Below are 144179 nucleotides of genomic sequence, written 5' to 3' on the forward strand. Positions count from 1 at the left end.
TAAAGCATTTGCACAAGAACATTTAAAATAGTAATTTGTATTAACAAATTAACAATTATTTAATTTATTTAAATAAAAATAATTTGAATTAAAGCTGAAGTATTTGTATTAGAGCTGAAGTCTCTGTGCTTTAGACTTTGAGCTTTCTCTGTATGAGTGGACTGGCTGGAAAACAGCAGAGCATGGCTGCACAGCTTTGTATCAACACTTACCAGGCTACTCCGAAGGGAGGTTGGATTTGCTGAAATTGGTTAAGGAATAGATACATAGGAGATGTGACATTTTGTTCACTATTTCACCCAGCCTTTCTTGCATTGCCCAAACTGCAAAATAGTACTTACTGTGAGCTCTAGGAAGTGGGTCGTGCTGCTCTAGGTCTAGAAGAGAGGCCTGTACATCATGCAGGTTTTGTAAAAGGTTTAACAAGTGAACTTTGCAATGTGCTACAAAGGAAGATAGCACATCATACACATGAACGCACAGCATTACAAGTATGGAAGCAGAAAACAGGTCTTCCTGGAAGATATCAACCATCTTTTTGCAGCTCCAGGGTGACTGATTTAGGCAAGATGCAGAACTTCAAGGCATTAAGCAGAAAGCTACAGAAGGAATTACTGGTACCATGGGATACTTAGCAGCAGATAACAGAGTGGGCCACGTTGTGTTGCTCAAATGCCTGCTGTTGTGAGATAGATGGAAAAAAAGTAAACACATTAGAAATGTCTTGCTACATCAGACCAGTGTCCTGTTAACCCAGTATTTTCTCACTGCCCTGCAAAGGAAACACTATTTAGTAGAAGCCTGTAGCTGATCACTTCTATGGGTGACTTCCTTAACTTTCAGTGTTATTGTAGTAAGGATGCTGAAGGATTTGCCCTTCCTTATTCCTTTTGGTGTCTGCTTTTAGGCCTGTTTGTGAATATATATAATCACTTTTTGAACCTGTTGATACTGATGCCTCCACTGTGACACTGTCCACCTGCAGATTCTGTGACAGTCAAGTTCCAAAGTTCACTATTCACTTTGTAGAACTGTACTGTCTTTTGACTAGTTTGAACCCTCTATTTTAAAATACTCTCCCAGTAGTGTCAAAAAGTTACCCCTGTCTCTGGTGGTGCTGGATATGGTGAATAACATTTCTACATTTCTCTTATCCATTGTCTTATTGATTTTGGTATTCTTGATCATACAACCTCTTAAAGTGAGGAGTTCCAGCCTTTTTGTATCACCTCATAAGGCAACTGTTTTATTTCATGTTAATTTCGCTGTACCTCTCTTAATTCCTGTACATCCTCCTTGAAATGCACAAACCTAGACTGTCTACAGGACTTGAGGTGTGGCTGCACCAAGGCCTTTATGTAGCAGCAAAATTATGTCCTCTGTTCTTCTTGTTCTGTCTATCTTTGCTGATGACAACCAGCATCTTGCTGCTTTTCTTGGCCAGTTCATCGATCCAAGAATTTCAGGAAACTGTCAGTGAGAGCTCTAAGATAATTTTCTTGGCTCATAGCTGCTAGTTTTGAGTTCAGCACCATGTAGACCTGAGTTAGGTTTTGTTGTTTTTTTTTTTTTTTCCATAGGTTTTATTTGTCTAAAGCGGAGCTTACCTGGTGGGTTTTCACCCATTCAGTTTTGTGAACTCCTTTTGGAATTTGGTGTCATTGTCAATGAATTTAACTACTTGAAAGAGCATAATGTCATTTGCACACTTAAAGAGGTTTCACTGCAAACTTCCTTCTCCAGGAGACTGATAAAGGTGTTCAGTAATACTGGTCCCAGCACCAGTTTCTGGGAAGACTCATTTTGGACACTTCATCAGCCTGAGAGATGTTAGTTAAGCCATACCACTTTTTTATCTTTTAACAAGCTTTCAATCCATAAGAGACCTATTCTCCAGTCCCTGGCAACTTATTTTCTGGATTAACCTTTGGTGTAGGATGATGTCAATGGCTGTTTGAAAATCCAGATATGTTGCGTCCACTGGTTTCCCTATTAGCGCACTTACAGAAGTTCAGCAAGTCCATCCAGGCAGGTTTTCCCCTTGCAGAAACTATGTCAACTCCCTTGCAGTCACCTGTGTTTGTCCACGTGCTGAGTGGGTTTATGCTATTACCTCACCAAGGCAGGAAGTCAGAATTGCTGCTCCACAGTTACCAGTATATCCCTCAGCACCCTTTTACCCTTCCAGTACTGTCTCTCTTGTGTTCACAGCTGAGCTTATATCTGGAGAGTGCTTTATCCACCAAAGTATGCTGTGGTAAGTCATGAACTGCAAGGAAAGAAGGAACAAGCAAAGCTTGGCTCTGTAGTTTATTGATTATGGATCTGAAATAGAAGAGCCACTTTGGGTTGTCAATATACAAAGTCCTGGTTATGATTCTGGAATTATTTTCACAATGAAAAAAACTTATAACTGTATTTTTAGCAGATTATGCACTTTTTGATAGTGGTGGAATTTCAGGGTGGTTTGATTGTTGCTAAACTGTGAAAGTCCTGGGGCACTTCAGCAAAGACATTGATGGAAAGGAAGGTCAATATTTGCTGGAGTAGCTTTTGAGGGATGTTATTTTAGTAGGATTCAGTATTGCTGATGTAGGATTCAGTTTTACAGACGTCAAATGTTCAAAATAATGAGATAGACCCTTTTAAGACAGACTTAAAAATAATAGTCTGGACCTCTTTTTCTTTGCTTTCTGGTCCTTTATGTCACATCATGTTTTTAGGCAGCAATGAGGGCTGGAGATTTAAGACAGTGTAGGTAAAATTCTTCTAATCTTGACTCTAAGAGTTTGAAATAAAATTTTTAGTTCATAACAGTGCTGGTTTGCAAAGGAAAAGCTTGGGCCTTCATGCGAACAGACAGCAACTGCATAGGTGTTGATGTCGCCCTGGAAGATCTCATCTGACTCATCTGAGTTCTGAAGTAATTCAGAGATGTTGAAGCAAATTGTCGGCCCAACTGGAAAAACACAAGGAAGAAAAGTGCAGTGCTCATGCTTCGTGCTCTGAGGGGCTCTGTAACTTGTTGGCAGGTTAGAGCAGTTGAGTCAGGGAGCTAGTCTGGGCCAGGCTCTGTCTTAGGAGAAAGGAAACTTAAAAAGTTCTGTATGTTCTTTTCTTCGTCAGATATATCAAATGCTCTTTGGCCACAGCTGACAGCCTGGATGATACTTTTTCAGTTAGGTGTTAATCAAGTGTTCTTGTAAAAAGACTAACACTGGGCCTGACTCTCAAGTCCCTTCAAAATGCATTATGTCCATTTACTGTCTATATGCCTCAATAGGGATGGTTACAGACAAGTATAGATTCAAAGCGTGCAAATCTAGCATTTTTGTAGCACCTTGGGAAACATCAGGTTACCAAGAGAAAGCCACTTTAAAGAGGAACAGTTGAGACTGGAAAATAAATTAGTAACTGTGTGAAACTCCACTATGTTAGCAATTAGTGTTAGCAAATTAGCCTGCACATCAGCATTCCCGCAGTACCTAAATGAATGTTTCAGGAACTATGGCACATATTTTTCCCAAGACACCTTCAACTTGCCTGAGAGATGCTCAGATAAAGCACAAACAAATGAACACACACAAGAAAGAATCAATGTAAGAATTGAAGGTGGTCACAGCTGAACCTTTTTAAGACTGTGCTGAACAAAGGTCAAGACGAATGAGTATATTCTTTATATGAATAAATTAGATTATAATAATAATAGCATTCTGCAGCTGAAGCAAATGTTAAGTGTTGTGCTCAGCTGTTCATCAGCAGATTTAATTTAATTTTTTTAATTGGAGGGAAAATGTTACTTGCAAAAAACATTTGCCACACGATGGCAGCATAATCCAATGAGACAAAAAATTTGGCTGTCATTGCTGGGAAACAATTTGCAGTTTTTAGGAGGCTGATTGTTACAGAGCCACAGTACCTCTGAAAATGAAGTGTTGGCAGCATCTGAATAGCTCTTTTGCACTGTGGAGGCTAAGTGGCACAGTGGGTTAGTACCATAGTCTTTTTCTTCTGGAGACTGGGCCTTACATCCTGGTTTAGCCTGTAAATGAAAGCAAGTTGGGTGGTCTCATCCCAGTCCCCATTTGTGCATATCACAAAACCACCAGGCAATTTGGCATGGCCAGCAGTTGCTGCCTGGGAGAGGAGTGGGATTCAAGTATGAGGGGAACAGCAGGTCACGAGCAAGGTGAAGATCTGTGAAGGGAGGTTTGTGGAGCACCTGCTGGGATGAAACGACAGTTACCATCTCTCATCAGTACTAATTAATTTTATTCTGAATATATTTGCACTGTAGTTTATTTTCTGTGTGTGAAATCTGAGTCAGACCTTTATTTTATCCTTCTCCCTATTACTACTCATGGGAGTTTTGCCAGTGAAAGGAGCCAGCAAGCACCACAGGATTTGGCCTGTTTTTATATACAATTGCGACTAACAAATTTGTTGAAGTTTTGTTTTGAAGGGAAGGTAGTATAAATTCTTAAATACATCTTAAGTACCCACAGCACAGGGGACAATAGTACAAAGGTACTATGCGCTAGGGGCAAATCCTCACGGTTTGGATGGTGCACAAGACATGACCCAGGTGTGTGTGTCAGCTCCCTTGTACAGGCTCTCCACAATATTGATTTCTCTGGAAACAGTACTGCTGCTAGGGCAACACTACAGTCCCCATTTTACTGGTCAGGAACCAAAGCACAGAAAGGCTGAGTCATGTCTAGGTTTATGATGGAAATACTATTAAGAACTGAATCTGAGTTTACAAAGACCTGCTGCAGTGGACTTCTTGGAGGAGAAGCTGTAAAACTGAAGAGTAAAGCCAAGAGAGAAAGTGGGACAGATGGACAGAGGAATATGGTACTGCAGAAAAAGGGAAACTGGCTAAGGCATTGCAAAAAAACATGATGCAGGAAATGAACACTAGTTTAGGAGCAAAACTAATAGTAACAATAGTGGAAAAATATCTGGAATTGTTTTTTATAATTTTTATCATGTATCAGAAGTTTTTAAAAGCCCTTAAAAAGCCAATAATGGAATAAAAAAAAAAAGTCTAAGCAATCAGGGAAAGCAGAAAAATGTGAAATCTCTGGAAAAAGGAAGTTGGAAAGAGCAAAGGAAAAGCATTAGTATAAAAGTGTGCTACTGAAAAACGCAGTTTTGTTGCAAGTTCTTCTGAAGTGGTGCCAGCTTCTGTAAACAATTTGCTTTAAAGTGAGACGATATTATAGAAAAGTTAAAATATTTCATTTTGACATTCTTCTAGCAAAATGTTTCAATGCTTAATTTCCAAGTTACAGTTCATTCTACAGCTGAGTTCTAATTTAAAATAGACTAAAAGCAATCAGAAGTGAGACAGGATGTTTCAAGAAGTGGAGGATGAAACATTTCATTATACCTGAAAAAGACTTTTTTTTTTTTTTTTTTTTTGGCAATAAAAGAATCTTTCATGATGCCATGGAAGAATTTTTCTGCCCAGTTTTTCAGTTCTCTCACTGAAGTGAAAAATCAATTATTTATGCAGCCCTAGTTGTGTAATGAGGCATGTTGAAGGAAAACTTTGGCTAGAGGTGCAAATGCTCCTGTATTAAAATTTTGGAGTTTTAGATACCTCTGGATATCTTGGAGAGATCTAAGGAGCCAGACAGGGGAAGAGGGAAAAGGAAAGGGCTGACCATGAAGTATTACATCATCTGACTACAGCTCACTTATCAGAAGGAATCTTGCTGCCTCACTGATGTTGCAAGTCTGGGTTTTCAGTTTGGCACAGAAGTGTACAAGTCTTTCCCCATCTTACTTTTGCTTTCAGGGTAAGCCAATTTCTTTAGAATGATGACACAGAAATCCAGACAGGGAGTGATCTATCAGTTCATCTCATATTTTTCATCCGGTTCTGCGAAATGTTTGATCACTCTAGAGGAAAGATACAATCTTCTGTATCATTTCCAGTGTAACTTTATTAAACCAAGCATGTATTACAGGGATAGTTGAAAAAAAAGTGCCCTAAATTTCTTACCAGTTGTGCCCACATTGGAACACAAATGCCACTTGTGCAAATTCAGTCCTTCAGAAGGGAAGACAGACGTACTGTCCTGTGCCAATAGTTGATTTTCCACATGCATGGTCATTTTGCTTTATACTGGCCACACACTGTTTCAGAGGCATAAATTCTTGCCTAAGAATGGCATGGCTGTTTTGTAGCCCAACTTCCCAATGAAAACACTGCTGAAAAATTATGAAATACCAGAGATCTTTATTCTGCATGGGAGCAGAAGAGTAAGCAAGGCTGCTGTGACAGTATTATCTCCAAGTGATACACTAACCCTCTTTCTTTAGCCTTTCCCATCACAACACTAATTCTAGAAAAACAAAGATACTTACCTGGGTTGAGTTAATGAATGTGTAGATAACTATTAAAAAATTGGGAAACTTATACCCATGCACTTCAGAACACCATGTTTTCTCTTGTTTGTGGGGTTTTTTTGTGTGTTTTTGTTTTTGTTTTTTTTTTTTTTTTCCTCAAAACCAGTTGCATTATGTATTATTTTCACTCAAAATACCACAGACAAATTCATGGAGGTCATTCTCCAGTGGTTTGTTGGGGTATGTTCAGGAAGGCAGGGCATCTTTCTGCTGCCTCCATTTGCTCCAACTAACACAACTTTCCAAACACAAGTGGCTCAACTTGTGCCTTTTACACCTTCCCAATTCTTCTGACACAACATTCATTTCCATTAGATGATAATTCTTAGCTGAAGTTGTTACCAAATGAGCCCTGACATGATCCCAAACCACTTCACTGAGAAAAACAGTGGATTGTCTGGGATGGCTGTAATATTACAATGCTGGAATACCCCAGTTAGTGAGGGTTTTGGGTCATCTAATTTTACATCCAAAATGAATTGGCAGATTTGCAGTGGCTGAATCAATGAATATTTTTTGTTGTTGTTTTGGTTTTGTGTGGGTTTTGCTTTTTTTTTTTTTTTTTTAATTTTGCAGATAACATGAATTTATATACTTGAATTTAAATAAAATTAGGTAGGATGAAGATTGGTTATTTTAGTTTTTAATGTTCCTCCCTCCATCACTTTACTTATTTATTTTTGATCATGAAACTGTAAGCAGGTATTTGAAGTGAGAAAGCCCTGCTATATCATAGCCTGGCTGTATAAAATGGCCTGGAATTCCTGAAGTCCCATATTATGAGTTTGTCAGCTCTGAGTTTGTGTAAAGCTCCCATTACAGAGCCTTTGAAATAAATTCTAAACCACAAAAAAGCAGTGATGTAAAACTATTTTTATTGAAAACACATCTACAAAGTAATGTTTCTCAATCCACTCTGGGTGCATAACAATGCAGAACCAGGGAGGGATGGGAAAGGGAATCTTTCTATAATACCTGATTTCCATAAGAAACAAAGTTAGTATATAAAAAGATCACATTCTTTGTGACACAATTCATTTTTCTCAGCTGATGTCATAGAAAGACAGCCATTTACATTGTCTTTGCAATGTATTTCCAAGCAAAATCTTAACAAAAGATTAAATTGTTATGCCATAAATTCTACAGTTAATGTTTAGACACACATTATGAATACAGTATCTATATAAAAATATCTCTAATTAGATATCAGAAAATGCCTGTCTGTATCCTAGATTTGCATTGTTAGCAAAAAATAACCCCATGTTTGTTTTCTTTCAGCCAGAGATTCATTTAGAGCTTTGCTGGTTTAACTGCTCAATACTCTGTCTTAAACCCTACTCAATTCATTCACAGGAGAGTTCCTGCTAGTATTGTCTGGATTACTCAACTGGAGAAGATGGTCAAGAGTTTTCAGTCCTAAAAAAAACAGTCTTGCCTGGGAAAAGATTTACCTTCAACCAGCATGCTGACACTTTCACTACAGTTACTTGTACGCTGTATTTATGTTCTTTCAGTGACAGAAGCAACATATTGAGTGTTTTTTGGGTGGCAACTGGGACATTGCAAGGCAATCCTTCATTTCTATCAGCAGAATTTTTCAGTAGGGGGAGAGAAGAAGAAAACTGAAAGTTTTAATAAAAAAGATCACTCAATACTATTATGCCTGTCAGTTACCATTTTTTTCATTCCCCCAACAGTTACCGCTTTATAAAACTTCCCAGTTTAACCTCTATAATAATACAAGGCAAAAAGGAAAAAAAAACAACCTAATCTATATTTCTGGGAAAGGGCTTCATCAAGGAATAATCTTGAAATGAAGAAAAAAAGCCACAGGATTACACATGCATTGTCTCCCTCTTTTCATTCTTTCGTTATCCCATGAAAGAAACCTAGAATATTGCGCTTTAAAACCCTTTCTAATTAAAATGTCAACATTTATTACAGTATTTACTATTTTGCAATTTATACATTTTTCCTAGTAAAAAAGCACCCATTAATTTTACTTTCTAAAGGGTTATGTTTTCTTTTTGAGATGCTACTGATAAATACACAAGGATTTTGAAAATTCACATTAAGATAGGGAGCCTTCTTCTCCAGATGCAAACATGTATATCCAGCTAATAGCTCTGTAACTTATCAGTGGGATGACTAAGCACTTGGGAGGTTTCCAACCAGAAAACCTCCTGTTGCTCTCTGGATTTCAGGTTTAGAATTCAGTTCCTTTAGGATCTGAGCATCTCATGCTTCTGCACATTCTGCAGAAGGCTGGCACTGAATTCTATTGCTATTGTTGCTTATTAGGTAGGTAAATGGTGTACCCAGAGCATGCTGTGTTTTTTTCCAAACAGAGGTGGAGACACATTTTCTGTCCCAGACTCAATACAGCCCAGGATTTGCTCCTGCAAACACCTACACACATAGGTTGTTCCACTGGGTTGTAATGTTGAAATTAAGGGGGAAAACCCAGATTGGAGGTTCATACATACATAAATGTCTGCAAGTCAGTGGGAGCTGACTAGGCTAAATTTTTGTCAACGTCAGCTGAGGCTAATGCAAAAAACTAAGTCTAGATAAAATAACTTTTCCAGAAATATTTCAACTCAGCTGATAAAAGTGCTGGTTTGGGGTATTTTTTTTGTTTCTTTGTTTGTATATCATCCCCCTTTTTATCCATTCAATTAATGTCCTTCTTTTTAATCCTGCTAGTATTTGAACAATATACCACTAGAGAAAAAAAAACAGATAAAAAAGCAAAAATCCTGTTAATTTACTTAGCTGGATGCAGTTATCAAGTTAGAAGTACTGATTGTGTGTTTATAGATGTTAGGAATTTTGCAACAGATATTTAAAAAAATAAAACCATTTTCAGGCTCTGTTATCTGTTTTTACTTTCCAGTTCATTTAAAAAAAAAAAAAAAGAAGAAAAGAAGAAAATAATAGCTTAACAGAACAGAGTAACATATACTCTGATTTTTGTTTTTATTTGCTTGACAATCTCTCTTTTTATTATCCCCATTTAACACATGTCTAGCCGGACCAGTGCTATTGCCTGTTAATTTTTTTAAAGTGGGAAGCTGACATGTACTGTAATGATTGCTAATTTGGAATGTATTTTCATTAATTCTTTCCAGTGCTAGCACAAAGGGAGATATCAAGGAATAAGTGAATTTTGTGAATTCAAAATGGCTGGAAAATGTGTGTTTTTTCCACACTTGTAGTGTTGGACTTGTGATTTCTTTACCCTACATCTTGGTTTCACTGTCTAGTGGTTTCTCACTCTCATTTTCTTGTGAGATCAGTTGGTATGGTTTCTTCATTTCATTCTCCTCTATCACAGAATTACCCATTTCAGCATCCCTGTTCTTCAGCTCATGCCGTGATAAATGTTCAACAATTCCTGCTCCGATGGAGTCTCCCAAGACATTGGTAGTGGTACGGAGACGATCCCTAAGAAGAAACAGTAACTTAACCTTGATTTCACCACTTGTACAGGTAAACATGCAGACTGGTTGTTAAAATGGCCCTCAAGTAGTTGCTAGGTGCTTCAGCTATTTTATATATATTAATTTATCCGAACTGTTAATACCATGATTTCTTCTACAGAAATTAACAAATATATTAGGATTTGGAGTTACAAAATATACTAATACTCTTGGCAACTTGACAGCAAGAAAGAGCTGTGTGGTGAGGACAAAAAAAAAAAGAGCATATGGCAGATGATTCTTAGGGGAATTTCAATAGGCTGGTTGTTATGGTTTGTATCCTGTGAACATGTAAGCCAATGAGAATCTAACTTGTTAGGGACATTTCTCTCCTGACCATAAACTATGGTCAGTAATTTAGGGTGGAATTATGCTGAAATAATTCAAATTAAACTACAACAATTCAGCCTTTTTAGAGGGCTCTTCCCAGATGATGTAGGATGAGGCCTGACAAGGAGTGACTGGCACTGTTACTCAATAAGCATCCACCTACATGAGCCTGTGGGCATGTGGCTAGATAATGATTTGAATTCATTATCTTCTGATTACAACATGGGCAACTTTTTACAGGGATCACTTGAGAAGACTGAAGGGTAAAAGCCTCTGGAAAATATACCTAAAAGGCATTAGACAAAATAGAGATTGGAGGAAAATTTCTGCTTCTGATTTTGTTCCTGGACTTTAGGAATTGCCCCACATACCTATAGGTGTCAGATAGTCTTCTACAGACAGAAGAATGGAAAACCTGAGGAACTATACATTGTGGTGGCTGGATAAGAGAGTTACACGACTGTTTTTCATTTCTGTGTCCCTGGGGTAGACATATGAACCTTTCCTAGATTAGATAGTCAGCAGGGCTACAATGAACTGGGTCAGATCTGAGCCAGCTCTGAGCCTGATTGATGGGAAGGTTTTCATTGCCATCCTACAAAAAATAGAAAACTAAAGCATTTTTTTCTAATTTAATTACAGTGTATCTGAAAGTTTTCTTAGTACCCTAAGGATCTAGGTTTCTAAGTAACCCTCTTGCATGGAAGAGGAATCCTCATTAAGTAACACCCCTCACCATCTGCCCTAAGAAAATTCCATAATCACAAGAAATTGAGATTCTTTTAATGCTTCTTCCCAACTGCCTTCCACAGCAGAAGTATGCCACTGCAGTATTGCCAGAATGTCCCTATCTATTGCACTTCCAAATATGATCTAAGCCCTTAGTGACTCCATAAAGATACTTACAAGAACCAGTCCACTGCAATGATAAGAGTGATGTCATCTGTGGGCAAACCTACTGATGTGAGCACAATGACCATGGTGACCAGTCCAGCTTGAGGAATGCCTGCAGCCCCAATACTGGCAGCTGTAGCTGTGATGCTGTGCAAAGAGATGGCAAGAGCAATTAATTGACTTCCACAATAAACTCTCCATATCATCTGGCAAACATTAAAAACAGATATGAAGTAAGAAGGCATTTGCTTAGTAGTAAATAGAAAGATGAGCCCAGTTCCTTATCTGAACACTGCATAGCTGCAGGGGATTGTGGATCTTAAACCAAAATGTTTACATTAAACCTTATTCCAGAACCCTTGAAACATGATTTTTTTAGGTAGTAAATACCCTACCAAATGCTAAGGGCCAGAAAAATGTTATAGCTACATGCTCCCACCCATTGAACAAATTCGTTCCACACACTCAAACATGTTAAAAGAAAAGCTGAGGAGAAAATTCTGTGCTGGCAGATCTCACGTAAGAGCTTTTATTCTCTGTCCATCTCAATATAACTTCCTGCCAGGTGAAGTATCTGTCCTCCAGCAGTTGGTGTTCTGCCATCAGAAAACAGAAAGCTGCAAGAAACCTTGAATCATAGCCTAGTTACTTGATAGAAATATGCTTGTTCAGACCTGTTTTAGGAATCATTTGTTTTGTCAGGTGATTTGGCAGGGAGCAGCTCTAGTACTAATGAATGTGGAACTATTGCCTCGAAGTGTGAAGGCAGAGTTTTGCCTTCTGTTGATGAATATTTAATTAAGCTGGTCTTTTTTATGGAGAGAAGCACTTCTGTTTGAAAATCTTCTACACTCCCAGTTCACCATGTCTCACTTTTCAGTGTTCCTCAGGGATAAATACATGTCTCTCTGTCCTACAGTGTCCCTCTCTCCCGTTCTGATATTTATTTCTTCTGCACATGTACCCAACAACCTTTTCTCTTGTACTGTTTGAGGAACGTAATGAAATTAACGCAGATTAGTTATCATTGAGTGCTACTTATTGGGTTGCTTTCTGTTCTATTTCAAAATTGAAGGCTTGTGTGCTTGAAACCATACCTGTCTTCTGCACCTCTATCAGCTGGTATAACAAAAGGTATTACTGCTCCTTCCAAATCTTGCTCTGCTTGTGTCCTGAGATCATCAGCACTAGGAAAGCACTACCTCTCCTAGCATTAGCACTGTGATGCTTTTATGTTACTGCTTTGTACATGTATAATAAACTACTTGGTTATAAGTCTGTGGCTCCCAAGAGCTGCCTGAGTTCTTAAGAAAGAAAATTTAAAAGTCATTAAAAACTGCTCTTGTTGACTCTACTAAGTTCAGTGATACATTTTCTTAAAGGTTTAATGGAGAATATGTGCTGGGAGGCCTTTTCCTTGCAGAAGGTGTAAATCATTACAGTTATTCAGCTACTGTAGCAGTTTTTGTTTTTAGCTCTAGATGCTTTTGTTTAACCCCACATATAACAGCAAGGAGGAGTCACCATAAAGGTGCTTTTATTAGATGTATGTAATAATGACCTCTGTACCTGATTGTGATAATCTGGCCAAAGTTCAGTTCAAAGTTGTTAACTTGTGCAATGAAAATTGCAGCCAAAGCCTCATATAAAGCAGTTCCATCCATATTAATTGTAGCACCAACAGGCAGTACAAATCTTGTAACTCGTTTGTCCACTCCATTTATTTCTTCCAGACACTTAAATGTAACAGGTAGTGTTGCAGAACTGAAACAAAAAGAAAGAAGGTAGTACATGATTTAAATTCTACAAAGAGGGAATGAAAAGAGTGTCACATAGTGTGATGACAAGAGAGATTGTTCTGTCCTAATTTTTATGTGATCTACCAGATTTTTGTTTGGTTGGTTGTTTGTTTTTTTAATGCAAACGCTGAATTTAAACACTTCTAATTATGGAGGTTTTTCTGATATTCTTGGAAACATTATCCAATGATTAATTAATATCACTGTCTATGTAGTCCCTAGTCTGAATGTGTCTAACTTCAGTACTGGGTCACAAGATTCTTCTGCTGGGCAGAGGAATCTATTTAAAATTTCCCACTTTTCATTTTTTGTGTCATGTATGTCAGCTATGTTTAGGGACGATTTAATCTTAACTCTGTTCCAGCCAGGCCCTGTACACCACTTAATCATGTTCGCATCCAAACATAATATAAATGATAATTTCATTTGAAGACCAACCCAACTAAACATTTTGCCTTCATATGCTAAGGAGTGCCATTTATCCCATTAGACACAAAGCTCCTTTTCAGGAATACTGCCTCAGAAAGGGGCATAAAGTGGCCGTTTCTTAAGAGCTGCCTGAGCTCTTTGTTCTTAAAGATGCATCTTTACATCTGATGATAAGAAAGTCAAGAGGTTTTTCAAGACCCAGCAATTCAGTTTACTCTGTCTCAGTGGCCTCTTAATTGTTAACTACTTAGCAGAGTTTCATGTCTTTGAAAACTTTATCAATATTGATAAGATAAAATAAAATACTGATAAAATGTAAAGAAGGGTTGTGAAAGATTACGCTAGAAAAATCTCTCTGAGGACAGTCAACTTACAGTTGGATTTTAAACAGCTTTTAAATCAACTCACAGTATAGTATGCTCTCTTGCATCGCTTTGGTTCTTACTGAGAATCTTGAGCAACACCTAGTGGAACGTCTTACAGGATTGACATCAAGACACCAAAACATCAAATGTGAAATAAGTAATTGTCCCTCTCTGTCCATTAATATGTTGTAATAATTGTTTTAAGCCTTCAAGATGTTTTTCAGTGATACAACACATCAGTTTCTACATTAGTGGTCACAATAGCTTTTCATCCCACATCTTCAAAACAATCCCAAACACCTGGGACTTGAATTTAGTAATACAGAATGTCTCACTTAAAGCACCTGTCTTTAGGAGACACTATTAAAATCTATTAAAATGAAAGGTTCTGTTGGGTTTAAAGTGTGAAGAGTAAGCTTCCTACTCTAGTATGGCCCTCAGATTATTTTCCATCTTTGATGAAGTTGCAACAAGAATTCCGAGGGCAATCAGAGGAGACTTCAGGACCTGGGGACAACTAGTGAAGGGATCAGGAGTAACAACAGTGTTCTTCTCTGTCCCCCCAGTTGCAAGGAATGATGAGGGAAGAAATAGTAAGAGCCAGCAATCTATACCTGACTCCAAGCCTGGTGTCACCAGCAGAGTTTTGGGTTTTTTTGATCACAGGTCAGTTTACACAACACCAGGCTTGCTGCAACAGATGGAGTATACCCTCCCAAAGAGGGAAATCTTTGCACAGGAGTTAGCAGGGCTCATTGAAAAAGTTTTAAACTAGATCTGAAGGGGAAAGGGTTAAAAAAAGGCTCGCTAGAGATATGCCTTGAAGCAGCACACCAGTGTTTGAGTGATGTTGTGCTAGTGAGGTCATTTGGTCTGCCATTTCAGTGGAGGTAGAGGTTAGAGAGCCATGCAGCAGCAAAGACACCAGAGTTATTGTCGTGTTAGAAACCACAGAAGCGCCTCAGAATGGTGATGTAGGAATTAGGGCTTCTCTCCCAAAAAGGTGGTGGGATCAATAGCCCAGCTGAAGTGCATCTGTATGAATGCATGCAGCATATGTGGCTGGAAGCCTGCCAAGCAGAAAAAGACCTGGGGATGTTGATTGACAGACAGCTGAATACGAGCCCGCAGTGTTCCCAGGTGGCCAAGAAGGCCAACAGCATCCTGGCTCATTTCAGAACTAGTGTGGCCAGCAGGATGGATGAAGTGATCATCCCCCCTGTACTCTGCACTGGTGAGGCTGCACCTTGAATCCTGTGTTCAGTTTTGGGCCCCTCACTACAGGAAAGACATTGAGGTGCTGGAGAGAGTTCAGAGAATGGCAAGAAAGCTGGTGAAGGGTCTGAAGCACAAGTCTGTAGAAGAACAGCTGAGGGAACTGGTGCTGTTTAGCCGGGAGAAAAGGAGGCTGAGGGGAGACCTTATCACCTTCTACAAGGTCGTAGCATGGAGGGTTGTGGCAAGGCGGGTATCAGTCTCTTCTCCAACCTAACAGGTGATAAGACAAGTGAAATGGCCTCAGGTTGTGCCAGGGGAGGTTTAGATTGGATATTTGAAAAAATTTATCCACAGAAAGGGTTGTCAGGCATTGGAACAGGCTTTCTCAGGCAAGTGATGGAGTTACCATCCCTGGAAGTATTTTAAAGACATGTAGATGTGGTGCTCAAGGACATGGTTTACTGGTTGACTTGGCAGTGTTAGGTTAATGGGTAGACTCAATGATCTTGAATGTGTTATCCAGACTAAATGATTCTGTGATCCTATGATATGGTCTAGAAATATGTGTTTGATTACAATACCGTTTCCTTTCGTCATAGATGCTAACCATTTTTTTATTAGTTTGGTGTACCTATGACTTCATTAACAAAGAGGAAAAGTAAAATTTCTGTTGCAGGTTGTATATCCATTACTGGCTATGAGGTTTTTGAGCACAGAACATCAGTGGCTAATAAGGGCTCTCAAGCTCTCCCAGAATCTCTTCTGAACTTCCTGTTTTGCTCCTTCATTTTGCCATGCATATCCTTTGCCAGCTGCATCCTTTACCAGCAAGCCATTACAAACTACTTAAAAATCTCTAACATCAAGGCTAATCAAAGTCACAAGGGTTCCATCCGTACAGTCTGCATCACCAAACAGATTAATTTCATCTCTGTTCAGGGTTTCTTGTAGAAAATAGAGTTTAAGTCAATATAATTATAATAATCTCTACCAGAGGGCAGTAGAACTGAAATAAGTGCTGAAGTGAATACTTAAATAGAGAGTTAACCAGTTACATTAGACAAATTTTTTTTCAAACCAATAATACTATAAAACAATATGGCCTTAAAATATTGCATTATACCTGGAAGATGTTCCCAAAGCTGTGACTAATGCCTGGATTAAGCCTCCGATAAATACCCAGGGGTTCTTACGAGTGATCAGGAAGTAGAGAAGAGGTAGGACAATAACAGCATGAATTAGCAAACCGATGATGACTGTTACAGTATACATGGCAAGCTGACCACCAATGACACCCATGTCTTCCATCTCAACAATTTTTCCAGCAATCAAGAAGAGGATTCCAAGGGGAGCATACCTGCAAATGAGAAACCAAATAAGTATTGTGCTGAACAAAGTAGAAATTCACTCCCCCATCCATTGTTTTTCTGTTTACATGCACACATGAATGTAGGATTTCACTGTTGGGATAACCATAATTATTCATAAGCAGTTCAAGAGTTTAATACTTAAACTCTTAACCATTCAACCTAGATTAAACCAGAGCAGTGAATGTTTCCGATAAGGTCTGTTGAATTCAGCATCTGGGTAAGTATTTCAAGATATATAGCATGCCTTTCAGACTTGTAGGGAGATGAACTTCTATTCAAGTGTCATTTAAAAGCTAGTTTAGGGATTTCTGTTACAGTTCTGTCTGTATGAACAAGGCTCAACTGACATAGTTGTAGACTGTCAAGTGGCCAGTTTTATTATCTCATCAGTGCTATTTCCCAGGTTGTTGGGGAAAGAACCCACACAGAAGGCTGATAACTTCCAATGATTTCAAGCTGTTTCTGGCCATGCCCCATTTTATTAAGTGGGGCACTGGATAAATACTTTAGCATGAAGCATGAAGTATGACAGAGGTTGTCTGCATTGTAGGCAGGAACAAAAGTGGTATGATCTGGTTTTTCTTATTGGTAAACATAGTTAACAGATGAAGAAAGAGCTAGTGCTGAGCACAAAACTCAGCATAATTCTGCTGCACATGGACTTTTGGTACAGCCTTGTTTCTATAAATGTCCACTTGTCTTTTCACATGAAGTTACCACAGAACAAAATTTATCCAGCATATTTCAATTGTACTTTAAGCCATTAAATCCATATAGAAATTTCTCAGAAGTAACAATTCTCGTCCACTGCTTTGTCATCTTAATTGTGCTTGTAGAGAAGGATAAAAGATTTTTGCTTCGTATAGATGTTTCCTGGCAAAATAGAATTTTAGTTACTGGAAAAAAATGTATTTATTTTTATTTTAGTATCTAGTACTGCAACATATGCGTGTATGCTCGTGGGCAGGCTTTTGTTTGTTTTCTGTAGTAAAGAAAGCAAAAAGACATAATTCATTTTCATAATTAACCTTCTACATGACAAATAACGAATCTTCTTTGTTGACAAGACTTCATACCTAATGTCTGAGGGAAAAGGTATTGGTTTTAAATACCTATTAAACACAATAAAGAAAGTAGGAAAATTATGTGTATGTGTAAGCAGTGTAGGTACAATGCAAGGACGTACATATATACTACAGAACTGCAGGAACCAGTTGCATTGGAAACTAGTGATAAGAAGGTCTTGCTGTGTAGAAATAAGATTATGAGAGAGGTTTGTCCTTTTCCTTTACTGAAGTCAGATTAGGATATAAGGAAACTTTGATAGCATACTATTGTGATCACTGTCTTTATGAAGACATAAAATGGCTCTGTATAAGCTTGGTAAGTTCTGCCATAGACCCCCATTTTTCTCATGTCAGAAGCTAAACATACTGAAAGAGTAGGTATGTTTGGTCAAATTATTGACATACAGAATTACAGTTCTGGTGTTTATTTATGAAAAAAAGTTACAAAGCAGTTTAGATCTTACTGTCTGACTTCATGTCAAACAGACTTGCGATCCAGTGCCTGACTGGGGTGAAAAAATACTCTTAGTAACTTAAAATGGAATTTATCGAAGACGCACTTACCACATGATTAGAGCTACCAATCTCATGATAGCCTCATTAAGGCTATCAAAGAAGTCTTTTAATGCCCGACCTTGCTCCTTCATGCTTCCAATCACCAGGCCAAAGCTTATTGAGAAAACCACCAAGCCAAGGGCATTCACTCCATTTACAGAACCTGGAACAGGAACTATTTCCTCTTTCACTCGGGTGAGGGTTTCCATTGCTTCTGACACATTGCTTATTATGGAAGCCACTGTGGATGTGTCGTTGGATGGAATATCTACTTTAAATATTTTCTTTTCATAGTTAGTTTTGAACTGTTAAAACAAAAATAAAAGAAACACAGAAATTATGTGAATTATAGCAAGCAAAGATAAAAATAACACATTAAATTATTAATTACTATTGCAGGGCAATATGGTAAATTGCACTGTTATGAGAATCTGGCTTTCCTGAAAGCAACAAATATTCACGTTAACTTCAAGAGCTAGATATTCACCTTTAGCTTCCAGAACTCATTTTCTCATAAATATATCACAATCAAAGATGCAGATTTGCCATGTTCATGAGTTTTGTGACAAAACTGTTGATTCTTAGTTTGCATTTTTTAAATTGCTCTTTTTTCCAGTAATATATTGCCAATTGTTAAATAAATAGGTCTTTTTGGCTAGTAAAGTATTTTCATGTGCTCTGGAGTCTTCTTACTTCTTCATCATTCTGAATTAGAAAAAACAGACTGGAAATAACTTAAATGTAACATACTTCTTTTTTCCTTTGCTATGGAAAAGCTGTTAGTTTTCTGTGCTTTGCACTAACGAATCAGCACTTTTCTTAATTAAGAAAAGTGTTCTATCTTATATGGTTCCATTATGGGATGTGCAAATCAATTTCAAAATCTCAATATGCTCCTAAATGTCTGCTTTGAAACCTAGTCTTTCCCACGTAATGCTTTTCCAAAGAGAAACGTGCATCCTGAATATTTCTGTCTGGGCTCAAAACATGCTTCAGCCCTGCCCTGATTAAATTCTGTTGAACACAAAGAATACTGAATATCACTAGTAAAATGTTTCTAATACACCTCATGATGCTAAATACCCTATTAAGGCAATGGGATGCAGGTGTCAAGGTTATTCAGCAATTTTGGATTTTTATACCTTGGGATGTGCCAGCAAAAGACAAATATCACATCCAGGAGCTGTAGTATTATTACTAATATCTGGAGACTGTTGCTCACTCCAAAAGTATTTCAGTGAAATGGAGCACTTATGACTAATGCAAGAAACCTGAATATCAGTGCCTGTCAACACTGACCTAATTTTCTGTTATTTTCCACACCTGAATAGTTTTATGCACTCCATCCAGGTATTTGTTGTGTCCTTCTGAAGGCTTTGTGTCTTTTGGAGTTTCAAATAAAACTTGCTTACAGGAGATTTATGGAAAGTGTCTGAATAAAATGTAGCAGAACAAATCTCCATGGAGGTCAGATATTCTTGAATTTTAAATGAAATTTGCTAAAATATTTTAATATTTGGGCTGAAGTTAGAGGAGACAGCTGAGGTGTTCTAACTCTTGACTGACACAGAAAAGCCCAGTTCCAGTCTCTCACCGCTTACATCCAACCTGTTACAATTTCTCCTCTGTATGAGTTCTAGTTCGATCTCTCAGTGAGCCAATTCTATTTTTTAAATTGGCAAAAAGCTTACCTAACAAAGAAAATGGTTATTTTTTTGATAAAGGTTGTGTAAGTGAATCAGTTCACTGACTGAAGAATGCCTGAGAGGGCAAAACACTGAAACTACACAGCTGGGAAGGAGGGATGGGATTGCCCTTTAAGTGACAGAGAGATATTAGAATCGAAATGGAAATTTTCCACAAGTTCTCACTAAAGGGTTTTAATTCAGTCTTGGCAGGAATGTTAAAATATTGCCTAACATTGTTTACCACACACTTTTTTTGTAATGTATACAGGTACGATAATTGGATTATGTGTATATTTTTGTTACTGTTTTTCAGTAGGAAAAAAAAAAAACAAACAACTTAGGTAAAAATTCCTTAATGCAAATATCTGAAGGGTGTAATTATGCTGGACTTGTGGGCATACAGATTAGACAAACACAAAAAAAAAAGCAAGCTGCTTAATGAGGGCTGGAATTAAAGCCTAATTTCCTAGCAAATTTCCTGTTCATTTCCTACTTTCCCTAGACACATCATAACTGACTTTGTCCTGCTTCTCCTCCATTACACTCAGGTCCTTCTCTCATTCCTACCTATTTGACTAGGTCAAAAGCGACATGTGATGCAGCTGTTAGACAGTGTTAGATCATGCTGCCTGGCTGGTTGGCTGCTGCCTGTTGGAACAGGCCACAAGCTCAGTCATAGACTGCTTTTCTTTCAGTGGCAGCAAAGTCTTGATTTGTCTAAGAATTGCTCTCTCCACCCCCCTTGTCAAATTAGGTTGGAATTCGCTATTGAGCTCAAAAATTATGACAGGGGACTGAGAAGAATTTGGGGTGCTACAGGGCAAAAAGTACAGTCACATGAAGTTTCTTACCTTTAAAAAACCCAATTAGAACTCATTTTAGGCTGCAATAAGCATATTCTTTCATTTTTTCTTTTTGTGCTGATTGTGGAATTCCGTCCCAGCAAGAAGATGCTTTTGATTCTTTATTAGTTAAGTATCTTTAGAGGTATAACATGGATTTTAGAATCTCAGCAAAGGCTGTTTCCATTTCAGCTACTGGACTGGTTCACTGAGATGCAGATTTTATCTGCTGACTCACCCTGTTGGTCAGATTTAGGTATTCAGAAATATTACTAGGGAGAATAGTCCTTGTAGAACCCCTTACAGAGTGGTGGAGAAATGGTTTATTTAGGCTGAGATTCAAAATGGAAATCTGAGCAAGAGGAATCAGAGCAACTTTATTTGCTTTGGGACAGTCACTTGAGCTAGCCTTTCTTTTATTACTGCTAAGTGAGATTAAGGATAACTCTGTGGATGTGTTTGTCTTCTTATGCCCAAAGTTGTCTATCGAAAGTAATGAAAAGGCTTCTGGTGAAGCAAAAGAAATTAAGGAAGAACAAATACAGGAAATTCAAAGCAGATACCTATTAAGCAAAAAGCGTAGGTTGGGCTTTATTCTTGTTAGTGTTTTTTCTTTCAGATAACACTAAAGGCAAAATACAAGATTGCTTGACCACTAAAACCCAAATTTTATTTCTGTGGAATGGTGAAAAAGCCAGTTGTTTATAGGAAGTTACAGGATGAAAGACCATCTTCAAGGCGATAGAAAATGTCAAAGTTTATTGAATATATGAGGTAACAGCGGAGTTGACTATTACTGCTCTGCAGACAAACTCTGCTAAGAGGTCATTTAATGATCTTTTATGAGATTCCTACTTTCAGGCAAATCTCTGTCCTGGTGGGAATCAGAGTTATTAACTGTTCATGTAGCTCAGACTGGCATTTTAATAAAACACTGTGATTCTGCAGATCCTTGTGTTTTTGCAACATTCAGGAATGGAAAAAATTAGACAAAGAAAAATCTGCTCATACAATAGATTGTAGGCTTAGGAGTCTCGAAAGAGCCAGTTATGCTTTACTAGAAGTCCCAACACCTACACTAACAATCTGTGATGGGCTAGACAACATCACTTAAATCCTGTTATTTCTGAGGATGTTTGGTGCATTTTGTCTCCAGGCAGAGGTATTTTTGTCTGGTAAGATTTTAGATGCGAAATACTCTTAATTTTTCCTTAAGTTCACGTATCAAGACCAAATTAGGAATGAGGTAAATATTATTTGGAACGTATGAATACTCATAGCTTTCTGTGAACAACCTTATCTGCAAGTAAAATATGAAATTAATGGCATTTCTGGACTTTTTTACAAGACACTGTGCTAATGAACAACTTTAAAATGAATTCTAATTAAGTTACCTCATTATGAAATAGAAAATATAATTACTGTATTGCATAATATAATTAATTCATTGTTCACACTTTTATGGTTATTTTGTTTTCATTAGTGGTACAAGACACACACAGTCATTTGACTTGAATATATTGCATGACTTTTTAAGAAGCAACATTATAACATGTAGTACATTTCAGTGGTTGACTTGCAGACAAGGTAATGCACGGGTAGCCATTCTGAAAACTCGTAATTTATTGTCAGTATTCTGAGACAGTACAATTAGCACTGTCTGTGCAAAGTCTGTATGATGACGTGTTTTCTAGTGAATGATGATTTTAAAAACCACAAGTTTGCTTAAATACAAGCCTAAATAAATAAAAATAAGACAATGATATCCCATCTTCCTAATTAATATTTTCTTTCCTTTCCACACAGACAGGTGTGAAAGCATTTTAAATTGTCTGCAGAAGAGCTGATGACACAGGTTAAAATATATCTTAAGTAGTTAAAATTGTCATGATGAACAGACAACATGTATTAGTTAGTATTCATGTCTGGATGTGTGATTAACACTTCTGATCCCCTTGATAAGGATGAGTTTAGGAAAGAATATTTAATTAAAAATAGCTCAGAAGAAATGTGGTTATCAAATGCACCTTTTCAGTTTTTAAGCTTCAGTTGGCATCAAATTCCACCTATTCACAACAGAATTACCCTCCCCAAATTGTTAGACTGATTGTGTTTATGTCCCAAGTTCACTTGTGTTTCTTTTGTCTTTTGTTGTATTCCCTGGGCACAGCACAAAGAACAACCAGTTAAAAAGCAGTATGTGCTTAACAAGCAGACTGCTTACAACTGCTTATCCCCAGATTAGATAGCATTTTTGAATCTATCAAACAAAGAGAAATGAAGAGCTAATAACCAGATCTGAAAGATAAATCAAAAGATTTCATTAGATACCCCTAAACTGGGGGTGAATATAGTGGTACAGAGAAAATTTTGAACAAAGTAATCTAATTTTAGGTAAGTGTTGAATATTCATCTGCAGTCAGTATTTTCAGATTCTCCTGTTACTGTTAAAAATCACAAAAAGCCTCCAGATGATCAGTGCACAGTGAAGGTAGCAATGTATGTCATATGGAAATAATCAGCAAGAGAAAGTATACTGTTTGGATTTACAATCTGCTCTTTCCAGTGATACCAATCTGCCACTGATTTAATTGGAAGAGGCCCTGATAGAGATAGGGTGCCACCAGGACTTTGGTCTTTCACAGGGAGAGAGAGTGTAACTAGTGAAGAACAGAGTGAAGCTAAAGCCAAATATTTTCCAGATTATTCTTCTTAACTTGACCTCATAGGCAAAGGTGCTCTTTGTTCCTGTAGACTTTCCTGAGTCATGGGGCTGAATGCCACCAGCTAAGCCTGAAATGGTACTTCCTATTCTGGACTGAAAGGTCTGAAAGAAAGGATTTCCTTCGCTTTCCTGTGGGCTTTCTTTCTCTCTGACAGAGACTTCCCCTGGTTTACGGGGTCCACAATAGGGCATCCTTTCTGGAGGGCAAGGGGGATTTTATTTCACCAGTCTTCCTATTCCTGTGGAAGAAAATGTGCAAAGAAGTAGTAGGAGGAAGACAAGAAGCAAGGGGAGGCAGCTTTGTTTGCCTCACAGACTTGATGGAAGAACACGAAAGGGAATCCAAAGGTCCGAAAGACTGAATGCAGAATGGCAGAAAATTTAGGAAGATCTTTCCTGAATAAGTCCTAAGTTCCCAGTCTTCCTTCAGGACTCTTCTCCCAGCAGCAATTCTATAAAAGATTTCCCAATTTCATCTAGAATGCTGCTCCATCTTGGTTACCCGCTCCACACAGCTCCATTTCATTTTGCAGGAGAGCAATTTCACATCCAGAAAATTAACCTTACTCTGCTAAAATTAATTATGCAAAGGAAAGTCCAATTTTCCATGTCTTGGTGTTACAAAATTCGAGTAATAGTTGATCTTTTGAGGTTATAAAAGTTGGAAATGATAATTGGTCCTTTATGTTAGTGAAGCTGCTCTGGAAAGGGCTTTCTGTCGATGGGGAAAGTAAAAGATTCAAAACTTGCTCTGAGCACTAACACAGTCATTAGAGGACCTGTGTCCTGGTCGTGGTGAGAAAGAACAAAACCCTTCCAGTGGGTTCAAATGCAGGTCTCTGTCAGGAAACAAATCTGACTAAGGGTGCGCTATGACAGAATATGAGCACCTTATATATCAAAATATGTGATGCCAGTGATGGTTTCCAGGTGTGCAAAGCTGTGGATCAGTATCAGATGACTATGAGTAATAGTCTGGTTTGTGTTTGGCCCAGCAAACACAGTGTTAAAGAACCAGATTAGTACCAGATGGATCATCCTGCTTCATAAATCTTCTGAAAAACATATGAAAAACCTGATGTAAACTTTTGAAAACAAAGTTATGGGGTCGGATGTACAAAGTCATCTGGATACCTGTGGATACTTGTTTCTCCTGTAAAACGTGTGCTTCTTTTTTTTTTTTTTTTTTTTTTTTTTTAACAAATCTGGTACAACAAAATAACTTGTACCTAAAAATCTAGGTTTTGATACCTGATTCAAATAGTATCAATATGACAGATTTAAAATTCTGATACTTCAGTAAGCAAAGCTGCTGCTGAAAAGTCAGAAGAAAACTTTCATTAAACATTTCCTGGTTTTTGAACCATTTTTCAGAAATCCCTTTAAGCTGTAAAGCACATGAGAAATGTAATATACTTAACGTAAGCAGGTTTCCTGTGGCAGTAAGATGTTTTATCAAAATGTTTTTTCAAGCTGTATCTTAAAACTGGTGAGGTAGTTTGTTCCCTTGGCTCCTAATTGAAGATTTTTCCATGACCTCACTTTTTAGGTAATGAAGGTTATAAAACTTACTAATTCTCCTTTTAAATTTAGTCATAATGATTTCCATTTCTTCTTGTATAAACATTTTACTTTAGTGTCTACAGCTCTGTTCCCACTTCATCTTTTGTACTTGAGTACTTTTAAAATCAAGCTTCTTTTTGTTTTACACACTGTGTTTGATAATCTCATCAGCTCCTCTCTCCATTGTGCTCATTTTGCATTAATCTTCCTATAAATGTAGTGACCCAAATATACTCAGTATTCCAGACAGTCACATTCCTCTGGCTTTTATTTCCTCTCCTGGAGTTAAGTTACCTGATATATCTTAGAGCTGAATTAGAGGGGTTTTAAATTTTTTTTTTTTTTTTCTGACGATGATGACTTCCTATCTTAATGCAGAATTACTGTTGATTTCTAAAGGTTTATTTCACACATGATGAAGAGCTACAAGGAGACAACCAATCATGCCAATATGTGCAAGAGCCAATTTGCTTTTTTGTTTTATTTGTTGTTTATAATATTAAGGTGTTCCAGGGACATAACACCTTCTTTAGCATTTGTTAGATATCTCAGTACAAAGTGCTTGGACTTTGTTGTCATCTGTAAATTTTGTGTGCATTTTATGGCAATGTTATTCATAAAAATATCAAGTGAGGTATTCCCCATCCTTCAGCAAATTCCATGCTATGTCCACAAATTTTACAATTCTTATAATAAACTTATACCCCACTCAACTTTTTCACTTCCCTCATATAAAAACCTCTTTTACAGAAGTCCAAAGAGATTAATCTATTGCATTTCTCTGGACAAAAAAACCCCAAGACATAAAACAACAAAAACAAAATCCAAACCCCAAACCAAGCTACCACCATCACCAAACATCAACCAATCAACCAAACCACAACCAACCAACCAAACCCCAACCAGCCAAAAAAGAAAAAAAAAAAAAAACACCAACAAAAAAAGCACCAAACAAGATCAGGCTAATAGGTTAATAACTGCTTAAATAAATTTCTAAATATTTTTGAAATTGCAATTTGAAAGACACTTTGTTCTCTTTCACCAGCTATAGATAATAACTTCCCAACTTGAGAGATTTATTAAAAATACTTGCTGCTATGTCTGTAACTTTATGCCCTAATTCTTTCATAATTTTGAAATAAAGATGTTATCATTCCCTGACTTTATTGCATTAAATTCTTTGAATTTTGTTTCCAGTTTAGATAGAGACTTTCGTATTTTCATACTGCTCCTCTGTATAACTGTCCTGATTTCATCCTCATCCTTACTAAAAACAGAGGCATAGCATTTGTTGGTTTTGGACCTAGGCCTAGTTTATGTTTAATCTTGACCAAATCTTTAATCTAGAAAGTCACTGCTTTTTATTGGTCTCTGTTTTTATAACTGAAGAATATGTTACTGTTTCTTTTCAGTTCTCCTGCAAGAAGTAACTCAGCTGGACTTTGAAAAATTCCTACTTTATCCTTTTGCTTCTTGACCTCCACATTTCAAATTTTTTATATTGCTACAGCAATAAATGGTAAATAGTATCAGTTTGAGATTGTCTTTGGGGTCAGTATGAAGTGACTAGAATTTAGAAATGCAAATTACAGGTTTTACTGACTATGTAAGGTTGTCCTTCAAAAAAAAAAAAAAGGAATGCAACTAGTTACTCTTATTTTCTCCGTAGAACAGATAAGGTTAAGACCAGAATAACGATAAAGGAATTTGAGAAGCAACACAGAAAGCCCGTTTCTATGCATTCCTATCATAGGTGATGGGAAGTCCCCTAGTCTGATTTTGTTATTGATGTTCACAAAATTCTTTCCCCTGTTTTGAACCTATGCACATTTCTCACATGGCATTCTTGAAATTCTTCTGGTTTTCGTACAGATGGTGCATATCTCAGTATCTCACAATTTAACATAAAGTAAATTCTGTACTGAATTTAATGGAGCTTGCTGTAGACTTATGAATTTGATACTTGAAAAAAAAAGTGATTTGCCATACCAAGTGTGTTTTCTTCACTTCTCATAGCAAATACTGAGACAACACGATTGAAAACAAAACACAGATTTGCTTGGTTTAGTGTGTGGGGTTTTTTTGACAGCTGGCAGCACACATAAGATTTGTTTCTGCTGTAAGTACAACTACATGATATCCCTAAAGAAAATACTATTACATGTCAATTTCTTACTTTATTGTATCTTAGTTGGAAATAACAAAGTATTTTTTACCTGTTTAAAGCAAGCTTCCACCAGATTTGGAGGGAACATATTTCTGTGGAAAAGAAAAAAAAATAACATGAGAAATAACAAGACTCTAGTAATACCTTAAGTAGAGGCACAGCTAACAAAAGAATTGACCAGCTAATTTTCAAATTATTATTTTTCAAATTAATCCTAAGACAAATATGTAATTTTGTGTACAGTGATAGAGCTTTGCATATTGCATTGGCCTGGTTAGCTTTATCAGGACAAAATGTAGTAAGGTTGGATAGATTCTGGCAATATCAATGTCTGTATCCAATATTGTATAACAGATCTGGTTATGGTGCAGAATATTAGCTGAATTACCAAATGAACAAAGCTCTGTGGGTCAGTGCTGACTTTTAATTTTGTATTTATTAATGTTTTCTGATTCCAGATTAATAAATAAGTTAATATTTAACACATTACTACTTCTCAGTTTTTGCAGTTTTTGCATGTAGAGCCTAGTACCTCAAGCCATCACTTGATTTAGAGTCTTGTTGTGATTAAGAAATAAATTTTTCTGAACTTTGGGTATTCTTTAATAAAAACACATACACATATAATTATATATGTGTTTGTATACTTGCTACATATAGGGGTTTATTTCTCTGCTTTCTGTAATAGTGAGTGACATTTGTGAGGGAATTAGAAGCAGCCTAACTGAATAAATCTTGAGGAATCTGAGTGCAAACCTCTTCATGGGTCTTTCTGAAGTCCCCCTTCCTGGCAGCATGACTCTTGGAGGCCTTTCTCCATGTCTCTGGCTTCTCCAAATGGATTAGTGGAACAGAAAATTTTGGTGGCTTTACCTGTGGAAAAGCTCCCGAGTTCAAAACCTCAGCTTCCCTACTCCCAGGAATACATCTGTGACATATTAGCTCTATAAAAGAGGCATTGCAGAGTCTCTGAGCAAGGAGAAAACAAGATTTCATATCTGTGCCCCTCTATTTCAAGCATTTTACTTGCCTGCTTCTGGAATTTTTTTCCCATCCATATAACTTAACAAGCTGAGTAGATGCACCCAGATCAGCGGCTATGATTCAAAATTAAGATGAGAAGCTAAATCAGGGATTCAAGTGAGAAAACCATTGAAAGTTGGAAGTAAAGGAAAGCAAAGGAATTTGGTAATAAGGATTGTGCTATGGAAGGAGGGGAAAAGACCCATGCAGATAGCAGAACAGAAGTCTTTCTTTTGTGCATGAAAGAAGAATATTTCTTTGAATAGTAAAAGCAGTTTCTTCCCCTGTAACAGCCTGATTTGAGAACAAATCCATGTATTCTTTTGTAGTGTTGTAGCAGTTAGAGACATTGGTATTGCGTAGTTGGAAGAAACTTGCCTAGTTTATGCAGTCACTGTCTAAAAATCTCTATTTTTGTTCTCATGTGAATCTAAATATTACTGTCATTGCTATTGGTACAGAAAATGTGCAATATCATAGCCATACCTGATTAAATCAAGAAAGGCATCTGCTGCTGTCACTTGCACAATTTTGCCTTCTCTGTGCATGTTTTCTTTAGTACCTTTCCCAGGGTGGATGATGACCACAATGATTATACCAATCAGTACAGCAATAATCGTAGTACTCATGTAGTAGACTACTGCTCGGACTCCCATCTTTCCTGATGCTTTACTATCCAGGGCAGCAATTCCTAGTAAATTTAAGCAGAAGGACATTCACCTCATACAGTTGTGAGTAAAGAGTATAATCTCAGCATGATAAAAATCGTTTAGTGAGAAGAGTTTTGATGACCAGTACATTTAAAGCTACCCAAGGTAAGTTGGCCCTCTTTGCCACTCAGACTGTCACTGTCTTCCCATCCCACCCCTTATGCTTGTTATTACATAATTTTCTGTTAAAAGAGTTACAGCTTTCTGTGCTTTCTTAACACTTTGTTAAACGCAAAGTTTATTGGTCTTATGCAGTGTGGCATTTCCTGTATTCCAGGGAGCCAATTCATTTTTTTTTATTAGCATAGTTACCATAGTCTGAAAAATGTGGCTTAAAAATACACTGCACCTAATTTGTCATAGTAAGAAAGAAAACAGAGTACCTTTAAGTAGTGTTGATAATGTTTGCTATGACTAATGTGCATGAAGAGTTTTCTTCAGTCCCTAGTGAAATGACCTCAGTTTACCTCTGTCCCAAGCCATGGGAGTTTTAAACAGATTAAATGCTGTTAGCTTGTTTCAGAAAACCCTTACTATTGTATGAATAAACATTTAGAGTCTTTTATAAGCTTTGCAAAACTTACGACATTAATCCTAATTCTTGGCTCGTCTTAATGCTTCTGACCTAATGTGAATAGTAGGGTGCTCCCTATGGCATCTGCTGAAGTGTTTGTTCATCAGATTACACCAACAGGGCTGCACTGTGGTTTTTAAATGAAGGTTTAGTTCTGCCAGGGAAAAAGCTTTGAATCTCTGAGAAGGAGTGTCTCATGAGGACTGTCAGAATTGGAAATGTTCTTTCTCTTTCCAAGCAGGTGCCATCAGTGTTCTTCTCCTTAAAATGCCCCTTTACTCCTTCTCCTTACAATTTCAAGCAGTCAATAACTTCCCCATACTTCATCTGGACAGGTAAACCATTTGTCTCAAAGCAGTGCTCATGCTTCTTGTTGGAATCAAGCTTTCAAAGCACAAAATGAAAAAAAAAAGACCAGGAAAGGTTCTCTTTGCTTTATCATCTCCTCCTATGGACTCCTATATGGCACTGTCTAACTCAGACTTCTCTGGACTACCCACAAATTTATCTAGATGCCATCTTTGAACATACGAAATATGATGAAAGTTGACCACCTTCAACTCTGGGTACTTGTCTCAGAGGAGAAAGCATTCGAAATGAGGCAACAGGACTACATGAATATAAATAATACGGAAACATAAAATGAGAATCATGACCTGGCAAAACTAAATGTTTTCTTGAATATATTGTACTTCTGTCTGTCTTCTAAAGGAGAAAACACATGCTACTGGAGTTACAGTGAAAGTATGTTAGTCACTGATGTAACTGAGATCAAGGCTGTGTTCCAGGCTCTGATCAAATCTTCAAAGTATAAAACCAATCACATGCTTCATACTTACTCTCTCATTTCAGCTAGTGTTTGCCTGTCCTTTCAGCAGAAGCAAGTAGAGACAGTAAGATTTGTACCCACAAAACAAATTGCAAAGGGAGATCACTAGATTTGCAACCTGAATTGCTTGATATACATGTACCTTTGCATTGGAAGAAAAAACTGTTACTGACACAATAAGAAACTCGAAATGGAAATACAACATTCGAAGCACTTGATCGTTCATTTCTCTGCTCAGCTTTCCCATCTATAAAACTGGATTATAGTGCTTGTGGTAAGTTTACATTTATGTTTTGAAATTCTGTGACAAAAATGGTAAATACTACCAAGTAATGAACAGTTTTATTATCTTTGCAAACAAGAAGTACTGTAGCCTCTTATCAGTGGATGTAGGATTGAATAGTTTTTTTGCACTCCTCAAAACAATGTAAATGCAAAATGATGCAAATATAATTAATGAATGAATAAAAATAAAGTCAATAATTTTTTTAGAATTTTCGATCTGCTACTGAGTTTCACAATGTTTATATCAGACAGAATTTGTTATAATTTTTATTTTTAAAGTGTCAGTGTGTAACTTAAAATCAAGTATAATTTAAAAAACCCAACTTTATCTTTGTATATTTAAGTTACTGTTTCATGTTCTTGCTGTTTCTAAAGTAGCAGGAATGGGCTATGTTTTTTTTCATTTTAGCTAAGGTCAGCTTTAAGCTTGTTTTACATCCTCAACATGAAAAAGTCAAATTATATAGGTTGCTAGGATGGTTTGGAAATGCACAGATGTTAAATCAGTCAGTTCCCAGAATCCTACCCTTGTCAGCTTATAGATTAAGGACCAGATGCTGAGCACTGTCAGTCTAGGCGGTTCACAGGCAGACACACTTACTGCTTTAACCAAGCCTGATCTTTCTTTGTACTTCACACTTGATACTAGGTTGAGTCTCCTACACTCTAAAATTCACTAGGAGTCAGTGTAGGGCATATCTTAGAACTAAAGATTGCTGTGTTGAAGGATTAAAGCTTGTGATTCCATTTTTTTCTTGGACTGATTCTGGGACTGAGTGATGAACCATGTGCAAGTGATATGTCAGGAAACAAGAGTCGTCATGCTCTTTTCTTTATAAGCTGCTTTCCAGCTTGGCTTCCTATAATGGACACTGGCTGTGACTACATGGCCTCTTATTTTAGATTGCTCAGTATCATTCCTGATCTTGCCATCATATAAATGGCTTCTCAGCTTGACAGTAGGGAACAGCAATTCCTCTCTTCTTGAGTTCTAACCACTTGTGGTGTGTGTAGCAGCAAGCATTCAAAGCAGAGGGATGACAGGCCTAAGTATGAACAAAAGCTGTATGAGGAGAAGCAAGGCCTCACCTCAAAGAGCCCTTACTGGGGTGCTGCTGGGCAGCCCACCCTCCCACTGATGTTAGTGGGAACTCAGGAAACTCACAAGAAGGACACTCAGTACTGTTCAGGGCTGAAACTGCAAAAGCTTCCACCATACCAAGAACAAGAATTATGTAAAAAAATATTTAAAATCTGCTTTTAAAGCATGAGAAAATGAAAGGGTTTGTTCTCTTTAAATTTTAAGATATTGACATAATTTCTTAGAACTGAATGAAACTCTGGAAGGGTCCTTAATGGAGAAGCAATAAAGTTTGCTCCAAAGCTTTCATGTGTCACAGACCATTGTATCCTCTGTGTGTCCTTTCACAGCCAGCCAGCAGAATCCCCTTTGTCCCGTGGGAGATGTATGTGCTCCTTTCATCCTGCTCGCTGCTCTCTCCTCCACACGGATGCTGGCTTCAGCACCTCTGCCTCCTCCCCTCCCTTTCCCCAGAGGGCCTGGGAAACTTTGCTGTGCCACCAGTCCCCAGGCACAGGGATGCCTTGAAGTTGTCACGGCAACCTGTAGCAGAGCGCCTGCAATTTCTCCCAGCGTGTGCAAGTACACAACAAGAATAGGAATGATTTTTTAAGTATTGATGGGGAGGGAGGGAGGCAGGGGAGGAGGAAAGGAAGAGAAGAAAGAAGAGGGCAGGCTGTAAAACTGCAAACAAACCCAAGCCCTTACCTTTGTCCTCTTCCTTCACCTACTCTTTCCTTCTCTTGAGAAGTAAGGGAGCAATCAGTCACAGTGTGGGTGAAATGAAGACATGACAAGGAGTTCTCCAGAATGTCAGGGCAAAAAGCAAAGCACTAAGTTGTTCTTTAACAAAGGTGTTAGAGAAGAAGTAGGAATATTTTTATGATGTAGGAAAGGCAGCAAGTAAATAATGGTGTAATTGCAAGAGAAGGCAAAATAGAGAAAGGAAGCAGGGAAAAGGAGAAAATATCTAGTTAAGACAACTTGTTAAAAATCTTGAATTGTTAATCTGATAGTTCTGATTGTTCATCGGACTTGATCATGGTTCTGCAAATTAACATGAACTAATGATGCAGTGATTTTTTGAATAGCTGCTATACTATTACTGGGTTTATGTTAATTATTTAATTCTATATCGTACTTATGATTCTAGATTATACAGAATTATAGAATTTACAAATCCAGAGTTGATCTTGTTGTTTTTAATTTTCTTGATATCAAAAGCATACTGTACAGAATCTATACTTAATCCTCAATTATATTAGGGCACACTAATGAAGAGGAATGGTACAGTAGTCATCAGTCAGATCAAAAGTAAAATACAGTAAGCGTGTTTTCCTTAGTTAGCATTTAAGTCAATAATAGCTTTGGATCTGCTTGTTTGAAAAAAAATTCCAAGCCAAAACCCAGAGCCTATGCTAAAAAGAACTACAACTTTAGAACACTGTGTCCCTTTAATTAGCTAAGTATATCAACTTATGTTTTTGCAGAACAGTGCAATTGTCCTCAAGTCAAGCCTGAGATTTGAGCTTTAGCATGTCCTAATTTTCCTGTTACGTTACCTAAGAGTTTCTGCCTATGATAACTGGTTGGCAGCTGGTATGACTGAGGCCCTATTTCTGTGTGCAAAGTCCAAGTCAGCAAAGCATTCTTGGACTTAAATTTGTCTTTAATGTTAATCACTGATGTAGTTTGCTGAATCAGGGACCATAACTAGGAGTTTTTAAATGAGATCTTTTTCTTTACACTCAACAGTACGTAGTATGCCACTGAAGAACTAGGCAAGTAGCAAGATTTATTTTCTTTTCCTTTTCCTAAAAAAAGTCACTTCTTAGGACTGATCCTAGTACCTTCCGTGATTTTATCATTTGTCAGAACAAGCAAGAATCTTTGTCACTGGGGGAAGGAGATGTGCATGTGAGTATATACATATATGCCTGTGTATAATTTCAGTTTGAAAATAGTTGAAATGCTCAGCTACTGCTTCTCATGATGAAAGTTCCTGAAATCTTTATGCTGCCCTTGAAAAACTTCTGGAAAAATTAAGTTTATCTCTTTGTTCTCCTATACTAAAACTCTTGTGTTTGTAACAAGATAATGTAACATTTTGCCCACAATATTTTTAAATTCTAGTTTCTTTAAAATTATTTTTGATACACAATGATGAAAATTTTAAATATGGAATAGAATAGGTCAGTTGGAAGGGGCCTACAACAATCATCTAGTCCAACTGCGTGACCACTTCAGGGCTGACCAGAAGTTACAGCAGGTTGTTAAGGGCCTTGTCGAAATGCTCCTTAAGCACTGACAGGCTCGGGGCATTGACCCCCTCTCCAGGAAGCCTGTTCCAGTGTTTGACGACCCGCTTGGTAAAGAAATGCTGCCTCATGTCCAGTCTGAACCTGCCCTGATGCGGCTTTGAACGTTTCCCACGTGTCCTGTCACTGAAGCACCTCCCTCTCCACGTCCCCTCCTCAGGAAGCTGTAGAGAGCAATGAGGTCCCCCCTCAGCCTCCTTTTCTCCAAACTAGACAAACCCAAAATCTCCAGCTGCTCCACACAGGACAATAGTACTCCTGCTCAGTACAAGAGGAACTGCAAGTTCAGGGGCCCGCTCCAGGCACTTGACTGAGGAGCCACTGGTGTGAGGCTCCATCTGTGGGTGTATGACTGCATGCCTCTAAGCCATAATCCTGTGAAGACATAGTTATATGTTGTTGCCAATATGTTAACCGTTTCTGAATGAGTGTGTGGAACAAGCTGTACATTCTTGTCCTCATATGTACTGACTACTGAAAATAAAAAAGAGGATTTCTATGATTAAGATGAATTGTTTCCCTATTCAACACATTAGAACCTAATTGGTGGCACTTCCTTGCTAATGTAAATTTTTAAATACATTTCCTTCAGACATTTTGGGATCAGTCTTTAAAAACATAACATCATGTACAGAGCAACTTTTTATTGCTAATTATTTTGTTGTTTATTTTTTGTGGTCTCTTCATTAGGAAATTGCAGTTGGTTGTTAAGGACTCCTATGGTGGAACAGCAACAATGGCAACTGTTGACTCAGGAGTGTTGTCCTAATTTTGTTTCTTTAAGGTTGTCTTTCACTCTCCTAATGAAGCAGTCTTAAATGGGCTACTCCCAACCTCCTGCAGCCATTGAGCACTCTCAGTGTGCAACCATGAGAACAACCCCTTTTGTGTATTTGTGAGGATTTGCGGAAATGAGTAACACTGTGCAAGGTCACAGTAAAATATGCTGAGAAAAAAATTGTAAGGGAAAGCAATGGTTAGGTAAAGACAGTGGGAGTATCACCCAAGTTTAATTAGCGTGATTAGGCTCTACAGCCTTATTCTAATAGCTGCTGAGCATGTCCTAAGTGGTGCTGAGCATTCCCAGAAAACAAAAGTTAACCAACATCTAACACATTGACAATTGATTCCTTCACAAGATCAAGTTCAAAATTAGCCCAAACTCTAGATTATTATTTTTAATAGCAGTAAAAGAATAAAATTGCAAAGAAGAATGCCAAATAACATTTTCAAATAACTATATGCATTGTTGAAGTTAATTAATATTAAATCAATACCGCTAATGACTTCCTGAAGCTACATAAATACACGTCTGAAATATAGCTCTGTAGGCCTTTTTGCATGAACTGATGGGACAAGCTGCTCCCAACTCTCAGTTTAACTTATCCTTATTTGAATATGGAAATTTAAAGAAATCAGATATTTTATTAATTTTTCCAGGTCCATTAAGAACACTGGGCAAATATCTCACAGGAAAGTTATCAGTTGTATTTGAACCAAATTATGTGATTGTGATTAAGCCAAACTGGGATAAAGTAATGCAATTCAATGAGCCAGTTAAATGGCTAAGAGTGGCTCCTGAAGGACTAGACCTGCCTCGCAGATTTGTAGTCCTGTCGCATCCCTTGCCACCAGAAAACCCTTAACCATGGATTTTGTAGGGTTAGTTTTTGTTTGTCATCCTGAATTGTCTCAGAATCATGTCATGTGAACACCAGAACTTTTACAAGGGAAACAAAAGGAGAACACATCTGGGGGCAGAAAACTGCCATTTTGGCAGCAGTTTCCCGTTACTTTAAGTTGGCCCTATTGTTGCACTGCAGCCTTTGCTCTTTGGTGGCAGCACTGCTAAAACAAGTTAAGCGTTCCTAACTTATGCCTTCTTATCTTTAAGTTGTTCTCACCAAGCACCTGAGCAAAGACCATTCACCATTTGATGACAAGAAGAGAACAAGGGTGTGTGAAAGAGCACCTGGGTTCAGGAGAGGTCTGGAGGGCCACTGCTACTCAAACCAGCACTGCCTTCAACAAGAAAAAATCGACATAAAAATATACCCTTATGAAGATACAGACATGTTCCTGTTATATGTAAGAAAAAATCTCACTGCATATGTGAATCAGAGAAATCACAGACACATTGGACTTAACAACATGTAGAAGAGTCCACATAAGCACTTAAATAAAGATGTATACTTTTCTTTGTGAATTCTCCACTACCACAGCGAGGAGAAAGGTTGTATATGATAAGAACTTTTCTAGAGGATGTTAACCTAACCTTGCTATGTGTACTTATTTCTGATATTCATAGAACACTTGAAATATACCTGAATGTGGATGCTGGATACCTCTCAGTGATACTGAAAGCTTTTGCATGTGCAGAAGTAATGCAAACTGAACATTGTACTCTTTCTGTTGAACCCATACTTCTTGATGGAAACAGCATAAAAATATGTTAGCAAATAGATGCAATATGTGCCAGCCTCAAATATGTTTCCTTCATCCCCTTCTAACTCTCGTTAAGGGAAAAGATTTTGTTACTGACCATGTTTTTTGACCCTTCATTCTCTTGGCTGCAAACACATGCTCTTCTAGTCATAGTTCATAAATTAGAAGGAAAATGTTTGTGAAACCATGGTAAGATAATGACAGAACATCACTGACTGGTGCAAATGGTAGAGACACAAATAACATCTCATGGATTTACTGTGATTTCTACCTTTCAGTTAACTATGAATAATGAAAGACCATTGGTTGTCATTCATCACTGATACTGCTCTTTCAGTGGAATAACTTCACTTTATGAAACACTGCTCGGTTTCAGTGCATCAAGAGTAGTTGTTAACTTATGAAGAAATATGGCAGTAATACATGCCAGTAAGTATTTCCTAGGCCATCAAGTATGGCATTCTGATACAGCAGGCAAATATATTATGCAGTCTTGGTTGGAAATATATTGAGCTTGAGGTTCAAATAATTTGCTACTTTCACCCTTATTGTTTTCACTGTAAGGTATTCCACAACTTTGCTCACATCTTACTTTGCTTTTTCCATGCACAAATAACTTGATTGGTTAACAGCTCAGTGTCCAGATGGAGATCAGTGACAAGTTGTATCTCTCAGGGGTCTGTACTGGGACCAGTACTGTTTAATATCTTCATCAATGATACAGTAGGATCAAGTGCACCCTCAGCAAGTTTGCAAATGACACCAAGCTGAGTGGTGCAGCTGACACACCTGAGGGACAGGATGCCATCCAGAAGGACCTAGGTAAGCTCCTGAAGTGGGACCATGTGAATCTCATGAGGTTCAACAGGGTAAAGTGCAATGTCCTGCACCTGCATCAGGGCAACCCCCAGTATCAATACAGGATGAAGGGATTGAGAGCAGCCCTGCAGAGAAGAAATTACGTGCACCGGTGGATGAAAGATTGGACATGAGCTGGCAATGTGCGTTTGCAGCCCAGAGGGCAAATTGTGTCTTGGGCTGCACCAAAAGCAGCGTTGTCCAGCAGGTCAAGGGAGGTGATTCTGCCCCTCTGCTCCACTCTGGTGAGACCCCACCTGGAGTCCTGTGTCCAGCTCTGGAGCCCTCAGCACAGGAAAATCATGGACTTGTTGGAGGGGGTCCAGAGGAGGCCACAAAAATTTTCAGAGGGGTGGAACAGCTCTGCTGTGAGGACAAGCTGAGAGAGTTGTGGTTGTTCAACCTGGAGAAGAGAAGGCTACAGAGAGACCTTGTTGGCAACCTTTCAGTACTTAAGAGTGGCCTATAAGAAAAAAGAGGATCAACTTTTTAGTAGAGCCTGTTATGACAGGACCAGGGGTTATAGTTTTAAACTAAAGGAGGGGAGATTCAGGGTAGACACATTTTATGATGAGGGTGGTAAAACACTGGCCCAGGTTGCCCAGGGAGGTGGTAGATATCCCATCCCTGGAGACATTCCAGATCAGGATGGACGGGGCTCTGAGCAACCTGATCTGGTTGAAGATGTCCCTGTTCATCGCCAAGGGGTTGGACTAGAGGAGCTTTGAATATCCCTTCCAACCATAACAATCTATGACTCTTCCTTTAAAATTCTCCTCTGTGTCAGGACAGTGTTTATCAGTAGGGGCAGGGAAGAATTCCATAAACTTCTCCAGACTGTGCTCGGTTTTGCTAAATAATTTATAGGCATCAAAGTAGTACACCTCCCAGTAAAATTAAATGCATAATTATGGTATGCTTAGATGCTGCATTTATTGAGTGTCAGTGATATTTATGGTACTATAAGAAACTTCTTGCAAGAATATACTCTAGTGTTCTGAGAAATATAGCTGATTTGCTTTTTAGGTTTGCAATATAACAGGAAAACTAGTAAGAAAATAGATTTCCTGAAACTCACATCTGCCTGAGAAGGACCCTGCTGTGGGGCTGTTTAGATACCCATTTAACTCTTCGCATTATTCTATCTTTTACTCACAGTATTGGAATGTACCAAACAATATGCTTTTTGAAGGGAAACTAGGGAGTAATTTATCTTCTTTATGTGTGCTAAGCAGAGCAGGAGGGAGAGGCAAGCAGGGATTCACAGCAAGCCATGGAGCAGTGATTAGTAACAGCTGACAGTCTCAAACCAAGGCTCTCTTTCTTTGGTTACCTCATTGTAATAACAGAGTACAAAGGACTGACTGTCTTCAAGCCAAGAATCAGGGACCCAGGAACACAGAAAATAGCAGCTCACAGTTTTTTTGGTAACAAAACACGGCTGCTACCTGCACAGTGCAATTCTAAAAAGACATCCTTTTATGTCCAGACATTTGGACTAAGCTTTCCTGAAAACGGGATTCTTCTGTTGGGCATAAAGCTGCTTATTTTCTGTATCAGGAGTGAAAAAAACGAGCACATTTGCTTAAAAAAGGCATAATGTAGTATGGTAAATTATTTCAGTTTAATTAGGAAAAAAGTTAATCGTGGTAGCTGATAAGCCAAAGCACATTGATTTAGTTTGAATCCTATAGAATCTGTTGTTATAAGACTGAAATAAATATGCTAGTAGTTGTAAGACTTCTACCCTATTCCCAAGGATGAAAATGTTAATTTTCACTTATTGTGAGCCTATTGTTGAAAAAATCTACTTTAAATGTGAACCTCACCACATCCTGGCTAGATTCTACTGATAAAGATATGTTTGTCTTCTTGATGGTGTTAAGCACGTTACTTGGTGCTCCATAAAAATCCACAATGAAATTTCTTAAAATACATGTTTAAGCTTTTAATCTGCTAAAATGCTGGTCTGAGTTTTGGCAGACCATGCCTGGAGTCCTTTACAGACATTTTTGTACGTGCAGCACTTATTAAACAACATTCCACAAATGTATAGTGTTTCTGTTATCTGACTGGCTGTATACTGTGTGATGAAGCTGTAAACTATTTGCTATGCTGGATCACTCCTGATCTACTCTAGCTGCTGCTGAAAAATAATATGAAATACTTAATACAGATGTGAAATTAGAGGTATCCATAAAGGAACCGTAGCTAGTAATACAGTATAATGTAAAACTGCATTTGCTTTTATATCTGGTATGTAACAGATGTCTGAAGAGACACTTCTCTTGAACTGCTGGGAAAATGAAATGAACATAAATCTAGACATAGAGGTGTAAGATTTAAAAAATGAAAAACTAAGGTTGCCTGTCTAAAAAAGGATAGAGACATATCTCCATCTGTGTGTGAACTGACACAGGGTTTGAGGTACGGGATTGTACTGATCTGTAACTTGTTACAGCTCTATGCTGGAGGTATCACCTTCTCACTCAAAATGTGTCCAATATTGCTGGCCAGCCGGTTCTTGGCTTCTTCACTAAAACTTCCAATAATAGACTCTATTGCAGTGATAGTGTCTTTTATTTGGATGATTGTCCACTAGGATCTGACACTAGTTAAGTTAATTTTATAGAGTTCATTCAGCAGCTATTATCTGGAAAGAAGCTTTGCCCAGCTGGATGTGACTCAACTAAATTTTGAACTAATGGCAGCAAGTTACTAATGCATCTGGTAACAACCTGGCCTTTAGATTTCTGCTTGGAATTATAATTTTAGCACATTTTTTTAAATTCTTGAGATTATCTTTCTTTGTTAATTCAGCAATATTAACGTAACGTGGAAAAGAATAGTATGACATTGCCTTCAGCTATGCTCAATAAGACTTGTTTTTTTGAGTAATCTGAAGTTACTCTAGTGATGCCAGCTCACTAAAAAAATCCTGCATAATTTTTTCTTGTAGAAGCTACTAGCTATGCTTGTAACAGGTTTGCTAATTGCTCTATTTTTTTTTTTAGAAACCTTGTCTCTGACACAACACTGATTGGTGCGTATATGTACAACTTAAAAGTGATAAATATTCATTTTTCTTCCAGAGAATTTATCTGAGCTGCTCATTAATCTGATGCTTTCCTCTTTGTCGATGTTGCACACAACCTGCTGGTGTTTACGTGTTCTTGTAAGCCTTCTATTTTATTACATCCCTTCCCATGTGCTACACATTTTTTCAGTTTGTACTATTTTACAACAGTATGTATGCTTTCATGGGCTGTTCTTGATGGATTCACACTTTGTTAACTGACTTTTCTCCTCTCACACGTCAAGTATAATTTTAGTTTCTGTCAAGTTGTAGTGTTGTGTGTATTCACATGAAGTGACATAAACCACTTTGAATGGAGCTCCATGCTGTTTTTGCCATCCTGCTCCCCATACTGATGTAAAATTAGCTTGGTTATCTATCTACGACAGTGAAGTAAGCAATGACAACGTAACATTTTCTCAATTTGATGAAACTGATCCTGAAAGACATTACCCCCAATGCTATATTGACTTCGCTGCAGTACCTAGTGTAGTGGGGCCTCCATCTGATAGTTCAGGTACAAATAAGATGCACCACTATGTAGTGTTATCTATGAATATCAAAAGGAAATGCATGGAACTCTTTCATGTCTCTAAGCCATCATTTGTATTAGAAATTGCAGAACAGTAACTGATTTGACAATAGAGAGCACTTTTAGATTGTAATTTTTCAAAAAATCACATTAACGTGGATCTGATAAGAAAAATTCTGCACATAAATTTTTATATGGCATAAAAAAATTTATCCTGTATTAATAAAGAATCTAGAAACAATATGAGACTTCCTTTATCAAGTAGAGCAAAGTCTGTTTAAAGAGCATGGATCTGATGCAGACATAATTTGAAAAAGTTTTTATAGGTATTTTAAAATTTGTGACCTAGCAGCATCTTTTATAATATATATGTTTTATAGCATCATTTATAACCCATAAGTTAATATTTTAATAATAAATAAGAACATTCTAATGCATAACATCATAAGCATTTTTCCATTTTTTTCATGGACAATAAGAGTAAATGATAATTTAATTATACCCTAAATCTCCCCCAAGAATTTAGTGGGTAACAATCAAATCAACTTCAGGAAAAATAAATGCTTCCTATTTGTGAATTTGAGGTCCTCTGGTAATATGCCATATGAATACTAAGGAGGCATTACTTTAGCTGCAATTAGTCTATTACAGTTTAAATTGTCATTATAATTTGCTTCTTTTTCACAATTCAGTAATGATGTTAAGGCTGTTCTGAGAACTCATTATGAAAGTGTGGAATTGGAGTTTCATGTGAAGAGGCTTTTGTTTTCCTTCTTTTCTCTTCTTTGTTTCAGTGACCTCTTGAACCTTGGGTCACTGATTCAGTTACAGTCTTGCAACATCAAAGCCGTACATTTTTTACTTTGTCTTTTTATACCTTACAGACTTGTAGGAGGCAATGGAAAGAGGTTAAGGCTTCCTCTGGAATTCCTCACAGTAGCAATCAGTGTTTTTAAATAATATTATTCAGCTCTTTTCCAGGATGTTACAGTGCTAAGTACAGCTGAAAAATAGGTTTTGGCTTCCACAATTCAACTGTAATACAGTTGCCTTCTGGGCATCATCTGCTTGCAGGTAGGATTGAGAACATGAGAGGTCTGAGGTACCAAAGAAAAGAAAATATCAGCTGATTTAAAACTAGAAGGATGAAAGAGGGGTTTTTTAGATCACTGTTACTATAGGACTGTTCTGCAGAATAGAAAAGAAGCCTGTTTACTTTTTAACAAACTATTAAACATCCTATCTTGAATTTGAAAGCTTTGTTTTCTTTATGGATTTGGGCCCTTCGCACACCTTCATTAGCCTTGAGACAGATATTAGCCAGGCATAGTAAGGTAATGTTGTCTAACTTTGCTTTCAGGGTTTGGGGAGTTAAGACGTACTGCAATCATAAATATTGGACAAAGCTGATTTGCAGTGCAAGAATGTATTCATTAATGAAACAGCCATTCATTAGGTGAACTCTTGACCAAAACCTATTTTTTCCTCTAGCTCTGAAAAGAAACTAGATTCACTGCAGAACCTCTGATAATATCTAAATATTCGCATCTAAGTTAGAAGTGGGTGGTGAAATGTCAGAATAAGTGTTCAGCTTTGCATATGAGCAGAGAGAAAATAAGAGAGCTGTTTATGGAGGAAAGAATCAGCATCAGTATGTTAATTCTAGTGCAAATACTGTACTTCTAGTACTGTGCTGTACTTTTCTTTTTCTTATCTACAACCAGTAATGAGCTAGTGGTATAGTCATCTGAGGACAAAAAGGTGTAATCATCTGAAAAAACATTAATTTAAGCCTATCATTATTACAAATTGAAGCCTTATCTTGAAAAAAATGATTAACTGAGGCACCTAAAGAAATGTTTATGTTAATGTACTTAGTTCAAAAACTCTTCATAACTTGTGATACACTCGAAGGCCTTCAGACTCTTCAGTAGAGGTTAACAACAGATCTGATAACTCCTGCTACTCAGGAACTGCAAGTCATGCTCTCCTAATACTTTCCTCTGTAGATCAACATTGGTATAACTGGTTTTGATAGACTTGCAGAGAAAAAGGTCCTTTCAAGATACTGTCAACAGAAGAAATACATGGAACTTTTTTTATCTGGTGAGACGAGGAACCAAAATTTTTAAGCTTGCCATCCCAGGTGCTTTTATTGTCATTTTACTAGATATAACTGTATTCACAGTAGCGGGAATGGAAAGTTTGTGGTGTGCTCAACTGCCCTGTTTTGCTACGTTGGAATTGGACTAGACGACCTTTGAAGGTTCCTTCCAACCCAAACCATTATATGATGCTATGATTCTATGATAAGTGTACAAATCTCTGAGGAATCTGTGTGTGCACTGAATTCACTGTCCCTCTTTCAAATGGAAATACTGTGCTTTACAATGATGAACACTTGACCAAGATCAAAAATGCTAAATTGTTGATCTGATAAACTTTGAGACAGACAACTCAAGAAAAGCCAACATTGAGAACAGGTAGGAACCTGTAGGAATGTCTTTTTTCCCTTTTCTGGAATTCAGATGGCACTTGCTACCTTCCAGAGACACATAGATGGGCTTTTAGTTAAAGTGAATTAACTTTGCTGTGATATGTGTCAGAGATACCATTCAGTCAAACCTGTTATGATCAAGTCCTAGAGAGAATCAAAAGAAAAAGGCTTTGTGTAAATGGGGAAAAGTGTGATAAGGCTGGTCAAAGTGAAATTTCTGAAGCAGTGGATAGAAGTGGCAGAGTATACCCAGACCTAGCCACAACTGATGCTTTCCCGAATAAGCCATCATCACAAAAACCAGTTATTTCTGGAACTGGTGCTAAGTTACAAGAGTTTTGTATTTAACTTAGCAGTATAACAGCACCCTGAACTCACTCACATGAAGAAAACCAGATCTGACTGTGTGAGCCTGAAAAAGTTCACATGGAGAGACTTTCCACTCAATTAGAAAAGCCTGGCAATTTCTCCAGAGATTCAAGGTTTAGGTAAACATTTTGCTGTGTTCATGACTGCCTCAGGCACTCATCTGGAGACAAGATTGCAACAAATGAATAAGGAAAAGGTATTTTAGCATGTGCCAGCCACATAGCAGCAAAAAGTTTTCAACTACGAAAAGGAACTTGACACAACTGGAAAGCAATTCCTAGCAACCAGGCAAGCTCTTAAATATTTGCAGTGATATCTTTTGAGAGGGTCTTCATGCCATATACAACATTGTTTATGTTTTGTTGCATTTATTTCTCAAGGTCTGAACTTGACGATACAGACCATATTCAGTAACAGCCTGGAGCAGAAAGTAAAGAAAAAATAGGCATTAAAGGAGCGTCTGGATGAAAGGAGTTGTAGCTGATGCAACTGAAATTCCAGATGTTGCTGATCCTTAGTTATATCTGCAGTCTCAACAAATCATTGGAGATTTATGTCCTGAGTTTTCTCATTCTTATCCTACATCACCAGTGAGAGCTGTGTCATGTGGCTGGCTACCAGGATGGACAGTTGTCTGGGCAGCCTTCCTCCTGTTCCAGACAACCCAACATCTTACTGGAACCCAGATTCAAGGCTTGAGTGTTTTATCTCTTGTGGTGCACAGTGACTTCCCTCACTCTCTGTTGTTCAGAAGACAGGTGGTACACCCAGCAGTACTATCAAAAGACAAGTATTCACTATCTTTGCTTCCAGTAATTATGATAATGATGGATCTGCCTTAGAGAAGTTTATCATCCAAATACATGGCTGAAGGATACCATGTAGGAGATCCAGCAATTAATTTTGAGGATTAAATGGAAATAATATATTAGAGGTCAACAACTGCCCATTATCAAAACATGGAAAAAAATCAGGGGTGAAAATAAGGGTAGAGGACCTAACAAGAGCATTACACTCTCCTGTTTCTGAAAGATGACATGTGGCTTGATCTACAGTTGGTCCTTCTGCAATAATGTGTGTAGCCGATGCAGTGACTCAGGAGGTACTTTGTGCCTGTCAGATTTTACAGAATTGATCTGCTGCTGTACAAGTACTCCCAGTATTGTTCCTGACATTCCCAAAATACAGCTTCAGGAACTTTCTTGACTAGATTCTACTAGTTTTCATGAACAAGGAAACCAATACAATGGAGTTGTGATACATTCACTTGTAGGAAATGGGGATGCAGATCATGGCGTTTAGGCTAGACATAAAGGGGTGAAAGGAGTGGGAAAGTGAATGCTGTTAAATCCTGAATAAAACCTCTTGTGTACCTAACCATCTCTGTTGACAGTAGTCATTGCCTTACAGCAATTGATAGGTGAAATCTTAACAGGTGACCCCTTTCAATCTAATATAAAATTCTATGGAGTGTGACAGTAACATAAACCTGTGGGAAATTAGTTTGATGGTCAGCCAATCCATTTCTTCGTCCTCAGCTCTACTTAACAACAGATTCTTACTGAAAGACTATGAGAAACTGAAAAAGATGGTGTTCACAGCCCTTGTTTGCTCCTCCCAGCATATAGCCTCCAGTGGGAACTAGGAGCTTCCTATTTAGAATCCCCATTGTTCCCCACTCTAGTTCCCCAAAGTTAATAGTCAATGATGGCTATATCTGTGAACTCTCTAGTTGCATTTTGAAACTATTAAGTTCTGGCTTGTGGCAATGTACAACACAATTATGTGCTGTGTGAAAACGTCACTCATTTTCTTTATTGCAGGTGTACTCCCTAGTTATTTAATTGGACACCCTGTATTTACTTCATCATGAAAAATAATTATGAGATATAATAATACTAGTTACTCCACCTAAGCCCATACAAATGTTTCATAATTTCTGTGGTGGTGTTCTGCTGTGGTATCTTTTTCAAGCCAAAAAGTTGTAGTCTGTTTAATCCCTCCTTGCACTTCACTAGAACTCCATTCCAGCAATACACCCTGTCACCTTCTCTGAGCTGTTCACTATGAGTCTGAGAACTCCTGCCTGTGGCCTTCTGAGAGCTTTTGATTAGGTGTGGTACAGGTGTAGCATGTTCCCCTTTCCCAGATGTGTTACTTTGCACTTGGCACCATTCTAGGTCATTGATTATGTTGTCACAGCATCATTCATTATTGAAAATATTGTTCTTTACAGTTTCAATCTTCAATATCCTGAATAAAATGCTTGCTCTCGGTGTCCTAATTCCCAAAATGCTGAGGAGACTTAGTTTTACATTTTGGACATTTTGGTGTACAAAATACAAAATCAAGTATTTTCTTTTTACAATCTAATGCATCTGATTTTACATTTAATAATATTTTTGAGGTTTTTAATTTTCAGGTGTGCTGGTTTTCTTTAATCAATTTGTATTTATTTGTATTTAACTGAAAACACTGTTTTGACTTGTCCCTGAGATATTTTCAGTCCTTCTGCCTTCTATTGAAATAGAAATGCTAAGAGACAATGTGGATTTACAATGATTCATCAGTGCTCAGGAAAGATGCTTTAACTCTTACGTGTTCTTCCAAAAAGTTTTGGCTTTTTGTTTTGCTAGTGACTTGACTGTCAGTAGGCAAAGTTTTGATGTTATGCATTTGAGCAATTTTAAAAAGCAAAGCTAAGTCTTTATAGATGCGAGATTGTTACCTGTTATCAGCTCAGTTGGTATCTCATGCAGAATGCAAACTGAATAAAAGTGTGTAACAATCTTTTATTCACTACTTTGTGAAACAAACGAAAGTAGCAGTCCACTAAAAAAACCATATTTTGCAATGAAATTTAAATCAGGCTTTAATTAAGAGCTTCTAGTAAATTTGAGTGATTTTAGAGGGTTTGGGTTTTTTTTTTAGTTTTACTGTCTTTAATTATTGCAGACCTTGTTCTTGAATATCTTTGCTCTTTGAACATTACTGCTTGCAGAGACTACAAGTTCAAAAACTATGCTGCTGTATACCTTCTGATTTTGGATGCTGTATATCACGCTTAAGTTTTCTTTTTTTCTAAGGTATAATCAAATTTTATTTTATACCAAGTGTCGTTACATGCAGGAATTGTTCGGATTATTTTGACCTCTAAAATAATTTATTCAGGACATCAAAAGATGAGAGTATTTTTGGAAAATCAGAAAAATTCAAACTTTTAGAATTTGGAAAACGGGTTTGTTGCTCTGGTGACCAGCTAAATTGAGCAAACACTGCCTAACTGATTCTCATTTTTAATGTATTACTACATGAATTGAATGAGGAATGATGTATTTCTTAATACGGAAACACGGAAGAGTAAAACTGACTTCTGTTAATATTTTCAGCTTGCAGCTTTGCTGTGGGTACCCAACAAGTTTCACAAGCACTGGTTATGGTTCTGCTCTGTCAGAATGAATTAAAGGGAATTACTGCTAGGCCCCTCCTTTTTCTCTCTGGAGAAGGATAACACTGGCTCCAAAGTGTTTGTTCCCCTCTCTGGAATCCTGCTGAATAGGGGGCTTTCCACCTGTTGAAATTAACATAAACATTTGTTGATGAATGTGAGACATCACCTGGGACCTCGTAGTAAGTGTTAGCCTTTTTTCTGTAGTAGACCTGACAGCAAGTAGGCAGGAGAACACTGAAACTACACAGAGACTTCAAGCAGTATGGCTGCTGCTTCTGCAAAACTACACACAGGATGAATTCTCAGCCTCTTTTTTGAAGAGGCTGAGACCTTCCTATTGTGTACTTTGTTGTGAGGGGTCAGGATGAGCCAATGCAAAATTCTGGCCTTTTATGTTTACTGCTATTAATTTCATATGTTAATAAAGAATATTAAAATTGTCTAAATGAAAAATACTAATAATTTACAAGAGGATATGTGTTTTGATAATATTTAATAGCATTTGCATTGAGTTACACTTGATGGGTCATTTACTGTCTCATTCCAAATACTAGAAAGGCAAATATAAAAGCTAATTTTCTAAATTGAATAACGTGAGACTGTAGTTTTATCTAGAATTAAGTCTTTACAAAAGAATGGCTACAGCTGCTGCCTGTATGGGGGAGGCTGTGCCATTGTATGAAGAGTTCCTTGTCGTACAATGCAGTCTAGGTCCATCACACCACATGTTGACTTTAGGAGATTTTTGTGTTGTTTTTTTTTTTGTTTGTTTTTTTTTTTTAACTTCATGGCTGACATATTCCTGTTAAACACTTGTATCTAGTGAAAAAATACATTCCATTTATGCATATCTGATTATTGGTGACACCATCATAGCTAGCTGCAGTCACTAGGTGACTATGGATGTAATAATTCTACAGCAACTGTCTTAGTGTTGGCCCCATATACCATTCTTACCGAAATTATTTCTGGAAGTTTATGTCCATCTCTACAATGATATAACTAAAACAGCTATGTACTTTGCATCTGCTGATCTGTGACAGCTTAATCTATGTATGTCCATTAAAATTTCCACTATATACATCACCTTCTTTCCTGCCTGGTAGCTATAAAAAGCTTCACCAGCACTACATCTGTAAGGAGAAAGAAAGCAGAGATAGACGAGGGAAACATGATTTGCCTAAGGTTATGCAACACATCACAGCATTAGTTTTCCACATTCTATATGCATACGTTGTTTTGCATGAAGTCTGGCTTTTTAGGAGTTGAATCTGTTCATATCCAGATGCTGCATTTTTCCTGACTTATGTAAGGGAGTGGCTTGGAGACTATTTCAAGTTCAGCTGTTTCTTTTTTTTTTTCTGATTTTTTTTTTTTTTTTGTTTGTTTGTTTTGTTTTGTTTTTGGTTTTTTTTGTTGTTTGGTTTTTTTTGTTTTTTTTTTTTTTTCATCTCAGTGGGGGAATAGACCGTGTTCTTTAGTGGTTGTTTTTAACATTGTCATCATTCATTGCACTCTTTCGACAGATGAAATCAAAACCGTCATATGCACATCTAGTTAGTTAAGAGGCATCAACACATAGAAATTCCAGCTTTGTATACTTTGTCTACACTTTCTATAGTTTTTGAAGTGATGAATACTGTGAAAATGTTGAAAAAGGCTGGGGACAAAACCTTGCATCTCTGAGTCTGCCCAAAGGAGAGTCACTTGTGTCTCTTGCAGTTGTCAATGTTGTAGTCTGTTATTGAAAGGCTACATCAGAGGTAGGGAAGTTTCTGTATCTTCCAGAATCCACCAAAGACAGACATGTTATTATTTGAATTAGGAAGGGGAAAGACAGTCATGTAATTACTCAGATTAGAAAGGGAAGGGAATGCAAACAAAGGCATACTACAAACCACGTGCTAAGATGTATTTCTTCTTTCAGGTAAACTGTTTTACTACACAACCTCTTTTATTTTGTATGTGTAAGAAGATTCACAGTCTTTGTTTTTGTATAGAACAGATTTTGCACACAAGATCCTGGTGTGCGATTAAAATTCATTTGTACGTTATTAGCATTATTCCCATTGACAGTTTGGACAGGCATTATCATCTAGTGCACAATGCGTTGTACTGGTATTCATGACTGGGATATTTGTTTGATTCTATTATTGCTGACTTGCTGTATAATCTTCGTGGAGCCAGTGGACCTCACTGTTTCTAAATTCCCTTTATCTTCCTTCAGTTTGAATTTTGTTAGTAAATAAACTATTTTCTTACAGTTTCTGCAATGTGCAGCAAAAATTAGTCTCGGATCTTGATTGGGCTTTTTATGCTTTGCTGTACTCTACCAGACAAAGAAATTTGAAAGAAATGCACACAATTTAATCTACTTTACTTGTGGGCTAGTTTTAAGGCCTGGAATTTCAATTCATTGTGATCTTGCTGTAACAGCTCATAAAATGCTAATGCATAGGGCTCTTAATTCTGGTGCAAATCTTGCAGCTGAATTGTTATCATATGCATATATATTCATTTCATATACCTTTTAGGGACAATGCATATTTTAAAATAATTATGTAAAGCAATTTGTTTGTGTCAAATGCTTCACGTTATAATGAAATAAGAAGGTATAAAATATTTTGAACTCCTATAACTGCAGCAAATTCAAAACAGTAATGGAAAAAAAATGTCAACCCTCTGTTTGTATTAGAATTTGGGTCAGATTTGTCCATAAAATAATCCAAGTGGGAATGCCATCTATTTCTTTGGTTATTTATGCTACTTCCCCTATACCGTGCTTTAATTTTGCCTTCGACTTTGTAAGACATAGTGATCGGGAATGCTGACTTAAGAGCTGTTGCATTTAAAAGACTGTAGAGAATAAAGACTAGCATAGAGTATGCATTTGGATTTGTGTCTAAACCACAAAAGAGAAAAAATAAATATATTTGTATAATCTTATTTTCCTATAAACAGCAAAAGATGGTGAAAGGCATGCAAATAACCTCTATTTTCTCCCAAGCAGATGTTAGTACATGCCTGGTAACATACATATCAGAAGACAGAATGGACTAAACTATGTACCTGCTTGAGCCACGTGCAATAATGGTAAGGCACAACACAAACGTGAGTAAAAAAACCTCTTAATGGGATTCTGCATTGTTTCTTTAATGAAAGCACCAAACCATGCTATAGGGAAATGTGACTGGGTTGACTTTACATTTTATCATTTATTTCCCAAGTGTCTGTGAATAACCATCAGAAATATTTACCTGTATAGCAGAAGTCTCCAGTTTCTCAATTTATTTTTCACTTACATAACAGCCCGTACCTTCTATAATTATTACTTTGTTTTAGTTGTTCTAATTTCTTTGACATTCATAAAAATTATGGAGGAATGTAATCACCCCCAGCCTATTTCTAATACCTCCAAGACCATATGTTCTGATAGTGTCATAACTGGTTAGATTGAGCACACTTACATAAATACAAATGGAAACCCAGAATATCATATCTGGGAGACACTGCCATGCCTGCAAACAACAAAAATATTTGTTCAAATAATTTACAATTAGAAGAAGAAATTCTATTATCAGCATACAAGACCCCAGAGGAATATTTTTGAGGTTAGTTAAGAGGTATCCACCTGGCTTTGCCAAACAAAATACAGGAAATAAGAGATTTGGATGATGGTTGACAAGACTGATCTTAAGACTGAGTTGAAGAGCATATGATTTTTATCAAATTAAGTATCCTATTGTGTGTAAAAAGGAAACCAATAGCATGTATAAAATTGCATAGTATTACACCTGTAAAGGTTATAGTTCATTTTTATTTAGATATGCAATAATACCCATATATTTATTTGAGTATGAGAGTTCTGCAGCAAGTATTTCAGAGCATCTTTAAAAATGACATCTGTCATTTGTGAATTATGTTGAGTTTTCTTTGGCTGTCCCTTGCCTGACTAAAGTTTAAAGTGTTGTTATTCATCTTGAATATTACCATCTCTACTTCAAAGGGAAACTCTAAGAATAATCCACTTAATATTACCAGGCATTTGTAAGCAATAACACAAATCTTACAGATACTTATAATTTTGCAAATGAATTCAAATATTTGTATAGGATGATCTACCACAATGTTTGTTTTACTTTGAGTTCTTCTAGAGAACCAATATGGATGCAGATACAAGGAACTGAGGTGGTAAATTTTCCTGCAATAACTCATCCTACAAAATGGAGCAGCAGTGCTGTTCTCAACTGACACTGAAAAAGGGTAAATGTCTCTCCTTTTCTACTTTTAATGGCTCTATCAGTGTCCTGCCAGCCTGGGAAGTTCTTCAGATACATGGGACAAGGGCATATGGCATGTAACAGAATTATACACTGGTTGGGATAAAACCTGTCATTGTTTTCCGTACAAGATTTATACATTCCTCTCTAATTTTCAGTGTTCATTAAGCTTTCAGTATTCATACAATATATGTATATCGAAACAAGCTTTGCTTTTTCCTTGGACAAGAAAAGACAAATGATTTTGTCAATATCCCAGTTTTCTGGTGCTGCATTAAGAGCTTACGTACATGCATGCTATCTTTGGTATTCATGAAGATGGACTCTATGCTTCTTTGCATTTGTGAGAGGTTTTAATATTAAAGTATTTGAAAGTCAATGAAATAGAGAACAGCTTATAGTCTCTGGGTCCTCTGAAAAGTAAGGTATTGTATTAGGTATTTAGATCCTAAGACTGCACAGTGGGCAGTTTTGGTTAAGTTGTCCAAGCTGTACCACTGATTTGCCGATAGACCAAAGTCCCTGCTTTTTTTTCTTCTGGCAATTAATAGCATAAATACACGACAGGTATATCCTGAACTTCCATTAAAAATCTGAGAGCTCTTCCATGAAACAGGTGGAATGGCAAGGCATACACCATAATAATAAATTACTTATTATATCCCTAGCTCAAGGAACAGTTTAGTAAAGAGGGTGTGAAGCTTAATAGAGTTGCTAATGAGAAGACATGACACCAGAATGGAAGGAATGAAGTTCCTTCCAAACTATCCAATCTATCCCATCCATCACTTATTTTTTCTAATCTGTTTCTAAAAGATGAGGAGATAGACAGATGTTTTACAGCTCTGGGTTTACAGGCATAGGTTATTGCCCACAATAAATAGCTTAAACTTTCTTGAGTCTTGAAACTGTTTTTCTGAGATACATTATGTTTGATAACAATAGGACCTTGTGAAGGAAATATCTATTCAGAAAGTCAGAGAAGAAAGAGGAGCACAGAGTCAGCTTCGTAGCAGCTCTATATGGTAACTTGTACGGTTATATAGTCTTGGAATTGGGAAAGGTGTTTTTCGGTTTCTGTGTATATTGAGTCAAATCTCTTGTTACATTGCAATAGCAAATTTATCTCCTTCTGCAGTTTATAACAGTTCTAGGACACAGAATGTTTCTTTTTGAATGATTTGGTGTATGCATCTTTACCAAATTATTTAAAAGAAAACAAAAACAACAAAACTAAACCAAAACTGTTTCTTTTTTTACCTGTGACTAAACTGGATACAATTAGTGGCAGGACCAGCATTTGCAGCATTCTCATGAGTAGTTCTCCTGGAAATGAAAAGTACTTGACTTCCCGATAGCTCATCTTATATGATCGGAGAGAAAATCCAAGGATTACACCTGAAGAGACAGAAAAGATATAATAACTTAGTCTTCTAAAGTAGTAGTAACATCTGAACGTGAATATTTGTAGAGTACTTACTTGATGTATCTGATTGCAACATGCAGTTTTCATTATGCCCCAGACTGCTCTCTCAAATAGCAACTACTATTATGAGTAGTCCTACTGAAGCCATCAAATTATTTTTCACTGTCACAGATTCAGAAGATCATTTGTTCTGCTATTTTAAAAAATCTAGATTAATGTAAAAGGCACATCTTGAGTCTTAATGAAAAGGAAACAGTCCCTGCTATGACAGCCAAGTGCTTTGAATTCTGGGATTTTGAGCATAATAATATATGAATGCATATACATACTAGCTACCAGCCTTCAGAGTCTTGTCCATGCCTGTTTACTCTGTGGGGCCTGATCCTGTTGATGCTCTTCAGATTGGAAGACATAACCAGGACAGACTTATTTGAGAATCCCCTTGTGGTTTGGTCTTCATGCAGTAAAACAGCATCAGGAGCTAAGTAGCTTTACACATGCCTGCCTTCAGAAACACAAGCACTTGCAAAGGAGGAGCTAATCGGAGTTGGAAGGTCTTACTGGATGATTAAGTGGTGGGTTTCAGTGCCTCAGGGAGTGGAGTGAGGGAGTGGAGTAAGGGAGTGTCTGGATCCATTTACTATGCTGGGAACAGATAAATGGTCTTTGACACATGTTTACAAATGGAAGCTGTAGGCTGGCTGACATGTGGCAACCTAAACTTCTCAGCTAGAACTCTGTAGATTTTTTCTCGTACTTGGTGCCAACTGTTTTATTTGCTTCTTTTGGTTAATTGACATAATTAGTTACAATTTATTGGAAGTTAAATGGTTTGGTGCCTGTCTAATATAAGTCTTCCCTATCCAGCCAGGCAACACCTGGCTTTATCTGGAAAAACCTTACCCATACAGATGGTGAAACTCAGCTATCCCTCCTTCCCATTCCTGGCTCCATGTTCTTCCCCACTTTCTACTCCTGGCACTGGTGGCTGTATAGAAAGTTGGATCAGGGAGCTGATCCTGCTGCAAAAAGTATTTATTTTTCTATGTTAATTTTGAGCCAGGTCAATTGCCTGAGGTAGTTTGTTTGCATGGCTGCAGAAGTGTTGGTACCTTCACAAGAGAATAGGCAGAGTTGTGCCTTTGAGAGGAGTGAGACTACTCTTTTCAGCAAATAGGCATACTTAGGTTTCCTAAAACTTTTCATGAAAGTGTATCCTCAGTGACGTTAGGAAGCAGAGCATTGAAACTCACTTCTAGATCATGTTAGAACTTGGTTATATCCTGAAAATGCTGTAACATTGAACACTTCTGGAAACTGCTAGTTCCAGTTCTTAATCACTTTGTGGAATTGCTTTTTTAAAATCAGATTTTAGACTGGCACATCCGTACAGCAGATAATATCTTCATGCCAAATTTTACTAGCTAAAATATGCTGTTATGCCTCCCACACTAGCTTATTGCCACCTGCTGATGTAAGGAATCAGACATAACTCTCATGTTAGTGACCCCTGTCTATCTGATCATGCTGTTCAGGACTTCAGCAGGTTGGTTAAGTTAGAGAAGCGGAGAAATTACTTGTGGAGGACAGAAAATCCCATTGTTACAGGATTGGAGAAAAGCAATTAGAGCACAGTTAGAACCAAGTAAGGAATTCACACTATGGAGGAGAGTGTTGTGACTAGAAGGCATTTGTTTTAGTTGCATTCTTGTTCTATAGACTCAGGTAGTCAAAGTGCATTTTGCATAACTCATTTTTCTAGGTAAAAGTAGATCATAAAGTGCATAGATGAATAACCTCTGAATGATTCTTGATTTAAAAAAGTGCTTTAGAGTTTCACTTATTTTCAATAAGGTTTTAAATTCCACCACAGTGTTACTAATTATTTTCTTTTTATATGGGAAACACATTTCTCAGATATAAAGAATCCATCCGGACCCTTTGTTTCTTCACTTAATGAGCACTACATTTAGACAACTGGAGAACAAGCAAATAGAGCTAGACCAGTTTCTTACTTAGGCCACAGTCCTCCAATTAGTTTCGCATGAATTAATCTCTGCACTAGTACAAAGCCTCACTGAAGTTAGGAAGGGTTTCTGAGGCTGCTATAAGAACTAGTCCTTATGCTATACTATAAGGGCTTGATTATCTGGCCCACTACTGTCCAAGCAGCACTAAATGACCTAAGAGAGAATCAGGGCTTGAGAAGGCTGTTTGAATGAGTACTGTGGTAGTGACAGTAAGTTTCTTCTGACATTCCTTGTAAACCTATTGAGCCAAAAATTATTGTGCCTTTCTCCTCCCCCGCCGCCCCCCCCTTCTTTTTTTTTCCCTAAAGTGTTCTGTGCATAATTACAGGGTTGCCCAGCATTGCAGTTTGCAAAAAGAATTTCTGTGATGCGGAAAAAATGTGCCCTGATAGTATATTCTGGTGAACTGTGTCAACACCCAATAGTTACTAATTCTTCAGTCTTAATCTTAGTACCTCTATACATCTATATGCAGTCATGCCTGAGCCATAAGAACCTTTCTCTGAGTCAGTTTCCCTACTTGTAAAATAGGTATAGGAGTAGTTGTTTCACAGATGCTTCAGAAAATTAGTTGTGTTCACACAGTGATCTTGGCAGCACAATAGGAATTTAAGCAAATTATTTCCTCATTGTAGTGAGTGATAATGAAAGCAGAAGAGCATGATTTTACCAATCTCTCTTGATTTTAGTATATATAGAGAGGAAGCTTTATTTCCGGCTCTGAGCTTAAACACCTAGATATGGGGCATTAGATGCTGTCCAACAAACTTTTACCAACAAAAATTATGAACCTGAAACAGGAAAATGAAACTTGGCAAGGTGGCTTTGACTTCTTCAAATTCACTTCTCAGAAACAACATTAATGGGTTTTAAAGAGTGAGATAACAGCATACAGTGATCATGTAAAGATAGACACAATGATGAAGTATCAAAATAAAATTGGGAAGTAAGTCCTGGTAGGAGGCACTAAACCTTTGGAAGGTGTGCAGTATTTTAACATCCATCTTGTGTGTGGTAAGAGTTGTAGTGCTTAGCACCCTCCATGATCAAGACTGTAGGTGGCCTTTCTCAGAAAAAGTTTCAAGTTTCTGATTAATTCTGAAAATTGTAATGAAACAAAGCCTTGTGTGAAACAAGCTCCCACAACCTGTTATGCAGGTTTCTGTCTACCCTTTGTAACAGAAAAGAACAACTATAATCAACGCTATCAGAGCCTGACTTCTCAAATGGTAAATGGTGTACCATTCCCGCACTGCAGGGAAGAGTAGATTTCTTGACAGAATTTTTTTGGCTTTTTGTGGCCAAAAAATCACTAGTGCTTGTTTAAGCTAAGGAGCTGAATTCTATATATTTGTATAGTTGTATGACAGAGCCATATTGCTGAATAACTTATGTAGTTCATAATGAAGAAATCAATCAGATTAGACCTATAAAAAGATTTTTGAGGTGTTATTGTCAGTGATATAGTCAAATTTATGGAAAACCTGATTTGCAGATAATCATGATAACAAGAGAGCAGTCCCTGAACTAAACACACCTACACACAGGTTTAAAACACCGTATCAGTAAAAAAAAAAAACCAAACAAAAAGCCCTTAACTGTTAGAAGATGACAGATGCTTTACCAAGATGTAAATGTTCATACAAGAATGTTAGGGAAGCTTAAGTCTATCCTCCTCCTTGGCCTACTCAGAATAAATAGATATAAAAATTTAATAAATAGATAGGATTGTTTTTTTTCACTACTTCAAATAATTCATAATCTTAAGATAATAAAGAAAATAAGGAATCTGGAGTCTCCTAATTGGCATGATGTTTTTAAGTGAACAATAGCAGCAATTTTGTTAAATCAGTGATGTCTCAGTTTTTTAAAATGAATCCGTATGAGCTTCTGGCCTACATCTTATTTCAGAAACACAGGAATTAAGGCCACTCCATTATTTGGAAGTAATATTTTTTACAATATGCTTTCTGTTGCATTTTCATGCAGAAAGTAAAAAAACTAGCAGTTTTACTTTTAAATTGATCAAAAATCACTCAAGCATATTTGAAGGGGAAATCACTAGGTGGTATATTAATGACAGTCCAAGAGCTGCCTTTTCCATGTTAGTGCTTGCCAGTTCAAACAGAACACAACAATAACACAACAATCTGCTTTTTACTAGTAAATCTTAAAATACTGTTAAACACGGTCTGTATCAATATCCTTTTCTTTAATAGATGAGGTACAGATTTCTTCTTTTCCACCAGGAAATAGAAGACTTCATAGTAACTGGAAAAGAATACCTTAAACAAGGTAGAGTGGTGTGCTAAAGTAACAGCTGTTAATAGCGCTCTCTCAGAAAACGTTGTAACTAGCAAGTAAATAACATTTTGTTCTGTAACAGAAGTTGGACTAGAGCCAGTAAGAGAAGCAGGCTCCTACCAGTTTAATAGAACATTGTATATTTTTGTTAGCTACACAGCCATTTCACTCTTACGTTCCTGCAGAGCTCTGGAATGAATTGTGTTCTTTGGGTCATTCATTTCTGCTTAATTTAAAATTTTGTTCTGACACCTTTATTTCCAAGAACCAATTTCAGATAAGGCCGCAACTGTATTTACTTGGGACAAACAGGTAAATAACTCCTCTAGTGATAAGAAATACTTCAAGTTGCCGACAAAATCACAAACACTTTTTTTTTGCTTGCTACGAGAACCACAGACTCACCAATTTGCATGCATGCTTTTGATTTTCATCTCTTTCTTTCTGTAATTTCATATTGAACCTTCCCCGCATCTTCGCCCACCTTGTGTATCACCCACTCATTCCTTACTTTCTGGTTTTCCTTATGCAGGTAAGGCAGTATGCTCCCTTTGAAACCATTTTGTCTAACCTAAATATTCAATACCTACATACTGTGGCAGACTTTTTTTGTGTGCCTTTTGTTTGTTTGTTTGTTACTTTTACTAATTTTATGTTTAAAATTATCTCATATTATGCTAATTATTTTTTAGTAGCTAGCTACTTACTTTTTTTCTTTTTACTCCATTTAATTTAGGGCTGCAGCAGAGTTGCTACTTTTAAGAATTTGAGAACTACTTCTTGTATTCTATGGTCATCAGTACTGACTTTGTACTCACCTCTCTTTGACCTTTTTTATCCTAAAGGTGTAAAATTATGACCCTATTTAAAGTTCCTTCACACAAAGTATATTTGATGGAAAACCTAAAGAACACTTTATGAGTCTCCATTCCAAAAATATCCAAGAAATGCCCTTGGTTCAGGACAAAGAGTTGAAGGCTGTTTTATCCATGTCCTGTGACAGGCAAATAACTAAGGTGAGGAAGGGCACACATGGGCTCAAACTGAGGGGAATAGTACTGAGAAGAGCACCAAATTGCTGTAGCCAGGAAGAGACTACAGTTTAAGCTGTTCTTTTTTATAGAATAAAATGGAATGGACTAGAATAGAACAGAGTAGAACAGAATACAGAATAGTTAGAAGGGACCTACAACTGTCATCAAGTCAATGGCTTCAGGGCTAAATGTTGAAGCATGTTATTAGGAGCCTTGTCCAAACGCCCTTTAAGCTCTGACAGGCTCGAAGCATCAATCACCCCTCCAGGAAGCCTGTTCCAGTGTTTGACCACCCCCTCTGTAAAGAAATGCTGCCTCATGTCCGGTCTGAACCTGGCCTGATGCAGCTTTGGACCTTTCCCACGTGTCCTGTCACTGGATCCCAAGGAGAAGAGCTCAGCACCTCCCTCTCCACGTTCTCACTTCATGAAGCTGTAGAGAGAAATGAGGTCCCCCCTCAGACTCCTTTTCTCTAAACTATACAAAACCAAATTCCTTACTTGTACTTGTGAGTTACTGAGATGAGCTCATATGGGAGCTAAACCAGGGAGAAACTATTTTCATTGGGTCACTTTTCTGCCAGACTAGTTCCCTGCACAGGCTTACTGGTGTGCTAGGTGATGATGGTGCTGCTGTGATGGCAAGGGAGGAAAGCAAGCCTTTGAGGGTGAAAACGTGCAGCCAGGGACAGAAGTAGGACTGGCTTAGTCAATCACAGAATCATACCCTTAAGAAACCTTATCAATTACTCTTCCTATGGCAATCCAGAATTGGAGCTAATAGGTAGCTTAAAATTCCTTTAATTGTCTTTTTCTAAGGCTGAGTTTAGAGCTAAAGTTGTCCACATGAACTTGCCTCTCTGTTTCAGATCTGAAAAAGGCCAAGTATCAGTTGGCTTAATACACGAGTTATTATTCCTCTACAGCTCTCACCTGAGAGAGACCCAGCAGTGAATCTCACCTGTATAGGTGTATATGTTTTTGTGTGATATGTTCCTTCCCTTTCAACTGGATGGTGCCAGTGCTGTAGAGAGCTTAAGGACCTGTGCTGCAAGTAGCTCTTGTAGGTGGCTATATCAAAGTGCGATATGGGTTAATTTGGACACAAATAGTTATCTCTCCTTTTCTTGAGAGATAACATGAGGGGAATCATGGGAGAAGTACCACTAGATATCCTAGATTTGATTGGGATCCAGAAGATCCCAATGATATGATTTTTTGTTGTATGGGATGATGATTCTAGCAGCAAAGTAGTATCTTACAACTTATTGACAATTCTCTGGTGAAAAACAAACTATCTGGTTTGTCTGTATATAAAACACATATCTACTTTAGTCATGGTGCATAATACTTATTGTGTACAAGTGGACTACCCATGGTAGTTGTGGATACTATATACTGATTTGTGGCAGGCCTGACACATGGTTGTAGTGCTAAAGTCACTACCCACATAATGCAGAGTATATTGTGCATGCATACACGCACACTAGGGCTCCCCAAGTCTTCCAGACATCGAGCAATTTAACTGAAACTTCTACCCCAATTAAGCTGTGAAAGATCAGAAAATACCAGCAAAAAACCCTCCAAGTCCACCTAGACAGAATTCTAAGGCTATAAAAAGAGACGCATTCAGAGGAAAGCAAATGTATAGTGAAGTAATAGTTACATTGATGTCAAAGAATTGTTGCCTGTGTCAGAAGAGAAATCAGTGTGTTGCCTTTGCTTAGATGACATGGGGGTGTCAGGGTGCTCCTAGCTGTACTAAAGAGACACAGAACTACACTGTGCACCAGGAACACTTGCCTCTTGAACCTGAGCCTGAAGATGTGCTTTATCCAGTGAGAGCTATTACCTTCCAAAAATCCCAGACCAGACTGCTAACGTCACTGTTCAGTTACAATTTGCAAAGATCCAGAGGCATTTTATAATATTTATGTATTTTATGGACATTTAGAGCTTGATTAACATAGATACATAGGCACATAATTTGCAGCTCCAAATTAAGACACTCAAAACCTCTGCCTGCTACTGCCTAACTCTGAAGGTGCCTGAACTCCTGAAACACCTTTACAGCTATGGCTGGGCACTTGCACATTGTCTTTACTTGCAGACGCAGCTCCTCCTTCTTGGATTGGAATGGAGAGTCTGAGGCTATAGGGAAGAACTGATGTAACTAAGGAATGAGTAAAATCCCAGTTTTATGAGGTACTACCTAAACTGGGATGCTTCTTATATCAAATCTGAGGATATAACAGCTTCTGAGTACTACTAAAAAGTTTCTAAAAAAAATCTCTGAAGTCTGTCCTTTGCTATTTCTTGGCTCCAATGTTACACCCATAGACTATTTTTTTTCCCTTCTGTCAGTTGTTATTTGGTTCCTTTGCCCTTCGTCCCCAATTAGGAGGTAATTTTCTTCCTTCGAGAACATGTCCAAAAGATTGTTCTCTTTTCATCCAACTAATGCTTCTCTGCCTTCATTTTTTTTTTTTCTCATTTTCCTCCTATTTTCCTTGTTCTGTTTCTGTATTTATTTCTCATATTCTATTTCTATTTTGTTATTATTTATAAGACAAGCAATAGCAGGGCATTTATAGAGGATTTGGAATGAAAAAGAGTTTTCACTGCTGGCACTGAAGCAGACTGTTCTTTATGGAATGGGGACATTATTCCTGATTTCACCCTCAGACAAAAGACTTTACTGAAAGACAAACTATTCCTAGTTTATGTACTCTTATTAGTCTCTGAGCTATAGAAAAGATACCTTTTATGCAAAAAAAAACCCCAAATAATTATATCAAAATTCAGGAAAACTCTCTTACTATGCATATAAAGAAGATCAGACACTCACAATATGTGCCAGATTTTGTTTTGTGAAGTATTATTTAGAATTATTGTACTACCCAGTGCTTTACAAAGTTACTCTAGTAACTGGTTGTTTCATGCCTGGGTTTACTTTGCTGCTTCACCTTTTTGACTGATGTTAAGTTTTTTACTCCCATAAAGAATAGTTCCCAACAGATAAGAAAACTGCTCTCTTAAAGTTTACATAGTTCCTTTCTTGACTTTACATTTCTTTCTTTCCTGTTTTTTCTCCACTGGAAGCTGACATAGTCCATAACAGCACCGGATTCTGTGTTTCTCTAATACTGTTTCAACTGCTCATCCATATTATTTTGTCTTTTCCATAGTATAGAAACAATAAGGAATTGCAGTAAATGAGACTGAGATCTTCCAGTGCCAAGAAATTTGTGCAAATACGTTCTGAAAACAGAGTTCTCTGAAGAACTTCCAATGTATTTTAACAGAAAGCTTGAGGTTAGAAGGTTAGACCTTGATAGTTGTCTTTGTTTTGGTGGGGTTTTTTTTTGTTTGTTTTGGTTTTTTGTTTTGTTTTGTTTTGTTTTTGATTCCACCTTAGAAATACACTACAAAACAGTTCATTGTAAGCTTGGCTTCCTTGGTATGCAGTTTTACTCCATCGTTTGTGGGATGTTCAAATTATGCATTCATATCTCTACGGAGCTAGCCCAACTTTTCATTCCTACAAAACCACCTGTTAATTTAGCTTATTACTGATAGCCTAAATGTGTAAACAAGATGCTTGCCACTGAGGTTTAAGTATTTTGTTGAATCAAGATATGCCTATGCCAGAACTGTTTGGGTCATGGAACATAACTCACGTGGCAGACTTTGTTAAAAGATTTTAAAAAATCTTTTTATCCAGTATTTTAGTGACAAAGAACCTGGACAGACTGCATTTCCTGTTGTAGAATGTAGGACTTTTGCCATATCAGCTGTAAGCATTACTGGAACCCTTTATTTATGCTGCATTTTGCATTCACTGAATTATTTTGATAAGGAAATCAGGCTCAGAACTGAAATTCATGGAATCATGGTGCCGCCATCTTAAAAAGATAGTTAGGATGCTTTGTTAGTTGGGCAACTTCAGCCCTAAAGCTTTAATATGATTATGAAAATATTAATAACTAGAACCTTCCATCTATTTAGTTTGCTGGTCAATGGCCTCTGTCAACACATGAATTTCCAAAAACATTTTATTTCAGGTGATTAAAAAGAGGCCTCATGCATAACTTCTTGTGAGTTAACTCATCTGAAGGATAGAGGATTAATTTAGATGTAAGCTCCATATAGGTTATGATACCTCTCTTCTCACTGTTAGGTGTTATTCAGAATGGTAGAATTTCCCTTTCTTAAAGGTCACAAAAATGGCAAAGGGAAACTGGCACCTGGAACAGTACTTAGTTACATAGTAAGTACTTGAGACCAAACTGTGACCTTCAAAGGCCTTCTAGATAAAAAAGCTTAGCTCTGAAACTCAATAAAGTTAATGGGCACTTCTCTGTTTGTTTTGGAAGACCCCTCACTTCTCGCTGTTCTTGTTTGCTTCTTTCTTTTTTTTTTTTTTTTTTTTTTTTTCCCCTCAGAATTGCCATGACCTAAACATCTATTTGCCTAATTCCAGGCTGAGTTCTGGGAATCTAGAAGCTCAACATGACTCACACATGCATGCAGAGAATCACCTGGATCTGGGATGCCCTGTGTTGCTGTTCTTACCCAGAGAATTACTTCACAGCCTGGGGCTCCCTGTTGTAGATGAGTATTTCAGCCATTAGGTTAAAACATCATGCCTCCTTTTGTTCTCTTGGCATATATATTTGTCTTTAGAAATCTTGCATTTCCTCCTGCTTGATGACACAACTTTGAAAGGAAAGGTGGAATTACAACCTTCTGTAACTTGCCTTTTGAAAGTAAAAGGAGCAAGCCAGGTCCTCCAGCGCTGCTGAAACAATTCCCAAGGTGAGGGCTCTTGTGCTTCTGGATCTTGACTGGGTGAAAATACCTGGTGTGGTCCTGACTCACTCAGAAAAGAGTGGGAGTAGGAATGCAAACCTGTTTGTTTTTCTTCTGGCAAGTTTTGGGCAGTTATATGCTTAGCTTGTGGACATGCGGGTTTACTCTTTCAAGTCTCCTAGCTGCTGCTCATGCATTAAAAAGACACCAGCTCTGAGATGTGGATTCCACACGCAGCTTCCTTTGCTTATGTTTTAGGCTTTGAAGGACTAGATTGCACATCCATGTGTGTCCCAGGTAAAAACTATTTAAAAAAACATCAAAATACATGCAGTAGCCTTATCTATCAATTGCTTTTGGTTAGTACTCCCAGGAATTCCCTGATTAATTGTCCTGATATACTCACACAAAGGTAATTTTCTTCTTTTTTTTTTTTTTTTTTTTAATATAGTACTTGTGAATAGTAAAACCAGAGCATTTACTAGAGTCAGTTTAAAGGACCAACTTATATTTCAGTGTAAATAATGTTTAACACTTAAGCCCCATCTTTTATAGACTTTTTTGAATAAATTAATTTTCAGTTTTGTTACAGTACCTGATGAAAGGTATGCACACACTTTGTAACTTTAAGGCTGATTTCCATTTATGATCTATCCATGCCAGTACGAAATACACATACACATCAAGTTTCAAGGAAGAAAATGCATTTCTTCAAAGTTCATAACTGAACAAGTATTCAAATGGTAAGCGTAACTGCTGCTAAGAGAAAGGACATGGGAGAACAATCACAAAATATGAGTATCAGTAATATTTTGTTATCTTCCTGATTCTCCTGTTACCCTTCTGGTTTTCTTTGACTCTTTTCCTGTTTTTAACTGCTTTTCTTTTCACTGTTGAATGGGTCACCGGGTCAATTATTTCCCCCTGTTGTTAAAAAATGCCTTAAAAATCTATCATCAAAATAAATTTCCTTTGTATGGATATATACAAGAAAATCAAGACAGCTTGGGGGACAGCTGAGGAGAAAATAATTGTATTTATGCTGAACTCAGAGGCTGTCTCTATCCCAATGCTGTCTTAAAGAACCATAAAACTAATGTGGCTGCATGGATTGTGTTATGCAGTTGGTGGTTCCAGAATATATACTTTTTTTAACAAGGCATTAAAAAATTAAAAAATCAATATCTTTCAGATGTTGATGTAGAAATTGTTGCTATATTAAAAATTACCACAATGCCTGCATTTATATGTTACTTTTTTTGCCAGTCTTATTAACATCCAGACAATCTAGTCTCTTTATTTACCTCTTTTAAATACTGGATTTTTTTGTATACTTTTACAAATGCACTTTATCTTGATTTACATAAAAATATAAGTATTTTATAAAAATATTTTTTTCTTCAGTACCATAAAATCCCTGGAAACTTTCAGATGCCTGGTTATTTCAAGAATCTGTGTGAGAAATTTAAGCCACATGAATGAAAGTTTCAGGAATTCATAAACAACTGAACATGCCGTCTTCAGCTACTTCTTCACTGTGGCCAACTAAAAAGCATTTCGGTGCAGGTGACAACTCATTCTAGCTGTACAATAGCTAGGGTGTGCTAGTAAGAATCTAACAATGTTAAACATTTACTCAGCATATGAATCATTGGCACCTAGCTTATGACTTTGTACTGCTTTGCAGTCACCATAGTGACTACAGTACATGCCTACCAACAAGTGTAAAGGACTGGCAAGAACTAATACTAGTTCATTTACTGCTGAAATGTCTTTTTAATTCCCTTTGATGCTCAACACAAAATTTTCTTTGACAGCCTTTGAGATACCCACTAACTCTTCTGTTACATATCTCCTGCTAGCATCATTGCAATAGTGTACTAGCATTCAGACAATTTTCTTGTAAAGTCTCTGAGAAACCATATAAGCATCCTACATGTCTCATGCAGTTACTGTCCTGCATTCCACCTAGGACAGCCTTGAAATCTGCTCTGTAAGAAGGGGTATTACATAAATGAATTGAAATTAAATTTCTAGAGAGACTTTTGAGAATTTCATCTTCCTTTTTACAAGCTGTGTGAAGAGTTTAGTGAATGCGTGTTTCTCCGGATTGTTTTATGACCACTCAGGCATACTACTTTTGAGCACCACTTTGCAATTTCACTGATTTGACAATTTAGAGGAAATAGGAAGGTAATAAGCCTATATATAGCACAATTTTACCTTTACTGTGCATGTGTACACAGCTGCTGTCTCTAGAATGCACAATTGTGATTTGCAAAGTAGCCAAGTTTATTGTTCTTACTCTGTGCCATGTATGGCAGTCCAACAACCAGTGCCATTTCATTTCAGTAACACCAGAGTGCACAGTAAGAAATTAAGTTTGTGATAATAGATTAACAACATTTTATTTTTTAAGTAACTGCTAAAAGAGCATACTGTTCGTATTTCATAATATGACTTCTATTACTGGCTACTCAATAGCAGAATTAAATTTCTTTGTATTTCTATACTTTTTCTCCCTTTTGAAAAGGATCACCTTTTTTGAGTGTTTAAGTTAGTGTTGCTCTGGATCTTGCAGTGCCTGTTTATGTTTTGTTTGTTTGGTTTCTTGTATGTGTGTTTTTTGTTGTTGTTGTTTTGTTTTGTTTGTTTGTTTGTTTTCTTTCCAAAATAATAACTATTTATTAATTTCAAAAGAATAAAGGTTTTGCTCATTATTTTTTTCAGAATATTACTTAGGAAGGTTTTGTCACTCAGTGAGAAAGCAATTGTGCTGGGCAGGTTCTTTAAGAGAGCATTCGGACAGAGGAAGCCTCTGAGTTCAGCATAAGTAGAATTAATTTTTCCTCAGCTGTTCACAAACTACCCTGGTTTTCTTGTATATATCTTAATCTTTTGTCTGGTGTCACATTTCTCTCTTTAATGCATTCCCTCACCTAGGACTCATCTCTTACAGCTGTTTGTCCTGTAGTTATCGATAGGTCTTTGCTTTGTTCTCATGCAAATTTTACCAAGGCTGCCTTAGGCACTGTCATCTTGTTCATTGTCAGCGTGTGATGGGGTCAAACACCCTTCTCTGGGTACGTCAGCCTCAGCCTTCTGTGGATACAGAGGGCCTGCCAGTAGCAGAAAAGATGTCACTTCAACACACAAGAGTAGGTGTTATCCAGGATTCTCTCTACCTGTATATTACAGACTTGTACCTCTTGGTCCTTTTAAACTAATGTTCAGAGCAGAAGTGTATTGAAATAAGAGAATCTGCTACTCTGCACAGCTTTGCACTGTTTCAATATTTTTGGGGTTTTGTGTGGTTTTTACGTTCCTTATAATGAAGGATCATCTGCAGGCTTTATTCGACTCTTTGCTTTTTTCGGGGACGTAGGGACATTGGCAATACCTTCATATCTCCTGTCTTCTTTCTGTACTTTTAACAAGTTTTTTTATAAAGATGTTGGAAAATTTTAGAATCTTATGTATGGTGCGTGCTGTTGTAAAACAGATGTTGTATGGGCCTGTCTACATTTCACATCTATTGCCTGCAATTACAGAAGATTTGGTTCCATGACACAACCAGTCTTGTGTTCCCTTCAGTGGTCAGGTAGACAGAAATCAGAACTGGATCCATCTCTGTCCTGCTTTAATGTCCCAGGGGATAACTGCAGCATATAGCTTCAGCACTGTAAAGGGGATTTTAGCTAATGATTTGCAGCTATAAAGGTTTCATATATATGCAGAAACTTATTTTCATAGTACTTGCTCCACAACCTTCCTCTACTTCACTGACCCCCCCAATTAAAACAGTATTTCTCTGTGAACAGCTTCTCAGGATGTCTGCTTAGCAGCTCTGTGTGTCTCAATCTTTCCTTCCGTACAAGTTGAGAATCCACAGGAGATTCCTTGGCATTTAGAAGCCCTGCCAGAGTAAAGTCTGGGCTTCTGTGGCATTTTTGGAAAACGGGAGGTAAGCAGCAGAGAATCAAGACAGTCTACTGAAGGAAGAGTATCTGAAAGGAAGGCATTTTGAGGGCAGGATGATGGAGCTAAGTAGCGTGGGAGAGAGGGCACTGCCTGAGATTTTGCCAGTAATTTGGCTAGCACTTCAAAGTTCTTAAGACTTCCTGCAGATTTTGCATGAGCCACCATGACCTCTAGCCTACCTTAAATTGCTTCTGGTCATCATGACACTCTGAATTTAGCAGTGGTCAGCTTTTCAAATTCACCTCACATAATTGGCTCTTGCCAAGGTCCAATGCTGAGAACTTGTTTAATATTTCTTGGTATACTAGAAGAATCTGAAAAACTGCATCGTAACTCACTGACCATGCTTTTCTCAAAGTTTGTCAGAGGGCTTAACAGCAGTTAAAATTTCACTAAGAACAGCAACAAGAATGATAATGATGGTGTGCTAGACAGATACTACCTATGCAGAATGTGAAGTCAGAAGGATGTTTCAAGAGGTTTTTGGGAAATGGAGAACAGTGCTAAGTAATTCTCAACATGAATTATAACTTCATCATTAGGTTTTTAATGATCAATTGAACTTGTATTATAGCAGCTAGTGAATTCAGGTTAGAATTCAGCTCAGCATCAGAGTAACAGCAGAAGTTATGGTGTCTGTATTTCTCCTTGTTATACGAATGCCAGAAAATCTCTACTCTGCAAAGTATCAGTATGCAACACGAACAAATGCATGTTGCAGCTATTCACTTCAAAACAAAATGCATGTTTAGACAGACATAAACTCAAGTGCCTTTTATAAACTACAGTCCTGAGACTGGATTAAGACATATGATCCTATCCACTTAACCTCTACCAGCACCCATCCTGCTCAGCAAGGAAAATTGAAATGCTTTATTAAATAGGATTTTTCATGTCAGTCCCTTAACAAAAGAGGCCTGAAACAAATGTTTCTGAAGAAGTGTTGCCCCCTTAAAAGCTAAAATTTTGTGTTTCCTGAATTTAGTCTTTATGAAAATTGCTGTAGTGTCAGCCCTAAAAACTGATGTCATCTGTCTGTTTAGATTACAGAGACCATGAAGACTCAGTTCTTGTAAATGATTCAACCCTGACCTGAGTATAGTTTGGTTTCCCCCTACACTCACATCCAGGCATCTCTGATGAGACAGCCAGCAGTGCTAATTAGTGGGTTAATTTCACAATGTTGATTACTGTCTGCTAGAAAAGGGATTAAGCCCACCATCTGATTTTCCACAGATCACAAAACAACTTAGAGATTATAACAATTTAATCTTTGCCAAACTAGACAGATGGAGTTCAACCAGTGAGTTTTTTCCAAACTCTAACCAACTGTTTCCTCCTTCTGAATTTCCCCACAACAGCACAAAACTCTCAAAAATACGAAGTCTTACCTTTTGTGAGCTGTGACCTCACTGTTCTAATCATACATATGTACTGTACAGTTACAACACAAATAAGGAATCTGAGAAAACTTTGGAGTATTCCATCATTGTAATGTGAAGACTTTTTTCTGTGTGTTAGGCCAGATATGTCTATAGGTTCATACATGGAATTGGAGCAGCTGGCAGCTGCACATTTTCATTAGTTCTCCAACTTGTGTTCCAGCCTTACTGGTTGCTGTAGGTGGTAGTGGAGCTGTGGGCAGACATTTGTCCCCAGTCATCTAAAGCTAATTGGAACATGCAATAACAGTAAAAACACTTGTCCAACCCGCATGTCTGTTCTCACATTGCCAAATTTATAGGAGTCACAGTGGAAGTAGACAACAGTGAAAAAATTGCAAGAGCACACAAGTCTTGTGCAGTATAGACAGGAGACAACCTAAGAACTGCATTCCTTTGAGGCTGGATAGTGTTTCAAGACCTGCTTCATTTGTTCTGCCTTTACTGACCATTGTAGATAAAATCCCTTAGTTTTTTATCCCTGATATTAATGGGCTTTTTGCATTGAACACATACGTATTTAGGAATTAAAAGTACTTGTGATCAAATACTGTTGATAAATATGAGAGGCTGGCATTTCTGTTATAACAACAAAGTATTTTTTTAATCAATATGTGAATTAATATAATTGTCTAATTTTCTCCCAGAAAAAGACCATCAAACCTGAAATTAATGTAAAATAACCCTGCAGATACGGTATCAAGCAACAATAATGGTAAAGCCCTAAAATATGAATTCCTAAAAAAGCTGTAGAAAAATAGCATGACGATTTATATGGAATAGCATTATCAAGGTCATTAGGGCCTACATAGGTGTAGGATATGCACCCTTATTTTTAAGTGTTAACATTTGAATTTTAATGAGCAGATTTGCAGTTTCATATTTTAAATTAATTAAAAAATAAAAATTAAAGTAGTTCAGTAAAGACATACTGTCCCTGCTCAGGCTCTGAAGAATGGTACTTCATGAAACATATGGTGTCATTTAGAAAAGCTGTAGTTAAAGGAAAATTACCAAAAGTGAACACTTAAACATATAAAGGCAAATTTATGTTAAAAATTGTATGTTTTTCTCAGAAGATTCACTTTCTAATGTAAATTCAAAATGAGTAGCAGTATTTTAAATTTGCATTTTGGTACATTCCGAATCTAAACGCTGTTTGATGTTCTGGATTCCTCTCCATATACTCTAAAAAGGCATTTAGTCAGGTGTTATCTTGTGGTCATTTGAATAAGTAACATTGCTATTGTTGCCCCAATTCCATCTGAAAGATGCATGTGTAAGATTGTAAGTGACTGAGAGAGCGTAAGCTTGTACTTAAGTTTGATTGTTTTGCATTTATCAAGGGAAAACTGAAAAGACTGAGGCTCTAATATATACCTTTGCCTAGAAATTTCACTTCATTCATTGTGGACTTCTGATTGTCATTGCAAGGTGGGATTTTATTTGGTTTTTTTTTGTTTATTTGTTTTTAATATGTGTGTATATATAGATTAGGTAAATAAAAGTTACATCCTGAACATTTTGCTGCAACTGGCTTTAGTAGACAAAGTTTTCATTGAAAGCATTCAGTTCAGTTTTTTATCTAATTCTTTAAGAGGCGAAACCATAAAACAGTTGAATTTCTTCATGAAAATGATCCTTCACACTACTAGAATAATGTAAATGTGTCTTCCCTAAACTTCAACATGCAGCTGTCAAAGCCAAAAATCTCCAAGCCAGAACATTCTTATCACTGCAGAAGAATTTGGGATCTCATTTGTAATGCAAATCGCCCAGGCAAATTGTCATTGTCAAATGCACTGGAGATCCTATTGAACAAATTACTCACCAAGAATCACAGCAACAACGGTGAAGAGCACAAAGGCATTCCTCAATAAATAACTTTTAACATCATCCTTTGTTATGCTCTGCACTTTTTTTTTTGCCAAAAGTGTACGTTTCCGGACTCCTTGTTGAATGCGTTCCATCCTACTTCCAGTTTTTGGATCTTCTCCGTTACCTTTAGTCATCTATTTTGCAGGAGGTTTTCTTTTACAATTAACTTCTGTCAATATCCCCTCTGAAAAGCGGAAGACTCTTTGCCGTGGGAGGTGCTGGTGAAACCTGCAAGACAAGAAATTTCAAATATTGTAATAAGATTTTAAAGAAATAACTAGTCATATGTTTACATGGAAGCAAATATTCTTCATGTTTCAGTAAAACTTGTATTATTTGTAGGATCTAAGTTGTTAACTGCAGTTTTTGATACATTGCATCAATGACTGCTAAAGAATTATTTGAGGTGGGGATTATATCAACCGATCAGATACGTGTCCTGTGTCTGCAGAAATTAATCTGAGTTGCTGTCATGCTGTAAAACCCATGAATAATTTTTTTTTTTTTTCAGTTGCTAGTTACTAGTGTAAAATCAGGAAAATTTATGGAAGCCTAAAGTGCTATAATTAAAACTGTCAGGCTTCATTTTTATCTGTTTAACAGGCCCATATTATCTGAAAAGAATTCTAGCTCACCTTCACATTTACCACTGGAGAGAAATATTTTGCTTGAACTGGTACATTTGAAATGTTCTGCATTTCAGATCTTTTTAAATGGTTCAATGCATTGGCTGAAATACTCTTTTTCACATGGCAAACCACAGCAGGAATAGTTTATTTATCCCCCAACTGATATTTAGAAGATATGCCTTTGACAGTTTTATGTTGATAACATTCATCTTTGAAGTGTATAAACTATTCAGAGCACATCTGTAAAACATCAGAAGTTATATCCCACTTAGCTTGTCACTTCAGACTGTAATACAAGTTCACATTGCAAAATAACGCTTAGCTTGGCCTGGCAGCAATTATGGGGATATAATCTGATTTTAAGAAATCACATACTGACTCAAACTTAAAATGTTTTAATATTAAAAATCCTTCATTAAGTCAACATTTTTCCTTTTAAGATTTTTTTTTTTTTTTTTGGTGGCTGCTTGGTATTCATTTATTTGATAATGGAGCCTGCGCAAGGGTATTCTCTGAAAATCCAGTTTTCTGAAGACTTAGTTAATACACAGGCATGTTTTTATGAAGAAATGAGAAATTAATAAATGGACAGTTAGTTGCTTCAACTGAAATCTCTCTCCATCTACACACATTTACAATCCAACTCTAATACCTTACTTTCAATAAATCTAGTTCCTAGATACCTTTTTAAAGAAAGCACTTAGAATATAAATTCACAGGGTTTTCAAACAGCATGTTTCAGAGGAGATACCATGTTGTAACAAATTTCTTATGATGGGATTTGATCGCTGCTTCTACCATATGTTTCAAGATTGACACTCCAGTGCAATATTCTCTCACAATTCTAACAGAATGCTATATGCTTTGTTTCTTTACAAAATGGAAACATTCTGAGACTGAGCTAGACATTTAGATTAGTAAGTATTCTAGCTTGGACATGATTACTGTGTGCATGCAGGATTTTTTTCAGAACAATTAATTTTGAAAAAAAAGAAAAAAACCCACCGTTCACAGTGGTTTTTCTTTCCAAGATGATTAGTGCAGCTAATCTGGCCGTTATGACTTACATTAAGATCAAGAAAAGACAAGGGTACAGCTAAAAGGATCATTACATTAAGTAACACACAAAGGCAGAGAGTGAAAAATTCAGACTTCTTACTCAAAACCCACCAAACGAAACGATCGGCTCACCTTTTCAGATCTTCAGTGCCCTAAGAACACGGTGGTGGTAGATCAGGTGGGGGTTTTCCCAGCTAATAAAACAGAACTGCAAAGCTGAGCGAGCGGGAGAGAGAAAACTGACAATCCGCATGTGCTCCGGAATACAGCAACTTACTATGGCAGTAACTTAAGGAAAGGGGAGGAGACTGTCAGCCCCGCTCTGAAAAAAACAGAAACACATCAGAAGAGAGGGGAAAGCCGAGCTGCTGGAATATTGACTAGTCTTGGCACAGTGAAAGCTGGGTCACTTTCTTTGTTTTTCCTTTTAGACCACTTTCACGCTCTGTCAGTTCAGCTTCGTTAGAAATGCAAAATCAGAACTCAGGCAGAATTTAAAGATACACACACACACACACACACACACACACACACACACACACACACACACAGAGCAGGGGAGGCTGGGGCACTTCTTCATTACATTGTCCAGACTGGAAATCTGAAAAGCCTAAACATAATTGCATAACACTATCCATGTGCTTTTTAAAATATATGGTAAAATATGTAAACCATGTTAGTTTCTTCTAACAAGAGGGTAAGAGGGTGTGAAGTCATCACTTATTTTCTGTTTCTTAAAGACAGTTACTCATGATCTACTCTTCCCAGGGTGGGGAACCACACATATCTTTCAGAAGCAACTGGAGCATTATCAAGAATAGAGAAAAACATAATGAGCTGTAATTCTTTGCATGTTTCTTGTAGATATTCAAAACACATGATGAGACTTGCCTCTTGTTTAGCAATTTAAGTTCACTGGTACTAAGCCCCATTCAGCCTGTTTCAATAGCATGGAATGAATGATGAAGGGAAAAGCATGAAACATCCACTTTTGGGAAATAAGTGGCCTTCAGTTTTTTTTAGCTTTTAAAAGTTTGTACTATTGAAAAGATGTTTGCAGAGTAGAGGCAGGGGAATTCCCAAAGACCTTCTTTCACTTTTTAGAGAAAGACTTTCATTTGAAATATTGGTAAAGTCTGTTTAAAATATTTAATAATTGTATTTCAGTGCATCTTTAATGAGATTTTAAACTGTATTTTCTTACAAGATAAACACATACTGTAAATGGAAAGTTATATAAATTCATCCTAAACATATAATTTAAGAAGTTGGTTTATAGATTATATGGCTTCTATATTTTTTTTTTCCCCCTGGAAAGCTATTTGAAGTGTACAGAAATAATGTTATGTCTTAGACACACAAAAATAGACATGAAATAAAATTATGAGTAGTGTTACCTCCACACAGTCACAGTAATGGTTTTGCTAAAGTGTTTTCTACTTTAAATGTGCTTCAGATAATGATGTATAATTTAGAGAAAAATTATCTTTCAGTATAATGCAAACTTACTCATGATTAATGTAGGTTAGAGATTGAACTGTGTACTGTGGAAACTTGATCTTAGTTATCTAACTTAAGAAAGAGAGTAAGCATCTAAATCAAGTTATTAACTTGCTTTAAAAAGCAAGAAGAAATGTTGACAGCTTGTGTTACAATGATAGAAACACATGCTGTATTTTCTCATACCTGAAAGCTCAAAAGTCTATCTCATTCTTATTTTTCATGGTGCAGTTTTAAAATACTTTCACTATTTCTCCTGGAAATGGGAACTAACCTCTTAACTGACCTTTGGCCTTTAGTGATCTGCTTGTTTGATCTTTCTTTTTGGAGTATGGCATGCTTTCTGTGAAACCTCCCAGATAAGAACTTATTTCTGCCCTCTTTTCGTATGAATAGTAATCTTCCAGTTGTCTTAATGGGAGAGGACAGGCCCCAAATGAGGTGATCCAAAAGTATATCATAATTTAACACTTTCCTTAATAATGGAGTCTATAAGAAATGAGGATAATCTTGTGAGAGAATTAGCTGTTTGGTGAGACAAAATAGACAATGAGCAGTTGTACAACTTAGCAGTCATACTTCTGTTTTAGCTCTCAGTGGGCAACAGGCATTATTACACAATGCTTAGAAAAACTGAGTACTAAGAGCTTTTTGATTACATGTTCTTGTTCAAAATTTTATTTCTATCTTTTTTACTCCCTCCTTTCTCTCCTAATACCCCTTTCTTTTACTGATTTTGACTTTGATGGTGATATAAGGTAACTATACTATACAAAGAGTATTATCCTTTATGTTACAATAAACATGTATTTTAGATGTGCCTGGATAGCAATAAATGAGTCACTGTTCATACTACAGTGTCACCATGCAACACTTGAAATTACAATGCACTGAACTTTCCTCTAAAATATACAACAGTTTTAACAGATTTAGTATTAACTATTTAATACTAGGACTAGGATAAATTAAAAATGCTTCTAAAATGCCTCTATCCATAATTTTCAGTATTATTGTTGGTTTCAAGGAAGAGCAACTTGAAAGTTACTAGAAATATTGTAGGTTTTAGATTCTATAAGCCATCACTAAGAATATACAAAAGCATTCTTATGTTTGAAAGAGTAGCACAGAGCAGCAGTCATTACTGTTACCACTGATTTTACATTGAAAAAATAATTTTCACCTGCTTCAGGGTTGTGTTTTGTTTTGTTTTGAATTTAAATCAACAAGCAATGACCTAAGACCTTGATGAGCCTGTCTGTGCTGTCACATTAGCTCAGCACTCTAATTTGTGCTTTGAGTTTCGTTTTCAGCCCTACTTTGACGAGGTGGCTTGAAAAGCAGGGAAATGCAAGTGTAGGGTAAGGACTGGTTTTAACTTGAACCTCATCCTCACAGGCATTATGGGTTCAGCCACCTGAAATCACACATCATGGTAAACTCAAGCCCTGTTTGGTTGTGGGTAACAAAGTCAGTCAGTAAATGTACTTTGCATGTCCGCAAAGTATCTGAGGGCCTTCGTAAAATAAGCAAAGGTATTAGAGTGGAAGCTGCTGTTCAAACACAAAGTATTGTTATTTTCAGCTGACTAGAGCTATCAAACGAAAACACAGGGAGGTCAGTTGTAGCAAATGTAACAAGTGGAAATGAAGCAAGAAATTGTATAACCATTTCATTTTCCAGATAGTAATAAATCTAGCATGAGAGTGCATGGATGCCAGCTGAAATAAGTGTTTTAACATTTAAAGTAAGCCCATCTTCACATTAATAAATCAGCACTATAAATTAATACTGGCTGAATCTTTGAAGTTTTGGGGTTCTAGGTGGAATCTCAGTGAAGTACTATTGAAACCACAATGGCAAAATCGGAATAAAATTATTGTGAAAGAATATGTTTATTCATGGTAAGCGGTATGACAGTATGTCCCCAGTCTTCAATTAATTTGGACAAAATAAAAATATGTATTACCCCCTTGCAAGGCCCAATCCAGCTTAGAACTGTTAATTACCATTGTACCTTGCTCTACCAATGAAGAAACTGAGTCTCTAAGAAGCTGAATTTAGTCCACACAAGTTAGTGAATGTGGCTTTTTTTTTTCCTTGAGATGGGTGGTTGCTTTCTTAAACATGATAAAATGAGTATAAGAAGTTGAGGTTTGATGTTTGTTTATTTTCAGCTCTTTTTATCACAGTGGCATTTGACAAATACCTCAGTTTTGGACAGCCAAATACAAAAAATATACTTTATTTTTTATTAAGGTCTGATACAGTGGAAATTAAGACAATGTTTTATTGAAGACAGTGGGAAGAGACACTGTACTGCAATTTATACACTTATATGTGTTCTACACTCATCGAAAAAGACATAAGCTATGTTCTGTTAGCAAATATGAAGACCTGCAGGAAAACATCTGTAGGTCCATAGTTGGTACTGAGGATGTGACATTTGCGGTGTAAGCACTGCAGGAGTATTATTTTGGATTAGTTTTTACCTTGGTTTTGGCCCAAACGCCCATTTTTGCTTTGACTGTATGATCTGATTTTGTGTCTCCTAAAAAAAATCTTCTTACATGAATCAAAGCATGTTGCATTTGGTCGCTTTTAACAGGAAACTTCCCAACTGGTTATGCTGAAATTGAGTTTATCTTTTATGCCTTGCAAATAATTGGCTCAGTTATGAATAAAAATTATATTCTAAAAGATTATTCTAGATTATTATAGAATGCTATTATTCTGTTAAAAAAAAAATCAAAAGCTAAGTCTTTTGCCTGAGATTAGGCAAAATTATTAATAGTAATGGCCAAGCTAATCAGAAGGACTCAGATTTTCAGTGATCTATTTCTGCATATCTATTTAGTGTCCCATTACAGTCTTAACACTGCTCACTCAAACCAGCCAACAAATCCTCTTGGTCTTTTTTTTTCCCTGCATTTTGAGGTCTTGTGCCATGAGAATAATTGCGATTCTATGCTTTTGAGCTCTGTCAGTTGTCAGTCGGAAGTTGTACAACAAAAACGAGGCATTCCTTTTCTTCTCTGTGAAAATTCCCAGCAGAGAAACATGAACCTCTAGTATCTCCATTCAGCATCATAGGCTGTCTGGGCCTTAACACATACAGTATGTCTGACTGCAGCTGAATAGACAACCTTGTTTCCTTTCAACACAGGGAGTCAGATCACCCACTCACTCCTGGGAGAAGGGGGAAGGGAACTGAAGTTATACCAGCAGAGGATGTGCCTCATGAACTTTTCCCCTGACTGTCTTATCAAGAATGTGAATGTCTGTATGTACAATGGAGCAATTCTCACCAAAGAATAGGCAAGGTTGTCTGGGAAGGATGGGAGATTGGATGGGGTTGTGTCATTGTAAGAAATCTACTGGGATGACATTGATAGCTGATAGCATTTCATATCCAAACTGCTGCATAGTGCAGCCTCACTGGCTTTCCCCCAGCTAGTGGCAACCAGTTAAATGGGTGCTGAGGGTCAGACAGGCTCGTTTGAAAAGTTAATACAGCATTGTGGCTAGTTACAAAAGAGTGTGGCATTGGAGCCAGAAACTTGCTACCCCTTTTCTCTCAGGTCCCCCTCTGTTTCCTGTTCCTGATCCTTTTTTTTAAAAAAACAAAACAAAACAAAACAAAGCCAAGCAAAACAAAACAAACACAAAACCACCACCACCACCACCACCACCACAACAACCCCCCCAAAAAAAAACACCAACTAATAAAAAACAAAAACTTTTTTCTGATCAGTTGTAAACTTCAGTAACTTGTGAATCTGCTGAGCTACTGAGAGTCTCCTGGGGAAGTTCTGTTTGTCATGGGTGCTTTAGATCGTGACCTCCAGTTCGTGCTGGTCACAGTAGCAATAGAGTAATAATTTCACATAGGTCCTATTTTGGGACCATTGGTGGGTGTCCCACTGGCTGAACTGTTTTCTGTCTTTATTCCCTATCAGACTGGTTGTTGAAGAAGCCCATTTCTTGGATTCTGTGATGCTCTTTATACTGGATGTTCTTTATACAGGGCACAGGCTTATCACTACTAACATGGTAGCCTGTAAAACAGACATGGTTTCAGATTCCTTTTTGCTTTTTCATTGCTTTATTTTCTTGACATGATCTCCTTAACCAAAGCAAGGGCAGATAGGTGAGAATGAACACCAAGGAGAAACGTGCATTTCTGAATTAGAATCTGGTATTATCTGCATGAAAAACTTTTCAAATAAAACATTGTGCTTCTTTTGACATCTTTGTCTGTAGTTATTTTTGTAAAGAAACAATGGTTTATCAGCTGTTTAATGTATTATAGTGTGTTGCTAGCATAGCAAATAAGACAAATATAAAGAAAACCACTCCTTTGTATGAAGTTCATTTAAGGAAACTCATTTATTTGGACCAGTAAGCTAACATGACGTTTTAAATACACATTTAATACTATGGAATCATAATTACTGCAATCAAGACACATAAAAATCTTTTGTAAAAATAATTATAATTTAAAAACCCACAGCTCAAAGTTGCTTTTATAATAATGACTATAATAGCAACAGTTTAGCATTTGGACATTTTTTTGGCAGGAGGGCTTTGCATTGTTTATTGTGAGAAAGAAACAGGCTCTGAGAAAACATGCAAATTTTCAGCAAGCGAAAAAGCAACATCAGGTTTGGAAAACAGAATGGCAGAAAGTCTTCTTTGCTTCTATCATTCCAGTCCCCATAGGCTGAGATGATTTAAAGTCATTAGGTTCTTCTGGATGACCTCTGCCTAATATATTACGGAACATCTCAGATACTATTTCATAGTATCCCTGGCATCTAGACACTCAGGCTGTATGATGGTCAGCATTTATTTTCTCACTGTGTTTTTAATTCTGAAATTCCATTCTCTGTTGGGATCCAGGGCCCACAGAGCTCATTGGTAATCTACACTTTACTTAAAAGACGCTAGAAAGAGCCTATTAATATTTATTACTCATTGTTCTACTTGAAAAGTGACCAAATGCCTGTCCTCAGATCTATAGAAAAATTGTTAGATAGGAGGGTGAACAAGTAAATTTCAAAAAAGAGATGACATATCACTTGTGTGATATATTAGGTTAATTTGTTCTGTTCAGAAGGACTAGGTTCTTCACTTAGTGTCTGAGAGGATATGAATATTACTGTTTTACAAAAGAAATTAAGAAAATTAAAAATTCAGAAATATAAACAAAAATATGTCAAGTACACATTTTAAAACTGTCTTTTCTGTAACAACACAAATGATTGATACACTGTACATTGTTTTTATGTAGACTTATTTGGAATACAGCGAAAGCTCTTCTGACATACATTATAAATGCACCCGTAGAAATAACACATACAGCAGTTTTTTCATTCAGACCAGAAATTGTTAAAAGAAAGATGTAAATTACATATTTCAGCCATAGTATAGTATCTTATCCTACATTTACAGATTCACTATACAATACATATCAGGTTTGCTTTTTCATGCACTTATTTGCTCCATCCCTTCGTCTCCCTTCTGAATTTCTACCCCAAGAGAGCGCTACCTCACACTCTTGTCCTCTTTTCCTTAGTAGAATAATTACTCCCCATGTTTTTACAGATTCATTGCCCTCCTTCCTCCTTTACTTTCATTAAGTCTACCTCCCTTTTTACTCCTTAGCCCACCACTACTTTCCTTAGAGTCAAATTATTAAGGACAGGTTTAGTTTTCATTTGTATCAGTGAATCTGAGTTCTGAGGGAAGCTTAGAGCTTGGCCCTCTTTCGCTCTTAGACACCTATTCCAAACCATCCCTCATATTATGCTTCTTCTGTGTGTAGTCTGTAATACTCCTTTTCTCTTTGTTGTCTCATGTTCTTTATGCCCTGTAGCCTTTCTTGCCCTGCAGCCTTTCTTGCCCTGCTGTTTTGTTCTTTTTATTTACTCAACTTTAACTCCTTTTTCACCTTTAGGTTAGTGGCATGTGCATGGAGGAGTGTATCATGAATGCACAACCGGAATGCCTCTATAGATCAGTGGATGTGTGTGTAGACAGCAGCACACTGAGAACTGCTTAGTTAGAAATCTCTTCCTCCTCCAAATAAACAATGATAGAGGGTATGGACAGTGGAACAGATTTCTGTTTTCAGTTGCAAGGATGTCAGCTCTTCCCCTGCAAAGTGGGTTGTCTCTTCCGCCTACAGACTCATGTAGAAAGGAAATTAATTTAATTAATTTGTTAAACCAAAGGGAATGTTGAAGTGAACCGCCAGATACCTTTCAAAACAAAACACGTTCAGGCCAAATAGGGGGAAATAAGAGACAATACATTTGAAATGCCGCTTTATACAAGTCTTTCACATGGCTCCAAAAATGTCTGTATTTCTTCCAGTTATGTCTACCACCTAGTGTTAACTTCAAAATGGTGATGTATTGGGTGCTTTACTTAGCCACTCCATGAATGGCTCCCATTCACCAGAAGTCCCAGCTCACTCCATATGCAGGCAAAACTCCCAGTGAAGACAATGGGAGTCCAGGTCTCCTGACTCACATTTTGCTCAGGCAAAACCCCCATTGTCCAATGATTGCTTTGCTCAATGAGCAGTGATTCAGAAGTCCTGAATAGAAACCCAGTCAGCTGTGCTTTGATATTAATTTCCTGATGATTCATTAATTCTGTAAAATTACCATCAAATTCTTTGTAGAATTAGCCAGGAGTTTCAGTTTAGCCTAAATGTTAAAAACACATCACCTATGAGAGCGTGTCATCTCCATTAAAGTATCCCTAATGTAGTATTTTCTGAATACTTTTTGAAAAGTATTTGCTATTCTTGACTTCCTCTAAGCCCAGGAATATGAATGCATGTAATTCTTTGATCAGGTTCCTGATAAGTTATTTTAAGAGAGAATACCAGTGATTTGGTGACTCAAAACACAATGTAGCTAGAACAGTTGAAAACTTGCTTGAACCAAAGGAATAATATTTTACTTTGATGGACCTATATGAATGCCATGAAAATAAAATATGTTTGCCACAGATTTTTTTTTTTTTTTTGCATTTCTCCCATTTATGAGCCATGTTTGAACAGCTTAATTCCTTTTTTCTTCTGATACCTAAGGGTACTCTAAATATAGTTCAAAAAAGTGTGAAATGCTACTAATTTCACTTTCTGCTAGTTTCACTGATGTGAATGCTTATGTAGGTTGTGTGTATTTAATATTTTTTCTGTAAACATTTTGATAAGATGCAACATACTACAAAATTGTAATTTAAATATAATTTAAATAGATATGAAGCATAACCCTGAATGTATTTCATTTGCATTGCCAGAAACTCCAGGAACCATCTGTAAGAATGAGTCCCATCTTCCAGATATAACTCACTGCTCTCTAAGATGTGGGAGCAGTGATCCAGAAAGTGCAGTTCTCTGCCTACCAGAGAACTTCTCTTGGATTACATTAAAAATGTAGATTTTTAGTCCAAGCCCCTCATACATCACTTCTAGCTGCGGTCTCAGAAACCAGGATGCATAGTAATCTTCAGGCTGCAGGTTACTTTTTATTACAATCTGTCTGTCTGTTTTGTTTTGTTTTGCTTTGTTTTGCTTTGTTTTGTTTTGTTCTGGTTTGTTTTGATTTGTTTTGTTTTGGTTTGGTTTGGTTTGGTTTGGTTTTTAAGATGCACACTTTCGTTCTTATGGGTCTATAGAGAAAACTGTTTTTATAGCATGTTATATTTCTTTGGTTTCCTTGACATGCTCATGGTCTTTGAAAATAAACATACACGCATATATAAAACTAGTTTGTAAGTAAGAGTACAAATGTGTACAGTATATCTGTAAAATAGAAGCCCAGCAGTCATTTTGAAGATACTATTTGTAACTATAAATGTTATAGTGTATTTTGGTACATAAGAGAATAGCAAAATGAACACAAATTATCAGTTATTTTTTTCAGAATTTTTTATTTTTTTCACTACAGACATTATAAGCAACAGTAGTAAAGTTTTACTAAGTTATTTTTAAATTTGAAAAAAATGAAATAGCCACTTGTAGCACTTCAGAATCTTTCACTCAGCAAAACAACATTTACATTTCTTAGCTAGCCTAGTAAAGTTGTCTGTAAAACAGAAAGGTAGATTTTGACATAGTACATCATTCTTGAAAACAGAGTAACATCCGTTAGGTTTTAGGTCACGTAACATATGTAATTAAATATTATTGCCACAAAAGAGCCCAACATGGGAAAATGAGTTCTGCTTCAGTTGATATTTTGTGAAATAGAACTGTGAAAGTGCTATTAAAATCATAATGAAATGTGTGTTTCTTGGTTGCTTTTTTCGTTCGTTTGCTTGTTTTGTTGTTGTTTGGTTGTTTTTGTTTTGTTTTGTTTTTTTTCAGGTTTGAACCTTAAAACCTGTAGCAGGTTATAGCAGATTGAGTTTAATAAAACGGTGACTTCTAGAACAGCTACTATAATACAATAATGACTTTAGAGTAACTTCTGGAAAAGAGAAGCAGCATCAAATTTCTTCATAAATCTGTTAAAATCAAATAGTAAAATGCAATCTCAACTTACTGCAGAATATTTGCAGTGGTATTCTAGATATGATGCAATTTTTGTTCTTTACAGTGAAAATGTTGTATGAACCAACCACGTAAGTGTAATTCTGTCCAAATAATCATGCTCAGTCTGAAAATTCAAAGTAAGTTGTTCATATATGCCACTATATTGACAAGTTTCTGAACAAGAAGACGTGAGACATATTCAACCAGGGGAGCTAACTACTGAAACTATTTAAACTATTTATATATATATTATTTACACGGTATGAACTTTTCCTTTTAAAGTATAAAATTAGAGAAATTATTCTAGTGACTTCCACCAGATGCTAAATTAACAGTAAGAGTTTAAAGGTTTTGAGGTAATTTTTATGAATCATGAAAAACAGGAGAAACTGTCCATTCTTCCTAGTATAGATGAATCAACCTCTTCCTACACTGTCATGTTTAAGATCCCTTGTGGATAAAAGCTTATGATTTTAGTTGGCATGAGTATAAGTCAGTATCTTTGACTCTGTTGAAAGCTAGGTATTTCGAAAAGGTGTTACTGTGGACGATCTTGTGAAAATTCTGTTTAGTAGCTGATTTTTATCTTGTTCAGAAGATCTTCTTCAATCTGAGATGGCATGTTAAGCTATCCACTGATTGCTTTTGATTTTTCTTAAAAAAAGTTCTTCAAAAAAGACCATTACCCTCATGAATATTCTGTAGGTGGCTATCTGATCACATTACTTGCTAGTAACAGTCCACAGAAGAGAAGAATTTTCTGACATCTATATTTGCCTTTTTATGAGCCTGCAAAATTTGTAATATTGTACTTACAGCTTTTGAATGAATCCTCGACCAACAAGTGAGATTACTGGAATATAACCTGGGCTACAAAGTAATCTACAAATTGTTTAGGAACTTTCCTATTTCAAAACTCCTTGTTGCTTTGTAACTTGAACCAAATCACAACAGGATTCAACAAGCATCAAAGCCAGGTAAGGCTAAAATAGTGTGCAGCTGGGAGTAGAAAGGTGAGCAGAGTTGAGGGAACATGACTCTTCAGAAGAGGTCTGGTCTTTGATGGTCTCACTAGCATAAGATAAGCAAATATTGCCAGTGAAACAAGGGACCGTGCTCAAGCATATTTGTGTGTACCGACACTCACAGCACTATTTTTCTGCTGTTTTTTCATTGCTTATTTGTGTATCAGTCCCTGACTACAATACTAAATGCTTTCATGTCAAAGTCTTAGTCCTAATAGTTCTCAGATGTCATTCATTTAATTTTTGAAATGCCTTTTGGACAAACTTAATTTCAAAACCAGCTTTGGTGTCATGCATAAAACAAATTCAATGTATCTTTCAGAAACCTGTAAACAGTTGATAGTATGTATAGTTCTGTTTATTCATTATTTATTATACTACAATGTCTGTAAATGGCAAGTGATTTTTTTTTGTTTGTTTGTGTTTTTTTATTTTGTTACAGACAAGATAATGTCAGTGTTTGCTATGATAATAGTAGAACATTTTAATGACATAGATTTCGTTTTTTAAAAGGTGGTAAATGAAGGAATAGGCAGATTCTCCTTTATGATCCAACAGGAACTGCATTCCAAAGAGACAGCCGAGGTGGAAGACCCAATGAAAAGCTACATCAAACGGGCTGGTGTGCTATAAACCAGGATTGACAGGCTGTGGTTGTTGATGTGTGTGTTTGTCAGAAGCAGAGAACAAGCAGAAGTGCAAAAAGCAGTGGTGAACACCATCTTATTAGGCAGCTGACAGTCAGAGATTCTTTGGAAAATGGTTGTCACTAGAAATGTATACTTTTCTGAACATGGACATGACCTTTTAGTTTATATGCTTAATACTTAGTGAAACAGGATCTTGCATATGATTTTGAAAATAAAAATAAACCTGGCTATCATTTTCTTGTCAAAAATCTGTTTCTGCTCCTGAAACTGGCTAAATGCTGAGGGTTCTACATCTTTACTTGTCCCTCTTTACCATTACCAACAGATTGAATAGCTCTTGAGTGAGAGAAATACTCAGTGAAATCTGGATGCTGCCATAGAGTATGAATGTTGTGATTCTAAACCTAGGCTTTGATATTTAAGTAAGCTGAATGTGTTAATCTAAAAACTACTCTTGTCATGCTAAGAGCTTTGAAGCTTTCACTCCTTGGACAGGAATGTTAGTTCTACCACAGGGCAGAGAAAGCAGACACAGTTTTACTTGGAATTAATGAGAGCAGCCAGACCCTAGTAGTCGACCTCCTGCCTACACCTTGCTATCTTAATAATATTTTTCTCTCCCTGAATTTGATCACAAACAGCCTGGCCTTTCCTAAAAAAACAAGAAAAAAGAGCCTCCCCTTTTCCAATGATGCTTTCTCCTTTTCTACCTACATATGTGAAATAATTTCCTGGCTTTTTTTCTGTACTCCTAAATGTGAAAGTCAGTGCTTGTACTGATTTTGAACCACAGAAATTCTGAGTAAACAACACAACTGATCAGCAAGTATGCAAGCATAAAACTTCTGGACTGATGGATTTATGACAGAAAAGTATTAAAAGGGATTCTCAAAGGATAAGCACCTTGAGATCACCTTCATGTGCTATTTGTTCTCTTTTACTGCCACTGCAGCTTATTCTGTTAAACTGGCTTGATCATACAGTTTTAAAATGTTTTTTACACTATTTTGGGCTATCAGTATATTTGAACAAGAGTCTTGCAGACATGAAAACATCAGCTTCCTTCTCCCTGTAGGTACTCTTGAATTTTCTCATCATAAATTTTACCAAGGTAAAAAAAAAAGAATGTTATTAGAAAAGTTTAATATTGCAATAATTTTGCCATATGTAGGCTCAGAAAATTTTTGGGGAGTCTTTTCCAAGTAGCTACACCACTACTTTTAAACCAGACACACTTCTGGGTTCAGAATATCTTCCAAACCTCTCACTTCCAGCATGTTAATCCATCACTGATTATGTTACACATATATGAAACTTCAGGGACAAATCTCTCAGCTACATTTTTTGCAACCTCATTAACATCATCCTGCCTTTGCTCTTTATGTCTGCCTCTCCCTTTTATTCACAAATATGGTAACGAATGAAATCTTCCTGATATGAATGTACAATGACTTTGCATAGCTAAAGTGGTTGTGTTTCCCTATTCTTCATTGTTTTCTTCATAAATCTGCACTTTGATCTTGAAGCTGCCTGGCACAGCTCTTGTTCCGGTGCTGCCTGTGGATTCTTTGTGAATGAATAGTAAAAAGGACAGTTTCCAATCACATGAGAATGTGAGAGTTGTAATTCAGATGAAGTATATAAATTTGCTGGGTTTTTTTCAGAAAAATATGCAGTCTCTGGGTAAACCCAGAGAAAAAAAAAATTACATTCTGCACAGCTTAAAATAAGAGCTATGAATTCCTTCCCAGGGCTACTGTGAAGAAATTTAATTAAAAACTTAGATGTAAGTTAACTGAAAGAGTGAAACTGGATTGAAACAGTTATACCATTGTTTCCCATCATTATGATACATTCTATCAAAATTTAAGAATGGAACAGTCAAAGAAACTTTATGAAACTATTTATTTTACTCAGCTATTTTTCAAACTTTAAAGTTCCAATTAAATTACAACTATGAAAACAGACAATCCAAATGACTGAAATTTCTTTTGTCACAGACGTTTTATGAGAAATTCTATTATAACAGTATGCACCTTCTCTGTAATCTCCTCAACAGCAGGAATACAGTGACTGAAGAGGCAGAGAGCACTCTTTTCTTTAAACACTGCATTGCAAGGGTACTGTTTTATACAGGTCATTAACTGACAGTGATTTGAGATACACCATAGTGAGAAAATAAAAACTGAAAAGGCCGTAAGAAAAAATTAGACATTCTTAACCTACATTTTTCCGTATATTACTTTTTTCAACTTGAAAAGTATTCCCATCAGCTGTCGTGCATTTAGAAATGCCTAATTTTGAAGGAGAATAGCAGTGGACCCCCTGCAAAGATCTTTTTATTGAGAACATATGCACTAGAATAATAAATATGGCATTCACCACAGACATAATATAGCATTGCCGCCTCTTATTTTTTTATTCCATCTTTGTGTTTACCAAGGTTGATATATTGCATAGCGGGAATCTTATGTTTGCCCTCTAGCCATATACAGTTCTGTGTGATACAGGCAGACCCACTGGGAGCTCCCTGATACCCTGCCAAAAACCTCAACCCTGTGATCAAAAGCAATATTTTCTTCATGGACAAGAGGTAATTCAGTCTCTGTGCTTATTTGGTTTGGGCCTAGCATGATGAGCAGTTTAGAAAACACCTTCTTTTTTTAATTTGCAAGGTAATTTCATAACTCCATATGGACAGTGGAGTCAAAACACTCACAGGAATTTGTGTTCCATGGACTTACCACTATGACTACTGTAACTGCAATCTTTGCATGTTCCAAAATCCATACTTGAATGTGTATATTGGGAGGTTTTGTTTCTGACTCTCAGACCAACTAATATTAGGCTGCATACAGCTACAGGCTCCTTTGTGCTGTAAATGGTGAGCAGCACAGGTTCAGATATTGTAAGGGATGGATTCATGGTGCTAAGGCCAACATACAGGAAGAATAAAGGCTAGGAGTTTTTTAGAAGAAGGAGAAATATATGTTCATTTGTATATGACTTTAATGTCTGATGACAAAGGTAGAAGAGCCTCTGCAGTTTTAGCCCAATATCTTGTAGGGATAGCCTGATAATGGAAGAAGATCAAAGCATCTGTTGGAATCCAGGTATCGTCCAGGTTCCCAGAGAGGTTTTGGCCTTTTGTGTCCTTTAATTACAAAAAAGAGACAGACAGTGCCCTGGAGGGCTTTACAGTCTGAAGACACAGAATGAGGGTAGGTTGTACCAAAAAAATCAGTTTGTTGGGGAATTGGCCCTGCTGTCAGAGTTGTATGGCATGCACTCTGTTTCTTTTGTTTTTCTGTTGAGTCTGGAGGCTGGGAAGGAAGGAGCATTAAAAGGAATACAGGGATGGGAAACAAACGCAAAAACTTTATAGCTGGAAATTTGCCAGGAGCTTGAGGCCTTGTGGAGGGATTTGGTAGAAATAAAGTAACTTTCAATTATTTATTGGAATTTTGAGAAGAAGGTTTTCCAAAACACAGTATTATCATAGAAGGAATTTTAATTGTGCTTAGGATTCAGTGATGAAAGGGAAAGGAAGAGAGTGTAAGGTTCTAATAACAACAGGTAATACGCACACTATCACAACTTTGTGTATTTTATTAAATTAACCTGCACCCATGCTGCTTTTAACTGTTAGGATTTATTTAGGAACTAGACATACGTGTAAGATTCTGACTGAATCCTGAGAATTTGACTCAGTTTGACAGAAATGTTTTAGGAGGTGCTTTCATGCAGAGAAGCTCTGCTGGCAGGACAGAAACTGTGGTAAACACTGCAAGGGCTGCAGCAGTGAGTAGCAAGGGATCAATGTAAGAGTTGTAGCTGTTTGAGCTGGCACAGGTGCAGCCAGAAAGGACACACACCATATGTGTGCCCTAAAATATTAATATTCTGCTGCTGTGCAAGTAGGTACCTCCAGTGGAACGTGCTAGGTCAGCAGGGAATGTGATGAAGAAGCAACAGCATAAAAGCAGAAGAGTTTCATTGCCCGCCCAGTAGTACAAATGAAATCATTTGGCTGAGATGTGAACTGATCTTGTCTGTGCATCTTCCAGGCAGGGCTCAACATCTTCATAGCCTTACTGACTTTAAAGCTGGGAGGGAGGATCTGTTTGGCGTTTGTACTGTCCAAGAATTAACATCATGTGGCTGTACTGCTGGGGTTCACAATTAATCTGTTTTCTAGATTCTGCCATGTTAAACAAATAGAATAATGAACACCACCCACTATGTTGTGCTGAGACATATTTCAAATACAGTTTATTAATATCTGTATAAGAAACTCAACAGGGTTGCAGATAAATTGAGTGCTAATAAATTTTTGGAATTGTCTAGAATTTTGTGGTTTTTTTGTGTTACGGAAAACTTTTCTACAATCGTTTTGATATTGACTTTTATTTGTAGTAGTAAAGATAATTTAATTTCCTTTTGTTTGGTTCCTTCTATGCAATCACAGTAACTTTTACATGACTGTTTATGGTGGTGACTCTAACAAATGAATGTAAACTGCCTTCATCTTTGTTAATCGGTTACAGTTGAGGGTGATGATTCTTTCCTTTTTCTCACTGCTGTGACCTTTGGACAGCTACAGCGCATTTTTTTTTGTTCCACTAATAGGTTTGCACGGCATCTCCACCTGCATAAGACTCTAGGGCTGAATGTAAAATGCTTATATACAGCAATCAAGCAAATAGGGCATGCAAAAGCCTCCATAATAAACTCTGCTGTTCATTCTGGACAGTGTGTCTTTGATAATTTTATCTTGATTTTCTCAGCAGCTCTTTTTCTCTGAGTTGTTTTTTCTTGGCTCTTCTCTTGGCAGAACAGCTGCTTCTCTCTGGCCATTTGGTATAGACTTATTTTATTTATTCTTGTCTTTAACTTTTGTAGGGCAGCCAGATACATGGGGAAGGGTGTTATATAACAAATACAATAAATAAATAAAGCCCTATTTTGCAACATTCTTGCAGTCCACAGTGAAAGCTGTGGTCATGGAGAAAGGAGTTCATTACACAAAAATGCCCTGCTTGATCCTGTTGGGGAAAATGGCTAAAAAATAGGATTGGTCGTTTAAACACAAAGTTTGAAAGACAAAAAGTGAAATTAATAGAAAATCAGCTGGTTTAGGGACAACTGGTAGACTTGTTGAGTGTTTTTGTTAAAAAATAAAATTGAAGTATGATATGTCCCTTTGGACCAAGCAAGTCACTAGATTTCAATTTAAATTCTCAATTCTTTAAATTTTTGAATGGTTGAAACTCAGGTTGCTGCTGGCACTGGCTGCTGAGAAGGAATGCCAGAGTCTCAGTGTTCTGAGGAAAGTTGATTATGCCGAGCCAAAAGACTGATCAAGGATTCACGCACTGCAAGCAGTCACTGAGTTTATTTGAAACACTAGGATAGATTTTATAGCATTTAGAACTTCAAAAGGGTTTGAAAGAAGAGGTCAGCAGGATCTGTTTTTGCAGGAGGCTCTAGAGGTTGAGAAGAGGCTTTTGCTAGTGTTGCCAGACTTTCCAGTTGCTTATGAAGACTGAAGACTGTTTCTTCCCTACCTTTTACCTCTAGAATAACTGTCTTTCTCTTTCCCATACCTTTTCTCATTTTTCCCTTTCATTGTTCCCTCTTGCTTTCTTTCCATGCCATTACTCCTCCTTGCTGCTTCTCATTACATCTCTCCCTCAAACCATTGCTTCCTATTGCACTCTTTAGTCATTGGGATCAAATACCATTTGTATTATTACTCCCCTATGGGTTAATGAGTAAGTTGCTATCTTGAATGAAGAATGTCTCCTAAGCTAGACAGTAAAGTATAAGCTATGCATAATTGTTTTGTTTGAAATTTGAATAAGAAAGGCCTGATGATAATTTTAAGTGTACTATCAAAACAGAACCTTTGTTTTTCCTGGCCTTATAACTCAGTGTCACTGCATATGTAACTTCATCTCTGTTAGCAGTAACATATTTTCACAAATATGTCACTGCGTCCTTGCAGAATGCCAGCTACATTAACAAGATGACTTTTAGAGTGTAGCTGGTAGGTCAAGAAAACTTATTTTCCCCCTCTATTTGGCAGCAGTGATACGTCATTCAAATCTTGGGCTCCCCAGTATGAAAAAGACATCGACATGCTAGAGTGAGTCCAGCAGAGAGCTATGAAGTTGGTCATGGGGTTGAAGCATATGACCTATAAGGAGAGAACTAGGATTGTTCTGCCTCTAAAAGAGAAGACAAAAGAGGGTATATCTTACTGCTGTCTTCAGATACTTCAATTATAGAAGGGTATAGAGAAGATGGATTCAGACTCTTCTCAGAGGTGCACAGTGGAAGGGCAAGAGGGCAATGGGCATAACTTGGAAAAAAGAAAATTCTGACTTCATATGATAGTATTCACAGAATCACAGAATGTTAGGGATTGGAAGGGACCTCAAAAGATCATCTAGTCCAATCCCCCAGCCAGAGCAGGAACACCTAGATGAGGTTACACGGAAATGTGTTCAGGCAGGTTTTGAATGTGTCCAAAGTAGGAGACTCCACAGCTCCCCTGGGCAGCCTGTTCCAGTGTTCTGTTACCCTCACTGAGAAGAAATTTCTTCTCATATTTAAGTGGAACCTCTTGTGTTCCAGTTTGAACTCATTACCCCTTGTCCTACCATTAGTTGTCACCGAAAAGATCCTGGCTCCATCCTTGTGACACTCACCCTTTACATATTTGTAAACATTAGTAAGGTCACCCCTCAGTCTCCTCCAAGCTGAAGAGACCCAGCTCCCTCAGCCTTTCCTCATAAGGGAGATGCTCCACTCCCTTAATCATCTTTGTTGCTCTGTGCTGGACTCTCTCCAGCAGTTGTCTGTCCTTCTTGAACTGAGGGGTCCAGAACTGGGCACAATATTCCAGGTGTGGTCTCACCAGGGTAGAGTAGAGGGGAAGGAGAACCTCTTTTGACCTACTATCTACCCCTCTTCTAATGCACACCGCAAAGGTAACAGACTTCAGAACAGGGGACCAGAAAAGTTGTGGACTTTCCATCAGTGGAGAGGTTTAAAACGTGGCTGGACAAGGCCGTGAGCCTTAAATTGCACAAATCTGTCATTCTGTTGATATACTGTTGACTTCGCACAGAGTCATTGTCTCTTGAGGGCATTACCCTCAAAGACATAGTGGGATGTAATTTGGGCAACAGCACACTACAAACTCAGATGAGTAACAGGGATCAAAAATGTCTTGAGTTACGGAATTTATTTATTGCAGGAGCGAATATAATGTTATTTAAACTTAGCCTGAGATGTGCATTGCCATAAAACAGACTAAAAGTCTCCTTCTATTCTTTTGCTGTTGAATTCCAGCAGGGTGAGCTGTGTGTAGCCCACGGGGGATGTATTTGTCAATTTCTTACACTACCACACAGTCCTTTTAGAAAATATAAAGAGTGACATACCAGGAATACACAAAGCAAAGTCTTCATTATTCACACAGGAAAAAAAAGAAGCTTAGATCTTGCAGGGCACTGGCATTTTTCTTCTTACATTCCAGATGTTCATTTCTCTAGCAATATGAGTGTATCTAAGTCATTATAACAGTATCTATTCACAGTGCCAATAAACTTCAACCAATACAAGTGTTTAACAAAGAAAAACAGTGAGTCAGTTTGGTTCTGAAAAAAGATTTAATAGCACAGATACAATATATCCAGTGAACCTGCCTTTAGTGATCATCATAGTTGCATGGATTTAAACTGACATGGAAAGGCTTTTCTCAAGGAAAGCTTCTACAAAATTAAACTGAAGTACAAGGTGAGAATTGAAGTGCGTAGTTATAGAGTTTTGTCTCTGTTTACTTGTAGATAATATTAGAAGAGCATCACATGTACAAAAAAAGCTCAACATGACCTGGCAATGTGCACTTGTAGTCCAGAAAGGCAGCCATATCCTGGGCTGCATCAAAAGCAACGTGTCCAGCAGGTTGAGGGAGGTGATTCTGCCCCTCTGCTCCACTCTGGTGAGACCCCACCTGGAGTCCTGTGTCCAGCTCTGGAGCCCTCAGCACAGGAAAGACATGGACCTGTTGGAGAGGGGCCAGAGGAGCCACAGAAATGATCAGAGAGCTGGGACAGCTCTGCCATGAGGACAGGCTGAGAGAGTTGGGGTTGTTGAGCCTGGAGAAGAGAAGGCTCCAGAGAGACCTTATTGTGGCATTTCAGTATTTAAAGGGGCTTATAAGAAAGATGGGACAGACATTTTAGCAGGGCCTGTTACAAAACCATAGAATAGTTTCGGGTGAAAGGGACCTTCAAAGCTCATCTAGTTCAATGCACCTGCGATGAGCAGGGACATCTCCAACTGGATCAGGTTGCTCGGAGTCCTGTCCAGCCTGGCCTTGAATGTCTCCAGGGATGGGGCATCTACCAACTCTCTGAACAACATGTTCCTGTGTTTTATCACCCTCACAATATAAAATTTCTTCCTCATGTCTAGCCTGAATCTCCCCTCTTTTAGTTTAAACCCACTGGTCCAAGTAGTGACTCAATGAGTAGAGCATTTAGATAACATTGGCTTTCACTGGGTCTGTCACTTTACAACAAACCAGATTCTGTTTCTATACTTCTGTTGGCAGTTTATGCAAGATTTTGCAGAGCCTGGAGTGTGGGGGTGTGCTTGCTACTTTTCTCCTTTAGAATCTGCCATGGATTTCTGCTAGCTGTTTGTACACTAAGTTCTGTGCAGATATAAAATACTCTCCCAACTTTTCATGAGTTATGTGAAACTATGGAGCTAGATGTAGTTTAGCAGAATTCATATTCAACAGGTTACCTGTTCAGTTTCAAGCTGTACAACGATTTTGGCCAAGCACCCATGTAAGATTTCATCCCCTTAAGGCAGGTGTGTGACTAAGCCTAGGATGTGGAAAGCTCAAGGGATATTACCAGTTTCTTTGGTTCCTACTAGAATATGGGCTGAGTGCTCCTTTGGGGAGGAAATGCACACAGTTTCTTGGTCTAGATGTGTTGGAATGATAAAGGACTCAGCATTCCTATTCAATGTGAATCATACAAAGCCACTTATTACAGAAACAAGCCTCCTTATATATGCAACTATTCTCCAAGCATGGATTCGCTAAATGAGTATCACGGGCTGTCCACGCGCTGGAGTCTCACTGATGATAGGTCCGATGACTCATGTCATGTTGAGGCCCCGCTAATGAAGAAACGCTCCTCTTTCTCACAGTAGATTCTGTTCTCAGCTTCTCGAAGCGGTCTTGAGATTCCTTTGAGCCTGACTAATTTAACAACAAATCTTTATCTATCAAAACCCCTCCACATAGATGACCAAGGACTGGAAGGGTATTTCTGGTTACTTGCCTTATAATTTAAGGATAGATTCTCTGTATGATACTGCCCTGAGAGTCCTACATTTCACCACTTCACCATGTAGGATTGACCACCTTGAAAATTCCCTGGCTTGCTTAAAAAACAAAGCCTGCTCCTAGTGTAGCTTTAGGGTATTCTGGTTTTAGTATAAACCTCTAAGACATACTTCGAGCAAGTATAAGGCTCACCAGATGAGTATATCAAGAAATCACTGTATGCTTGCTCTGCTCTTTGATCTTTGTTGTCCTTTATATGCTTCCCTAAGGATCCTCTTTTTGGCCACTACTGGAAACAAAATATTGTGCTAGAGTCTGACCCAGTGCAGCCATTATTATATTCTAACAATGAATTAGAATTAAGGGCTGGGTGGGGGTGGTTTCAGCTGCCTTGTGAAAGACAAATGAAACTATGTAGTATGTGTGATATCTTTTTCCTTACCAATGTTGGGATTTGGGAAAATGTCTCTTCAGTGTTTAATATTCACAAAGACTTCACCAATTTCTTCCCTAGATTATAGTGTGGGTGGGTTTTTTTTGTTGTTGTTGGTTTGGTTTGGTTTTGTTTGGTTGGTTGTTTTTTTTTGTTTTTGTTTTTCTTTGTGTGTGTGTGTGTGTGTGTGTGTGTGTGTATTTCCTTTCACTGCCAACTGGTACAGCAGTCTAATTTTTTCAGGTGGCATCTCACTTCTGTTCTCAAACTCAGTTTTCCAAGCTACTATGAACTTCCTCATTCTTTGCTTTGATTTTCTGTGTTAGACATATCTGTTGGACCAGAGTTAATAAATGCTAGCAACTTCTTTGGTTGGTTGGCAATCTCTTTCATTGTGTTAATTGGCTGGGTTGTTTCCAGCCATTTGTGCATGAAGGTTTGGAGTACTACATGTAATTAATAAACATCAGAATTGGGTTTGCATAATTTATAAAAATTAAAGTTAAAAATTTGTACAGAGGCAGATCTAAATATATACAGAATAGATGCTTTGAACACATCAAGTTTCAACAGGGTTTAAATTGAAAACTTTTGTCACTGTATTTTCTTTAAGGTTCCTGGAGAATATTAGTCTTTAGAAGATGGAATTAGAGAAAGTGTTCTCTTCTGCTCTTGTGCTTTTGTAAACTCATATTTTGTCATGGAACAACATAGGAAAAGTCTGATCTTGTGAATAAACAAGGCTAGGAAACTAGTCCTGCCAGCTATAGGAATAATTTAGTGCTAAGATATCCTAATTCAGTGGTCTAGAAGGAATTCAAATTACAGGGGCAACTTTGGAGAAGATAAGAATGAGATAATTTGCACCTACTTCTGCACTGCATAAACCCTCAGGACAAATTCTTCCCTTCACTCAGAATTTCCATCTCAGGGCAAATACAAATACGGGCTTCATTCTCTGTACTGCAGAGCATATTTTTTTCTGCTTCTTTTAATTTTTTACCCCTTTTCTTTCTGAGGACATAGACAGAGGGGTGTCTTGCTGTGGGATCCAGGTGGCCTCAGGTAATACCTGCATAGCTGATAGTGCATCTGGAATGCAGGGTATGTCAAGTTTAGACAGGTAAAAAATTTCGGCTTAAAACGTTTGATAGTGCAGATGTTGCTTCTCACAAGCATACGCTTTTAAATTCTGTACAAATTACACTTTGAGTGCCTATTTCTACTTTTGGTTTTACCAAAGATTGGGACTAAGAAGGGATGAGGTTTAAATATGTTTTACTAGCCCTCCTCAACATTATTAAGGCTACAATTCTATTCCTGCAACCAAACTTAGACACAGGAGAGATACAAAAAAAATAAAACCAGGTTTCTTTGATTAATGTTTGAAATGTATTCCTACTCTACTACTTCTTATGAAGGGGTAAAATGAGAGATCATAGAAGCTGTGACTTTGATACCTGCATTACATGGTTATATAGTCACGACTACCCACTATAATTTTACTTACACATAAATTGTTTCTGTTGAGGGATGCGTGTGAAAATGCAGGAAATGCCATTGTTAGAACTCACGTTCTCAATGAAGTTTAGAGAATCTCGAACAAATATTTCTTTACCTTTTCCTTTGCCTGAAGTCTTCCTTTGGCAACATGAAAAACAGTTTCTTTTATTTTGCATTTGTTAGCACTTGGATGTCTATAAAGACAATAAGTAGGCAATGGGCTGAATGCCTTAAAACCCGGAGAAGTGTTTTTAGAGCATAGTGTTTAGTGTTTTTACATTGCATAGTAAGTTGCAAAACTGATGGGAAGTGAAAAAAGAGACAGTATTTTGTACTCATGATTCAGGGATTTATGTGTCCAAACAAGAGCCCAAAGACCAGGAAGATAAGGTCATATCTGTACTGCATGGAATGGACAGAATCCAAAAAAGATCTTTTTAAATTTATCTGTTCTTGTATTGGGACAGACCGTACTTCTAGACAGAACAAACATTAAAACATTATAGAAAGCACAATGCAAAGTAAATTAATTCTATAGAGGGAGCTTTGATTTTTCCAGAATTAATTGCATGTGCTTTTAAAAAAATCTCATTTCTGGTTTCCACATGATTCTGTAGTTACATCATCTACCAGTTGATGAATAGTGGAATGCTTTATTCAGATATGTTTACTGATAGTATAAAGACCATAATATTAAAAAATAAACGTTTTATGTGCTCTTGTTTAACAATTGTCTATCATGTGTGATGTAAGACCAAAATACAACAAAAAAACCACACAATCACTGAAGATCATAGAGGAGGAGACTGAACACAACCAACATTTTCTGATGACAAGAGAAATGTTCAGATCACTAGACTGCCATGCTAAAGGTAAGATTACCTGTCTCTACTTACATTCTTTTATATTGTTAGAAGAAAACAAAGATCAGTGTCCCAGTACTCAAATGCATGACTTCTTTTTGCTGCTAACAGCTGAAGTGATCTAACATCTATATCAAACAGCTCTGACTGCTCTATCAGTTAGTCCAGCCTGTCTCAATTTTGTTCACTGTGTTTCCTGCTCTCATGTCATCTCATCTCTCTGACCCCCACCACACTCCTCGGTGTTTTGCATAGCATCCAAATGGATGTGGAGACAGTGGTGAGATGGGAATGCCACTTTCACCCCCATAATATTAGTTTAAGTCAGTATAGCTTCCTGACTCAGATCACTGAAGTCTCAAAGAAACACCACTGCTAATGCAAGGGAAGGAGTAGAAACATTCCAGCAGGGACAAACGGAAGACCTGTTCTGCCTGTTAGCAGTATTCAGCTACAAGACGCACTTACCTGTACCATTATACCATATCCTCAAGCTGCAGTTTCCTGATTTCTTTAAGCCTTTGCTAAAACTGCTGCCCAAAGTCTTATTTGACAGAATTAATTCTAGCAAAGCTAAGCATTTGGCCAGTCTGGGGGACTGACCTCACTGAGAATTAACTTTCTGGCATCAATAACAAATTTGCAAATTTTCAGCTCAGTCACTTCCTTGATTTGGAAGTGATTCTCCAGGCAAACATGTAAGTGCCAGCGGTAATGTGTTCAAGGGCTCTGAGCTCTGAACTGAATTTTCACATCTGCAGCTTTCAGACAGGCAAGTGGCAGCATTCCAGACCAATTTTTTTTTCTTAGCATTTCCTGGTGCCTGGATTAGGAATTGCCTCCTCCTTACACTGGCTGCTGTCTAGATATGTAACTCACTGTCACTATATAAGGAATTTGTCTGCAACTTGGATTTAACTTTTAGGCACTGAAGCATTAAGCATCTCAATACCAAACTAATTTTTTGGATATCGCCCAATGAATAAGATTTGAGGACAGCTCAGGAAAGCTCATGGAAAGCTATCCAAAGCTTTAGTGACCCATTTAATTGGGAGGAGGGGTGTGGAGAAAAGGAATGAAATATTGCTGTATTATTACTTTTGTCTGTAAAGAAGTTCAGGTAACTTGTATGATGTCAGCTCAGATTTGACATCGCTTAAAGATATTTGTCAGAGAATGTTTCTTGATATAAGCCCATGGTTTGAAACAATACTGATATCAGTATGTGGCATCATATGATATAATACAGGAACTATATATAATATATATAATATATAAAAACTATAACATAATCTGATTTTCCTTACTGAATATATTACTTTCTCAGCTAGGTTTTGGTTGGTTGGTTTGGTTGGTTGGTTGGTTGGTTGGTTGGTTGGTTGGTTGGTTGGTTTGTTAACAGCATGTTGTAAATGTATGTGAAATCATACTGCTCTGAAAAAAATGCTAATTTAATGCACATTGTATGTAAAGTAAGAATTCTGAAAACTTGGGTAAAAAGAGCTGTATTTTCCCTCTCATAACAGTACCCCTGGTACCTCTTTTTTTGATGTGAAGACGAAAGATTTGTTACTGTATTTGCCACTGATAGTTTCATTGATATGAAATGCTATGGGCATAACAGTTATTCAGAGGCAAAAGATGCACACTAACAACTGTCTTCTCTGTCTGCATCTCACACTGTCTTGGAATCACAGAACAGTTTGGGTTGGAAGGGACCTTCAAGGTCATCTAGTCCAACCCACCTGCAATGAGCAGGGACACCTTCAACTCGATCAGGTTGCTCAGAGCCCCATCCAGCCTGGCCTTGAATGTCTTCAGAGATGGGGCATTGACCACGTTTCTGGGCAACCTGTTACCATACGTTACCATCTTCATTGTAAAAAATTTCTTCCTCATGTCCAGCCTGAATCTCCTCTCTTTTAGTTTGAAGAGCCTTCTCTTCTCCAGGCTGAACAACCCAACTCTCTCAGCCTGTCCTCACAACAGAGCTGTTCCAGCCTCTGATCATTTCTGTGGCTCCTCTGGCCCCTCTCCAACAGGTCCATGTCTTTCCTGTGCTGAGGGCTCCAGAGCTGGACACAGGACTCCAGGTGGATTCTCACCGGAGTGGAGCAGAGGGGCAGAATTACCTCCCTCAACCTGCTGGACATGCTGCTTTTGATGCAGCCCAGGATAAAATCAGCCTTCTGGGCTGCAAGCGCAATCAATTCTGCCACAGGTACTTTCCTAATTTCATTTATTGTTTTGCCCTCTGATGTGTTGTCTTCCTGGGGTAAATGTCAATTATTACCCAACAATATGTTCTTTTATTTTATAAAAGCTTCAGAAAGGCAGAAAATACCTGGTATTATGCTGAAAAGACACAAGCTTTCCTTTGAGAATGTTGGAGTCTGTGTAGTTAGTGGAGGTAGTTATCTGAGTAATACAGCTGGGATATGTGCAAGTAGTATATTTTTGTTTAAGAAAGTGATGAACATAAAGTATTTAAGGAACTTAATAGGACTTAGCTATGAATAAGACACAATGTGCAAGCTGGGGAAAACAGGTAAAAATAACTCTAAAAGATAAGATGCCGGAGAGAGACTTTTTACCTAAATGATTCCCTTTTAAAAGAAGGTGGCAGAATATGACAGTCCGTGCATAGGTGAACCATCCTTCTTTTGGGACCAGAGGAGAGGGGTGCTCCCTAGTAGACAAAACTGAGAACAGTGCTTATTCCTCAAACACAGCAGATATCCAATGACAGACAGAAGACTCAATGAAAATTGCATGACTCTGCCCACCACAACTTTGGTTGAGTTCCAGAGAGCACGACAGGAGTCATTCTGGCTGATAGGTCTGCTCTGTGAAGGAACCCCATTTTCACAGCTTTAGGAGTTCTCTACTAGATGGAAAGTGATAATGTGGATTTGATTCATTGCCCTTTTTAAAAATTATGCCCTTTTTCTGCTTTTTCACATGCACTGAGCAGGCAGAGGGAAGAATCTAGTTCAGTCTCCTACAGTATATTACTTACTATTTTCTTTCAGCTACTTTCAAATGTTTTCTGCAAGAGACTGTGCCCATAGCAAAATAACTTTCACAAAGCTTTCTCACTATAATGTCCTTTCATGACCATAAAATAATGTCTCTCTCCTTCATAATGCTGTGTCTTAAATCTCTTCTATATCTCCCTCTAATTGTTACTTAACCATCATATATTAGGCTGTTGATTTCATCCCAGCTCTCACATGGACATCTTTATTCCTCTTGATCTTGTCTAACTAGATTCCAATAGCTTTGAGCATTGAGTAGATCATTTCATGGTCATACAGGTTTGGATTTACATGATTCATGTGTAATACAATCTATATTCAGGGATTGAAAATGCTACAGAAAGAAAACTTCTATTTAGACTTCTGTATGGTATCTTTTTCTGGCAACATTAGCTCCTCTGCATAAAATAAATCATTAAGAAAATGTCTGTTTGGGCAGTGCAGTTTGACAGCCTGGATTAATACTGGAGAACTCATAGTACTTCATTAGCAAACAATACTGTGACTCCTCATATTTTATAATTCTATTGCTAACTACTGTTAAGTGTGGTTGTGAGATGTAAAATTCCATTATTTCTTTAGCTTATAATTGTATCTTCTTTCCAAGACTGATGATTGAGACCTACTAAATAATATACTAGCAAAATAGTAGCATACACTACTTCTATAAATAGCTTTGTGTGATACTCCTGTGTTGATTATTCTGCAAGCCAGATACAGATTTATTGCAAATGGCTATGAGAAGGAAAAAAGTTGTGATTTCTTGCTTTTCTGTTTGACACTGGTTTTTGTATCTGAGTGAGATCATACACTGCAAACTCTCTGGAAGAGACTTTCAGAGTTTAGGTACTTTCCCTGCTGTCACACTGATGTCAAAGAACATCTAGTCTACTCATGTAAAGATCTCCCTTTCACATATTACAGCCTCCAGACTTGCCCATGCAGGTAGCTGAAGTATTCTGTTACCTCCTGGAAACCCTTAATATTTCCACTGAGAAGGATCCTGCCTTCCAATTTTCAAAGCTCTTAAGAATGTGGTGCCCTCTCCTCAAACTTCCTTGTTACTCAGACTTAATCTGCACCCTTCTCTTCTTCAGTAAGGATTTCTGTGAACATAATAAGGAAGTTGACCCTTTTGGGAAGAGTTTACTACTTCTACATAATGTATAAAACCCCTAAAACCAGCAGGGCCAGCTTTGATTGAAAAGTCTTTGACACAAACTGTTAAGAACTACCCTTTTCCTTTTTCTTTTTTTCTTTTTCTTTTTCTTTTTCTTTTTCTTTTTCTTTTTCTTTTTCTTTTTCTTTTTCTTTTTCTTTTTCTTTTTCTTTTTCTTTTTCTTTCTTTTTTTTTTTTTTTTTTTTTTTTTTTTTTAATTGAGGAGAATAGTCTTTTCCACCTTGTGAACTGGAGTTTAATTTGAAACTTAAAGTTTAGATTGAAACTTTGAACATCTATAAATCTGACTGCGCTTGTTACTGTTTTTTATATGAATAAAAATAACATAAACAGATACACAGTTTGTCTGAAGCTTTATCAGACAGAACAGTAGTGATGAAGTATTCCTCTTATAAATTTGGATCTCATGGCTTTTAACTTAGGCTTTAAGATAACATGATGTGTCTTATGTTACATTTCTCAACTATAAGGTAATGCATTTATTCATGTTCGCTGTGGCTAGGAACACGCATAAAGTAGTACTGAGCCTTTGCTATTGACTGCAATCCATTAGGCTGTATGCACTCAGCCAAGTATCTGGTACTTTTTTTGTATCTCAATCTTCCCTCTGCAGAATGCTTTTCCAGTTCACTGGAGTGTCTGCACAGGAGTTTTGTGAAACTAAATACATTATGGATTGTCTGGTACTTATAACCTTGTACGAACTATGTAACTTGTAAAAAAAAGTGATAATCATTGATTTTAAACTAAGGTCTTATTAAAAGAAGTTTTTTTTAAATTTATTTTCAGTCAGCACTATAGTGACAGTTGAAAAGAGCTCTGCAGAAGTGGGAAACTTAAGCTTACAGGATAAATTTAGAAATTTTCATTCTTTGTCACAGAATCACAGAGAGAATCACAGAATGTTAAGGATTGAAAGGGAGCTTGAAAGATCATCTACTCAATCCCCCTGCCAGAGCAGGAACACTTAGATGAGGTTACACAGGAATGTGTCCAGGCGGGTTTTGAATGTCTCCAGAGAAGGAGACTCCACAACCTCTCTGGGCAGCCTGTTCCAGTGTTCTGGCACCCTCAAAGTAAAGAAGTTTCTTGTCATATTTAAGTGGAACCCCCTATGTTCCACTATGTTTCTGCTAGCTATTTTTCTCCATAATCAGCTCTATGCATTAATTCACTGAATGAGAAAGGGGAATGGAATCTCATCCTGCAACAAGTGAAGGTGAAGAGAAAAATGGTTTCTCTTCCTGCAGTTTAGCAGGAAGTTTTCTTTTCTTTTCTTTTTCTCTTTTCTTTTCTTTTCTTTTCTTTTTTCTTTTCTTTTCTTTTCTTTTCTTTTCTTTTCTTTTCTTTTCTTTTCTTTTCTTTTCTTTTCTTTTCTTTTCTTTTCTTTTCTTTTCTTTTCTTTTCTTTTCTTTTCTTTTCTTTTCTTTTCTTTTCTTTTCTTTTCTTTCTTTTCTTTTCTTTTTTTCTTTTCTTTTCTTTTTCTTTTCTCTTCTTTTTCTTTTTCTTTTCTCTTCTTTTCTTTTCTTTTTTCTTTTTTCTTTTTTTCTTTTTTCTTTTTTCTTTTCTTTTCTTTTTTCTTTTTTTCTTCTTTTCTTCTTTTCTTTTCTTTTCTTTTCTTTTCTTTTCTTTTCTTTTCTTTTCTTTTCTTTTCTTTTCTTTTCTTTTCTTTTCTTTTCTTTTCTTTTCTTTTCTTTTCTTTTCTTTTCTTTTCTTTTCTTTTCTTTTCTTTTCTTTTCTTTTCTTTTTCTTTTTCTTTTTTCTTTTCTTTTTTTCTTCTTTTCTTTCTTCTCCTCTCTCCCTCTCCCTCTCCCTCTCCCTCTCCCTCTCCCTCTCCCTCTCCCTCTCCTTTTCCCTCTCCTCCTTCTCCCTCTCCTTCTCTTTCTCCTTCTCCTTCTCCTTCTCCTTCTCCTTCTCCTTCTCCTTCTCCTTCTCCTTCTCCTTCTCCTTCTCCTTCTCCTTCTCCTTCTCCTTCTCCTTCTCCTTCTCCTTCTCCTTCTCCTTCTCCTTCTCCTTCTCCTTCTCCTTCTCCTCCTCTCCACTGAAACAATCAGTGTTCAGCTGAATCTGAAAAAAACAAACCTAAACTACAAAGGATCACAACTGCACCTGAAAACATTCAAATACAACACATCCTCCCTTGGCTTCCTGACCTGCTGGGGCTGGAAGAGAGCAATGTAGCAGTTTGGTTTGGATAGTCTCTGTGGAATGGAAGAGATGTCTGAAACAGGCATCTTAATTCCTCTTTGTGGATTCTCGTGCTTGCTTTGCCAGAAAAATGCAGACAAGTTTTCGTGGAATTGTATTTTAAAGGAAACAGCAAGTCATTATAGTATGCCAGGAACATGAGCTATTGCTATCAGAATTAAACTCCATCAAAAAAAAGGAAACTGACCCTATATTTTCCAACAATCTGAATATTAAACTCAAGTGCTAGTGCTACCTATGGAGACTGGTTCTGTCCCAGTTTTTTCCCTGATGCTGAAATGAAAATCTTACAAAATTATTAAAGAAATCAATCATAAGGCTGACATTGTGAGGGAATTTGCAGAATTGCACATTGAAAAATACCACAATTACAATTGAAAAATTCAGGATATAAAAGGGAGACATGCTCTGACTTGCTAGTACTACTGGTTTTATAAAGAGAAATCTGGAGTATTCAAACATGGGCAAAACTTTCCACATTTGTTATTCTGTTCGAGAGACTTATGGAACCTTAATTAATTTAATTTTGAAACCAAGATCAGAGAAAAAGCCCAGTTATTTTAAAGAGAAACTGCAAAAGGAAAATCATCAAATCTAGCAGGGTGAAGCAGTTATAGTTCTATATAAATAATTTCAAAATAACTAGACACAAAGTAATAAATTATAACATTTCTCTGTTTTTTTCCAACTTCATCACTTGGCCTAATGAAGACCAATTTCTTCTTCCTATATACCTTGCTTGCCCATTATTGCATGCATTTATATCCATGGTTTCAAGGCTTTCTACCAGTATATAAAATTCTGTAAAACTTTTGTATCAGACAGGTATCCAAAACCCACACCTGTGACTTGTGTACACTTAATGTAATACACAAAAATGTAATCTCTGACAATTTGGTTAACTAATAGGCAGCAAATGTAAATTCCTGATTTTGTATCACTGGAGGACACAAATTCTTCTAATACTTATCATTATTGTTCATTTACTAAAATGTTAGTGCAGCAGAGTTTACTGGAGGACATCCCCACCCTTTCGTCGGTATTTGCTGTACTTCAGAGTGCATAAGGAAGTTACCTGCCTGACTCATTTTTCTCTTTAGTTCTGCCTACTTTTTATGGGTTTTCAGTCATGTTAAAAAGCTGCAGGCAACCCAGCTTCATTGGCTGAATTCCTACAGTAATTTTACATGATATGTGTTGGTCTGCCATAGGACAGCTTCAGACGATGTGTTGCTGTGCTCTGTTTAGGTTTGTTTCCATCCTTTACTAGTACTGTTCACCAGTAAACTAGATGGCAGGGAAGTGCTACATTTCTATGAAGACTAGCTTGAAGCAATAATCACAAAATATGCAACAGATAATATATTGCAGGTAGTTTTTGATATCTGTCATGAAGCACTGTTTTTCTGGACAGGCATATGAGATATATTTTTGCTTTGTTCATCAGAAAAATTCTGGAAAAAGAAAATGCAGTAAGGAAGAGAGTTCCTGTCAGTTGAATTTTTCCCCAGTATATGTCCTAAAATATTTGTGAAGTTTGCTAAAAGCATTTCTGTGGAATAGATATCTATCCAGAAATGATTCATTGTGTGTTTGAGTACAAGCCAATAATAAAACTGGTTCTAATGAAGAAATATTAGAAGCATATGGAAAATCAGTTTGAAATCTGTAGTTTCATGAATAACCAAGCAGTTAATGTCAGAAGCAACAAACAAATGTGTCAATATCTATTATTCACATGTAATTCTTAGCAGAAAATGTTTGAATTGCATTGTGGTTTTTGCTAAAGGTTCATTCACCTAGCTAGTCAGAAATACTGCCTACTTGAATGGAAAAATATCTTCCTGATCTTCAGAAAGAACAAAGCATGAACTGTTATATTAATCAAAAGCATCTGGTTAAATAAATCTAATTGCAATTAAACCTGAATCTGGGATGAGGTGTGTGCTACTTATATTTACCATTTAATTTAAAGAGAACAGTTTAAGTGCATTCAGACAAAAGTATGTTCAGCAAATTTATATAATGGTACAAAAAATGCTTAAGGCAAATGTCATGGTGTTAACATCTATAAAGAGATGGAATGGAGGAATCCTAGTGATTTAATTACAACACTTTGATTTATATTTTGGTTTCAGATGTGATCCTTAGGCAGCATACCTGTACAATACCCAAATACTTGAAACTTGTAACAAAGTCACAGTTGAGCCTTCACAGAATTTATAGCTTCCAGTTCCAGTAAAGGGCACAGTTTTTTTCTGGTTTATTCAATAACCTGATAGGCTACATTTTCTTTTGTGCAGTGGAAAGAGAGTGAACTGCAAATTACTTATTACTCAAGTGATTGCTACCTTTCTTTGGTCCAAGTATGTAAAAGCAAGATGTCAAAGCAAAACAATACCACCACCACCACCACAACAACAAAACCACAAACCAAACCAGAACATAAACAAATAAGCAAATACCATCCCCCCCACCCCCCCGCAAGCACAAACCCCAAACAAAACACCAAAACAAACAAACAAAACCTAAGAAAATATATTATGGAAGATGTTAAATCGCTGAAGAATGGCAATATATTAAAATTAATTATTATTCATAAATTAACATTTGTATGAAGAGATACTACAATTTTGTTCTATATTCTGCTGTAGGTCAGTATTACTTATTTCACTGCTATAGCATGTATTCTATTCTGCAGATCAGACACGAAAACACAGATTGCTTCTAGTGAAAGATAGGTTGGACTAAAGGAAACAGACATAAAAAGAGGTTTCCTGGCATGTTGTAAGTACAGCTAAACCCATGTCTTCTGGAAGGCAGCATTATCTGTGGAAATCTGGAAACTTTTGTTAGGCCTTCATTTTCAGTTCTTAAGGTAAATAGTAATGTCAGTAATGTCAGGGGACATGTGTACATTGAAAAAGTATATGCATATTGCATGTATTATACAGATTATTGTAAATGTTTTCAGGAATGTCTTTGCAGGCTGTCTAATGTCTTTCATCATACATCCAGCATCCTGTCTCCTATTAGAGTTTGAAAGAAGGCTGCTGCAAGCTCAATTTGGCAAATACTCACTTACTGCTAAGCTGTTTGGCCAGGTTATGATGTGAAAGGAGATATTAAAGTAAACGTGTATTTACATTTACCTGCATCTCTCTAGGGTGTCTAAACTAGCAAGACTGAGGTGTCTAAGCTAGTGTCCCAACAGGTAGATTTTACTCAATATTGCTAACTTTAGTTATAATAAACAATAATACCTATTTCTCAAGTAGTGCTCACCATATACAGATTTGAAAGCATTTCACAAAGTAACTCAGTGTCTTTTACTCATTTTACAGCAGGAGAAACCATAGTGAAGGAAGGAGAAAGGACTTGGAGTTGATTTTTTTCTTAGCGTTTCTTCATTTATTAGCATGGCTTCATTTATTTTATGTCACAAAGACAGGTTTTGTTGTGTAAATGAAAGAACAAGTTTCAACATAGTGGTTAACCTATCACAAATAGTATTTACATAGAGAGAAGTATTTACACAGAGAGAAGTATGATGGAAATGAGTCATTCCCCATTTAAAATTATGACTTCAGTAAACACAGAGTAGCAGGAGCTGTACACTTACAACGCTGGTAAGCTAACTTAGGCGCTAAATTGAGAAAAAGGTTAGATGTATGGATAGGGTACTGAATGGGGCTGAAATAGAGATCTCTAGAGATCCAAGCTCCCTTTTTATTTTCTTGTAAACTGGAAACACTGAAAACACTTTAAGGATCTCTGGACTGTTAATATCTGAAGTTATATTCCATGACAGCAATGATTTTGAAAACGTGGTCTAAGGACTTTTTTTTTTTTTTTTTTTTAATTTAAAATGGTTTGCTTTAGGTGCAGACATTTAAACAGAATAATCAAAGAACCACCCAGATACAGAAGGGACTAGATATCTGTGGCATTTTTAGCACCTAAGCTGTTGTAATGCAGATTCTAATGGACTTTTTTGAATTAATTTTCTTCTGTTGTTCCCCCTGAGTAAAGGCACTACTATAGAATTTTAGAGTTCTAGTGATGAGGCACAGGCTATTAAATAGGAGAAACTGAGTATCTCATAGCTTTTAAACTATAACGTTCTCGAATGTCTATAAGGAGCTTAGTTTGTTCTGAAATAGAAGCTATAGCTATAATACAAATAAGTATATAGCTTAGGATCCAACAGGACCGTAATAAACTTAGAATTAATCTCTGCAGTCTTAATTTTGTTTCTCATTTGTTTATAGTTGTTCCTTAGTGTAGTGTTCTCTTTAGACGACCAGTATGTAATATAATTCTTTATACTTAAATACTCAGGGACAGATAGAGTTCATGTTTTATGTTTCTGGGCTTTCTTTTCTGTTTCTTGCTCTTCCATGTGCGGATGATGCATGATTCCCACTGAAAAGCTAGAGAGTAAATATTCCATTGTGAATTCTCTTACTCAGTGAGAATATTTTTATTTCTTTCTGTGAGCTATGGACCAACCCCAACCATATAAATCACTTGAGGCATATTTTGATCTAAGCTGCATGCATATGGGTCTTCCTCACATAAAGAGGAGCCAGATGGTTTCCTGTTAAAGTTAATTCAGACTACTTTCAAATGTGCTATTAATCTTACCATATCCATAGACTTGCCTTTATCACTAGGCTTGAAAATGGAGATGTGAAAGATTATCCTTTAGTTGACGACTGTTAAGAACTACAACTTTGAAGGTGGGCTTGTAGATTCAGAAAAATATAATTTTTGTTGTTTGGTTTGACTTCATAAAATAAATAGCATTGCATGAAAAGCCCCTTCACTCACTCTGTTCAGCAGTAAAATGCCAAAGTCATAATGGAAAGGAGTGACCCCTTCTGCTAAAGCAGCTGGGTTGCATCCGTCAAGTGCGTTGTACCTTTTGCTGACCATCACAGGGCAAATTTTAAAGCTCTTTGAGAGCAATTAACATACAGTGTAGAAGAATTCTGGTGCTGGAATCATACTCAAAAGAGTTATGTTCTGATCCTGAATATTTCACAGAACTCCTGTGTATTTTTGGAGATATGATATAGCTCAACATTTTCAAAAATGTCCAGTATTTTTATAGATCATCTGAGATTGCTGGATTTTTGGTCTTCAAACAAAGCAATGAGATAGAGGATCAGCATCAGATTCTCACTATAAATATTTCAAGTGAACTATCTGAAAAATGAACCATTCATAGTTATTGGGAAAATTTTCAAAATACACTCTTTCTATGCCCTAAACAAAATAAAAGTGAAAAGTCTTCCTTGCCTCAGCCCACAATTCTTTGAAAAGCACTTAGTTCTATTCCAGTAGGTAGTGTCACATCAGCGTGTATTACTCCTGGTTATAAAGACAGAAATCTTGTCCACATAACTTGGACAAATAAATTAGTAGCAAGTAATCCAAACGCTACATGAGTTTCCTCTAAGGTTTTCAGAATGAAAATAAGGAACACAGAACAGGAAACCTGACACCACTTTCAAAATATAAATATGTATATATCTGCCAGAGTGACAATCTAACCTTTTTTTTCCCGAATCTGTAGAACATAATGACAAGAGGTACAATTCTTCACATTTGATGTGCAGATATGATATGTGGATTTAACCTTTAATATTAAGCACTCATAAAATAAATGTATCTTTTAATCTAAGCTTTTCCTCATTTCTATTTACACACAATACAATTTAAACATATGGGAAAGAATCATAGGTTGGTGTATACAACTTAATTCAGTTCTAGATAGCAACAGAAGAATAACAGTGCACAATGTAGAGCTCTGCCAAGCATCTGTCACATGACAATATCAAATTTCTGAAGACAAATAACCAAGCATCTCAAAAACTTAAAGATCCATAAAGTTTCAGTACTCTGTTTATATTTGTCGTGCTTTATAAATAATGGTGGTTTAATTCTTCTTGCTTTGAAAATGGAGTAGGAGCAGGAATGATCAATAAATTTTGTCAAGCCTAATGCTGATTTTCCAATAACATGTCAAAGTGTCCCCTTGCAGCTGATCAACCATTTCTCATTGGAGAAAATGCTCTAGGTGTTACATAGGCTAGCCAAATCCTGTGTCGATCTGTAATCAAAACAGGTCTCTCAATAGTTGTGTGTCATAGCTTGGAAAAAGTGTTGCTCCTGTTTCTCCCATGTTAGCACTTCAGCTCATAGCAGTTTCTCTGTGCTAGGTATTGTCTTACATACCGTCTCAGCAATGTCATCACACAATAGCTGCTGGTACCACTTGAATGAAGTATGAAATCAAGCCTTTGCCCTCATCTGAATAGTAAAAAAATTTGCAGCACTATTCATAAAAGTAAGGTTATTTACCTTTGCATCTTTGCCAAGGTTAAAAGGAAAAAAAAAAGAAAAAAAAAAAAAAAAGAAAATCCAGCCTGGTTACTATCTGTTGAAGTAGCCCTACAATTTTTTCCCACTCTTTGCTGAGAGTTTGCATGGCATGAAATAGCTACCGCTTGCCTCTTCAAGGGACAGGGGCTATGGGGGGACGTCTGCATTTCAGCAGTGGGTGAAATCAAGTCAAGTACAGACATTACAATGCATTTGCAGAGGATTTCAGCTCTGGGAGATGAGAAGCAGAATATGCTTGAGCTTATATATTGCCCAGAGGTTTTTAAATCTGCTGCTTATGACAGATTAAGCACTATCAAATGTTTACAGGTTTCAACCCAGATTTAATGTTTTTAAGAATTTTGTTAAAATATCCTTCTAAAGGATTTCATAATGAATTTATAATTGTACAAGTGCTACTTGCAACCAGGATTTTACTTTTGTGATGTAAGTTTGAGAAACAATTGATTTTTAGTATTTTTTTCATTTTGTTCATTCTTTTATTCCAAGAACTTTAAACCATTTCATTGCTGTTAGAAACATCACAGGCCATGCCATGGCTGGCAACATGAGGACCATATTTCATTGGATGGAGATGCAACTGTTTTACATTCTGATAGCAGAAGGACTCAAGCTTGCTTGGTAAGGTTGAGTAGAGAGCAACCCAAATAGCTAAACACACACATAACCAAGAACTGATTACACGGCTCCCATATTTCTCACTAATTTTTTCTAACCTTGCAGTCCCATCTGCACATATGGTAAATATAGAGAAATACAAAAGGTCTGGCAACTTTGCATGGGCAGTATTTTGAAGTGGAGAAAAGAAGCCAGGCCCTCGAAGAGCAGGCATGTAGTTTTGCACTCTTAAAGGAGATCTTATTTCTGAGTTATGTGTCAACCCCTGTGTATTTTGTAGGTCAAGACAACCCCCAGTTTTTATTGAAAGATTATAATCTTATTATTTGAGCACAGGATAGAAATGAGAGATTGAGCGGCTGTCCCCAGCTTTGCAAGGAGTGCTTAGTGTGACCCAGGATAAGTTACTCACAATCTTTAAACATGAGGGATTTTTCATCTACAAAAATGGGCTAATAAGAGACATATCTTCCTAAACACGTAAAATACTCTGAGGTCCAGGGAAAGAGTTAGTTATCATTATTTTACCATGTCTTTCAGCAGACAAATCCCAAAATATTTGACAAGCCATGTAGTTTAAATTAACTTCCTCAAGTGGAAATCACTTCTTAGAAGACATGGACTAGACTGTACTAGAATAACGTCCAGATCTGTGGCCAGGCATGGTGGACTCCATGTTCCCTGCCAGCCCTCATCTCTGTCTCATGGTCAGCAGGACAAGATATACTTTCAGTTACACACTGAAGCCATGTGGTAAGTAAGTAAATAAGACACATTTTCCAGATAGGAATTTGCCAGACTACTTGGGCCTGTTTTTGCAAGAGTACTAAGAGGGGAGATTCTCAAATGCCTGTGGCTTCATTTTGCAATGACACAGATAAGCCTATGATTCAATTATTGCAACTTTTGAAAATGCTTTCTTACACCATCATCCCATTTCTAGTACACAATATAAAGCTTTCCTAAGAAAATAATGACAAGCTTAAGCCATTAACATAACTAAAATACCACAAGGTAATTTTATGTGAGAAAGTTTGAGGGTTCTGAGCATAAATCTAATTCTCCAATAAAATAAACTGTTTTTAAAAATAACTGTACTCCATGAAAGTGCTTGTTTAGAGTCCCAACTGCCATTTGATTTTCTACTAACAATTTAAACTACAATTAGCAGCAAAATACCCAGTTGTTAAGCCCACCAATAAATTAGAGCCAGAAAACAATGATGACTTGTGCTTAGTATGCAGATCATATAAACCCTAACTGCAGAGCTGAGCATTAGGATTCTGGACACCTGGTCTGCTCTGGCAGCAAATAAAGAACAGGGCTGAATGTTGGGCTTCAGTCATACACTTCTAGTAGTTAATCCTCTTTGTAACGGTCAATTTACATGTTAGAAGACCTAAAAGACAGGAAGTACAGTGTCTGGCTTTGGGTCTTGGTCTGAGAGCTTTCTGTTCATTTTCCTACGCAGGAATTGCAATTTATTACCCACTATTTTGTAGCTTACTTTGAAAGACTTCCATATGTTACACAGTAATACAGCGATCAAAAAGCATGAATACAGTTAAGGCACTGTTGGTATGTTGTATTTTCTACAGCTGAAATCAAGGCTGAATATTATCTTTAAAAAATGTAAAAGCATTATTGAATAGGACTCAAATACAGAAATGTTCACATGGATCTCAGGCTGTGTGCACCTTAATGCAGTTATTCTGTTTTTAAACTTGTGGTAAAAGTTACTAAACCAATTATAAAACATCTCAGAGCTTAGAGGTCAGTCACCATGGGTCAGACAACAGGCAGTTAATTTGCTAAGGTAACCCAAATCCATGCCTGTACCCTCTGTGTCACACATGAAGCCTGTGAGCAAAACGGTACAAGCCCTGGTGCCCCTGCAATCACTCAAATGACCCCCTCTAGGTAGACTGCCCAGCACCGAGACCTTGACAATATGTGGAGAACCTTCCAGAAGGCCAACCTGGGATCATGGCAACAACCAATCAGCAGGTGATGCAGGAATTAGAGCCAATCAGAACCAGGCATTCTTCTGTGGTTCCAGGATGGAGTCAACAGACTGCTGAGAAGCTCCCAGAGCACCTGGAGGGCTGATGGTGGCTGGGGACACCGCAGCCCCGTCTGCTTCATGTGCATGGCCAGATGGGACCACTGTTCCTGGTCTTTTCTTCTGGATGACACTGTGCTCTCCTGAAGGGCAGGGTGATCGCGTGAGAAACTGTTATGCTGACAGCCCATCTTCTCTTCTGGGCTGTGCCATGGCTGCTGCACAACAGGCAAGTTGTGGCACTTGCTAATGTTCAACAACATGTCTCTGGCGGAATGTGTTATGGTGTCTGAGCCCATGTAGTCTCCATGACGTCAGTTCAGTCTCAAACTGACGTGAACAGAGCAGTGCTTCTTTGTCAATAGTCATTCCTGCTCTCCTCAGATGTTCTGTGTCCCTCTGTGGCTCCCTGTCTTGTAGCAACTTCTTTTCACCAAGCAATTTAGTTACTTAGATGAGCTTGAATCTGCATTTCTGTCATGTATTTCCTCAGACTTTTGTATTTTCCAACATAGTCATATATGCAGATGGAATTTTGCCTGCAGCTCATTAGTGAAAAGACATGATATGTTATGCTAGATAGTGAATGATGGCTGGTAGGTGTATCTTTGGTCTAGGGAAGTTTCAGACTTCACTCAAGCTGGTAGGTATGCTAGCTGCAGCCTGCTCAGTCAAAATGTTGAAACAAGTACATCTACTCTTTTTGATCAATGGCTAAAGCAGAGTGAGACGTTATCCACATACAACATGTGGGAAATAATTTGGATTCATCTGTGAACAAGGCTACTCTGGTTTCCCCAAATAGGAAAGAATAGTTTGTAAAAAATTTTTGAAACAAAAATGTTGTTAATATATGATACAACTCCATCTTCCCTTCTGTTTCTCAGTGATGCTAAGCTTTGCTATGTGAGTTAAAAAAACGGCTGGATGGCTGGGCCCGAAGAGTTGTGGTGAATGGAGTCAAATGCAGTTGATGGCCAGTTCTGTTTAATATCTTTATTGATGAACTGGATGCAGGGACTGAGTGCACCAAATTTGGTGTGAGTGTTGATCTGCTGGAGGGTAGTAAGGCTCTACAGAGGGATCCGGACCAGCTGGATTGATGGGTTAAGGCCAGTCGTATGAGGCTCAACAAGATTAAACGCCGGGTCCTGAAGTTGGGTCAAACATGCTGAAGGCTTTGGGAAGAGTGGCTGGAAAGCTGCCTGGCAGCAAAGGACCTGGGGGTGTTGTTTGACAGCTGGCTGAATATGAGCCAGCAGTGTTGCCAGGTGGCCAAAATGGCCAACAGCATTCTGGCATGCCTCAGGAATAGTGCGGCCAGCAGGACCAAGGAAGTGATTGTCCCCTTGTACTTGACATTGGTGAGGCCTTATCTTAAATTCTGTGTTCAGTTTTGGGCCCCTCACTACAGGAAAGACATCGAGGTGCTGGAGAGTTCAGAGAAGGGCAACAAAGCTGGTGAGGGGTCTGGAGCACAAGTCTGTTGAGGAGCAGGTTAAGGAACTGGGGCTGTTCAGCTTGGAGAAAAGGAGGCTGAGGGGAGACTATCCCTGTCTACAACTACCTGAAAGGAGGTTGTAGCATGGAGGGTATTGGTCTCTTCTCCCAAGTAGGAAGTTATAGCATGAGAAGAAATGGTCCTAAGCTAGGCCAGGGGAGGTTTAGAAAGGGTTGTCAAGCACTGGAACAGCCTGCCCAGGGAAGTGGTTATGTCATTATCTTTGGAGGTGTTTAAGAAATGTATAGACAAGGTTCTCAGGAACATGATTTAGTGCCAGAGTTAGGTTAATGGTTGAACTCTGTGATCTTGAGGGTCTCTTCCAATGAAAATGATTCTATGATTCTATGATTCTATTTATTGTTGCCATTTTCACCTAAAAGAATCAATCCTGTCTGCAATTGCTAACCTAAAGATGCATAAATCCTTCTAGTTTTAGGTCAGTCTGGCAAAGATAAGGGTTACTTGTGAAGCACATAATCAGAGAGACTGACCTTGCAGCTTTAGACAGTTTGAAGCCCACACAATTAGTTGAATCTTGCTTTAATGCATACCTCAAGACTGTTGGATAAAGTGTCATTTAGCTGAACATGGCTCATTATATGTCAAAACGATTATTTAATGCAGTATGCTTATGTATAACTAATTGGCTCTTTAGGACCACCCTGCATTTTGTATAAGATTTTATATAAGATTTCTATAGGATTTTGTATATAACGGCTTTCATTTTCTTTCTGGCATACTGTCTTTATTCCAGCATCCAGGCTTGTGCAACTCTGTAATAAGCAAGATCTTATCTCTGTGTGCTAAATTTGACTTAGTTGTATGCACACTGGGTAAAGAACACTGTTTTTGGGACAACAGGCAAATGACAGATGATGACTGAGCTCCCTTTTACTATGTAAAGGGAGATCACTGAGATCACTGAGATTATCTGTAGATCATTGAGATTTTGGGTACTTGCTGTATCTTGTACAATACCTATGAAATGGAAGGCATGGATGAAGGTGTGTGTATGTATTAAAAATATCTGAAGAGCAGAGGGATGTTGGAAATATACACATGCAAGCAAGCAGAGAACATAAGAGATTTGGGCTTGTGAGCATGGAATTACTTGATGTAGTTCGATCTTACCACATTCAAGAAAATGAGACTTCTTATAAATTGTGTTTAAAAAACAAAACAAAACAACAACAAAACAAAACAGCAACATTAGAAGCATCTCATTCCATCATTTTTTTCTTTTCTTTCTTTTTTTTGATAGGGCAGTGTTTATACTCTGGCCACTACAATGATAGTATTTTCTTTTTTAATGGAGTGGAGTGCACATGAATACTTCTGTCAGTTTCACAGGAGCAAGACTGAAGTAGCTTAGATAACTTTTTTTGTTGATGAAGTTGATGACCAGCAGCACTACAAGAACACAGCTTTTGGTTTTGTCACCAAAAAAATCTAGTTCAGCCGTGTAGTGCTGGCTGCTTTTCAGAGCAAACGCCTACTGTTATCCATCTTTGTTAGCTTTCTTCATTCATCATGTGTTTCTTTAGAGGTATACAGAACCAAAGTAATCAATACAACAAAAGTTTCAACAGTAATTGGTATATTTGGGGATTTTCTTGTTGTCTTTTGCTGTTTTGGACTGCATCTACTGCATTTATCACTGCTTGTGGGTGAATAAAATTCTTAAAGCTGCAAAATAAATTATTGCTTAATGTTTCTTTGAATAGAATTAATTTAAGTCTCTAGATTTTCGAATCACAATCAATTCGTGTAACCAAGATGTAAAACATAACAAAACAAATGGATTGAGGTGGGCAAAAATTAGAACGTAAAGTGTCATCTGAAACAGTAATCTCAGGTGAAACTCATTTAACTCAGCAAGTCATTTCAGGGATTTTGGAAACAAAATACAGATTTTTATAAGTGTATTTTGTATTTTTGCTATTGTTTTGAAATGCCTCACTTTTCTACATTTAATTGAATAAAAAGTTGAACCACCTGAAAATAAGAGGTGGCATTTTACTTTAGCCAATAAATCATGTTGGTCCATCCAAAATGGCCTCTTCTGTTTGTCCAGTGAACCAAAGGATCAGTTATTCACTCAGTTCCACAGATCGACTTTATGCCATGCTGGTGTAAAGCTCTGCCACATTGATAAAGGAAAAAAAATTCCAGGAGTGAAAACAATTTGGCAAAGGTTTTCAAAATCAATCAATATTGGCCTTGCCTGACTTTGCTTTCACTTGTGTCATACAAGGGTTTAGAGATCCATTGGTGGGATCCTCCCTTCATTTATGCCTATACAAAAACATTGCCATTGGTGTCTAGTATCTATAAACTCCATCTATAAGGATGAACAGGACTTATCAGCAACAAGGCCAAAAAAGAGGTAACCTTTCACACAGCTAGGCTGGTTTTCCAGATCAGAATGAAGGTCAGGTATTAATAATCAGAGGAAGGTCTGAATTTAAAGACATCTAAATGTAAACTTCTTGCTGTCTTAGGACGCTATGTAAGCTGCTTTAAGCTAGATTTCCTTAATAGTAAAACAAGCCTTTTGAGTGCATACACTATAACCCTTTACAACATTCAAAGCAATTAATGTAATTTTTCTAGTTCACTGCCTGACCACACTAATTACCTTTTGGAATAACATCATTAGCCAACTTTTGCCCATCATTTACAGTCCTTGTCCTTGTATTTCAGGCCCTTCATAATTTCATAATTAGGAAAACTCCCTGTTTGTCTGCACAGACATATCATATTGTCTTACTACAAATTCTGATCATCTTGACTTCTACTGTGAGTTTGACTGTTTCTTAAGAAAATATCATTGTCATTTTTTAGTTTTGGGTGGGTTTTTTTGTGTGTGGTTTTGTTTATGTGTGTGTGTTTGTCTTTGTTCTTATTTTTGGTATGTGGTGAGAGGTTTTTTTTGTGAACATTCTGCCTAAACTAATTCCCATGGAATTATTTTCTCCTATCAGATAATTCTGTGAGGCTCGCTTCCTTCAACTTGTAGGAAATATGCTGTAACTTGTATAAACTTGTAGGAAAACATGCAGCCCTATAGCTGTAACATATACAACAGCAATTACAGGTAAGTCTGGTAGCATTTTCTTTTATGAAAGCCGACTGACATATCTATTAAGCATCTACCTTTGCTTGCTTATAGCTTTTTCAAGCTTTTAGTCACATTTCAGACTGAATGTGTCATCAGCTGAATATTTGGAGGAATGTTTTTGCATTAAATGCTTTGGTTAAGATGGAACTAGCCTTTCCTCTTTTAAATCAAAAAAAAAAAAAAAAAAAAAGAAAAAAAAAAAGAACGATATCTCTCAACCTTTTATTTGAAAAGCCACCTCTTTACTATGGTATTTGCAGTTTGGCAGTGTGCTTATAGGTGCTTCTGTGGAGCTCCACCCTCACATAGCCAGGTTATGCTTTGAATTATCTCAGTTGGAATGTACTCCAAGACTTCTTCAGCACCTTAATCTGAAGATGGATGGAGGTGACCTCTCTCAGTTCTCGACCCTGGCGAGCCTGTACATGTCACTCCAAAAGCACAGCTGTGTTTGCTGTCTAGTAGCCAAGACACAAACCCTTTCCCAGTGTAGTTACTCCCAGCTGTTTGTGGGCCAGCTCATTTTGAGGCAAACGCTGAGAGCAGTGGGGTCCCTCCTGTACTCCATCGTGCAGACAGCACAGGGGCAGGAGACACCTGACAGGAGTGCAGTGGAGACAAGACTTGAATCAGGGTCACTATGGGGAGCTGAGCATTGACTTGCAAGGAAGGGCCAGATGGGCAAGGGGAATGGAGCACTGAAATGGGGGCTGTGGTTTGGACACATACATGGCACAGCATTATAGGCAGGGAACTGATAAGAAATGAGGCTGGAAAATGCTGATAGACAGACACAAACAAGATTTAGGCTGCAGTTTCTTGTGAGAGTGTGTGAACCAAGATGGAGATCATCTGTATCACTTCACTTAACCTGCACTCCTTCCCTTTGCCTTTCTCTTATGGGTGCACGATCTGATTCCATGCCTTAACACTGATAATGCTACCCTTAGCTGTCTTAAATGCAAAACATTCAGCAGAAACCAACCCAGCTTTTTCTAATCAGTTTGTCTTAGCATTAGGAGGCTAAAGTGACCATTCAAGGGGTCCAACAAATGCCAATTCCAACATGAATTAAGAGGAAGGAGGATGTAGCCCATAGCCCAGAGGGGAGAAAAATAAAGGGCAGTCATTGAGAAAGTCTCTCCTTTTGTGACAGTTTGTTCAGTCTGTTTTATGGAACTGAATTCACAGAGTGAATTGATGGATGTCTAAAAATGGCTGATCTGGTTACTGGTGGGGGCATGGGCTGCAGGTCAAGAGGGAGAAGTCTGATGTTTAGAAACATGATGGGTTTGTCTGGAACAAAAAGACGAGTGATAAGGTCTTAAAAGGTGATGGGATTTCATTGATACTAAGGAATTTTGCTGGTAATGCTAAAGTGAATGGTAAACGAAGATGGTCAGTTTACTTCCTTTTTATCACTGCATGCTTGGGGACTATAAATCAAAACATGGAGAAAATGAAAAGGAGAAGACAAAAGATAACCCCATTCAGTTTGTGGTTGACTGATTTGGCAAGGGGTATGGGAGTGAAATTAAGAAGTTATCAGTGTGTCTTTAGAACTATTTCACTTCAAAGGGTGGATGTAATATAGATTCATTAACCATTTTTGAAATACCTGTGAGAGTGAATACGTGACACAGCATTCACTTAGCACGCTTTAGCATAATTCAGTATGGAGAGAATAGCATAAGATGTGAAAAAGCGTTTACTAAAGAACATTCATGTCCAGGTTTTCTGTATTTCACTGCTCCTCTCTCAAGAAGTACCTATGCATCTGGCCATCTGGTAGTTTGTCCTGGTACCTCTCAGGGCCTTATTAAAGATAGGAATGATATGAGTTACTCCTTTAGCACAGTTGCTGTGCCATAAGCCTAAACTTCATCTAAACTGCATGTTCTCTTGGTTCTCTTGGTCTTTGAAGAAAAGGGGAAAAAAAAAAAAAAAAAAAAGAAGAAGAAGAATAAACCCCGTGGTGAAACTTGAGAGGTTTTTTTGTCAATTGCTGGGTTTCTTTTGGTCATTTGCTTTCAGGGAAAGACTAGGAAGTAGTGCGCGCCTCAGAGTAGTTACCTAGAATTACTATGTATCCACTCAGCTGCTTTCTTGTACCTGTAAAGTGATACATCCCACCTTAATTTCACCTGAGTGTCCTAAAAGTTAAATTGACAAGAATGAACAACTCAGATATTATATTAATACATGCTGGAGAAAAACACACAAGGAAAGTACTATTTCTTGTTGTCAGACATTATTTTAGTAGTATGTGCCAAATAATTTCTAGAACTACTGTTGAACAACATTCCCATTATTATATGAGCAAGCAGAAAAATATTTGTCATATGTAAAAAGTGCAAGAAAATACTTATATGTGACAAATGTTTATTGCAAATAAAATTGTTACAATTGTCATCATTAAGAGGAAGGAAAAAAAGTTTGTTGTGTTAGTGATGGTTTTAGGGTCTGGTTGGCCTAGCATTATTCCCACCCACAAAACACTGTTTTGCAATTTAGGCATCAGCCTGAAACCCTGGTGATCTGAGATCATGTCTTGGCTTAGTTACAGACATGCTGTATGACACTATAGTTAACTCACATAGGTTCAGTGGCCTTAGTTTTCATCTAGTTTCTCATGTAATTTCTTTTCTCTTTACGTAATAATTACAGACCATAAAGTCAAGCCAAGAATCTCTTTAATGCTTCTATGTGCTGCAATAAGATTGGGAGGCACCCGATGTTATTTAAGGTTGTACATGAAGATTTGAATGGCCTTGATACTGAAGTAGTAGAAATGTGATAGTATGAAGTGTAAAGTAATGTACTTCTAGATCATTGAAAACATTACTAGGAGTTTAGCAGCTAGAAAAAGCTGTTTTCAACAGATGAAGAAGGATTTAATGTGCTACTCAGACATATATGGCAAATTCAGTATTACAAGCATGGTTACAGCAGAACTGTACAGAGTGTAGATATTCCTATTTTACTTAATGCCAGCTTACTTGGGTATAAGCACTTCAAAAATTATTAGCTTTTTAGCCATGTCTCTTTGCACACACATAGTTTATTTCCTATCTATTATCTTGTTTGGCTCTGTTGCTGCTTTTTCTCAGTCCTCTTTAGGTAATACACTGCATTTATACTTTTCGTGTATAGAACTATGTTTACATATATTTCTTTGTGTTTGTATAGAAGGTACATAAAAATGTATGTGTGTGAGATCTTAAATCACTTTCACAGTGGGTTAGCTTTTCTTTTCAACAAATAGATGCTGTTTTGCTATTTTATGTTTATACTTCTGTTTTGTCAGTGTCACTGTCTTGTTTCCTTGCTCCCTTTGATATTTGGATTTCTTGCAAAATACAGTATCCTGGTTGGTTCTCTTCCTCTGCAGGTTAGTAAACTTTGGTGAGGGAGACTGTGCTCTCCTGTTTAAATGAGCGTGTGTGTGGGGGGCATTTAAGCTTCAAAATATTAGCTTTATAGTGCAGGGATTACTTTTTGTTCTGGCTTTGGACACAAACAGCCACATTGCCATTGTTCAGTAAAAACATCAACGAAGATAGGCATTAGAAGTAATATGATGAGTATATTGTACAGGAAAATACAGGAAAAAAAAATGAGATACTTATTTTCTGATCAGTTATTGACACATTTTTAACAAATGTACAAATTCAAGTATGCATTTGTGCAAATAATGCACAAATCAAAGAGGCAGGAATTCCGTTGTCTAGATAAAGGGGTTATTATATTACCAAATTAGCTAAAATCCCCATAGAAATTAACTTAAAACTCTGCTGTTTAGTGTTCATGGTTTTTTTATCCTTACTTTTCACTCTGCAACTTTGTAAAAGACAAGGATTTCCATTACCATAGCAACCACAGAAACACGTGATACTGTACATACGAAACATTTTTAAAGAAAATACACAGCACCATGGGAACTGAGCTGTCGACTCTTGGGGGCAGCACATGCTTGCAATAAAACCAATTCAAACACATAATTCAAACAAATGGTAAAAGTCTCATATTAGTGATGCAAGACAAAGACTGAGGATCTATGCTACAGTGGGACTGTTTAGATGTTTCCTCTTATTGCTTGTGGGCTGGAAGTTTTAGGCATTCTAGTCAGGGGATGGAATGCTATGCTCCTTTTGCACTGGAAAATATTTTCCTAAACCCACTGGTAATCTGGCCATTGTGTCTGTATTCTTTTCACAATACTTACCTTTCTAAAGCTTCCAATAGTCTTCTGTTTCCAGTGTCATGCTCTTTAATTTACTTTTGTTAAACATCTCTGTTTCAGACAGTGTTTAATATGTTTTTTCAGACAACTTTGTGTGTCTACAGATGCACCCTAACCTTATTCCAAGGACTATGTGGATGAATCGAGCAAATATCTCAGAAGTCTCTTTAGAAAAAGATGTGTATGTAAGCCATGTGTTTAGTAATTTTTCAGATATTTTTATTTATTATTAATACATAATTCTTCCTTCTTTAATTATAGCTATTTTTCTACCTTTTGCTCAGTTGTGCAGTAAAAACAAGTTGCTAAAATCACACTGCAAGGAGCAGATGTGATAAATCAACACTCCTCTGTGTAGTACAGATTTTTTTACTTCTGAGTTGTATAGACAGAAATAAACTCATGTTTATCAAACATCTGAGCTGAAACAGAGATTAGCATATTATAGTGCAGTTTCCATCTGCTAAACTGCACTTAATCACATCAATCCTTTTTTGCTCCTGAACAGGAAGAATCTCCACATCAGAATATGAGAATGGCCATTCTGTGCCATACCAAAAGTGTTAATCAAACTCGTTTCTCCAGCAGTGGTCATAAATGAAAGGCAAGGCTAGGGATAGAGCAGGCAAATGTCTTCTCTACCACCACTTAGTTCTTCTCAGCTCAAAGAATTGCTGTGTCTGTTGTGGCATTGTAAGTACAGTTGAAGAGAAATATTTGTATATAATAATTCTATTGATAAAATGAAGCGTTTCTTTTCCTCAAAAATGTGATTAGTGGGTAAAGTAAGTCTTGTAGTCTAAATAAAGGAGGAAATTCTAAATAATAGAGTATGAACTTCAATTGTATTTATGCAATTTATAAATGAACACTAGAGATACCTTTTCAAACAACTAAAGTTACCTTACCAGGATGAACAGCTGGTCTCATTGAATCAATTGATTTTGCAGGAACTGTGATTCGACCTCAAAAAAACCCATTCCTTGCTTTTTAGATACATTACTTAAATTGCCTCCTTTCATTGCCAGCCTGCAATCATCTGGTGTTTTGTAAAATGTGCCATGTGGCACAGAAATGTAACACTGCAGCATCCCAGTTACCTGTAAATAAATCTTACATCTATTATTTAATTCCTCTGGCCTCCTGAAGGTGTATTAGAGAATATCTGTTCTCAGGGGACCCCCTGCATTGATGCTGAGACAGAGAATAGGAAACCTGTAAGGTCACTCTGAGGACAGAAACACAACCAGCACACTGGAACTAGTGCTGTGATCCTCCTGGATTAAACTTCAAATGAGTGGTACTATTCTCTTCAGTTACTGTTGACTGGAAATGGCTACAGCTTGTTCTCATATCTGAAGGAGACAGTACAATCCCTTACAAAAAACGTGAACACTGCAAAACTCTGATCACTGCATGATAAAAGTACCACTGGTCTAAATTGAAACAAACAAATGAACAAACCAACAACCCACAAACAAATAAAACCAGATTATAACATATCCAGTCAGAATTCAAGTGTCACAACAAAAAATCAGGTTGTCTCGGTGTTACTTACTAAACAAGCTTGTGTTAGGGATACTTCCTGAACATTTTAAAACTTACAAATGATACCTTTGCCTATTTTACTACTGTTGTAACTGCCAGAATGGCACAAAGTTACACTACTGTTTTTGCCAGTCTGGAAAAGTTATGCGTGTCTGTCTGTGTCTGCAGCTGTGTGCATGTTACAGGATTGTTACTAATAAATTTATATCATTTTTCTGTTAAAGCTTTATGAAATCTTCTTTTCCAGTGCTCTGAACTTTTCCCAACTTCAAGTGTCTTGGGCTGGAATTTCTTGCAGGAGCTTAGCTGTCGCCAAAATGATGGTAGAAGAAGCTACCTTTTCCTCACATCATATTACAAAAACTCAAAAACGTTTTGGATTAGGAACATGCCATTTGTTGGAGCAGGATATCTGCAAGGATACTCAGTGTGAAATTACTGTAAACTTGTAAAAGCTAAGGTTGCAGATGGGATTTCCTTATTCTTCAGTGGTTGATTTTTGAAATGTTAATCAAATTTTCATAGCTATTTCCTAAATATGGAATCACTGCATCTAACACATCAGCTTGTTGTTTAGGTATTGTCTGTAAGTATTTAAAGCCCCTTATCCTCAAGAACATAGCAATATTCAGTCATGCAATACACGTGTCTCTATCATGCTCTTGTACCTATGTGATTGCACCCATGTACCTGCCCTTACACATCCTCTTGCACTTATATAGTGTGAGAGGCTGAATTTTTACTATCTACTGGTGACAGCATAGAAAAGTAGCAGTTTATATAATGTTTGAAATCTCAAACATTCTTCTGTAGCACCTGTTTGAGTACCTGTTAAATAACCCCACAAAATGCAGTATCAGAGATTTGAGAATTTCAGTTTCTTGTCAAGACAACAACTGAGTAACAGCTTAAAAAAAAAAAAAAAATCTTCTAAAGAGTTTCCAAATCCATTTAAGATTCTGGGACCAGCATTTTAAGGAGGGAAGATTTTAGCCTGAGTGCGCAAAACACAGTATGAGTTATTCTGTATTAATTCACTTGCTGACTTATGAATGAATCATTTCTTACCATAACATTTTGAAGGAGTAATGAATCTCATTTTCTTTCAAGAATACTTTCTGTGCATTCTCTGTGTAACATATCAATGGCTGTGTCTTTGTCAGTCTAGCTGTTCTGGAAATTAATTCAGCTGTCATGGTTCCAAGAGGGATATCTCTCAGATCTGGATTTCTCTCTCATTCACTTGGTGGGGTGGAGGTTGGGGGGGGGGGGGGGAGAACAAAAACCAAACAACAAAAGGAAAAATAACTTTAAAAAAATAAAGTAAACACTAAGAATTATTCCTAAGAATAGATTCAATGGGATTTGCATACTGAGATACAAGAGAGCGGTTAACCTTCATCCTTAAGATGTGTTTTGTTTTGCACAGGTGAGCTACTTGACTGAGTATTTTTTTTCTAATTACTTTAACGTCTTCTAAAATACCTTGAGAAAAACTGAGGAAAAGTGTGTTGTAGAAGCGGCTCATCTTGTACTGTATATTTGCATGAAACTTGAATGTTCAGTACCTTTGGCCAGTGGATAAACCTGATTTCAAAATACTATAAATTGAGATAGCCACAAATTTTCCATTGTCACAATCAGTCACATTCAAAGGTTAAATTTAAGCATGAGAATTTTCATAATTGGTCTGCTGTGAATTTTCCCCATTTTTCACTTGTGTTTTAGTTGCACAGGCTCAATTGTGAAAGTGGATGTTGCAGAATGATCAGAAAACCAGTAGTCTTATTTTTTCAGAGATGTTTCAAGAGGGCTTTCTGAGTGTGTGCAAGACAGAATATTAAATGTACCTAGATGGCATTTTTGGTGGCTACTGTGAAGGGGAGAGGAACATGAAAGGAAGCTGTAAAGAAGAGCATTACTAAGTTTTGGGTGATGTGTTGCCTTAAAAGGAAAGTGAAGAAGCATTAAATAAATATGAAGGATTTGGGAGTAAAGTTTGTATATGCATCAGCTGAGGAACACAGCAGTTCTGAGTTGGAGCTGACTATGAAATGATGAGTGGTATGTAGTATATTTTCATTACAGTAATGAAAGGATAAACACAACTTTAATTTGTCTCCTACAATACTTTTTAATGCCTGATGGGAACAGTGGGAATGTGCGAGCAGAGCAGCGGGGGAACAAGCTAGGCCAACTTACTATGAGTGATAACGCATTGTTCAACTTTATTGCTCTTAACGACACATATTTATAGAGCTTACAGTAATTATGCATACTTGTCACCTGCTGATTGGCTTAAGTCCAAAGGTTACATTTGCCTTGACCCTCCTACCTGCGGCTAGCTGGCCGCATGAGTTTCGCGCCTTTTCAACTCCCCCCTCCCTGGAGTTGTTTACAAGATTTGTCAAGGTCACAGTGTCCTTGCTGTTCCCTCATGATCAGCAGTCTCTGCTGAGGCCTACTGAGGCATTGAGGCCTGGTTATGCTAAGCTCCTAAAACATGTCAAACCATTAACTTATCAGAACACAACTCTTATTAGAACAAACATTAGAACACAACTCTTATTAGAACAAACTCTGATCGTGCAACTGCTCCATGGATTCATGTCCTTTATCTTTAAGCCACTCCCTAACAGGAATGTGCCTAAGATTTCGGAATTTTAGTCCTTACATACATAGAAAAATAGGTCCATCAGTTGATGGCAGTTACTGCACCTATAAACACTATCTTTCTCTTTCCGATAACGTTTATATTAACGACTTATCACATTCCTCTTCAGGCTTCTTTTGGTTATGTTTCATGTGGTAATGTTTTCTACATGTCTGAAAATCCTGTTTCTCTCTGTTACAGCCTGCCCAGTGGATCTGAGTCTTTCTTGAAGTGCATTTCCTCAAAATGGATACCCTACTCTGTATACCATGTGGTTTTATCGATGCTGATCAGACTAGACAGATTACTTCACTTGTTTTGTGGTACATATTCTGCTTATGTAACCTAGTCTGAGCTTTGCCTCTTCTGTAGCAGTAAGCCAATCCTGGCTCATGTTCAGTTTGTGATTTATACTTAGTTCCTCCTTAGCCAGTTGTCTCATGTACAGGATTTGTACAACTGGTTGATTACTCTTGCTTTCATATAATACTTCTATGCATGCTTGCTGGGCTTCATTAAAATCATGGCACCACTCAATGCTTCCTTACTTTTTGACATGTAAGCATAAATAAGCACGCTCTAGATATGATTTTCCAACAAATTATTCACCCACTTTATGTTAGGAGAATCAACAAAAACCTTTCCTGAGCTGCTCATGAGAATGTTATATTGGACAGTTGTCAAAAGCCCCACTAGTGTCTGGAAACATGGCATCATCTTCTGCATCCTCAGTTGCAAGCCCTGTTAGTTTATAATAAAAGACTTGACATGATTTCATATAGTCATAGAATATCTCAATTTGGAAGGGACCTGCAAGGATTATCAAGTCCAACTCTGGGCTCCTTGCAGAGCTACCTAAAACATTATTCTTGACAATGTTTGCAAGTTGTTTATTTGTTAGAGGAATTTTTTCTGTAATTGAACCTTTTTGTTGACGTTATGTTTTTGTTTTTTTATCTCCTTCTTCCCCATTAGAGTTGTGTATTGCATTTTCACTCTGTAGAGTCTACTCATCTTAGTGGGTTTGTTTGTTTGTTTGTTTTTCTTTTCACAGGTACTTAGAGGACTACTTATGCTCTGAAGCTTTATGAGGAATTTTGCTAAGTAAATATTGATAGTGGGTCAAGCTGATGTGAAAATTATTTTAAGCTGCTTTCATTTATAACGTATTTAAAAATTGCCTATCTCGTTCCTTCCTTATTTTAATTTAAAGGCTTATGTTTTATCAGTCAACTAAGTGTTTTAGCTTCCCATTTATAAATGATCTCTTTAGTGAACTCTGAAGCTCTGTAACTTTTCACCTCTCCTATGGAGCAAAGCTCTGTCATCCTTGTTTTTCTTATGGTTCATAGTGTAATTATTACTTATGTATTTATTTCCTTTCACTCTTGGTCTTCTTTGCTAATTGCAGCTGTTTATACCTTGGCCTGAGTTTTGTGTCTTCTGAAAAACACTTGTCCCTAGCAGGCTAACCTAATTTCCACTTTCTCTGTGCTCTCTTCCTGTGTTTGGGGCTAATAACAAGCTCATGACTTAGCCAGATTGGTCTCTTTCTACATTTTCCATCCTTCCTCTGCATTGGACCAGTTTGTACTTGTGCCTCAATACCATTTCTTTGAGGAATTGCCAGGTCTCTTTAACTCCTTTTCCCCATGAACTTGTCTGCCACAAATTCTTAACAAATGTTTCCCTGAGTTTACTGGAATCTACCTTCCTGAAGTTTATTGGTTTTATTTTGCCTTCCTCTCTTTGGTTTTGCGGCTCTTTACTGTTGTTCTCATAACAGATTTCTCTGTGGTAAGTAGTTCTGATTCTCCGGGGAAGCAGTGGAAGGCCTCTGAATGTTTAGACGTGCACGAAATCACATCCAGTATCCAAGATTTGTCAAAGAACACTACCAATTCTCTTAGAGTACTGCATGGTCAATTCAGGTTTATTTGCGGAGACCATGTCATGGGAAAGTATTTAATACATCTTTCTAGTGTCTTTTATTTCTGTTCACAAGGTTACAGCCAGCATCATGTGACAAGCCACCTTTCTGTGGATGACTGCAACAATAGTTTGAGAACTACTGATTTAGAGTACAGCAGTTGCTCTATTGGAGCAGGTCCTTGGTCCATTCAAAACAAGGTGGAAAAAAAACTCTTAATGACTTAGAATGCGCATGCATGTGAAGATTACTCAGGATAAAGTTCAAGAAAGAATTACAGGGAGAGCATAATTAGAGAAAGATTGTACTCAGTGCTTAAAATTCAAGCACTTCATTTTCCAGTCTGATCCAAATTTTATAACCAAAAGAAAAATTAACGTTTCCACTGGCAGCACTTAACATTATTAGAACAGGCAGGTTTTCTTTTCTCAGCTTTCAAATTCTTCTTAGAACTAGATTTGTTTCATTTTCTACTGAAGCACATGACATCTCTGTAAATCCTTTTCTCCTCAAAGAAGTGTCCTGCATGAGAGCATAATTAGAGAAAGATTGTACTCAGTGCTTAAAATTCAAGCACTTCATTTTCCAGTCTGATCCAAATTTTATAACCAAAAGAAAAATTAACGTTTCCACTGGCAGCACTTAACATTATTAGAACAGGCAGGTTTTCTTTTCTCAGCTTTCAAATTCTTCTTAGAACTAGATTTGTTTCATTTTCTACTGAAGCACATGACATCTCTGTAAATCCTTTTCTCCTCAAAGAAGTGTCCTGCATCAAACCTTCTGTTTATTTTTAAAAGGTTAATCCATTTTGTCTGAAGTCAAGTTATGATTTCACTAAAACCTGTAACTACCTGTCCTGATTAACCAATCCTTTCTCTCTTTTAATTCCACATTCATCTTTGTTACCTCTGAAGAACACATCCTATGTATTAGGTTAGAGAATGAACCTATTTCTGCCTTATGCTATGCTTTTTTAATACTGAATTATTGTGTAAAAGATGACACACATGCTACAGTGATCTTTTAAAAGGAATAGTTTATTACATGCATGCATATGCCACCAGTATTTCGTAAGTATTAGGCTTTTTCTTAGACTTCTTTTTATAATTCTGCTAGGTCCTTTATAATAACATTTTCTCAAAAACTCTTTTCATTATTTTGCATGCAGTAAGAAAGTTTTATCCAACTTATTTTCAGTGTACTGTAAGTTTCTACTGCTTTCAAGCAAAACTTGAAATGTTTCTGCAGTAGAATTCTGTGTTTCATGTGGATGTTGGTAGAGGTGTGTGCTGATGTCTTTAAGACATGGAGTTAATGCTGTAGCAGCAACTCTTGAACTTGGTCCTTACTATTTTGGTGTGAAGGGGCAGAAATAACAATATATACTGAAGAGATTAATTTAGAAGATTAACAGGATTATGTTAGTTAATGTATGCAGAGTTCTTGCAGGTGAAAAAGAACTGTAAGCATACTAGGCAAATGTAGTGCTACTAGAAGTTGCAAGTCAGTACAAAATGTATAAAACGCCATGTAAATACATGAAGTAGGTGTCAGTCAAACTGGGATCCAGAACTGTCCAACACAGGGTAGCCTTGTAACCTTCATGCTGCTGCTGCTTGGATGTGTAGCACTATCAAGCCTCTCAGAACTATTGATGAAAGAATACTGCGGAAGATTTACAGTTAATGAGACAACAGCATATATAGTAATGTATTAATATGTTTTGTCAACTGAGGGTAAGTTAGAATAAAAAAGCCGTTTTTGTAAAATACAGCATTTTATTTAAGGGGGAGGTTGTCCTTTTGGTTTAGACATCAGTCTGTGTGTACACTTGCAAAAATCGATCTGTGGTTCAGATCTTTCCATAGAAAAGGTGCCAATATGACTCCACATGTGAGGCAGCAAGTCCTCAGTTCTGTGTGGGCTGAGTAACTCCACATCCAGTGTAGACATATCTTCACTCTATTTGTGTTTAACAATTCTGCAATAACAGTCCTCCAAAGCTTATATTAACCTCCCGATCAGAGGTTTCAGGTCTGCTGACTGAGATGTGTCTGAGCAGAAGCTACCCTTAGAAGCCCTGAACAAAAAGTGGATTTCTGATAGTCCAAGTCTATAAAAAGGAAAAAAATGCTACAATCTCATTACTTTGGTAGATTAACCAGCTGTGAGGAAATGGCAGTGACTACGCAGTCCATGCTTTCTGAGAAACTCTGGGAAAGAAGTGCCTACAGTCTGTTACTGAAGGGCTTTCAGGCACCAGGGGGAAGTGTGGGATGAGAGGCAGTGTAACATCCTTTCCAGAAATACTGGTGTGACTCCACAGAACAAGAAATATTTCAATGAGTGCTGGACCTGGTGAAACTTGAGTTCTCGTATGTGCTGGTTGAGTAATTCTTTAACTGAATGATGCTGAGGTTGTGCTTTTGGCTCAGCCCTTATTGAACTTCAGAAAATGAGAGAAAAATACTAGGAATGTGTGCTGTGGGAAAAGGTTTAATTGAAATTTGTATTGTGTAAGATACCTGAGAACCTAAACAGAGGAGAAGGCTTAGTTTACAAAGACATGTGTAATGAGTGTGATCTCTTGTGAGCCTTGTTTCCTAAATAAATACAGACAAAAAAACTGGAGCAGCTGTTGAGTCTGGCTCCTTCTATAGGGAGCCTCATGTTGTTCTTTTGAGGGGAACAAACACTGCACAGTTGCAACTGTGCAAGTTACCATATTTAGTTACCTCCTTAGAGAAGAGGTGAAAGAGAAAGAAAAGAACCTCCTAATGAGGAATGGGCAAGGTCTAGGAAGATGTAATTCAGACTTAAAGTCATTTAAGCTCTACTAAAGGAATCACAGAATCACAGGATGTTAGGGATTAGAATGGACCTCGAAAGATCATCTAGTCCAATACTCCTTCCAGAGCAGGAACACCCAGATGAGGTTACACAGGAAGGTGTCCAGGCGGGTCTTGAATGCCTCCAGAGTAGGAGACTCCACAACCTCCCTGGGCAGCCTGTTCCAGTGCTCTGGCACCCTCACTGAGAAGAAGTTTCTTCTCAAATTTAAGTGAAACCTTTTGTGTTCCAGTTTGTACCCATTACCCCTTGTCCTACCATTAGTTGTCACTGAGAAGAGCCTGGCTCCATCCTCGTGACACTCACCCTTTATATATCTGTAAACATTAATGAGGTCACCCCTCAGTCTCGTCTCCTCCAAGCTAAAGAGACCCAGCTCCCTCAGCCTTTCCTCATAAGGGAGATGCTCCACTCCCTTAATCATCCTTGTTGTCCTACGCTGGACCCTCTCCAGCAGTTCCCTGTCCTTCTGGAACTGAGGGGCCCAGAACTGGACACAGTATTCCAGGAGGCAGGGTTAGTTCCAGGAAACAAACCAAAGTGAGGACAACTCTGGCAGATGTACTTTTTCTTCCTCATGAGGCATATTCCTTTTGTTCCTTGGCCTTCTGCTAAACCAGATTTGAAAATAACTTCCTTCATTGCTCATGCATAAACAACAAATAATACAGAAGTGGAAATGGTGTTTATTTTGCAGATGCTCATTCCTTTTGCAGTTCAGAGATCTGAGTCCACTGCCACATAATGCCCAATTCCTCTCAATGCAATCAATACCTGCTCAGTTGGTAACCAAGCAAAGGTGATCAGAAGCAAATAAGTGCTATATGTCTCTATAGCTTTCTGCTGCCTTACCACAGACTGAGATAGCACATTTGAGTTGCTTGAGGATGTTTTTCCTTTCTTGTTTTTTCCTGTAAAGGACCAAATGTGATCCAGCTGCCAGCACGCTGGGTGAAAGTACTGTATCCACAGTCATTGGATGTGCATGTAAAGGAAATGGTGGTGATCTCCTGCTTTCCCTGGTCCTAGGGAAGAGTTTACTGTTGTGCTATCAGTCACCTTCAGCAGCAAGTTAAAATAGCTTCTAATGGCAGAACTTTCAGAATAGGCATAGAATGTACTTAAAGGGGGATAGAGGTTCCTGAACAGAGAACTTGCCAGGACAATGGATTGCGCAGTTTCTAACTGAAGAATCTGCCTATTGCTGGGTTTTAGTATCTTTACGAAAACAGAGCCTCAACTGCATTTTTATGTAAATATGTGCGGAGACTACCTGAACTCAGAATCCCCATTCCTGATCCTAATGGAAGGAAACCGACAAGGCCCTGGATTTTGGCTAAACTTTTCAACCCAGTAGTATGGCAATAAGTAGTGGTGTGAAGATGACAGGCTCTGTCAAGAGAGCAGATAGTTAGTGTAATGAACATCTAGATTTGAATACTGAAATTATTCAGCCATACTGGATTGCCTATTTCTCTTTAGTTGTAGTTCTGTTGTTGGTTGTTGGTTTGGTTTGGGTTTTGTTCATTTGGTGGTTTGTTTTTGTGGGTTTGTGTGTGTGTGTTTTGGTTTTTTTTTTGGTTGTTTTGTTTGTTTGGTTTGGTTTGGTTTTGGTTGTGTGTGGGGTTTTTTGTTTGATCGTTTGGTTAGTTTCGTTTGTTTCTTTGTTTTTAATAAAGCTTAAGATTAATTCATCTTAATTCAGCTTAATATTAATTCAGGTTGACAGAATAATGGTCACATCCTGCAGCAAGAGATACAGGCAGGCACTACGCTACCCACACTGGGGAGGTATCTGCCTGGTTCATCTAATCTGTAAATGCAACTAAATGCTTTTACCCAGTAGATAACTTGAGCAAGACACAGAGGTCTGCAGGGAAGGTTACATGTTTACAGGGCAAGAACTAGGCCATATGGCAAGGAAAAACTGTGGTGACCATAGCACTGCTATTGCACTGTGCCGTTTTGGATGCCAGAATAGTTTGAGTATCTCTGGAGATGCTGTGCTCTGGGCTAGCAGTGAATCCATGGAGGCACAGACATAACAGAAGAGCATCTTCTGATCTCTTGTGGTTCAGTCCCACATTCAAAATCAGTGAATGAGACCATTTTTTTAAGACAGACTAAGCAAATTTTCAGACCAAGATGTAGTTTTCAAGAACTTAGAAGCAAATGATGACAAACGGAGAGGATGTGATTTTCACCATTCCAAATAAGCTTTCTAAATAGAACTTCTGAAATTCTGAATATTACATACCAAAACCTGTAAAATAATTTCTTTGTTCCCATGGGATGAAAGATAGTGCAAAAATAAAAATGTTGGTTTTTAAAATAAATTTTCTTTATAGATTCTTGTTACACAGACACCTCACAGTTTACTTTAAAAGAACCCCTTTTGAGCTAGTTTTTGATAATATGTTGTTATCTTCACCTTTTGGCTTTAAAAAACATTTTCTTAATCCAGAATAGTAAAAATCAGTTATCAAAACTACAGCTTCTTATCAGGTGTTTAGTAATACACATTTAAATATTCCATACTTATACCACCTTACATATTCTCTTCTTGTAAAAAATTAGAAATTATTTCTCACTATTTTGTGCTCGGACGAATACTGGACGGCTCTAAAAACCTATTTCACTGTCAGTCTGCATGTAGAATGAGATGAATATCTAATTTTAAAATCTTGGAAAAGCCATCTCCTGTGGAAGAAAGATATTTGTTCCTTATCTTGACAAATCTCTTCAAGACGAATGAGAGGAATCGTAAATCACTGGTTTTTGTTCTGCTATGTGGGAAACATGCCTGAAATTGGAGGACTGTGTAGTCATTTTATTTAGTGGCACATGAGCACCACCTGCTGGTAAAAGCTTAGTGATTGTAGGACTGGAGGAGCTCTCTTCGTTCCTGAAAGTCTGTATTTGAGCTTATTACTCTGTGATATTGGCAGTTTTCACACTGTAGCAAGATAAATAGCTTAAAGAATTAATATTAAGAATTGATGATGATGATGATGATAATAATAATGATAATTATAATAGTTGTGGCAACTATTATTACCTCATTACTCGCATTATCTCATAGAGTAATAATAGCATTACTTTAATGAGAACAAGCCTGATTCATGGACCAGGAGTCCACTGTGTGATTTTTTTGTCAAAAATCTAATAATATAAACCTAGTGATGTTAGTTACCATCAGATGAGCACAAGGGGGCATTGAGATACTGTGGGTCAGTATGATAAGTAAACTACAAACTGAATTATCATGCTTTTCTAGGCAGTCTAGTGAAGACTGGTTTTGAGTGCTGCTTATAAGCACCAGGGATATTTCAGGAGAATGTAGTTGATGGAATACTGAATTCAATATCTCAGTAAAAATGGAAAATAGTAGATAGAGTTATGGGCCCAAAAGAGCCATAGAGATGTGGAAAAGGACAATGGCTTCTATTTCCTAGAGAAAAAGAAAAAAGTGTTGGTGAAAAACTGCCCAGAAGATTGTGTCAGGGCCAAAATAAAAAGTTGAAAAATATTTTGTTCTTCATGCATATAAACAGGAAAACATAGTCAAAGGAAGAAAAGCCCTAATAGAAATGTGACAAAAAAGCTTTCAGGGTTTTGCTATGCAAGCGAATAGGGATCTCTGCTTCTCAAAACAAAAAGAAAAACCAGTGGCAATCAAGCATAACCTCAGTGTAAGACTGGAACCTTCTTGAACAAAGTCTGTGTCCAAGCCAATGCCCAGGTTACATAGTAATCCAGATGTGCTGAACTTGCCATCAGCAAGGGGCTAGAAGGGGAGGAATGGATGGGCTTTTCAATCTCTTTTCTTCTTTCATCCCAGGGAAGGGGCAAAACAACTGTTCATTATGTTGTTCCAGCCTATAGCTCTGTGTGCAGGTGGCAATTGCATATGAGAGAAGGCTGCACTGGTCCTGAGTTTTATAGATGATAAGGGAAGTGAATTATTGACCACAAGAAGCTGCTTTTTCTGTACCATGGAAGGAAATGTGCTGTATTAGGCATCAAGACTATCAATGAGATGAAAGCAGGCCCATGTGTTTCTCTGATATTTCTTCTGAGAAATATCTGGCACACTCAGGGAAAGATAAAATAATAAACAAAGATAATTGTTAATGTCATAAAAATGCCATGCTTTGCATGGCATGTCTTTGAACTGTGAGAGAGGGTAGTAATGCTGGCAAGACAAAACAGACTTCAGAAGCTTCAGCAAACAGCTGCGCATCAGGGAGTAGTTTTAAAAGGCACCAGCCATGAAAGGATTGGGCAACTTGTCAGACTACTTCATTATACTGATAGACAGCATTTTTATTAGAAAGCTCCCAGTTTGTTTTTTCAGATTTGCTCACAAAAAGCAGATGCTTTAAATTATTGGGTGTTGCTTATTCAGTTAATGTTTTGCAGCTGGTAATAATTCTTCAGTCTTTGAAAAAAAAACATATCAGAGAAAGTAGAAGACCCTCCTTTTGCAAGTGTCCTGCTAGGGAAACATGACAGCCTCTAGATCAGTTCAGAGCGTAACTGGATCTGTCACTGAAGTTTTCTGTAGATCATCACGATATGCTTTATTTAATATAGAAGACAGTTAGAAGCCTGTTTAGAGGAATTTATTATGTGAATTAAATGATAAAATCATTGAATAGCTGAGGTTGGAAGGTACCTCTAGAGATTGTTTAGTCTGACCTCACTGCTCAGAGCAAGTTAGCTAGGGCAGGGTGCCCAGCTCTGGGTCAATTTGAGTTTTGAATATTGCCAAGGATGGAGACTCTACCACATCTTCGGGCAACCTGGTTTAATGCTCATTAAGAACATTTCTTTTTTCTGTTTAAATGGTATTTCCTGTATCTCAGTTTCCTCCCTTTGCCTCTTGTCCTACCATTGGACACCACTAAGGCAGCATGACTCTGTCTTCATTGGTCTGTCATCCCACCCCCAGGTATGTATACACATCGATAACACCCCCCTGAGCTTTCTCTTCTCCAGGGTGAACAGTCCCAGCTCTCTTAGCCTCTCCTTATATTCAGACACTCCAATTCCTGAAACATTTTTGTGGACTCTCAGTGGACTCTCCCCAGTACTGACCCCTAAGGTCAAGTGATTGTCTGCCGGCTGGACTTGTGTCTCTTACGACATTCATTTAAGCCTGACAGTTCAGCCAATTTTCTGACCATGTCTCTTTCTGCTTATTGAGTCTGTTCTTCATCAGCTTGTCTATGAGGATGTTTTGGGAGACAGTGTCAAAAGCCTTACTGAAATGGAAATAAACAGCACCCACTACTCTCCCCTCATCCACCAAGCCTCCCAGTTGTGCAGCAAACAATAAAACATGCAAAATGAGTAACATGTGAGAGATGGTTATAGTCACAGCTGATATTGAATTAACAAATAGATGATAGCGTCTGCTTTCTTTTACAAGAAGGGTTAGAACATGTTTGATTTGAGGATCAGAAATGAAGAACATCAGTGCTACTGATACAAACCTTGAACAATCACTACAGTGAGGAGAGGATTATATTACAAAATATTTAAACACCTTTGTGATTGTTTTGAGTAAATTGTATAGTTGTATGCTTTTAAAAATAGTGAGTTTCAGTTGTAACCTTTTAAGGCATTTTTGTAATAACTTATTTTAAGTCCCCAAAAGATTCAAAAAATATAATCCAAATTTTTCATCTCCAGCCGTATCTACTGGATATTACTTTTCCTCATTACCACATGTGGTGTAGCTTCAAATGTGCCCTAGTGTCAGATACCTTGCCTGTCTCTGGCCTTTGGATGAAAAGGTCAGCATGAACTAGAAAGTCTTACTGCATATCTGTTGAGATCTGGTTTTTTTTACAATTAAATTAAAGCATTGTTTCTGAGAGGGCCTTCCTTTTCTGATTGTTAATTGCATCTGTCCTTAAAAGTATCATGATCTTAGCTGTATTTTTTATAGTGGGAACTGGTTTTAAAAAATCTTACCGGATCAAAAAAACATAGTGACTGAAAGCCTCACATTGACATTCAAGATGAAAGGTGAAATGGGTCTAAAACTTCCAAACACCATCAACTAAAAGGAAATTCTTTGTTCTTGTCTCAACTTCCAAAATACTGAAGTGTCAGTTTTAGGTAAATGTTAACTGATTATATCAACAATGTTACTTTTCAAAATAATTACAGTCTCTTCTTCTAACATCAGAAATATGATATGAAATCAATGTTGTCTTCTGACCTCTGTTTTCATAGGTTTAGAAAAGTTTTTATGGTTTAGCAGTAACATACATCATTAAAACATATTTGTTATTTCTTGCATCATTTCTGCCTTATTTTTCTTGACATAACTGAATTATAAGTGACCTGAAGAAGGGCTGAAACCTCATTAGTAGAAGCAGAAGGCTTAACGTGTTATTTTAAGAAATGTTTATTGAACCTGTGATGAGCCGCAGGTACACAGTTTTCTTAAGAAATCTGACTGTGGCATTGCTGTCTGTCGCAAAAACCTTGCTGTGCCTGGATAGTTCCATTCGCAAAAGCATGTAGTGTGGCACCACACGACGAAGCACTTCCAAGGGAACGGACTTGCCTGAGCCGTGACCCAGAACTCAGAGCCTCCCACTTACCTGCTGCTTTACTTCTGCATTATGGCAATTTATTCCTTAACCTGTGGATAACCAAGTTTATTACCAATTCTGTTCGAGAATGGAAATACGCTCCCTCCTCTCCTTTTAACAGAACTAAAGCTAAGCAGATGATTTGTATATTTTTCAAGTTAGATAGTCATCTAGCCAATTTCCTTTGAAGTTTCATTGCAGCAGAGAGCTCGTTTGGTCTGTTTATGGTCTGATTGTGTACCTTGGGTGTGATTGTAGCATATTATTTCTTCCAGGTCAAACTATAGGTATCCTGAGTCTTACTTTGCTCTTCTTCACATATAGATGTAGGTCATTGTGATGACAAGTTATGTCAGGGACACCTGAGACCACACAAGGAATAGCACTCTTTGTGACCATTTCAATTTCTGCCCCAGAAGCATGATCTTTTGTTCATTCAGTGATGGCAGCTTCATGATCCAGTATTGTGTAGGGACTTTGTATACTTTTGAAATCTTCTTTGATTATAGTAAGCTTTCAATTTCTTAGCCTTCATTTAAAATGAAAGGTGACAAACCAGGTTTCACTAGCGCTGCCTTTGATTTAACAATACTAAGGATAGATAAAAATCTGACTCTTCATCATTAATGAGTAGTTTATTTATCATTTTAACGCTGTTTTCAGCAGCTGTCAGTAGCTTCAATACATCTGCTTAAATGCTGCTGAAAGTCATTTGGATTGAAATTAGTACAAATTATTGAAAAGCAATTCCAGGGGCTTTTTGTTAGATGCAGGATAAAGGGTATCTAGCAAAAATATCTCTGCTGTTTTGCTGTTGTAATTTCTTCTTAAGAATATTTGTTTAAAATCCCTGCATGACCCTTTGAAGAGCCTTTCAATCAATCCTATGCCTGCCTTGCTCCAAGAAGCTGATTCTTCTAACACCGGTCTGGGCATTTCTGTTTGGCTTGGCTTATAATTTTCCTTTTAACATACTAGGCTTCTTTGTGTAACATAGGAAATTATTGATGCCTATAAACATAATTCCACAGAAGTGACATCTCCCTCTCAAACACATAGTTAAAGCCTTATCCACTGATATTACTTCACATCCTGAGTTATTGCTTTAGCTACCACAGTCCATGCTGCTTCTATGACAAAACCAGACATCTTTCAAGAGGTACCACCTAGTTGTAGAATTTGCCGCTCTATATTTTTGCAAAATAATAGATTCACACTAGTTCTGCAACAGTAGTGATTGGGCCTTTGTTACACACCTCCCTATAGCCCAGGTGGAAGGGTTGTGCTAGAGGATGAAAGCTCTGTGGCAAAATAGATTTGAAATCTGTGAATCGTGTCTCAAGACACCATTCTAAGGATACCGGCTATTGTGAAGCGTGGTGACAACTGTATTTCATTTTTCCATTAGAAGTGTGTTTGAAAGGTCTGGTATTCTTGAACTGTTTTCTGGTAATTTGCAGAATTAATTTGACAAGTTTGGCAATTCTTTCAGCTATGTTCAAAGTTACAGAGTGAATTTTGGTTTTGACAATCTCTGCTCAGAACGTTTTTTCAAAATTAACCTTTTATAGATGTAGAAATAGTTACAATATATTTGGACCAAATGCAGAGTTTCCTGTGAAACAGAGTTTCTGAGCTCCGTGTGGCTTCCGCTAAATGACTGTTTTATTCTGTAAAGTTGAAGAGTTCACAAAACAGCTAAAACAAATCAAGGTAGGAACTGGCTGGAACAGATAGTAACCAAACTTTCCTTTCTCTTTGTATCTTCACCTGAAAATATTGGTCATCATAAACGGGAATGAGTAATTCACACACTGCATAGTAAATTTTACAGTAACAACAAGTTCATACCAGAGTTTCTTAGAGCTGCAAATTATTGTAAATCCTCCAAGTTTCAACAGAGATCTCCAGACTAAAGCAGGGCACATCAGCCACCTTTTTCCTTTCTGAAGGATGACTGTGACACATGAGCTTCATAAATCACTGATAACAAATGGATTTTCAAATTCCAAGAGGCAGTAATAGGGATTGGTGATAATTCCTAAGGAAAGAAGAACTCTCTTTGGAACAGATGGAGATTAATTCACAACAGGCTTACTGCAGAATGCCAGCAAATACATCTAAATGCCTTCTTTAATTTTAGAAAATATCTTATTCAAAATATATCCCATGGCATGAGAAAAAAAAAGTAATAATTCTTAAGTTGGAGCCACTGGTTATTTATTATGAGTTATAAAACATTCAAGAAATTCTGACATTGGAGAAGAAATATCAAGGAAATATTGCATGGATTACTTCATTTGGTTGACTTTTCCCCTAAAGAAGCAAAACCCAAGTTTTCATTGGCACACATTAAGTCCCACATTTAAAGAATATTAAAAAGTTTCATAAGAAAAAAAATCAAACATGTTTTTTTTTTATTAAGGTAAGCCATGTTGTCTTCTTATATTTTGTAATTTCTTTTGCCTAAAATTATTGAAATGTGTTAATATACATCCTGACACCTAATTAGAGGTCTATGTGTGGTTAACCACTTTCGATTTTCCTCTTTTGTCTTGAGAAATGAGCTTACTCATACTGAGTTAATGTTCATTCTATAAACTGTGTGACCAAATATCTTATAAAAATCTGAAATAAATATCTTTATATTGTACTATATCAGTCCAACAGTCCATCTAGCCCAGAATCCTATTCATGCCTATGGCCAAAAGCACATGTGTAGGGGAAGAGTTTGCACGCAAGATGTGAATATAGTGGTGTTTCCTTTGATATGGCCTTCTAGGCAATACATAACTTGTGAATGGAATTTATAAATGTATCTTCGTGTTTAGTGGTTTTTACTTGATTTTTTTTTCTTCCATTATTTAGTCTACTTGCTTCCAAAATTTCATTTATAATGTCTATGTTCAGAGATTCCTGTGGCAGTCAATCCCATCATTTAATTATTCACTGTATGGAAAATTTTGTCTGTGTAAAGAGTTCTGCCTGATAATTTGATCCCTCACAATTTTTTTTTAATAGAAGAAATCTTGAGCAGCCATTCCATATTTGCCTTCCACAAACTATTCATAATTTCATAGCCCTTAACCATACCCCCTTATTTTTCCAAGTTTGTTTGTTTGTTTTCCAAGTTTTATCACCTATTTAATCTCCAGTTCTGTGGTAGCTGTCTCATCATCTGTGTTGAATGCACCCAAATTGTCTATATCTATTAAGTTATTGTCAAGGTAGAGGAACAAGAACGTCAGTTTGCATAATGGTTACCATACTTACAAATCACACAATTTTCTTACACAAGCTGTCCCTTTGATACTTCAGCTTGGACACAAGATCAGTATAATACTGTACTTTCTTTCTTTGTTTGTTTGGTTGATTTTTTTTTTTCATAGGTGCAAAAGGTTGATTGTCAAAGAGCTTTTGAAAGCTTACCATCAGTAACAAGAAACAATCTACAGCACTAGTTGAACTGTTGAATTACAAGCCACACGGTCTGACTATGACCTAGACAGAGCAATTTATTGGATTCTCAGTCCTGTAAACTAATTTCATTAAATCGAAGTCCCTAAAAATTATATGAATGAAATATTGCAAAGAGAAAAAAACAAAACTTTTTTTTTTTTTTAAGTGTATTACATTTAGCTTATATGTAGTCTGAGCCTACTTTATCATTTACACTCCTTGGTATGTAATGATACTTTCATTCATGTTTCCTTTCAGAATATGTGAAGGTGCTTCTTTATACACTCCTGTACATCTGATTAGACATAGAAACCACCAAAGGCAACCATTACTAACCAGAAAGTGATACAGACAGCTCAGATGTGAGTTTTAAAATCAGTCATACAGCATTCATTTAACTGTGTTTTTATTGATACCATTGGTAAAATCCTTTTGTTGCAAGATGAATAAAGGTAGATTAATATTGATTTTTTTTTATATCTTTCCTTTTGCATGTTTTACACTATTAGCATTTATTTAGGAATTCTCATTATGTGAGGAATAGACTAGACTAGACTAATGAACAGAACAGAACAGAACAGAACAGAACAGAACAGAACAGAACAGAACAGAACAGAACAGAACAGAACAGAATAGAATAGAATAGAATAGAATAGAATAGAATAGAATAGAATAGAATAGAATAGAATAGAATATTTCAGTTGGAAGGGACCTACAATGATCATCTAGTCTGACAGCCTGACAACTACAGGGCTGACCAGAAGTTACAGCAGGTTGTTAAGGGCCTTTTCCGAATGCCCCTTAAGCACTGACAGGCTTGGGGCATCGACCACCTTTCCAGGAAGCCTGTTCCAGTGTTTGACCACCCTCTTGGTAAAGAAATGCTGCCTCATGTCCAGTCTGAACCTCCTGATGTACCTTTAAACATTTCCCATGTGTCCTGTTACTGGATCCCAGGGAGAAGAGCTCAGCACCTCCCTCTCCATGTTCCCTCCTCAGGAAGCTGTAGAGAGCAATGAGGTCCCCCCTCAGCCTCCTTTTCTCCAAACTAGACAAGCCCAAGTTCTTCAGCCGCTCCTCACAGGACATTCCTTCAGCCTTTTCACTGGCTTTCTTTCTCTCCTCTGGACACATTCAAGGACCTTCACACGCTCATTAAATGGTGGGGCCCAGAGCTGCACACGATGCGCAAGGTGAGGCTGCACCAATGCTGAATCCAGCAGGACAAACCTCTCTTCTGACAGCTGGTTATGCCATGTTTGGTGCTCCCAAGGATGGGGTTTCCCTCTTGGCTGCCAGGGCACATGCTGCTGATCGTGTTGAGTTGCTGTCTACCAGCACCCCCAGGTCCCTTTCTACACGGCTGCTCTCTAGCCACCCCTCTCCCAGTGTTAATAATGCCTGACATTATGCCATTGCAGGTGCAGAATCCAGCATTTATTCTTGTTAAATTTGATGCCATTAACAATTCCCTAATGCTCCAATCCACCAAGAACCCTCTTGTCCCTCAAGCAGCTCAACAGCAGTACCAGTTTGGTACTATCAGCAAACTTGCTAACTGTTCCATCAATTTCTTCATCCAGATAATTGATACAAATATTGAACATCACTGGCCTTAAAACTGAGCCCCAAAGAACACGAATGGTGACTAGTCACCTGCCAGATGTAGCCCCATTCACTACAGCCCTTTGAGCCCAGCCCTTCAGCTACTTATGTTACAAATGTCTTGGTTTCACAGTTTTTAGATGTTGATATCAGGTTATCCTTAACCTTGGTGTTGTATGCTCAGTGTCAGTATCGTTCATTTGTCATGCTAGAACAAACCAAGGATTAGTCTTATCAGAGTCTGCCTCCTACAGTGGCTCCACAGCAGCTGCTTGGCTTCACAGGCAGCACCTGGCTGACTCTCAGGGATCCATTCTACCCAGGGGGGATCGAAGCCCACGGCTGCCTCCAGCCCCGAGCCCTGGCTGTCCCCTTGCCAAAGGTGGTTGCACTGCACGCACCCTGTGGAGACTTCACAGGACATGGTCCCTTCTTTAGAAGGGTCTTTGTGTTCAGTTCCCGATGCCCCTTGGGCCGGGCTGCGTCTGGAGTCTGCAGGGTGACGGGGGACACAGCACCAAGCACCCCAGCGTCTGTGCCTGCCGTGAGCCATTGGAGCAGCTTTGGGAAGAAGCAGGAGCCTGTTCCGAGTCAAACCTCGGGTCGGTCTGGGCACTCACAGGTGGGAACTGCTGGCAGTGCAGCTCCAGGACCACGAAGAAGACGGCCACGTGCCGTGCCGGCAGCATCCCGCCTCCCCATCCACGGCCACTGCACTTGTGGGGCCTGAACAGGCATTTCCCTGCGGGGTGTCAGGACAGGCACAAGCCCCACCGCATCTGCCGCCCAGCGGCACAGCTCTAAGGCCATCTCCCTGCCCAGGACAGTCAGTGGCACCCAGAGATGTCGTGTCAGGGCTGCTCTCCCGCTCCCCGGCAGCAGGGGTGTCCTCCAGGCCCAGCTGACGTCGGACCTTCCCGCTGCACAGGCTCACGACGGTGTCGATGAGCTGCTGGACAAAGCTCCTCATGCGCCTGCCCAGGGAGGCCTGCAGCACCCGGACCAGAGACTCTTCGATGAGGCCGAAGCGGCGCAGGCTGGACATGAGGAGGCTCTGCGCTGATGCTGCCTCCTGGGCATCCAAGAGCTGCCCCAGCTCCTGGCGCAGCCGGGGCAGCAGGGGCTGGAGGACAGCGGGGTGGACGTGGAAGATGGCTGCCCAGGTGGAGGCGTGGAAGCAGTAAAGAACGTTTGAAACAACGTTCTTCAACAAATTTATAGTGCAAATCATATAGTCAAGACCAAAATTATGAACTCTGCCAGAATAATTACAGTAATTTTTTATGACATCTCATCCCTCTTTTTGCCCCAGGTAGTTGATGCCGCGGGACAGAATGGGTTTTAGGTTTTGATGGTGAAGGGAGCATGGCATAAAGAGTGCAGGGCCACCAGGCAGCAACCAGGAAGCAGTGCTCCAATACTGTAAATGGGATCGGTTCCTCCTCGCTGGGTACTGAAAGCCCACATAAGAGTGGGTACTACAGGGGCTGCGACAGCCAGAACATCTCTCAGGAGACTGCTGGTCCAGTATGTCTTCTTTACTACTGCCTTTACTGGAGCCCTGGGCAGCGGCCCCACGGCTGGTGGCCGGGCCGCTGCAGGCTGATGGAGGCCGTGGGCGGCTGGGTGTCCGGGAGCCCCTCCGGTCAATGGGACGATGACCAGTGGTACGGGTGGTGGAATGACCCGCTCCTCATAGTTGTCGTCCGCCCGCACCGAGTGCAAGATGGAAGTCCCCCTTTTATCCTGGAGTTTGCAGTGTGAAGGGAGAAGAGAGGACCCTGGGAACTATGAACCTGTCAACCTCCCCTCTGTGCCTGGAAATATGATGGAACACATCCTCCCAGAAGCGATGATAAGGCACATGGTGGAGGTTATTTATGAGATGTAGCATGGCTTCACCAACGTCATTTCGCGGCTTAGTGACCTAGTCGTCTTCCATGTTGGAGTTACTACATTAGTGGCCAAGGGAAATGCTACAGAAGTCATCTGTCTGGATTTATGTAAGGCCTTTAACAAGGTCCCGCACAACATCTCTACATTTGAGAGAGATGTATGTGACTGTTCTGTGGATGAGGAATTGTTTTGGATGATCACACCCAGAGAGTAATTGTCAAAAGCTCAGTGTCTGGTGGGACACCAGTGACAAGCGGTGTCCCTCAGGGTTCTGTATTGGAACCAGTACCGTTTATTATTTTCATAAATGACATAGAGGGTGTGGTCAGGTGCACCCTCAGCAAATTTACAGATGACACCAAGCTGGATGGTGCAACTGACATGCCTGAAGGACAGGAATACCACCCAGAGGGACCTGGACAAGTTTTAAAATGGGCCCATGTGAACCTCATGAGGTTCAAAAAGGCCAAGTGCAAGGGCCCAGAGATGTCGTGTCTCTCGAGTCCCCGCCAGGACCCAGGCGGCGCAGTGCCCTGAGAGGGACTCGCCTGTCCCCCACAGAGGCTGCGTCAGGCTCTCTCCTGAGCAGGACGTGGTGTGGGAAGGCGCTGTGCCATCCTCCTGGACGCTTCTTTGGGGCACTTTGGAGAGAGCTTGATCAAACGCAGGGACTTGGGGTCCCCACAGCCCCTGCCAGGCGCCACTCGAACCATGGGAGCCCATGGGCCTGCAATAACAGACGGCATCGTCAGGCCTTTGGCTCTCGTCTCTTGTTACTGCTAGCCCTTCCTCCTACTCCCAGCTTCTCTGCCCACCCATGCAGACCTTTTCGTTCTGGGAGGGTGGGGGAAGGCAGACAGCCTTGGCAACCAGTGCCACTTGCTCTCGGAACAAAGGGACAAAAAGCAAAATCAAAAAAACAGGCCAAAGCCCTAAGCACGGAGAAAGTCCAATCACTGCAGGAACTTGTGGGCGTGTGCAGCCTCCCCGCAGCCCGCTTCCGTCTCCTCAAATGCACGGTCGGTGCTTTGCAGGCCCAGGAGGGCTTGATGGTCATCAGGCAGCACAGCGCTGGGGCTCTTCCCTCCTGGAGCCCTGTGCGAGGGGGGCTGGAGAAGGGGATGCCGTGGTGCCTGGAGATGGTGCACTGCAAGCCCTGTGGAGCATCCGCCAAGGTGTTCTTGCGGGCCGATGACAACAGAAGGCGCCCTGGTAGCATCCCTGTTGAAGCACTGCCCATAGGGTCAGCCGTCAGCCACACCCGTAGCGTTAAGTCCCAAATTCAAAGAGGATGGCGAGAAGTCAAGGAACGCTCTGGACCAATCTGGTGCTCGGAAGTGTGGGTCATATGGACACGGATGGCTCATCTACAGGCAGGCTCATCTACGCAACAGGCGTTGACAGGGTCAGAAAGGCCTACCCGCTGTACTGCGACCACCCCCACGAGGAAGAAAAGAAGGGTTGTAGTTGTAGGTGATTCCATTCTGAGGGGTACAGACTGG

At 37.7% G+C, this 144179-nt stretch overlaps 1 protein-coding gene across 1 annotated transcript; it reads right to left on the bottom strand.

Annotated features, from left to right (window-relative positions):
- Positions 1–7273: 7273 nt before the first annotated feature.
- On the bottom strand, positions 7274–72152 carry SLC1A3 (solute carrier family 1 member 3). Its single transcript, XM_082074811.1, has 10 exons — positions 71969–72152; positions 70102–70376; positions 52503–52640; positions 28424–28628; positions 26964–27006; positions 17939–18234; positions 16061–16294; positions 12696–12890; positions 11139–11273; positions 7274–9867 (listed from the first exon to the last, which is right to left on the bottom strand). Exons 2-10 carry the CDS (start codon positions 70280–70282, stop codon positions 9663–9665), a joined length of 1632 nt encoding a protein of 543 aa, XP_081930937.1. The 5' UTR covers positions 70283–70376; positions 71969–72152; the 3' UTR covers positions 7274–9662.
- Positions 72153–144179: the final 72027 nt, after the last annotated feature.

Source organism: Streptopelia decaocto, assembly GCF_964273445.1.
Source record: "Streptopelia decaocto genome assembly, chromosome: Z".
NCBI lineage: Eukaryota > Metazoa > Chordata > Aves > Columbiformes > Columbidae > Streptopelia > Streptopelia decaocto.

Bases quoted from the DNA above. Each gene is read 5' to 3' on its own strand.
- SLC1A3 (XM_082074811.1), bottom strand. From the start codon at position 70,282: ATGACTAAAGGTAACGGAGAAGATCCAAAAACTGGAAGTAGGATGGAA. The intron at 28,629-52,502 runs GTAAAAAAAGAA...TAAATTTACTAG, and splicing joins TGTATCCAGTTTAGTCACAG to GAATTGCTGCCCTGGATAGT. The intron at 9,868-11,138 runs GTAAGTATCTTT...GTTTCTTCTTAG, and splicing joins ATTGCAGTGGACTGGTTCTT to GGATCGTCTCCGTACCACTA.